Here is a 144,179-nt window from a genome sequence, read left to right on the forward strand (position 1 = left end):
ACAGTGATAAAAATCAAGTACAGGTAAAATAATCATAGAAAATTAAAGTCTATTTTCTAAATAATCGCACATAAAAACTCCTGCACTCACCAGCATTATGTTAAACAAGCATTATAAGCAAGTAGAGTTTATTCCAGGAATTAAACTTCATTAAATATTATTGACTTTTATTTCACTATGGATTAAAGAACAGGAGCATGGCATCTTCAGAATTGCCCAAAAGGCATTTTATGTCATTAGATCTTTTCTAAAGAGCACAAAAACAAAAGTGAATGTAAAACTTTAAATCAACTAAGAATAGAAAAAAATCCTCAACCTTATGTATCACAGAAAGCAATTTCAAAACAAATCAAAACACAAAAACAAGAAAAAATACTAAAAATGCTAGTTTAAAGGACAAGAGGGGTATTCCAGGTGGTGCTAGTGGTAAAGAACACACCTGCCAGTGCAGGAGACGTAAGACACGCAGGTTTGATCCCTGGGTTGGGAAGATTCCCTGGAGAAGGGCATGGCAGCCGAGGCCAGTATTCTTGCCTGGAAAATCCCACGGACAGAGAAGCCTGGCAGGCTGCAGTCCATGGGGTTGCAAAGAGTCAGACGTGACGAGTGACTTTCACTTATTGTGAAGTATATTGTAAAGGAAAATAAAATGTGTTATTAATTTAGGATGATATATATCCTAAAGAATAAAAGAAAAATTAATAAAAATAATAGAAGAGATTAAGGCAGCCAAATATACCAGAGGAAAAAACCAACTCGTTTTCCTTTAAAACAGCAAAATCTAAACAGAAAATACATTGAAAGTGTGTCTAGTTCATAAAGTCTTTAAAAAATAAAAAATTGGAAATTGATAAAAATATTGAAAAAAGCATACATAGAGCAGCAATAGTACATTTGGTAGACAGGAGAGATGACTTGGTAAATAAGAGTGATAGCATAATGAATTTTGGAATATAGCAATGATAATGATTGTCCTTGAATTAATCTGTATATGTCATCAATTCCATCAACATTTAAATATTACTAAGGAATTAACATTTTAAAAATAAAGTTGATGAAGATTTACCATATCAGTTGTCAAGTTTAAAACAGTGAAGAACTGCCACATGTTAAACTTCTATTTGTGCAGAATCAGAGGGAGAGACTATGGAAATAGTATTCAAAGAATGAAATTGATAATACCTAACATATCAGCAAAGACTGATAATTCCAACCAATGCTGAGTACATGACTAAAAAAGCATTCCTATATGCTATGTGATGAAATATAAGTTGATATACTGTAGAAGGCAATCTATGATGCCTACCGATTCTTAAAATATTTAGAAAATTTAAAGTGAAAATTCGTCTTTTAGACAAACATTTGACAAGGTCAAAAGAGTGCAAAGATCTTTGAGAATGTTTGTGTGATATATACATTTGTTGCAACCTACCATTCCATCAATATACATTCAATATTGCATGGCTATCCAATATAATTCTACTAAACCATTAAAAAGGATAGAATTTTATGGCCTGACATAAAAATTCTTGCAACATATTATATAACTACACTGCAAACAATGTCTGTGGTGACCTAATTTATCTATATATTTATAATTCCATATATATATTTAATGTGTAAAATCATAAAGATTATAACAATCAAGAGAAAGTGGAATGTGTGAAGCTGGAGAACAATTTGAAAAAAAAAATTTCTCTTTATAAAATGGTCTATAAGTTACTTCTATGACACACATTAGCTTTTTCGTTCTTGAGGCCTTTTGTTGCTAAATAACATGGGATGTAGGAAGAAAAGAGGGGTGAGCGGATGGTCTCTTGGCGTGGTCCCAATTGTGTCGACTGTATTCCTGGTAGGGAGCTTTGTAAAGTGTTTGCACATTTTAGGTTCTGTTACGATGTCCCTCAAAATAAATCAAGCTTAATATCTGCCGGGTCCAGATGGTACCTGTAAAAATAATCTTGCTTTCAATTCTGACTTAATTTTTAATAAAAGTTCAATAGGAATGCCATCTGTCTCAAAATTATTTGGAGCTTATTTCTTTTAACCATTTTAAGGACCTCAATGAATTTGTCCAAATTTTATTTGTTTGTTTGTATTTTACATTAAAGTTAATAAAGATAAAAATGAAGACTCAATTCTTTCCTCATTTTGAAAAGCTATGGTTGTTCTGATTCCATGATAGTGATTCAGATTCATCCTTTAGCTCCTTCCCTGTTCTCTATAATTCAAGTAGGTCCTTTTTGAAGATTAAACAGTCTTAAATTTCAAAGTAGGCAGAAAAAGGATCTGCTTCATGAAGATCAGGAATTTTTTTTCCTATTGACTTAGATTCCACTCTATTTTTGTGTATTGAGACATATTAACTAGTCCATACAATATTACTTCAATGGGACTAAACATGCTATGTCCTTAAAAGTACAATTTTTTAAAATACTCTTTGTGTAACGTAAAATTGAGGTCATTTTATTTTAGCTTAAAATTAGCTCATTATTATAGGGAAATGCAAAGTTAATTGGAAAGTGTATTAAGAATTAATTCTGACTGAGATATGCTGCTAACAAAAATCCTGGTTGGTTTTCAAATGTATGTTCTTCCATTCTCAGGCCAACACAACAGCTCACCACTTACCAGTAATCTTTTGGTTCAGTATTTGGGCTTTTCATATCTGCCATCAAAAATGACAATATATGCATTTCCAATGAACTTCTGTGAGAGAAGCTTGAGATTTATTTAACTTTTTCTGATCCTAAATAGTTGTCTAGCTCTCAACACCTGGCTCGGGCACATTTGTCCACATGTAATACCAAAGCAGAGTGAAGACTGAAACAGGTGACACATACCTCAAGCTTAACCAGATTCGGGATATGTAATTATAAAGACATCATTATCTCTAATTTCAAAATCATCTAGATTTTTCATTAAGTCAAAATCAAAGCTATAACGTTGAAAATTACAGCCTTTAAAGTTCAATAAATATGTCTTTGTTGTCCGCAATTATTATCTACAAGTAAAAACAGGTAAAATTATTTTCAATTTCTGACTATTTTGCACTAATGACTAACACTTCCTGAGTGTTGAATATGTGCCAAGCATCATTAAATGTCATATATGTTATCAGTTCATTTACCATAGAAACAAGCTTGCATATGGTAATCATCTAATCTTCACAGGAACCGGACATTATGGCGGGTATTGTTATTACTACTATGTTAAAGATGAGGAAAGTAAGATACTAAGGGGAATAATAGCTTTTTCTAATCCCATTAGGTGGGTATTATCATGATTCCAAGCCTACAGGAGGAAACAGGCCAGGTAGTTCGGCAAGCTACTCAAGGTGGCCCGGTTAGCAGAGCTGCACGATTTGAGGCCGGAAAATATGGCCACAGGGGCTTCCCTCATAGCTCAGTTGGTAAAGAATCCACCTGCAGTGCAGAAGACCCCAGTTCAATCCCTGGGTTGGGAAGATCCACTGGAGAAAGGATAGGATACCCACTCCAGTATTCTTGGGCTTCTCTTGTGGCTCAGCTTATGAAGAATCTGCCTGCAATGTGGGAGACATGGGTTCATGCCTGAGTTGGGAAGATCCCCTGGAGAAGGGAAAGGCTACCCACTCCAGTATTCTATTCTGGTGTCCATGAGTGTGAATCCATGAGTGTATTAGTTGCTCACTTGTGCCCCACTCTTTGCAACCCTATGGACTGTAGCCCACCAGGCTCCTCTGTCCATTCTCCAGGCAAGAGTACTGGAGTGAGTTGCCATTCCGTTCTCTGGGGGATCTTCCCAACCCAGGGATTGAACTCAGGTCTCCTGCATTGCAGGCAAATGATTTGCCATCTGTGCCACCAAGGAAGCCCTACAGAATCCATGATACTTATCAATTTATCATGCAGTTTCTTACTATATTATATTTTTCTTCTTTACACATATTTCATTGTATAGAAGTAGAAAAGTCTTTAATGCATATACTTTTTATTTCTCTTTTTTCCAGGAATATGAATACTTTTTCTGTCTCTTGAAAAACATGGACAAATGCAGAAGTCATAAGTGGGGAGTACAGTCAAAGCAAAAAGCAGAGAAGAAAACATGAGTCACTATCACATCCTTCCTGACACCCCCTAGTGCCAAACACACAGACTTGAAAAACAAATTCCAGAAAATCTGGATGCTGAGAAAAGAGAGAAGAGTATCAACCAGCCCACACAAACACTCTGAACATCATTCCATTTGTGCTGTTTTTTATTTTTAACTTGTCAAGCACAGTTGCAGCAGAGAGAGAATGCTAACAGTTGTGCCATTGAAACAAGAGGAAAAGAGTGAGATAAGGGGTTGATTTCTGTAGGATATGGATATTTGCAAAATATATATTGTTTGCCTTTCTTTGATTAATATGAAGAAAGTGACTGTGTAAAGGATATATTTTTTTTGTCTCTCTCTTATTCTTGCACTGAAGTTCAAAAACAGAAGGAAAAACATAAAATTGATGAAAGAATAAATTCCTTTGTGTACTAAAGAGAGGGTAAGCTTTGAAAGACCTCAAAATCTACCCTTTTACTACTCACTGTTACAAGTCAACTGAAGAAACAAAATCCATTTCTGATGCAACTTTAAGGATGATAGGGGTTAATTTGTTGAGAAGAGAGTATTCCCTGCAGAGTTTGTCTTGATCAATGAGTATCATTCTGGGGTGGCAGGAGGTAGTGCAGTTTGGATAAATAAATTGGGTAAGATTTTGATGATATTAGGAGAATGATATCTGGTTATTCCAGAAACAGCAAAGGAGTCAAAACTGTTATCGGTACTAAGGAGACCTGCGTGTAACCAGTAGTCATGTGTACTTAACTTTGTCAACTCTCCAAAACACAACAAGATATATTTGAAAGCTATAGCAATGACTTCTTCAGTATGAAAGGTGGTTAGTAAAATCTTTTGTATCTCTTTCACAGAGCTGGTGTTTATTTTTAATGCATTTATTTGCACAATCCTATATAAAAAGTGGTTATGGTTGTGGAATGTACCAAGAGTCTTCTAAGATCAGTTCAGTTCAGTAGCTCAGTCATGACTCTGCAACCCCATGGACTGGCCTCCCTGTCCATTACCAACTCCCAGAGCTTACTCAAACTCATATTCATTGAGTCAGTGATGCCATCTAACTAACCACATCATCCTCTGTCATCCCCTTCTCCTCCCACCTTCAATCTTTCCTAGCATCAGGATCTTTTCTAATGAGTCAGTTTTTCACATCAGGTGGCCAAAGTATTGGAGTTTCAGCTTCAGCATCAGTCCTTCCAACGAATATTCAGGACTGATTTCCACGAGGATAGACTGGTTGGATCTCCTTGCAGTCCAAGGAACTCTCAAGAGTCTTTTCCAACATCACAGCTCAAAAGCATCAGTTCTTCAGTGCTCAGCTTTCCTTATAGTCCAACTCTCACATGCATACATGACCACTGGAAAAACCAAAGCTTTGACTTTGTTGGCAAAGTAATGTCTCTGCTTTTTAATATGCTATCTAGGTTGGTCATAACTTTTCTTCCAAGGAGAAAGTGTCTTTTAATTTCATGGCTGCAGTCACCATCTACAGTGATTTTGGAGCCCCCCAAAATTAAGTCTGTCACCGTTTTCATTGTTTTCGCATCTATTTGCCATGAAGTGATGGGACCAGATGCCATGATCTTAGTTTTCTGAATGTTGAGTTTTAAGCCAACTTTTTCACTGTCCTCTTTCACTTTCATCAAGAGGCTCTTTAGTTCTTCTTTGCTTTCTGTCATAAGGGTGGTGTCATCTGTGTATCTGAGGTTATTGATATTTCTCCCGGCAAACTTGATTCCAGCTTGTGCTTCATGCAGCCTGGAATTTTGCATGATGTACTCTGCATATAAGTTAAATAAGCAGGGTGACAATATACAGCCTTAACATCATATTGGCACCAAAGACAAAAAGGAACATCAGTAATTATTTAAAATTTGAATATTTTGTTTGCCATTGGTTTTACATTACTTTTTTAATATTTTAAAATATTGCATTAAAATATTATTTACCTTGATTACTTGGGTTTTGGTGCTGCTGTAATTTTGCATACAGGATAAGTGCTTCCATCTCCTCCAATAATCCTTAGCAGTTCAAAAAGACTCTCAGGTTTCCCTGGCCTCCATCTTGAAGATCGTTACGTAGAAAGGCCTGAAGGTGGAACCTTGTGGAGCTTTCAGGTAAGGGAGTCTTCTCTGCATGAATGAATGTGCTCAGTGGACAATGATAATCCATATTACTGACAACCTCAAGCAGAGTTAAGATAATTAAAGACCTGAAAATTACTGGAATTTGGGCTACTGTCACATGACTAAGACAGTTAAAAGTGGGTTATGGGCTTTGACCATACAATAGTAATCATATTTAATGTGAGGTTGTCATTAAGTGAAATGAATTGTATTCCAAATTAGTGGTATCTTTAATAGACTGATTATTGTGAGATTGAGACTGTTTTGATAATATGGAACTAGAACATTTTCCACCTGTACTTTTTGGATAAAGTGTTTTTTCAATATTTCTTAATATTAATTTAATATTTTGTCATTATAATATCAGATGGATTCATATCTATTTATCTAAAGGCCTTAAGATATTTGGGTCTGTTACTAAATGTGTTTGTTTTAAAAGGTAAATATTGATGCTAAGGTCTTTGAAAATATCATAGAAGGAGAATGGTAGGCACATTCTCAAAGGTTTGCATTTATGTCTTGGTCTTTTTACTTATTATTATCGACTAGTTTTATGGGATTATATTCGAGGTAGGAAGTGTCTCTGTGTACATGTAATTTTTTATGTGAGATGGTTGGGATTTAACTCTTTCTGACACTGGTGCTCAATTCATAATGAACCAATACACTCTGAGGTTGTCCCAAGGATCCTGAGCATTGGGGTGGGGTGGGGGAATGGGCAGGAAATGTGAAGGTTTAATATTTCATCCTGATTATTTTAGTCCATCACAAAATTTAACATATTTCTTGGTATGAAAATATATGAGGTGATTCTGGTGAAATGGGAGTGAAAATTAAAATGACAGGCTCTTCTATTAACTGTGGGAGCTTGAAAAAAATTATTATAACCTCTGTTCCTCAGTTTTCTCATCTGGAAGATGTATATTCTATATATGAAAAATATAATTTAAAGTAAAATTAATAAATTCAAAACTGGAGAGTTAACAGCAAACTTCTTCACAGGCCTTTGTCTACAAATCTTTCCCACCTTTCCCACTGAACCTTATTCCACCTGCCTTACTTACCCAAATTATAGTAAAGAAGTCCACTGCTAAGGATGAAATGTTGGTGTCCCCCCAAAATTTATATTATTAAAATGTTTTTCAGGGTTACATATCAGGAATCTTGATTTTTCAACAGATGAATTTAGGTTCATCAGCTTCTCTCTTCTTGGAATACGTGATAGTTCAATAAACTTACACATAAAAGGGCTTTCTGTGTTAATGGGACAACTGGAACATACTCAGGAAATGTTCACAGGAATGATTTTAAATGACAAAGTATGTCACATTTGGGGGAATACTTAGATAAAGTACTTGTGCTATTTAGGGTGATGCACTTGGACTAGCTAATTGACTTATAGGTTGTAACTCTCACTCTCTTGCTCTAGACCTATGATTTTCTGCAACTGTATTTGAAGATTAAAAACAGCAAGAGTGGAATTCCAACCCCAAAGTGTCAGTTGGCATTTAAGGCTCCAGTTAAAAGACAAGCTGAACTCTTCAGAATTGAAGGATGGTTACCATAAATGGTCAATTACAGCACCTAAGAGGGTAGCTATGGTAATAAACTTAATACAAATCATCATTTAAATTTGGGTTACAGCTTTCTTTCCTGGGGTTCCCAGGTGGCTCAGTGGTAAAGAATCTGCCTGCCAATGCAGGAGATGCAGACACCCGGGTTCCACCCCTGGGTCAGGAAGATCCCCTGGAGGAGGAAATGACATCCCACTCCAGTATTCTTGCCTGGGACATCTCATGGACAGTGGAGTCTGGTGGGCTACAGTCGATATGGTCACAAAGAATTGGACACAACTGAATGACTGAGCACACACACTCATACCAATATAGGTCATGAGAAGCCTATGCTCCCATGGTGAAATCCAGTAAAAAACAGGAAAAGTACAAAAATCAAAATTAAAAAACCTTAGATCTCTGGAAACTATAAGTACTAGATTAACTAACATTCTAGGGAGGAAGAGCCCTTCTATATAAGAAGCACTATTGGTTTTCTTTTCAGGGTGCATGTGTGAATTCTGGACTTGGGTCAGAATTTGAAACTTTAGGGCAGGAGATTATAAAGAACTAAAATCAGCACTTCAGAGAATGATAACTAAATACTCCCATTTTTAAGGGCTAAAGAAAGATACTTACTGGGCTGTCAATGGGATGAGGATAAAACAAAGTAGATTTGAATACATTAAAAGAGTAACTCAGTCCCCAAACAACTTAATTCTTAAAAGTGAACTAAAAGTCAAGATGAAAGTATTAAAGCCACTCTTTCTCCTTCATAAAACATAAAAAGATGAGAGAGAGTATTAAGGAGTTTTCAGTTCTAGAGTCAGAACAGGTTGGCATCATAATGCTAATGCTAATACTAAATATTTGCCCTTGGGAAATTTAGTTGACCTCCCTACACATCCTGTTTTCTCATTTTATGAAATGGCATCTACCTCACTCGTTTTTGTGTTAATAATAAAGGAGATAATTCACATGAAAATCTAACTCCATTCTGGTATGCAGAAGGTGCCTATATTTATTTTCTTAAGCACAAGATTTCCTTTCCACTGCTAACCCAAACCCTTGTTTGAGAAGAAAATAAGGAGAAAAGAAGAGAAAAGGAACATTTGTCTCCAGTCGAATAACATTCCTGTGCTGACACCTGTGGAAGTTTTAAAGCTTCAACCAAGAAAGGCAGAAAGTGGTGAAGCAGGGGTGGGGGGCAAGGGATGAAAAATTCTTCCCAATGCAAGAATCAGAGCCCTTTATATCCTAGTTTAAAGCAGCAGCTTACAAAAAATCACTGTGTTTCTTAGGAAAGGTGAACAGCAGTTGGAATGAAAGCCAGTAAGGCAGCCTGCCTTCCTACTTTGGGCGTGAATCAGCAAAGAGATACCAATGGGTGCAGAATCTAATGGTTGGAGGTGGTGGTATTCACTCTGCTGTGGCCTCAGACTAATTGCATTGCTTCTCACTCAACCAGACTTAATACCAGAACCCTGATTATGGAGGAGCAGGCAAAAATCCAGGAGCACGAATAAGCAGTTAGAAATGTAACTGAAAAAATATCCTACTCACAATAGCTACAAATACTGTCTATACATGCTTAGGAATAGACTTAACACAAAACAGAAATGAGCAAGGCTTTTATAAGAAGTTCCTTACCAAATGATCTGAGAGAATACACAAATAAATGATGAGCATACAATATTTCTGGTTGGGAAGACTCATTTGTAATGATGTCAGTTTTTAAATTACTTTTTTAGACGTAAAGCAATATTTTAAAAATTCCAACAGTATTTCTAATGAAAGCTTAATAATTTATTTTAAATTAAAATGTCAGTTTCTTGAAAAGTATATCTTTAGAATAACATGTCATTATGGCAACCCACTCCAGTACTCTTGCCTGGAAAATCCCAAGGACAGAGGAACCTGATAGGCAGTCCATGGGGTTGCAAAGAGTCGGACACGACTGAGCGAATTCACTACTATACATAAGTTAATTATGTACATATAAATATTTATAACATGATAATGTTGCTTTTATCAGTAAGTAAAAGATGGACTATTCAATAAATGTTGTTGGGTCAGCTTGTTTTCTGTATGAAAAAATAGTTTACTTACAATTTAAGAATAATATACAGATTAAATAAAGATATGATTTATAAATACATGAAAATTTTTGTATAGCACTCCTCCTAATTAAATCTCAAAACCTAGAGGCCATAAAATAAAAGATTGATTCATTTGATTAGGTGAAAATTAAAATCTCAAATGTGAAAAATCATAACCAACATTCTTTTTAATTAACCTGGATTCCATTTCAGGGTAGCAAATTGATCAGATGTTATGATCTCTTTTTTTCAAGAACTGAGGGATTATCAAAAGTAAAGTAAAAATATTCCATAATTATAAGCCAAAATAGTAAGTGGAATCTACTTTCAATCAAAAACTGAGGAATCCCTGGAAATAAATAAAAGTGGCAAATGATGTTAAGATACTCTATTAATTTTTATAATTCACTGAAGTTTTTCAGAAATTATTCAATGAAAGTCAAAAATTCAAGTCTGAAATCAAATGTATTTTTTTCTTTTTCTTCCAGAAGAGCAAAATAAATCAGCTTTTAATTTTGCCCGTATTTTTATATGCGATGTGGTTCTCTCTTTCTTGCCTGTTTTAAAACCTTAAGTCTAATCATGCTTAATTCAAGAACTATGTTTTAGTCCATCCAGATAATGATGCCGACTGGAACAAAGGCTGATCATCCCAGATCACAGTCCATTTCCTACATTCCCAACTGCATCCCATCCTTTCACAATCTACCAGTTCTGGGATTTGTTTCATTTTGACTTACTTTAATTTCCCTGGGCTTTGTCCATATCCTTTAGTCTCTAACTTGCTATGAAACTGCCTTAATTTGGCTTTGAAGTGTCACTTGTAAGGGGCTGGAGCACGGTCATTAGCACCCTGAGTACTTATGTGCATGCCTGCTCAGTCATGTCCAACTCTTTGTGACCCTATAGACTATAGCCTGGCCAGGCTCTTCTGTCCATGGGATTCTCCAGGCAAGAATACTGGAGTGGGTTGCCATGCCCTTCGCCAGGGGATCTTCCTGACCCAGGGATCAAACCCGGGTCTCCTGTGTCTCCTGCATTGCAAGCGGGTTCTTTACTGCTGAGCCTTCGGGGAAGCCCTGAGCACCTACGTCAAACCAGAGAGAGGAGGGTGTGGATTTGTGCAAAGTTCTGATACTCATCACATCACTATGGACAAATATTACCATGGGGCTGAGACAACAGTTGTATTGTTGACACATAACCAGTCCATCCTAAAGGAAATCAGTCCTGGGTGTTCATTGGAAGGACTGATGTTGAAGCTGAGATTCCAGTATTTTGGCCACCTGATGCAAAGAGCTGACTCATTTGAAAAGACCCTGATGTTGGGAAAGATTGAAGGCAGTTTGTTCCTCTTTCCATAGAGAAATCTGGTTTGGGGTCACACTATGACTAATGGACAAGCCTGAAAACAAAAGTGATGACAAATATGGGAATCAGCCACCATGACAAAACACTGGATATTTTAACTAAATATTTCACAACACAATAAGAGAAACCAGAAAACAAACCTCTTGATGTCTCATGCATTACATAATATGTAAGCTCCTTAAATATATCTTTTAAAATGTAGTTTTTAATTGGAGGATAATTGCTTTACAATATGTGTACTGGTTTCTGCCATACACTCAATTGAAACTGTATATATATATATATATATATATATATATCTCCCCTCCCTCTTGAGGCTCCCTCTCTCACCCTCCATCCCACCCCTCTAGGTCATCACAGAGCATCGAGCTGAGCTCCCTGTGTTATGTAACAGTTTCCCCCTTGCTGTTTATTTTACACTTGGTTGTGTATATATGTCAATGCAACTTTCTCAATTCATCCCACCCTAAATGTATTTTTTTCGGAGAGTGCTGTACAAGAATTTTTACATGCTGAACTTCTATTCTTAATTTATGCCCCAAGTGAATGTAAGGGAAATCTTTCACCTTCCTTTGGAAGAGCTTGTGAAATTGTTAATTATCTGCTAGAGTCATGTGATCAAGTTTCCAGTTGCAAATGAGAGGGAAAACAAAAAGTGAGGTTTGGGGGGAGGGGGAACATGATAACTTAGTGTTGAATAAAACATTATTTCTCCACTTTTATTTTTCTTTCCACTAAGTTCCTGGTCACTCCTCCACATGGCCATGGGTCTCCCACCTTATGGCAAGAAGGTAAACAATCTTATCATTGCAATTATACTGTTATTAGATTTAATTAGTCTCCCTACTCAGCATCAGTCACTTGGGGAAAAGAAAAATTAATACAACAGAATCACGAATTTTTACCAGGTTGACATTGGTTATTGTATCTTATGCAAGTATCTTGTATCTTTACAAGACCTTTTACGATTCCACAAGATCAGATATCATTGAGCCAACATTTACTGATGAGGACAAGTGAAGGACAAAATCATATGTCCTTGAGCTAGCATCTACTGACAAGGACTTGAAGAGTCAGAGAGATTATTAAAAGCAATCCATGTTTACATAATTTAGAATGGCAGACCTGAATTCACTTTATCTTTTCCTTCTTTAAATATGAGACAGCCTTAGGCTAAATTAACAGAGATACAAAGCTGCCATGACAAATACAAGCTGATAGGAGAGGCCAGAAAAGAATTTTAAAAACACACTGGAAAAAAAAAAAAAACATTGAAGTGAAAATAAGCAACTTAAATAAACTGAAACACTGAACAAATGGAAAACACAAACAAAAACTTCATGCAAGTGTAGAAAAGCCAATACAAATGAAGTTCAGGTAGGTAATATCCCAGAGCTAAGTGCCTGCACTTCTGTAAAATAAACATGGGTATATGCTTTACTTCCACAAAGAAATTTTGCTTCTACTATTTTTCTTCTTAGCCATTTAAGTCTCTAATTTGCAGGTTTTGTTAGACATAGAAACACAGAAAATTTTCTTAAAAAAAAAAAAAGCAACAGGCAAGGCAGTTGACAATGACCTTAGAATCTAGAACATGATAGAATATGCCAGGGCAAAAGAGCATCAAGGATATGTGCTCTCATCAGGTAGGCTACATTGTTACCAGTGCTTCATATTTTTGAGAAGAGGGAAAGAGATGATCTGAGAGGAAAGGAACAAAATACTAACTAAGAGAAATCAAAGTCAATTCTTATTGTTATTTCTCATAGAGTCACATTGCACCATTTGTTGTTCAGTTGCAAATTCATGTTTGACTCTTTGCAACCCCATGGACTGCAGCACACCAGGCTTCCCTGTCCTTTACCATCTCCTAGAGTTTGTGCAGATTCATGTCCATTGAGTCAGCGATGCTATCTAACCAACTCAGCCTCTGACGTCTCCTTCACCTCCTGCCCTCAGTCTTTCCCAGCATCAGGGTTTGTTTGTTTGTTTTTTCCCAATAAATCAGTTATTTGCATCAGGTGGCCAAAGTATTGCAGCTTCAACTTCAGCATCAGTCCTTCCAATGAATATTCAGGGTTGATTTCCCTTAGGATTGACTAGTTTGATCTCCTTGGTGTCCAAGGGACTCTCAAGAGTCTTCTCTAGCACCACAATTCAAGAGCATCAGTTCTTTGGTGCTCAAACTTCTTTATGGTCCAACTCTCATATCCATACATGACTACTGGAAAAGCCATAGCTTGACTATAGGGACCTTTGTGGAGACAGGCAAGGTGGTCTGGTATTCCCATCTCTTCAAGAATTTTCCACAGTTTGTTGTGATCATATTACCCTATAATTAACTGCAATATCAATGCCTATAATTCTACATTACACATTTCTATGTACTAAGTTAGAAGATCATAAAATGTAATTCAGAGTGATTATATAAAATAAAAATATTTTAACATGTTCATATTTATCAGTTATACAAATAATCTAAACACTTGATTATTGGAGGTCCAGATAAATGAGATATTATTATAAATTTCTATGATATGAGATTCTGGTTTAATGAAAAGCATATAATAGTCCCTCCCAATAAGGAAAGAAGTTCAAATTTTGGCATTACCTCTTCCCAGGGGGAAGTTCAGTGCAAACTATTGAGATGCAAGAGCAGCCAATGATGGCTGAAATATCTCTCATTGCTATATCATCAGATGCTGTGGCCAGTGTCGATGAGGCAACAAGTTAAACTGTAAGTGAACATCCACTTTTTCCTCAGGCACCTCTGGGCACTGGTAGATATTCAGGAGCCATGCAATAGACCAGGTCATTTTAGGTGACAGTGGATACCTTCATGAAGTAAATACTACAGTCTCATGAAAACCACCAGGCAGAAATATTGGAAAATAAACAGTCTAGAGAGGGGATGGGAACTGTAAGGGCTCTACTTTTTGGAAACTCTAGGAAGAAGCCTAGCAATTTGCACTTTGGTTCATTTGTACCATGGTCCAAGACAACCATTCACTGGTGAACTTCACCTTTAGGAAGTGGCCTTCTTTTCCTTTTACCCCAGTCTGGCTTTTCAGGATATTTTTTAATTTGCTATTGGGGCATGTTCTGAAATGTGGCCTGTCTCACAGCATCATCCATGGCTTTCTCACTCAGTTCTTTTCCAAGAAATTTGCAAACTTCAACACAGAACTTCTGAGATTTCAAAATAACCCCCAAGTATCACTCTGATCCCATTATTGGAGTGATAATGATAAATTATGAAAGTTACAAGAAGAAAAATGTACAAATGCCACAGTGATATGTATCATGTAGGTAAAATTGTAGGTGCTAAAGCTGACTTATTAATAAATAGTTGCACAGTTAAAAATGACTTTCTTATCCTTTCAGTCTTCCCTCGTGGCTCAGACAGTAAAGAATCTGCCTATCAAGTAGTAGAAAAAGGTTTGATCCCTGGGTTGGGAAAATTCCCTAGAGAAGGGAATGGCTACCTGCTCCAGTATTCTTGCCTGGAGAATTCCATGGACAGAGGAGCCTGGCATGCTACAATCCATGGGGTTGCAAAGAGTCAGACAGAACTGAGCGACCAACACTTCACTTCTTGTCCCTTCAAGGTATATTTGTCTTTCATTTGTCTACAGGCACAGTGCTTATTTGGGTACATTTTAAGGGTGCTCGTATTTCATTTTATCTGTGCTCACTGTGGAAACGTTTGGGGAGGAGTTGCTATATGTCAGACACTGCCCTGAGTAATGGTGCAGGTGAACTGAGGGATAACAATGGAATCACTGCTACGAGTTGTGTTCAAGACCTATGGGGAAAGAGTAATTGTGCAACAAAATTCAGAGAATTTCCAACAAGAAGATAAATTAGTTCTGAGTCATAAAGGAAAAGCAGATATGCTATAGATAGGCAAAACTGGAGAACAGAGTCTAGAGAAAAAAAGTAGTATAGGCAGTCTATATTTTGCATGAAAAGTGTGAAATGCCTAGTCACAGAAAAGCTACATGTTGGAGCTTGATGGGGACAAGCATGGGATGGGAAACGGGAGATGTGGCTGGAGGAACTGGATAGGGCCATATTGTGAAAGGTTTGCAAAGCAGCCAGATACTTGAATTTTTGTCGGTGGGTGATTTGGACTCAAAAGGAGAATCTAGGGCAGATTTTAACCAAAGGTACTTACAAATATTCAACAGGTGGAAGCCAATTCTTCTCTGCATTTTAATCTTTCTTTTCTTTCTTGCTGAGAGATCTCTGGTTCTGGCAACAGTGTCTAGCCCAATAATGGAATAATCCTGATTGATCCAAGATGTCCATGGCAATCTCATTCTCCCTCACAACAGAATGGTCTATGTTGGTCATGTGACTGAATTTTGTAGTTGAATGGAAATTGGAAGTTGAATAGAAGCTTCTGACCAATTTCCCATTACCATTTACTGAGTAGACTGCCATTTCCCCATTGCATATTCCTCCTTTGTCATAAACTGATTGATCATATATGTCTGAATATATCTCTGACCTCTGTATTCTGTTTCACTGATCATTGTGTCTGTCTATTTTTATACCAATATCATAATTGTTTTATTATTAGAGATTTGCAATGTAGTTTGAACACAGGAAGTATGATGCCTCCAGCTTTGTTCTTTTTTCTCAAGGTTGCTTTGGCAATCTGGGGTTATTGTGGCTTCATACAAATTTTAGGAATGTTCTTCTATTTCTAAAAAAGTGATTGAAATTTTCAATTGTATTGAATTGATAGGTTGTATGGGTAGTACGGACTTTTTGAAACTATTAATTCTTTCAATCTATTAGCATGAAATATCTTCCCATTTACTTGTGTCGTTTTTCATTTCTTTCATCAGTGACATAGTTTTTTTTTTCCATTTATTTTTATTAGTTGGAGGCTAATTACTTTACAATATTGTAGTGGTTTTTGCCATACATTGACATGAATCAGCCATGGATAGCAGTGCTAAGGGGAAGGTTCATAGCATTACAGGCTTACCTCAAGAAACAAGAAAAAATTAACTAAATAACCTAACTCTACACCTAAAGCAACTAGAGAAGGAAGAAATGAAGAACTCCAGGGTTAGTAGAAGGAAAGAAATCTTAAAAATTAGGGCAGAAATAAATGCAAAAGAAACTGAAGAGACCATAGCAAAAATCAACAAAGCTAAAAGCTGGTTTTTTGAAAAAATAAACAAAATTGACAAACTGTTAGCAAGACTCATTAAGAAACAAAGGGAGAAGGACCAAATTAACAAAATTAGAAATGAAAATGGAGAGATCACAACAGACAACAATGAAATACAAAGGATCATAAGAGACTACTACCAGCAGCTCTATGCCAATAAAATGGACAACTTGGAGGAAATGGACAAATTCTTAGAAAAGTATAACTTTCCAAAACTGAACCAGAAAGAAATAAAAGATCTTAACAGACCCATCACAAGCAAGGAAATTGAAACTGTAATCAGAAATCTTCCAGCAAACAAAAGCCCAGGACCAGATGGCTTCACAGCTGAATTCTACCAAATATTTAGAGAAGAACTAACACCTATCTTACTCAAACTCTTCCAGAAAATTGCAGAAGTGACATAGTTTTCAATGTGCAGGTATTCACCTCCTTGGTTTAATTGATTCATAGGTATTTTATTCTTTTTTAAATTCTTTTTGATGCAATTGCAAATAGGATTATTTGTTAACATCTCTTTCTGTTGTGTTTTTGGTGTGAAGAAATACAACATAATTTTGTATTTTTATTTTTTCAGTGACTCTGCTGCTGAATCACTAAGATGACAGCTATCTATAGACTCCATAAAATGTTTCCAGGATTTCAGTTCAATGTCCCGCCAGATAAACCAAGCTTAAATTAATATCTGTTGAGTCTGAAGGGTATCTGTAAGAATAATCTTTTTTCAATCCTGGATTAATTTGTAATCAATAATCAGTAGTAATACATTCCATCTCAAAATTCTTTGGAGCTTTTTATTCCCTTAACCACTCTAAGATGACACTGAACTCGCCCAAGTTGTTTGTTTATATTTTACCTTAAAATGGGTAAAGATAAAATCAGGGCTCTTAGTTCCTTTTTCACATGGAAGGGCTGTGTTTTTTCTTATTCTATTATAGTAGTGATTCAAATTAACCCTTCAACTCCTTCTCTGTTAACTGTAATTCAACTAAGATTTCATTTTATGATTTTGTGTGACTCCTCTGCTTCTTCTTCCTTAGCCGGCTTTCAAAGACCTTTACCTTTAAAAGTATGGACAAATTAAGAATGCAGCCCCTTTCATTCCTTTTTTTCCCCATATTGTATAGCATAGGTCTTCCTATAGAATGTTGAGTAAAAGTAGAGATAGCTGGCATTCTTGTCCTGCTTCTCATTATAGATGTTTATTGCATTGATGTTTGTGTTAATTTTGGTAGACTCTGTTTATCAGGTTAAAGAAATTCCCTTGTTTCCTAGTTTATTAGTAATTTCTATTATGAACTGCTGCTGAATTTCATTGAATGCTTGTTCTGCAGTAGTGAGATGATAACTCAGCCTTTCTCCTATACTCTAATACTATGGGTGAACTGCACTAATAAATGTGGAAGACAATCTTGATGTTTGAAATAAACCCACCTTGGTCAGGTTGTATTGTTAACATTGCCCAATTTGTTTTGCTTATATTTGGTTTAGGATTTTTCATTGACATACCATCAACATTCTAAAAGATGTGTGATGTCAACAATCTTACAAATGTCACTATTCAGCTGATATATGACCATGATAGATTTGATACAGTGTATAGTGAATCTTGGGGACACTCCCAAGTCTAGATGGTTTTATGGACACAGTGCTTGACCTAAAACTAAGCAAATGAGATGTCACCAACTTCTAAGGAGGAGAAAAACAAAACAATTATAGGTATAATGAAAATTTTGCAGAGTAGAAGATTCCAGGAATAAAAAAAAATGTGTTACTACATTGGGAAAGTAAATAAGATCATGAATTTCAAACTAGGTGGTAAAAACAGGGACTGCAGCATATTCATGAAAATCAGGAATAACATATTTTTGTATTGACTCAAACTTCAGTGAATCTTTTAGCAACATTAACCACTCAGTACAACATTGCTTCAGTGGCACTCACAAATCAACCCATGTTCTAAAAAGCACAATTTAAGAATAAGGGTTTTTTTTTTGCAATATAAGATTTGAGGATAATTTATTTTAATTTAAAATTATTGCATTATTACAGAGAAATACAAAGCAATTAGAGTAACTGAAAGACATTAAGAATTAGTTCTGACTGAGATAATTTGATAAAAAAATCCTGCTGGGTTTTCAAATATACTTTGTTCCATCTCCTACTAAATATTTATGAAATATTGGCTATTGGCTCAGTATTTGGGTTCTTCATATGTGCTATCGGAAGTGACAGTATATGCATTTCAAATGATCTTACATCAAAATTTATTTAACATTTTTTCTGATTCTGTGGATGAGCTACTGTCAATGTTTGGAACAGGCATGTCTATACATGTATATTATCAAATCAGAGTGAGGACTGAAACAGGTGTCCCATTCTTCAAACTTACCAAATTTTAGATATGTTATCGTAAAGACATTATCGTCTGTAATTTCAAAATCATTTAGATTTTGTAGGTCAACATTAACTAAAGAACTTTGAAAATAATAGCTTTTAAAGTTCAGTAATTATGTCTGTGTTATCTCTAATCATTATCTAAATGTAAAAGCAGGTAAACTTCTTTTCAAGTTCTCAGTATTTTATAATAATGACTAACACTTCCTGAGTGCTCAGTATGTGCCAAGCACTATATAAATGTCCCATGTATATCAACTCATTCTGATACTAACCACCTAACACATACTATATCATGTACTCTTCACAGCTAGCCAACATTGCTAGAGGTACTGCTTTGTCACTATTTAACAGATGAGGAAACTGAGATATTAAGAGGTTACTAAGTAGCTTTTCCTAAAGCCTCACGAGAGTGGTAATATCGTGATTCAAAATATAAGGAAGAGGAAATTGAAGCATGGGACGTTTGCCAACCTGTTCAAAGAGGCCCAGATGGTAGACCTGACACTAGACAGTTTGGCTTTAGAGCCCATGCTATTAATCACTGTATCATAGAGTTTCTTAGAATTTTATATTTTTAATCTCTACACTTCTTAGTCTTCTAACAATAGGAGATTCTTAAACAAGGGTACTTTTTGTGGAATGTGCATACTTTCCTGTCCCTGAATGAAGCTTCTGAGGTTTGAGGATCTAATATGTTTTTCAAAATGAATTGGAGAAAATGCTGTGTGTGAGTAAGAACTGAAACTGAATTGTAAATGTTGCTCTCACAGAATTGCAACTATTGTATGGGAACTATTATATTTTTCAATAGAAGTTTTTTTTTTAATCTGAAAGAAATGGAAGCATGTAAAACATCTCTATTCATTCATCAGTCATTGAACACCAAGTTTGTTCCCTTATTTTGGCTATTGTAAATGATGCCATAATGAACATAAACAACTCATATGACTCAACAACAACAAAAACAACCTAATTAAAGGATGGGCAGAGGAGAGGAATAGAAGACATACAGATGGCCAACAAGCAAGCACATGAAAAAATGTGCAACAAAACTAATTATCAGGGTAATACAAATAAAAGCCACAATGAGATATCACCTCACATCTGTTAGAATGAGTTTACCAAATAAGGCAAGAAAAAATGAGCGTTGGCAGGAATGTGGAGAAAAGGGGACCCTCATACACTGTTGAAGGGAACGTAAAAAGCTTCCCAGGTGACTCAGTGGTAAAGAGTCCACCTGCCAATGCAGGAGAAGCAAGAGACGTGGGTTTGAACCTTGGGTCGGGAAGATCCCCTGCAATAGGAAATGGGAACCCACTCCAGTATTCTTGCCTGGAAATTCCGTGGACAAAGGAGCCTAACGGGCAACATTCCATGGGGTCTCAAAGAGTCGGAAAGGACAGAACGACTGAGCATGCATGCCCTATGGAGAATAGTACAGAGACGGCTCAAAATTTAAGAATAGAACTACCATATGATTTAGCCATCCCGCTTCTGGGTATTTATCCAAAGAATACAAGAAATAATTCAAGAAAATATGTGCACTCCATGCTAATCATGGCATTATTAACAGTAGCCAAATTATGAAGACATCATTGTGATTTGCAGGGAAACAAGCAGCAGTGGGAAGCAGAGTTTGGTGAGCACCGTGAATTATCTCTGTCACTCTTACTCTACCTGGCCATTTCAGTGCCAAAGCAGCCCTAGACATGTGGACACGAATAAGCATCTGTGCCAGCAAAACTTCATCCATTATACTGAAATTTGAACATCATATAACTTGCATGTGGCTCAAAATATTTTTCTTCTTTTAGTTTTTGTAATTTCTTCACCTTTACTGTTTTTTTTTTTAACTGTTGTTGGAGTAGAGCTGATTTATTGACACTATTTTCTGTTAGTTTCAGGTGTGAATCAGTGAATCAGTTATACATATACATACATCCACTCTTTTTTAGATTCTTTTCCCATATAGGCCATGACAGAGTATTGAGTAGGGTTCCCTATGCTACACAGTAAGTCCTTATTATTTATCTATTTTATATATACTAGTGTGTATATATCAATCCCAGTCTTCCAATTTATGGCTCCTTTACTTCTGGTAACCATAAACTTTGCTTCTACATCTGTAATTCTATTTCTGTTTTGTATATAAGTTCATTTGTACCCTTTCCTTAGAGTCCACATGTAAGCAGTATCATAAATTTGTCTTTCTCTGTTTGACTTACTTCACTCAGTAAGAATATATTTCAAATTTTATTTATTTATTTTTGGTTGTGCTGGGTCTTCGTTGCTGCGGGGGCTTTTCTCTAGCGTGGCGAGCTGGGGCTACGCTCTGGTTGCGTTGCGCATGCTCTCATTGCAGTGACTTCTCTCGTTGTGGAGCAGGGGCTCTAAGTTTCACAGGCTTCAATAGTTGAGGCAGTAGAGGAGGACCCCAGGCTCCAAAGCACAGGCTAAATAGTTCTGACAGACAGGCATGTGTTGCTCTGCGGCATTTGGGATGCTCCTGGACAAGGGATTGAACCCATGTCTCCTGCATTGGCAGGTGGATTCTTTACCACTGAGCCGCCAGGGAAGCTCCAGTATGACAATCTTTATGTCCATCCATGTAGCTGCAAATGGCATTATTTCATTCCTTTTTATAGCTGAGTAATATTCCATTGTATATATGTACCACATCTTCTTTATCCATTCCTCTGGAGAGGATTTTGAAGTCCTCCCAGCCCAGATTCTTGCACCTTCACTATGCGCTGGATCTTGATTTAGGATAGACAGATTTAAAACTGAAAACTCAGTTCAGTTCAGTCACTCAGTCATGTCTGACTCTTTGCAACCTCATGATCTACAGCACACCAGGGCTCCATGTCCGTCACCAACTCCTGGAGCTTGCTCAAACTCATGTCCATCGAGTCGGTGATGCCATCCAACCATCTCATCCTCTGTCGTCCCCTTCTCCTCCCACCTTCAACCTTTCCCAGCGTCAGGGTCTTTTCCAATGAGTCAGTTCTTCACATCAGGTGGCCAAATTGGAGCTTCAGCTATAGCATCAGTCCTTCCAATGAATACTCAGGACTGATTTCCTTTAGGATGGACTGGTTGGATCTCCTTGCAGTCCAAGGGACTCTCAAGAGTCTTCTCCAACACCACAGTTCAAAAGTATCAATTGGGCACTCAGCTTTCTTTATGGTCCAACTCTCACATCCATACATGAATACTGGAAAAACCATAGCCTTGACTAAACAGACCTTTGTTGGCAAAGTAATGTCTCTGCTTTTTTATATGCTGTCTAGGTTGGTCATAGCTTTTCTTCCAAGGAGCAAGCGTCTTTTAATTTCATGGCTGCAGTCACCATCTGCAGTGATTTTTTTTTCATTTATTTTTATTAATTGGAGGCGATTTTGAAGCCCAAGAAAATAAAGTAAGTCCCACGGTCTCCATTGTTTCCCCATCTATTTGTGATGAAGTGATGGGACCAGATACCATGATCTTTGTTTTTTTAATGCTGTGTTTAATTTGAATGTTTGATTTGGACTAGAACCTGGAAAAGCCTTAGGCCAAGGGACAGAGTTAAAAATAATCATAATCATGGTGGGAAGCCTTCATGGAAAGTCAATATTGCAGATGTGATACTGGCTTGTCCAATGAACAGAAAAACCAGAAATGTTAACTGAGACACACAGAGGATGCAAGAGCCATAAGTGGACTTTGATAATCAACTGTATATTTCAGGGGGTCTGGAAGTCTGAACATATGCACAGGGATGCATGCACACGCAGGAGAGAATGTATTGTTCTCCACCCATCATCATTCCAGAGCGAAATAGGATGTCCTGTGCTTAAGGCAAAAATCATGAAATATTTGTTAACTGCCTGAACTTTTGAATGTGCACACCAACTCACACCCACATAGCTCAGCAAGAAGGTGGAGTAAAGGTGTTTGCATGACTTAGGACGATTACTAGCTGATTATTAGGACACTGACCCAGTGAGCTTAGTCACTCAGTCGTGTCTGACTCTTTGCGACCCCATGGACTGTAGCCCAACAGGTCCTCTGTCCATGGGGATTCTCCAGGCAAGAATACTGGAGCGGATTGCCACTCTCTTCTCCAGGGGATCTTCCCAACCAGGGATCAAACCCAGGTCTCCCACACTGCAGGTATATTCTTTGCCATCTGAGCCACCAGGGAAGCCCAAGAATACTGGAGTCGGTAACCTCTCCCTATTCCAGGGGAACTTCCTGACCCAGGAATCAAACCAGGGTCTCCTGCATTGCAGCGGATTCCTTACCTGCTGACACAGGATTGACACCTAAGAAGCCAAGATTTTTGTAAAATGGGAATAAAATACACATACATGCAGAAAAGTAGAGACATCAGTGATGATTGCCAGGAAGAAGGCTGCAGAACTAGTCAAGGCTAGTGACGAAACTGGAGAAACAGACTCCATAGAATTAATTTTATTCCTAAGTTCTTTGAATTGTCTTTCTGAGTTATCTTGTACCTTGTTGAATTTCTTCATAACAGCCATTTGAATTCTTTATCAGTTATATTGCAATATTATGTGTCTGTCAGTTCCTTTGCTTAAGAATTGCCATTTTCTTCCTGCGATACTGTATTACTGTGCTATTTCATAGCTTGTGATAAAAATCTCATTTGAAAGGGCAAATGCCTTTCTTCTTTACGGAAGGTTTTGTTTACCTTGATTCAACAGTTCAACAGATTGACAGAAACCTTTCTTTTGTCTTCCAGAAGATGGCTCTTAGCACAAATTTTTGGTTTCTCTGAGTGGATCTGACTTGCAACAAAGTTGGGCATGACCCTACAAACTGTGGCCTAAAAAGAAGCTGGAAGCAGAGTGGGGAGGTATGTGCATAGGGCCTGGGGCTTTGTCTGTGTCGGCAGCCCAGGAGGGAATCCCAGGGGACTGTGAGTGTCCTCTTGCTGAAATCACGGAGTGGACAGCAGGAAATGTGATCCTTTCATTCTCTTTGTCTGCTTTCTTCCCTCCCCTTTCCCCCCTGCGTCCCAGGGTTTGCTTCACAGATCAGGTGCTCCTGGAGAGCAGCAGGTCTCTCCAGCTGTACCTGAGCAAGCAGACAGATTTTCACTAAACACTTCCCTTTCCACCTCCTCTGCTAGAGGGACCACGACTGCCCCTTTGCCTCCACAGCAGCTGTGATACTCACGGCCCCAAGTCCTGTTTGAGGTCCAGTCCATTCCCTTTCAGATGCAGAAAATATCTGTGTCTCCCTGGTGTCCTAATGCGTTGCACACAGGCACTGTTGTTTGGTTCTATATATCTGATTAGCTTTAAATCAAAGGAGAGGAGAAAGTGACTATCTTATGCCATGAAGATGCTCATGTCATTCTCTGGGTTCTTTATTTCAATGGGTATGATTGAGAGTTGGAAAAAAAATCTTTTTGAATTTTTTTTCTCAGTGGGAGCTGATTTAAGGTTTAAATGTAGTACAGTCATTTCCTGGGGAAAATGTGGATGCAGGAAAATTTAGGCAGGGAACCTTAGACAGGCCACATTTCAAGGAAGAACTATAGGTGCCTTTTTTACTATATAAAAATATTATTCATGCAAGAAGAGAGAGAGAAGCCTACCCGGGAGACAGAATTTTGTGTGACATCAATCCAATCTAGAGGAGTTTAAAGCCCATCAAGTTCGCTCAAAGGAACATAAAATTCTAGAATCAAAACCCTATCACTCAAGTTCTGGTTGCAGGATGGTGGCATAATTCCCTTCGCCCATCTTTCAAATATCTATAAATTCTCCGGACAAGTGAATTTAAAAACCCACAACTAGACGAATACATCAAAGAGTAAACAAAGGCAGACATTTTGTGGAGAGGACACAAAACTTGAACAATTGGTCATGCGTGGGGATGACTGCCTATTTTTCGTTTGTTTAGTTTTGATTTTTGCCTGCTTTGTCCCTGAAGCCAGCCACTGTGGTCCCAAAATACTGGTGGTTAAAAAGCAATAGATTCATTCCTTCACCACTAGATGGCACCAGTTAACCAAGAATTTTCGAGAGAATTTACTCAATTTGGTTTATAGAGAGGATACAGGCCTTTTCACAATCAAAAGAGGTATTTAAATTTAATACCATTTACAGAGTAAACAAGCAATCTCAATAATAACTGTGCTTAACAATTACGACTCTATTATGAGCAAAAATTTCTTATGAAATGGTAGTAACGTATTTGTATCATATGGTAACCCAGAGTAAAATTCACAAAAATTTCACTCCTCTGTTCACAATCATGCTTTGACATATGCTTAACCTTTTTTATTTTTTATCATAAAAGCATGAATAAATAAAAGAAACTCCTCTCACTTGCTACAACATAAGCGCTGCTGTCTTGTTGATATTGCTAGAACTTAATGTTCTTGAAGCCTAACTGCCAAACTTGCATGATTTCCATACCCAGGGGGATTTTTAATAGAGTATAATCCATGCTTATTTACTAGCTAAGCTACTTGCTACCTTGAAACTGCCTCTTAGCAGTGAGTCAAATACAAGACAAGGCTTTAATTATATTACCTCAATTTAATTCTCCTGTAACAAAATTGAATTACACTCCATGCCTAAGTACTTTGTGAAAAAGTATATATTAATATTTTCTGTTTTATGTACCAATTCATCTTATTCTCAAATCCTCCTTCCTGCCAACAAAATAAGTAATGAAACTATAGATTAAGATTATATCTCCTCCAGTGTTGAACATGGACTTGAGGTAAGTTTAATTAAGACAATTAAAAGTCTCTGTCAGGGCTGTTTCTCCCCTCCTAACATATCTTGCATCCTATTTCTCCTTCTCAAAAGGGAATATGACGCAGAAGAAGCTGAGTGTCTGCATTTTGGGGGGTGGGGGGTAGGCTCAGCTAGTCTGGCCTGTGTTCTGTCTTCTGGAGCTCTGCACACCCAGGGAGACGTCTCTCCTTCCACCAGGGCCTCCACCACAGTTTTGTGTTGCATGAAACTGGCAGCTACTGATGGTGACCGTGGACCTGCTTTGCCTGAGCTCTTGAGTTCCTTCTCCTCAGGAGCCTCCTTATCCCCCCACTCCAGGTCTCTTCCTGTCAGTAGGTTCTATTATCCCTTCTTCACCCTTTATATAAAAGCTAGAGGGAATTTGTGTCCCAGAAAAAATGTTTTCAGCCCTATCATCCCCCATATCCTCGGGGGGGGGGGTGTCTTTTTTCATAATACTTTTTTGTTTAAATTGAGTTGTGATTTATAATACATGCTGTAGAATTCATTCATGTTAAATGGGTAGTTGATGAATTTTTCCTTTTACCTCAGGTGCCATTATGGTTCTGCACAGCGCTGTCACATTTTTGATAACCCTTCATAATATTCTTGAACCTTCCCCAGCATTTTCCCATCTTAATTAATGGAAGAGATTTAGTACATTTGGAATCCAACCCACCCCCTTTCTTTCCCAGTCCTTTGATGAGTTTGCCCAACAAAGGTGACAGGAGAAAGAGACCTTTTGGCAACATTGTGTCATCTCTGTTACCCTGACAAATGTCCTAACACAGCAAGCAAGCTAGTGTCATTCACACTGAGCTGTTTATAGGAATCCACACTTCATGTGTCCTTAGTGGAAAACTTTCCCTGTCTCTTTAGAAATCAATGGTCTAAAATTACGCCCTAGTTCTTAAACTGTGTGACTCATTTATAATCCCTAATTTTGCTGCCTGCCATGTGTGTTCTCTGAAAGGCAGACACTGGGAGCTACTTGTACTAGTTTATCTACTGTTTGCAGCTTCACAACACTTAACTGGCTAGCACATAAATATCGAAAACCCACAATTTCCTTTCTTCTGGAATCCAAGAATGCATCACTTTACTTCTTGCGACATGTATCTCTCGAGTCTGTCCCACTACAGTGAATGACCTCATCCTTTTCACTCATAAGAGATGTTATTGACATCTCTCTTAGATTTACCTCAACTAGGAAATGTTCATGTAATCTTTTAGATGTGTTAAGTTAGTATTTACCCACTGTTTTTCCTAAGGCATCAAAGAATGTGAAGTAGAAACTAGAAGCATTATTCAAAGCTGCAGACAGCAAACAGAACATTTCTTTGAAATCTCATATTTTGTCTTTAAAATGCGTAATCATCTTGCATTCTATTCCGTAATTCATTCCCTCAATAATCAGGTGCCTACTCAGTGCCATTGTCCCAGGGATACAGCAATGAACACAAACATTTGTGGAGGTATTTCACCTAGTAATACTGTATATCATTTGACACAAGTTAAAAAACTGAAACAGTTTTCCCCAATTCAAGAGCAAAACTGGTAATTCAAGATGGGCCAATTATTGCTTCAAATACCACCCAGTCATGCTGTTACTGGGTGGGGCTTCCCAGGTACCGCTAGTGGTAAAGAACCCACCTGCCGCGGCAGGAGGACTAAGAGACCTAAGAGAACTAAGGGTTCAATCCCTGGGTTGGGAAGATGCCCTGGAGGAGAGCAGGGCAACCCACTCCAGTATTCTTGCCTGGAGAATCCTATGGACAGAGGATTCTGGTGGACTGCAGTCCCCAGGGTCTCACAGGGTCAGACACAACTGAAGCAACTTAGCACTCACACACATTGTTACACATCTTGCAATTATGTGTGCTTCAGCTTGAGAAGCAGTCTTTGCTTAATTCCCAGAATACAGTCAACAGTAAATTTCTATTCAGATGAATATATGTGGGAGTATCGTTAGAACTAACCAGGTTGTCTTCATTTCCATTTCATTAGGTTCTGCCTACATGTGAAAGGACAAAGGTGGATATTCGATACCTGTAGAAAATGTATAAAACATACACTTAAATGAGGGGCAAGTGTAATCATTCTTTACACTTCAAGGTCAAATCTTTACGACCTCATGCTACACGGCTCACCACTGCTTTTCTTAACCTTAATCGAACCACTCTTTCAGGTTCTTAGGCAATTGATTAGCTACAGAAAGGATTTCACCTTAGGAAAAGCAAAATCTCACATAACAAACTTTTGGACTTCTCTTTGCATAGAAATACTGAATATTACTGCTATTTCTTTTTATTGTTCAAGATCAAGGGGGATGATAAATATTAAATTCCTCAATGATGGTTTTGTCTTAACTTTAATCATAAAGCCTGACTTTAAAAATAAACATGGAAAAAATAAATTAAAAAAAATAAAAATAAACATGGACACTGCCACTCTGTGGGTATACGTTCTTGTACTTTTGAACACAGACAGCCATTTGTAATAGCACAACTGCTTTCCTGTTGGGGTTAAGATTCAGCACTCCAAAACTGCAGAGACTGGGTAACTTGCATGAAGCCTGGCTCTCCTACCTAGAGCCCCCCCGAGTCAATCATTCCATGTTATCATGAAGGTCTCGTGTGCATGAATGTGAATGTGCGCAGTGAACAACCCCATGAATTCAGATCCCTTCAGACTGGTCAGTTAGAAAAGTTGGAAACGTCACAATTTATAGGCCTGACAACTGTAGGGACAGCGTTTCTTCATCAGGAGTGTGCGTCACAATCACTGTATCTCTGGCATGAGATCTCTCATAAGGCTCAGATTGAGGCTCAGTGTTTATTAAGCTTCACTGAGAATGGTCTAGGAGTGCACTTTTCCATAACTCCAAAGATGATTCTGATTCAGGTACTATTATAGGACTAAAGTCCATTTTACTCCTGACTGTTATATGGGCTTCTGGTTTTAAGACTTAAATTTATCATGTCTGAAGGCTAGAATTCAGGTTTAATGCCCTGCTCACTGAGTCTTCTAATATTTTATATGAATGAAAACCCTTAGAGTTTGAAAGTCACCACTGTCTCCACACAAAAATTCCTACTCCAATTCCTTGTACATAAACCCACACTTGTGTTGAGCAATGGCACATCTTCCAGCCTGGGTGTTTTCGGCAGGATCTCTTTCCAACACGAAATGGCTTTATAAACATGTGACCTTCTTCCCACCAATAAGAGGAAGTGAACATTTTAATATTTGAAATTTTTAAGATCAATTTATTAAGTTCAATGATGAAACCCATCAGAAGAATATTCTCCTGAAAATTATTTTTTTCTTAGAAAAAAGAAAGGAAAATCAACACCCTCTCAGCATAGCCACAGATGCTGTGGCAGTCAGGCCTCTCTGCAGACGGGAATAGTCCATCAGTCGGTCAAGTCACTCTCCCGGTCAGCAGGATTGTAGTCTGGATCATCTTCATCGTCCTCCAGCTCCAAGTCATCCATTTCCTGGAACAAAGACTCATCTACCTCCACGTTGTTTCCAGCTGTAAAAGACAGAAGATGTCCCCTTCAGTCCTATACTCAGAAATAAAAGATACAACCCACTGGCAGGACCAGATTTCTTAAACATGCATCTGTAGCGCACGTGACGAAATCCTGAACTACTACTGCAAATCACACCAGCGATGATCTGCAGTGGTCAACAGAGAACATCTTCAGGCTTCCAGTTCATAGTCTAAAAAGATCCAACTACCAAATAGGCCTTTAGAATGAATTATTTATGATCCGGCATGTTGTAAGCTAGAGACGACAATGATACAAAGTTGATTATCACTGACCAGGAGACTTGACCAAGAGTTCATCTCTTTCCGTACTGGAGATATGTATGTACATCATTAAAGCTCAACTATACTCATAATCAGCTGACAAATTTATTTCGCTCTTCACTCTCATCCAGCTCGCCTGTAACCAGTGGCATGCCTTTCCAAGATTCCAAATGTCTAAGCCCTACTGGAAGCAATACCCAGGCTTTGCATGAAATAACTTCATTCTTCAGTCTGTCTGTAGTACACAGAAGTAGGATTTACAGTACTCTTAAATCACCAAATGTTGTTCACCTTCCTTCCCTCTCAGACTCTAGTCCACTGACATTCAACTTAGTGAGAAGAAAGCCTGCTTCATGAAGACTAAGAGCAGTTCAATAATAAAATACAATTTGGTATGCTCAGGCCAAAGGGTAATTGACTAGGCCTGGGAGAGGAAGTAGTGAAGCCTTCACAGAGCAGTGACATCTGAAATATCTTCATGATTAATTTGAAACTACCCAGAAGAAAAGGAGCCAGGATGAAGTGATTCTAGGTAGAACATTATGCAAAAGCAGAGAAAAAAATTAAGACCTTGAATCCTTCTAATTGGAACACAAGATTCATGAAGAAAAACATCCAAAAATAACACAGATGAAGGCCAAATAAAAGGACCAAAGTAGGTCAACCCCTTCCTCTAAGCAGCAGAGAACCACCAGAGGATTTTAAGGGAAGAAACAGCATGATTAAACATGGGTTTTAGAAATTCTGCCTCAGAGGTGGTAGCTACAAGGTAGGGAAGGGCAGTAGGAGGAAGAGACTGAGGCAGGGAAACAATGAAGCTACCACTAAAGTCCAGCTGAAAAATAACAAATTTTCAAATCACGAGGAAAGAGTCGAAAAGACATTTCAGAGGCAGAATCAACAGAGCACTTTTGATAAGTTTTTGGCTATAAAGAGATACTTGATCCACCAAACAGGAAAAAGAGTCAAAAAGGAATAAAGACAGTAAAACTTTTAAAAAGACCTTTGATACTTAACCTTCTTCCCTTCTCCAAAAGGTAGTCCAGGAATATGGTCAAAAGGCCAGATGCTAGAGGATCCCAGCAGGCACGATGGGCATGACAGGATGATGGAGTATAGACCTCGGGGAGCTACCAGAGGGTGACTGAGTAAGGAGCTCTACATCTAAGAGACACTCAGTGGCCTCAAGCTCTGTGAGGGCAAGGGACTTATCTGAAGTGTTCTCTGCTGTATCCTCAGTGCCCAGGACAGTGCCAAGCTCAGAGCAGGGATGCAATAAATATTTGTGGATGGATGGAAATGAGTAGATGAAGACAGCAAGAGGATAAGGGTTAGGATAAAAAAGAGAAGGAAAGCACAAGGGACTAGATGTTCCAAAGACAGTAAGACTGGTGTGAAATATAAGACTTTTGGTTAGTTCCAGGTTTGCAGTTTTTATAAAGCTCCGTGACAGACCATGGATTACAGTTCCTGTAGATTTGTGATACTATAACTTTGAGGAAAACAGGTGATCTGAGTCACAGTGACCTGCTTTACCAAGTGTTACAGGCAAAAGTGACCATATTGTTTACCTATTGCTATCTTTGATTTTCCTTATCACAAAACTTTTAAAAAATACACTGCCATAGTTCAATGTATAACCTGATCAAACATTAGAATTTACTCTTCAAAGTGTGTTTCTTTAGAGCCTTGGGAGGACAAATTTACATTAAGTTATCACTATGATTTTCATGGTTTAATATTAAAAACAGCACATTATGTACATATGGAATTCTAGTATTATCTTACCATCTTCCAAGAACTGGATATCAGATGTGTCAAGATTATGATCTGTTTCAAATAGTTGTCTCCCTAAGAGAAATAAACATATTTAATTAGAAATAGCATAGTTTTTCTCCATCTTCCCTACAACCCTTTAAAAGGTATAATAATTTTAAAAAGTTAAAGATATAAAAAATCTGAAAACCTATTTTTCTGTGAATTTCAATAAATTGTATGAACTCAGTAAGTAGCTAAGAGGCATATGAAATGTATTGGCATTAAAATGGAACAAATGAAAGCCTAGTCCCAGAAAAACAAATGGGTTTGATTCCACCACTCTTAAGTCTTGTGATCCTAAGTCTTGGCAGCTATATCTGAAGATCTATCCATTTCAATAGATGAAAGATAAGCCATAAAAATTAATGATAATTATGTGTGAAGAAACATCATCGTATGGAGATAACACTCTCTTTTTGCCCTATATGCCTAAGTATAGTATTTTCTTACAGATATCTATCCAAACGATCCTCTTGCTATATAAGAAGTAATATAGGAGGGCGTAAAGGCAACAGGATATTGGGTGGGAGGTGGTGTCATACCACTTAATTTATTTTTTCCCGCTTGCTCTTCTTCCTTCATCCGTTTCTTTTTAATTTCCAAGAGTTCTGCATCAAACTTGGCCTTCCAATTTAAGAAATTCTCAATTGTAACAGGAGTACCATGGAATAATTGCTTAGGAAAGAAAAAAACACGTCACCAGATAAATGAAACAACAGTTAGAAAATAAAGCCTAATGAACTTCTAGACTAATGAACATAGCCACTGAGAGGAATCAAAGAGAAAAATGGTTTCAAGTCCATAATATTTAGTCTGATTTCTATCTGCACTGGCTACTCTCATTGGTTTTGGCAATTTACCCTAGAAAAGTCCGTTTTTATATTATTACAAAAAACCAAGGATAATATGTGAGGTGTTCCCATTGTTATTCACAATTAAGAAGAAAGTTGCTATTGTCAACATTAATATGTTTAAATATACATCAATTTATAACACTAACATCCCTGCTTACCTTTTTTACTTCATTTTAGAATCTCAGGTTTTCTTTAAATTCAGTAAATATTTAAATTATTCTGGCAGGAGCTTTATAATTCTAACCTTTATACTGTAAGTGAAATAATTTATATTTCTTGATTTTACCTGCATGCACTTTATTAACCTTTAACCAACCAATTGATCATTATTGTGTGATGCCCACCAAGTAAATGAGGGACCTTCTAAAATTTTACTTAGTAAAGCTTTATTAAATGTCACTTGTGCTTATTTTTGCGATTTCCTCTCAAATTACTGAAATTCCCAAAACAAAAACACCCCAAATGGCAGAGTTAAAGAATGATGAGGGAAAAGGCAACTTTAAAGGTACCTTCTCGGCTTCTTCCGCTTCTCTTTCTTTTTGTTTCTTTTCTTCTTCTCTTCTAGTTTTTATTTGATCTACTATTTCATTTAATTTCTCTTGCACAGCTGACACTAAGGTGAAGATCATCACCATTCCAAGGTTTTCTTCTGCCTATGTAACCAAAAAAAAAAAAAAAAAAGGTTGTAGTTAGAAACATAATTCTCAGAAAAATAAAAACAACTAACCAGTGGTGGGGGGGAGGTGTTTCAGCATAATCACTGCACTCATGCATTTATAATATGATCACTAATTCAGTTACACCATCAGTTCAGACTTGGATCATTTACGGCAGAGGATGAGATGGTTGGATGGCACGACCAACTCAATGGACATGAGTCTGAGCAAGCTCTGGGAGTTGCTGATGAACAGGGAAGCCTGGCGTGCTGCAGTCCATGGGGTCGCAAAGAGTCAGACACAACTGAGCAACTGAACTGAACTGATGTGTGTATGTGTTTGTGTGTGTATATATATATAAAGTGAAGTGAAGTGAAAGTCGCTCAGTTGTGTCCGACTCTTTGTGACCCCATGGATTATACAGTCCGTGGAATTCTCCAGGCAAGAATACTGGAGTGGGTAGCCTTTCCTTTCCCCAGGGAATTTTCCCAACCCAGGTCTCCCACATTGCAGGCAGATTCTTTACCAGCTGAGTCACCAGGGAAGCCCATATACAACATCTTAAATTTTAAAAGTCTTATAATTTGCTATATTCAACTGAAAATAGGTATTTCAATAAATTCTATGTAGTAATCATATATGTAGGCAGAATTCAAAAACCCGGTTTTTCAGAACTGATGTAGCTAACATCAGTTCTCTAGCATATAATCATCATTTTAGCTTTCAATCATTACAAGAAGAAAGAAAAAAGATACATAAAGATAAATCAGAAAAGTGTCTACATTGTTATTATGTTAGAAAATCATTTTGCCTTCAAAATTCAGGTTAGTGTCACTGCTCTCAAAATATCCCCAAAGAACTAAAATGATGATAACATGCTAGATACTGCTAAATGCTGTAGGAAAAAGTTTTCTGAATTGACACCAAGTGTTAATAAGCAGTTATACCTGACTGATGAGACTAAGAATAATCTTTATTTTCTTCTTCATTGTTTTCTGTATTTTCTGAGTTTGTTTGTAATATAAATTATTTTGATAACTAAAAACTAATACAACTGAGAAAAAAGATACAAATATGCCCTCAGTACCTCTGATCTCAGGTACGTATCAGAAATCAAAACTTCATTTTTGAAAGAAAGGACTTTGAATATAAATAAAATATAAAATGCATATTAATAAAAATCACTCAGACCAAGAAACTTATATTAATACATGAGTGACTGAATACAGTGTACTGTTCCAGGCTTTCTACAATGTTTCCAAATGAAGTACTTTAAACTAAATGATATAGAAATAATATGACTTCACACTGGGTAATGAAGTGAACAGGACCTAGAATCAGCATAAATTAATGTTTGATATATCTTCTTTCACTCCTCATTCTCTAACAGCTCCAGATATTTTTAAAATGTCAACAGTGAGAGCACCCACAGTTCTTGAAATATACTAGTCATATTTACAGTGGAGACGTTTTCTGTCAGTTCTTCTTAGAAAAACAAACAAAACTAGGACTTCTGCTTTTAAGATGGTGGAATAAGATTTTATTTGCCCTCCCTACTCTCTACTGTGAAGAATCTATGAAAACTCTACCCAAGTAAAACAGAGCTTTAAATATCCACCACACCTAGATGTGACTAGCCCGACCCATCAGAGAACTAGCCAGGTAAGAACTTTCCAATACCCGTTTTTTCTTCCAGGTAAACACCTGCTCTTTGAAGGGTCATAAACCAGTATTGCTGTTCATAAGTTTAGGGAGCAGGAGAGATAGGAAAGAAAAAAAATCAATCACCACTCCTCTCACCAAACTGCAGGTAACTAGACTGCAACAGATCAGAGGGCTTAGGAGTTTTACTTTTTTTTAAGTTAGGATTTTTAAGTGTGCATGGGACTAGACATTCTGAAAACCAAATTATGATTGTGTTATAACTTACTGTACCTAATTGAACTTTTTATCACCTAAAAGTTACTGGGCTTTTTATCACCTAAAAGTCACTGGGCTGAGTTTCAAACAAGGGTATAGGGAGAACTTCTCTTATTCAAATTTTAAAGGTACTGCTGCTGCTGCTGCTAAGTCGCTTCAGTCGTGTCCGACTCTGTGCGACCCCATAGACGGCAGCCCACCAGGTTCCTCCGTCCCTGGGATTCTCCAGGCAAGAACACTGGAGTAGGTTGCCATTTCCTTCTCCATTTAAAGGTACAGGAGGGAACAATAATAAAGATGCTTTGTGAGTGTGTGTGTGTGTGTGTGTGTGTGTGTGTGTGTGTGTATACACATATATCATGAATTCTGCTTGTTCAGTACACTCATTATATATATTTAATTTTTTGACTCAAGATTAATATACAATATTTAAGGCCAATAAAATAATGCCATTACAAAATGTGTTATTTCCTTACCTGTAATGCTAATAATTTTAAAATGTCTGCTACATCATTATCTTCTAGATTTAACTGGGCGAATATTTCATAAAGGGGAGCTTCATCTGGGTATTTTTCACTGTATGTAAACTTGAGGGTTGTCTGGACAGCTAAAGACATAAGAGAAGAGATTAATACAAATACCTTAAAATGTAGACAGAGGTCAGAATCTTTGTTGAATTAGTAATTAATTGACATTGTGTCAATGAAAAGTAGCACAAAAGATTCTCCTACAAAAGGAAAACAGGGTTACTATGAGACCAGATAATCATTAACATACACAACATGTACCACAAATATAGGTAAAAACAAATCACAGGAATACCAAAGATCACATCTAACACATGAAATACATTTGCTACTTATGAGTATTTTATCTTACTGCATGTCAGAGAAAGAGGATGAAGAGAGACACTCCTTTTAAAACCCTCCTTAAGATGAGCAAAAGGCACTGAATACGACATGGAAAAAGTGCCAACGCAGGCTCATCTCCAGGCCTCTCCCAGAGCCGGCGCCCGGCGCAGAAGCTCCGACTTTAGCTGCGGAGTCCACACTGCCATCGGCACCGTGCCAGCAGAGCATTGCCGGGGGACTGCTAGAGGACGCGGTTGTAGACTGGACAGTTCGAGAGGCTGTCTGAGAAACTTTTCACCTGGCTCACTGACACATTCTCCCCCTGTCTTTGGCCTGTGCCGGTTCACAGATATGACACTGGTATAGGCGTGACATTCTTTTTTTTTTTTTTTCCCCCGAGGGGGGTGCACCGTTCCTGGAAGTACTGCAATACCAAGTCGATGCGTGGAGTGGACGGAGCAAGCTCCTATTCCAACTCCCAGCTCCAAAAATCCATTTAATATATTGTCCTCGGATGGAGGACATATCAGATATTAAACTGATAAGAACAGATACTACACTTGATCTTAGCCAAAAGGCCGAGAAGCGTGACATTCTTAAAGGCACCTAAGTGTGAAGTCTCTCTCTGCAACCCAGTCTGATGAATTCTCAGTTTTGCCAGACAATCTAAAACTGAGCGGTAGTGCTAAATATTTTTTGTTAAAACCTATTTGTCAACATGACCCTTTGTCTCCATTTTGCCTTTCCTGTAACTCATATTTTAATTATTAAAACCTCCTGCTTTTGATGATTTAAACTAAGATCTAGATTTCTCTCCATGGGAATGGAAAAAAATAAAAAAAACCTCAAAATCTGCTCCCTTGGTATTTTTGTATAGGATGTCAACAAAGAACTTTATGAATCAAGGGATACAAGATAGAATGTTAGGTAAGAAATAGTGTCTTTTGGCATTTTTCTTTCTTTTTTTAATTAACATGTTTCTAAATTTTATTGCTAGCACAAGTTTTCTTTTTTTTAAAATTTATTGTTTCCGCTATATGATGTAACAGAAATTCATTACATAAAATTTAGCAACATATTAAAGGAAAAAAAATCAATAATGATTCCATCCTCAGAAAGAGATTACTGTTACCATTTTGGTATCTTTAAAGTATCTTAAAAGTACTATTAAAAGGATACTTTAAAGTATCTCTCTATGCATATGGTCTTTTAAACAAAATGTCAAAGGCTCCTCATGTGTAATTGAGACTTTATACATATAAATAAAATCCATCTATATAAATATGTTAATAACTGTATCCAGTATCTCTTTATTTCAGATTTCAGTAATATCAGTATTAACCTCATTTTCAATTCTATAAGACAGATTTAGAATTATCAAGTGATACCACTAAAATTGGTGTAACTGACTACTCATGACAGAATTTTAGTTGACTAGCTTAACAGGAAAAAAAAAAAATTCTTGGGGTTAATGCCAACTTATATAACATTTTTATCAAATTACAATATTAATTGAACTTGACCAAAGCAGAAATAAACTTAAGATACGCCTCCCCCAACATGTGCCAAATTAATTTAATCTTATTAGTTTTATAACTCCCTTATTTCAATTTGTATATTTGTCTTAGTTTGACAGTTATATAATATTGGTTTATCTGGCTTTACGTATACACATATTTAAATAACAGTACACTATCCAATCTAAAAAGACAGAGGGAAAATGCAGGTAGGTATTTATCCAGCCCTGTTTATAACAACAAATGTCTAGTAAACAATCTAAATATCCGAAGAGGAAAAAAGTCAATGGCATGCCATGGAAAACCACACAACCACCACATTATGTGTGTGCAGTCTTATTGACAAAAATTTCCTCCCCTTTCTCTATCTGCTATATTGTTAACATTTCTGTTTCACTTTTAAAAATTAAGCTTTTTCTGCCAGAAAATCTCCTTGACTTCCTCTCTGTTTCTCCAGAAGTCACTATTATATGGTAAATACTGGTTAGAAACATGTTAACAATCATACTAAATTCTTAACAGCACCTTAGCACCTCCACACAGCCAATGGCCTGCTAAATGGCTGCAGAATGAATAAAATTCCTGAGAGAAGTGTAGAAAATCCAAAAGTATTTTTGACTAGACTTACTTTCATCATTTTCTCCAGCCTCAGATGTCACAGTAATGGTGAAGCTGGGTGGATTTTCTGATAATACTGCAAGAAAATATACACAGAGGTTAAGTTATTAACATAAGGCACAAGCTTTTCCTTATTAGCAAAATACCAATTCCCAGTTCTGGAAACTGATCCCTAGCCTGTATTTCCATTTCCACAAATACAGACTTAATAGTAACAGTTCGGATGATAAAACATCCATCAATTTCTATTTAAATCTAGGATTTTCTTTAATCTGGGAAAAAATACCTGATATTCTCTTGGAGTTTTATCAATTAAGTAATTTATATTTTAATTCAAAATTTCCACCCACACATGGAAAGTCACATTCTAAAAAATTTCCAAATGAAATGGCAAAAAAAAAAAGTTTGATGTTTCTCATCAGAACCTACCCACTCATAAATACTATCACTCAATAATACTATCACTAAGTTTTATACTTATATATTTTGAAATACAATTCAGAATCTCTATGACAATCAGTAAGTATCAATTTGTAAGAGTTTGTATCTTCTAGGTATCTCTTTCTCACACATTGTCTCTAAAAAGTTTGTTCTTTCACAAATTATTGAAACCTACCATCTTTCATGGAATTACAAAATTATCCATGAATTCAAATATCAAATTACTTCCAATTTGTTAGGCAAGACATGTCAATCAGCATTTATGCAAATAAGAAAGCTTTATATGCTGTTTTACTGCCTGTCTATCTGATATTATTTATCTGTTTATGGTCTATTCCCCGACAAGAATACTCTTAAGAACTCTGAGAACTGTTGGATCAGTGCCAGGCAGTATCTAGAAACTCAATAAATTCTGGCTCAATGAAAGATCTAAACAATAAAAGGAGAAAGACAATAACAAATAAAGCTCATATTCGGAACCATCAGAAAACTAAGGGAGGAAAATTCAAGCCATCCTTGACTACTGCTGAACCCACAAAAGTCTGCACCTTACTTCAGGCCTGGGAAGCACTAACCCTACCCTATCAAGGTTGGTAACAGCTCAGCAGCCTCTTTCTGACAAGGGGCTCCCTGAAGACGTCACCATGAAAAGGACTCAGCTTTGCCTACTCAGTAACTTCTGAAGTCTTCATAAATATTCATTATCAATAAAATTTTCAAGACATATGCCCTCATTCTAATTGAAGTTTGGAAGTACCTGAAGCAATGAGGAACACCTATGCCTAGTAGAGAGGGTTTGTCAGAAAAGAAAAAAGACTCACTGGATGAGTATTTTAATAGGTCTATGCCATGTTGTCCAGCCTATGTTGAAAAAGTCCCTAAAAGGCAATTATAGTAGTAAAGCTTTTATGATACGACTGGCCCTACCTTTTTTCTAACAAATGTGTGTAAAATATATTATTTTTAAATTATATATATATATATTCATATATATATGAAAAAAATATATCCTATTTTTTTCATAACCAACTTTAGCACTTACATGTCATGAAATATAAACATTGCAACTACAGAAATAAGGCTTCAATGAGGCTGTAATTTAGGGGAACCTATACCCAATAACAGCTCACATTTACTAAGCATTACTTTGCACTTGTGCTCTTCTATGCATTTACACAAAATCCTTTATTTCTCACAGCAAAACGGTGATTTTATACTATCATCATAATTTACCAAATTTAAGATGCTGTCAAGTATATGATGCACCCTACTTTATGCACCACTAAGAAAGAAAAAAGGAAGTGCCAACTAAACTATGATATGTAGTCAACTGTAAGACAAATTCAGACTTCAAAGATGTTTAAATGTTAAGATGTCTTAGAATCAATTAAATACAGTATCATTCAAATTTTAGAGATGTGGAAACAGGGATAAAAAAGCTTTTAAATAATGTGCCCAAAGCTATACAACTAGTAACTGGCAGGACTAAATAAACTGTATAGAATTTCATCTAAAAAGAAAAAAAAAAAAAAAAATCCAGCTGAGAAATTCCAGGGAAGTCACTGGAGCTAGGTGGTGGATTAAGGCATACTCTGTAAGTAGAGATGGAGAAAAGGAATGCAGGTTAGAGCAACGTGGCAGCAAGGGTATAATGGTAAGAGAGCTTAAGGAACATACAAGGAATTAGGAATTATTCCATTGGTGGATGTATGTGGCGAATAAAACAGGTTGAAAACAAACAGCTGAAAGTTTAGTGTGGATAGTGATAGCTTTTTTTTAGCGGTAGTAATAAGGTCAGAATTCTATTTCTAAACACAGAAGTTAAATCCAGCAACAGTTAAATCCAGCAACAGTGCGTAAAACAGAAGGAGAAAAACAAGACGAGGGGCAGGATGAAACCAGAGAGCCACTGAAACTGTCTCAGCAAAGTCAATGAGGCTCTGAACTAGGCTGGTAACAATGGAAGCAGGGAACAGGAAGAAACTGAAGATGGTGATGGGTGACAACCTGAATTTGCAGGCAGGACCACGAACAAAAACAAGGACTAGAAATGAAAGACCAGACATATTTGAAGGACACAGGGTACTTTCAGCTGAAAATATCAAGTATGCAATCAGAAATGGGCAAATGACACTGAACAAAGTTGGGCTGGAATTTAATTCGGGATCATCCACAGAGAGGTAACAGGGAAAGCCATTTGACTAAATGAAATCACCAGAGAGAACGCAGAGAGAAAAATAAGGGCCAGGATCAGCGGTGTAAGGAGTCCTAAACGGGGAACAAAAGCAAGAGGAGGAAATAGTTCCAGAGATTGAAAGAAAAGCAGTCATGGCAGGTCAACGCTCAAGAGAAGCCCAAGCACCCAGAGATGCAGGTCTAAGCGCCATGTGTCTGAGGAGCTATGGGTGAGGGTAACGGAGAAGGAGTCTGTCAGGTCACACCTAAATCCCTATCAAGGCCCTTAGTGATCTGGCCCCTGCACACGCGTCAGGCCTCATTTTCTGTGTCTCTCACTTTACACTCTAGCTATACCCAACTACCTGTCCTTTGCACACATGGCTCTCACATGTGCTGCCTCCCCAAGTCTCGTTTATGTAACTCCACATCATCCCCCAGCTCTCCAAAACCACTCAGACCCCTCTCCCTCAGTTCCCGCTGCATTCTATATATACCTCCATGAAAGAATCATCCCCTTGTGTTGTAAATTACTTATCTGATGTCTTTGCCCAAAAGACTGAGCTCCTAACAGTACATACAGTAAACATTTGGCAAGTGAGGAAACCATTTGGTAAATGAGAGCAGGGGAATGCTAGCAAGAACATCACTGAACTACCTGACCATGATGAATAAGATAAAAGCTGATAAACTACCAATCCATGAAAATTTGTGATGAGAGCCATGTTCAGTAAAAGCCTGAAAACGAAAGAACTGCAGGGCTACAAAGTTTATGGATGGAAAGAGGAATTTCAGAGGCGAATATTTTAAAGATGGCATTTCCAAGCTGTGACTATCGTCCCGTGCAGTTGGAAGAAATAGAAATCAAAACTGTTTGTTGATAAAGACAGGAGTTACGAAGAAGTATCAGAAGCAGCAGCAACTAAGATGGCAAGTTTCCAGGAAACAGTATCTTATCTTTGTTTAACAGTTATAAAGTATCCACACTCATATTAGTGCCCATGCTCAGCTGTGTCCAATGCTTTTCGACCCTGTAGACTGTAGCCCACCAGGCTCCTGTCTATGAATCCTCCACGCAAGAATACTGGAGTGGGTTTCCATTTCCTCCTCCAAGGGATCTTTCCGATCCAGGGAATAAACCTGAGTCTCCTTCATCTCCTACACTGGCAGGTGGATTCTTTACCACTGCACCATCTGGGAAGCCCCCTGGTGGAAGGTCCCCTGGAGAAGAGAAGAGCTACCCACTCCAGTAGTTTTGCCTGGAGAACTCCACGGACAGAGGAGCCTGGTGGGATACAGTCCATGGGGCTGCAAAGAGTCGGACATGACTGAGCGACTAACTCTTTCATACTTACATTATTCCTTATTAAATAGATAAGGAAGCTAAGCCTTAGAGAGGTTATATGATTTGTCCAAGGACAGAGAGCTTATACCCACTGCACCAAATTGCCATTACAAAGAAAAAATGGTGAATCAGGAACAAACAAAGATTTTGGAGAACAATGCTAATTTCTGCAATAGCCACTCTCCCCTTCTTCCAGTTATACCATTTTCAACTGAGTGTACTGAGCATCCAGAATAAAAACTGTCATTCCCAGCCTCCCTCCAGTTAGATCTCACCAAATGACCGAGTTACAGCCAATGGGATAGAAGGAAGTAAGTCCTTTGATAGTTTTTGAGGAAATTTCCTTAAGGAACTGCTGTCTTTTACTTCTCCTCCCCCCCCACCTCCCCCCGCCCCAACTTCATTTCTTTATCTATCCTACTGCCTGGAAAAGGAATGCTGCCATCCTCACCATGAGGGTGAGACTACATCTTAGGGATGACAGAGAACTAGGAAGAAGACTGGGTCCCTGAAGAAATCTTGAACTAGAGCTACACAAGTCTCATTTATGTGCAAGAGCAATAAACTTTTACCTTTTAAAAACCAGCTATTTGGGGTTTTCTGTCATAGCTAAACTTAATTAAAAAAAAAAACAGAAAATGAAAAGGGATAATATTCCAAAGCTTGGAGGTTACTAAAATAGGGAAACTTACTTAACTGGACTTGCAAAAATGAATTATTCCTGAGTTCTCATGAAGTGATAATCCTATTCCAATGCATTACTACCGTACTGTGAGCTGAGGCAAGTTGAGGATTAGCTTTCATTAAAGAGACCAGTCAATCCTAAAGGAAATCAACCCCAAATATTCATTGGAAGGACTGATGTTGAAGCTGAAGTTCCAATACAGGGGCCACCTGAAGTGAAGAGCTGACCAACTGGAAAAGACCCTGATGCTGGGAAAGATTGAGGGCAGAAGGAGAAGAGGATGACAGAGGATGAGATGGTTGAAAGGCATCACTGATGCAATGGACTTGAATTTGGGCAAACTCCGGGAGATAGCAAGGGACAGGGAGGCCTGGTGTGCTGCAGTCCATGGGGTCACAAAGAGTCAGACATGAGTTAGCAACTGAAAAGCAACAACAAAGAGACCAGATATCCAGCACTGTGAGTGGATCAAAATCCTTTTGAAAGAGAGAATAAAGTTGTTGGGCACTGTGAAAGGAACCAGTGGAGGGGCAGGAGAAGTGTTAGGTGATACAGGGGCAGATGATGGTAAACTAGACAAAACTAAGAATTTTGTCAAGAGCAGAGAAAATGGACGTAGTAGCTGAAAGGTACACTAAAGGGACGCACAAATGACAGGTTTTCACACAAAAAACCAGATCAGCCCATTTTAAAGGAAGTCCCTGTGGGTCTTAGAGAGCAACTGTCCTAGAAAAACTGCTTTCACAAGATGACTTCTGCCGGGTGTCTAAATGCAATTATAACTGTTAAGCTCATGGCTGTTAACTCAGAGGTACTAACGCAAGCAAATACAGGATTACATACTCCTCTTTGTAAGATCAAACAGAATTAAGGGAACCTGACTTTTGTTTAGCCTGAAGCTAACCAATTTGATCCAACAAAACTCCCCATATATAGCCAGAGACTTTGATACAGAAATGGAAATAACCAAATTCAACTATCTTAGCAGGATCTTGTCAAGTGAAGCACGACTGAAAGAGAAAGTGGTATCAGGAGCGTCCATGTGTATTTTAGAAGACTAGTTGTTAGGACGACTGGATTAGTGTGCAATCAAGTCACAGAATGGACACAAAGAAGAAACTGTACTATGATCTGTTATAATTCACAACAGAGGCAACACTGGGCCAAAAGTTCTCTGCAAATAGCCAAGAAATCAGTTCTCAAGTCAGGTTAGGTCTATGTGCCTAGGACTACAGCTGAATGAACGGTGCCTCTTCAGCCTCCACAAGCGGGCCATGATGCACTCTATCATTTATTTTAAAAATTATATACATATATATATATACACACTTACTTCATCAATAGCATTGAGCATTTACCAAATCTAATATTCAATGAAATTCAACATGAGATTTGAAAACTGCCAATTATTGTTCCTTGGCAAACTATTACAAACAAGCTCTCTTTCTTAAACCAGGTATGAAAATACTAAAGTATGAAATCATCAACACATAAGAAAGCTATAAAAAATAGTATACCTTGCAAATCCTCAAAAGATTCCAAAAGACCAAACACAGAAATAAATGACTCCAAAGTCCGCTTGCCTTTGCCTTGAGACTTCATACAGAAGTTGACCAAAGTTCCTAAATAACTATAAATCAGGACAGCTCATTTTAACTTATTTAATGCAACTGTAGGGGTGCTGATAGGAACTACGAGACAGAAGAGCTCAGCTGATACTGCAGAGTACTTGAGGCATCCAAGATCCACAAATTTTCTTTTATTAACTTGACTCAGAATTCTCAAGCACTTTTGCATCTGACAAGAATTTCACATACCCAACTATATCAGAGCCTAGTAGGATGTGAAAGAACCATCCAATTATTTTAGGGTTACAATGTATCACTTTTACAAATGTTTATAGGCACGATATTTAATGAGTATACCTCAATGTCCAAAGAAATGAGAAGAGCACATCTTGTGCGTTCTTAAGTCTGCCTACGCTGTGCCCATGCCTGTCCCATTTCCAATGTGTCAGAAATGACCAAACGTCACGATTAAGCGTCTATCCAACAACTGACCCTATATTCTGTTTTATTTAGACACTGATACATAAGCAAGGATAGAGAAGGGAGCCAGACTCCATACACACTCACCCAGTTAAGGACACTCTCAAACCCCTCTTCACTCATCCCCTTAACATCCTCAGAGCACAGCTGTACTGCTGAAGAGAGAACATGAACAGGACTGGAAGTATACAGGGAGAGCTGAGAGACAAAAGCCTGTTGGCAAAGCAGAACAAAATTTGCTACCATTGCAAGCAGTGATCAAAGGGTAGAGCTAAGAAAACTAAGCTAAACAGTGACAAGGGAGAGGGGCTGGAGTTTATGAGTTAAAATAACATGACCTTACACTCTGAATTCTGAGTCAGTGATGGACGACACTCAAAGGACGGGATAAGGAAGGTAAGTCCCACAAACCTAGGCTATACACGCTCATATTGGCTTTAGATCACCTCTCAAAACCTGACTCTCATTACCAGTTCTGCTACTAACTTGCTGGCCAACCCAGAGCCACCCGCCTGCCTTTCCTGAGCCTCCACTACCTTGCTTCTGGCATGAGGAAGCCAGGCTGCTAAGTCACTTCAGTCGTGTCCGACTCTGTGCGACCCGATAAACGGCAGCCCACCAGGCTCCCCCGTCCCTGGGATTCTCCAGGCAAGAACACTGGAGTGGGTTGCCATTTCCTTCTCCAATGCCTGAAAGTGAAAAGTGAAAGTGAAGTCGCTCAGTCGTGTCGGACCCTCAGAGACCCCATGGACCGCAGCCTTCCAGGCTCCTCCGTCCATGACGTCTAATATCCTACTACAAGTCTAACTACCTGTGATCTTACAGTGGACCTGGAATTTGAGCCAACTCATTCATTGGGCAATCCGCAGAATCTCAGAACATTAAAAAATAAAAAAGAAGAGAAGAGAAAAACGACAAACTTCGGGGACAAGACTACTCTCAAAACTGATCCTGGGTAACTTTGAGAATTCTGAATCCACAAACTTTAAAACACCAAATATGAGAAAAGAGCCTGAATAATGGTGAAAATGTGAAAACTGACACTTCTGCGGCTCTGGAAAGGTTACTCCCACTTGGAGTACCTTCATCCGTGTATTTCACTAAACCTCACGCTGCTGTTAGTTCAGATCCGTTCAGTCGCTCGGTCGTGTCCGACTATTTGCGACCCCATGGACTGCAGCGACACAGAAACCAAAGTGCACCCGACTGAATTCCAGGCCTGACACTCCAGGGACCTTGCTAGCCTCGCCCGGACTTTCAGATTTCAAGGAATTAGCGGAGAGGAGAAAACAACCGTAGAGTCACTAGTAAACGCCTGATCACTTCAAGAGAAGAGCTCGAGGAGAAAGTGGCGAGCGAGGTGGCCACGCGGCCTGGCTGTTCCCTTCTCCATCCTGGCCGGGGATGTCGAGGGCCGTGGAGGCTGCGGCCCGTCCCACTCCACCCCGGGTAGCTGCGGGCCTGCGGCCGCGGAAGTCACCTGTGAAGGAGTCAGGGTAGATGGACTCCAGAGCCTCCAGCTCGTTGCGCTGCTCCTCGCCGTAATCTGTCATCGCGGCCCTCGCTGCAGCCCATGGATCGCCCAGACACCCAGGCGGCGTGCTGCAGCCTGGACCGCGGCCGCGCTGGGAGAGCAGGCAGCGGCCGGGCGGGCGCAGGCGCAGAGTCCCAGGCGGAGAGGCCTGGGGCCCACAGCCAGGCTGGGCCTGCTGAGCAACAACCCCGCGCCGGCCTCCGCCTGCTCTCTCGTTCCGCGTTCGACTCGTCGGGCCTGGCCGTTGGGCTGCCTGTCCCACGCCCGCTCGGGACTTGCTGGGATGGGGGAAGACACCTGGTCTGGCATTTGCCACAGACAGCTAAGGATTGGTTACTGGACTTTGCAGAGCCAGAACCCGAGAAGACCCTGAGCGCCGCATCCTCGCTCTACTAGTCTGGTCTTAAGGCCAGCCTCGGGTACCCGGGAGGGACTGTCTAGCTGGACGCGGGACGCTGGGGCTTCTCTGCACTTGATCGCTACGGGTCTCCGGGTTGCAACCCTGTGGCAGCGTCCAGAGGGCGGATGCCACGTCCTAGTGCTGACTAATGGCGTGTCCCAGGTGATTTCTACGTTTCTGGAACCTCCAAGTTCTCGGCATCCCACAAGACTATAGAACCCAGTGGGCAGAGGAACAGCTCTCGTAATACATCAGGCGGGTCCAGAAAGCTCGACCCAGCTTCCGAGTAACGAGTCAGTGGACCTGGGGGAGAAAGCAAGTGAAAGTCCTGAGATCTTTTGAATTTGTAAAATGAACGCGGCACGATGTAGATCTAAATATTCTGAGATCGCGTATTTCTGAATTGGGTGTAAGTTTCGGTAACAGTTTTGGTAAGTATTGTCTCCGAAAAATACTCAGAAGCTCTGATTTGGAAGAATGAAACTGAAGAAGTAATAGTACTTAATACATATACATCTCTTATCTTCCAGTTCATCACAGCAGTTACAAAGAGAGTTTTCAAAAAAACTGTAATGGCACAAACTAAGAAAATGGCCAAAGATGGTACTTTTATGAAATGAAAGCTAAAGATCCATTTATGTGTATAATAAAGGAAGATTTTTAGTTTTTTAATGCAGAAAAATACAAGAACATTAAAAATGTTTTCATATTCGTCTGTATTTTTATTTTTGTTTTTGTATTAAAGCTTAGAGATAAAGGCTCTGAAGTTTTCTCTTGATAAAAGGATGATGTCCTATGGACCAGAAGGTATCTTGATATTTTGTTGGGACTTATTGCCTACTTGGCAACCCACTCCTGTATTCTTGCCTGGAGAATTCCATGGACAGAGGAGCCTGGCGGGTGAGGGTCCATGGGGTAGGAAAGAGTCTGACGTGACTGAGCGATTGACACGAACACTACCTACTTAGCCGAAGGATATGTGAAAACGGACATATTCGCTTTGGTACTGATTCCATGTCTTCGGCATTAAGGGTTGATTAGGGCGTTGTTTTAAATTTTCAAGAAAAAAATGGGAACTCTTCTGAGGATGGTAAGAATCACAGGAAATACATGAAGTAACTTTGCAAATACAAGGTGCTTCTTCTGGATATCCTCGGTTTAGGGAAATCAGTGATTTGTTACTGGAGAAGAAGGTTCTGCGCAAACGGGAGAGCCAGTGCTAAGATCCTAAGGTGAGAGCCCGCTTGTTATTTTGGAAGCCAGTGTGGCTGGTGCATGGTGAACTGGTGTGGGAGTTTGCAGATCATGTAGGATCATTGGAGGATTTAGGTGGAAGAGGGACAAAGTCTGAAAGTGTGGAGACCAGTTTGGCCATAGCAATAATCTAAACAAAGACAGTGATGATTTGGACCAAAGCTGTAAGACCAAACAGATTCTGGATATATTTTGAAGGTGTCAGGATTTGATATGGGTTGTAAGAAAAGGATGAGTAAGGGGTGATATTTGGCAGGAACTGGAAAGATGAAGTTCTTTTGACCAAAATGACAAATGAGGGAGACAGAATGAGTTTGGCAAGGAAGTTGATAGCACCTTTAATCCATGGGTCAAAGAGAAATGCCAAGTAAAAAATTTGTTAATTTCCTAAATGATAATCAAAACACAGGTTGTCAAAATAGGTGCAATGAAGCAACCAATTTAAGCTTTATATTAGGAAAAGAAGGTTGGTTTCAAGTTTTAATCTTGTAAATGGAGTGCCCCTTTATCTGCTTTACTTTTTTATTAACAGAATTTTTAGTAAAACATCATTTTCAAATCCATTGTATATTTACTGTAAAACCTTCATATTTCAGGATGCTCAAGAGTGTTTCTTTAATTTTTAATACTAAAGATAACTTCCAGTGCTAATGTAAGCAAGAGAACTCACTTCCAAATCTGTGTCACCTATTTGGGCATCATTAAGCATTTTTGGTTGATTTCTAATTTCCTTTCAACACAGAGACACTTCACAGAACACCCACCTGAAAGTGGGTGATTTTTATGAGATAGACTGGGTTTCTTTCAGTGTCTCATTTTTAATTTGTAGTTAAAGATGTTACAGGATAAGTGTGTTTCAAGCTCTGCAGACAGGTAAACAATATAGTGGAGCCAAGCATCATGGGATCTGAAGCCAGAAGTGGGAAGTCCAGCCTTAGCACTAACCTTTACAGGTTATATAAACTTTTAAGATCATTCGAATAACGTGAAACAATGTATGTGAAAGCACACTGCAAATTCTCAAATAGGTTATCAGTGTTAGTAATTAGAAATGTATAGAAATATGTATATAGTCCTCTGAAGAAGTTGTTTTCTCTCTTCTCTGTTATCTTTACTGCTAAAGAAAAATGTCCGTGAGAGATTCATTGTATCATTTGTGTTTTTTCCTGCAAATAATGCAAAGTCACAGTTGCTACTTCCTAATATTCAGTCAGTCAGTTCAGTCACTCAGTCGTGTCCGACTCTTTGCTACCCCATGAATCGCAGCACGCCAGGCCTCCCTGTCCATCACAAACTCCCGGAGCTTACTCAAACTCATGCCCATCAAGTCGGTGATGCCATCCAGCCATCTCATCCTCTGTCGTCCCCTTCTCGGAATTAGCAGTCTTCAAAATATGTTTTGAAGTTTATTTTTGCTTTTCTGTGCTTATGAGTTTTTTAGGCCATCTCACTTTTCTCAGAGGTGCAGAATTGAGAATTCCCTATTTAAAGGTTAATCTTAATTCTCAAACAGTTCATGTGGCTAATGTTTCATTTAGTCAGATGTTTCAAAGACTCATTACCCTCGTAAATGCAAACACCCATATGAAATTCTGATTCTGAGAGTTCCTCTGAATGGTAGTGAATCTCCGAATCACTTCCAGCCTAACTAATCTTCCTGACTGACTCGACATAAAGGGACCAGAGTGATCCTGTTACAATGTAAATCAGGTCATGTTAACTCTTTTGCTCATGACTGCTCCCTCCCCATCTCAGATTAAAGGCCCATGTGTTGACAGTACAAGCGGCTCCCTGACCATCACCTGCACCTCGCAATTTCTCTGACCTTACCTCCTATTACTCTACCACCTATTCTGTGCTTCAGCCTCACTAGCCTCCTTGCTGTTCCTCAGATATGCAAGACAGGCTATCCTCCTGAAAAGGGACTTTCTATTTGCTCTATCTGGAATGCTCTTCCTCCCACGCCCACATGGTCAGCTACCTCATCTCCTTGGCATCTTCTTCACATGTAACTTTTCAATGAGGCTACCTCAACCACTGTACTTAAAATTACAGCCACTATTGATTCCCTTTATCCTATTTTATTTTACTCATGACACTTTAAAATTACACTATGTGTTATGTTTATTCTATTAGAATGTAAATTCCTTAGGGTCAGTGATTTTAGATACTGTTGTACTGTATGATATAGGGTAGTCCCTGACACAGAATAGGCACTCAAAAAATACATATATTCTCTGAAGGAGTGAATCCTGTGCAATGATAACATGATATGGTTCTAAAAGCACTGGACTAGGGAGTTATAAAACTATAGCCCTTCTTTATAATTGAATTACCTTATGTGCTTGGATCAGACCCATCCTCTCTGGGTCTCAGCTTCCCCATCTGTGAAATGGGGCTGTTGGGGAAAATTATCTTCCTGATGCTTTCTATGTGTAAGAATCTATAATTCCTCAAGATCATGTATATACTGGAGATAGTTATGTGAAATCAGACTTCAAAGTTAGTGGTTAACATCTCTGACCCAAGGTGTCATGGCCACAGGAGTGGTGTCTGTGGATGGAGTTGTTATATTCCTAACACCCTTGACACTAATGTTTTTGAACCAAATAACAAGATGGGGGCCTCCGTTCTGGAGAACAACGAAGTAGGGACAACATGAGTTTTAAGTGGGCTGCACTTCCAACGTTGCCCTGCACGTAAGAATGATGTACATTTACATCTGTACATGTTCCTTTTCTCCAGCTAGTAAGGACCATTTCCATCACTTGTTCTCTTTTTTCTTCTTTCTCTTACTCTTCCTCCCTCTTCTCTCTGTCCCCCACGCACATGTGCACTCGCGGGTACATGCACTTTGCTTTGGATTTGAAACGGACTGAGCGGAGAAGGAAGAGAAAGGAGCAAAAGAGGTGTGGGAGAAGATAGGGTTAGTGAAATGCAACATGATTTTTTAAATGTACTTAGGGAAAACAAACTTGGAGGTTAAAGTGGAAAGCTAAAATTTAAGTCAATTATGTTTTGGGTTTCCCGAAAGAATCTAGTGAAGGTTGAGCCAGGGATGCCTGTAAGTTTGTGCAAGGTCCTGGGCAAACATTTCTGTGGGGTCCTTGGCTATACAATAAGTAATGATATTAAAAGATGTATTTTAAAAATGCATGGGCTCATGTAAGGTCCAGTGGTTAACTGATGTAGAATAATAAAGAGAGACACTTACACATTAGTTTACTGTTTAATCAGTGTCCATGCACCATCCCTTCCTGCTCAGGTTGAACACCCATCTCTTCCTGTTCTTTATCGTCAGATAAACTGGTTCCATCTAATTTCATATCTCCTACAATGACTTTTTAAAACATAGCAGTGTTGTAACTATTGTCAATACCGTGGCTCTTTGTAATTTCTATGGAAACAATATAGTTCTTGCCTCTGCAGTATTCTAATACCATTTCGCAGGTGACATCATTACTCATTAACTCCATCATCATGGTGCTGCTCCTGAACACTGGCTTCCAACAATTTTCTTGAAGAATGTACTCTAGATGATGTCCACAGATACAATTCTTACTCAGGATATGCAGGAAAGTGTAAATGATCATTTGTTTTCCAGTCACATTAGATTTACCATCTTCCAAAAAGGGCTTGATTTCTTTGGGCCATAATCACTGCATCCCTAGCCTGGGATCTGTTTTGGAGTTGGATGCACGCCGCCTTCCACAAGTTGCCACCAGCTGGGAGGACCAGACAGGAAACTGCAGCGGAGCCAGAACAACGGTCCCTTTTGCATGCAAGGAAGGAGCTGACCCACCCAGCAGAGCGCAGCGTCACCACCACCCCCACCCCCCCGCCCCGTCAGCAGCCAGAGAGAAGGGCGTCTGAGTACTTGTTGCTGCCGGCCCCACCCATCCACCCAGGCGCCCACCGTCACCCAACCACGCTCCCACCCTCACCCACTGCGGTCAGAGGCGGGCATCCGGCGAGCGGTCCACCCTGAGCGGCAGCGGTGCTGCGCCCCAGAAGAGGGGCCGCCGTCACGGCCAACTCAGACGCTGTAGCCGGAAGCTGGCTCCTCTGGTCGAAATACCCCCGGCACCCCAAGCTCGGGGAAGAGGGTCTGGGAGCGCACAGAAATAAACAAACCGGCCCAAGCGGTCGGGCCCCAGAAAATCTTCAAGGATGAGCGCAAAACGCAGAGCTTGCTGACCACAGGCAGCACAGAACTGCATACTTACTCCATTTTATTATTCTAACTCTGCCTGTAATAACTTGGATGGTTTTTGCTTTTCACTTTATCTTCCCTGCAAAATAAAGGCCTTTCTCACAGTTCTCTTAGGATCCATTAAATCATTAATGGAGTAAAGATGCTTGACATCAACAGAACTGTATGTTATACTTTCTCAAAAGCAGCTTTCTCAAATTCAAGTTATCTCCAAGGGAAAGAATGGCAAGTGTGAACTTACTAGCCAACTATTCATAATTTATGAAATTTAAATAATAAAACACCACATGGATCAGGATTATTCTTTTCCCTTTGGCATTTGTTTTCCTTCATTTCAAATGCTGGATTATATCCGTAATATGTCATAGAGTATAACATATGGTTCTGTTGATGTCATTAACTGGCAAGGACACAAGACAAACGTAATTTAAATATTTTTATTTGTTTGGATTGAAACATCTATAGAAACATAAAATGTATATTCAGCTGTTCTTTCAGCACTTTAGAACGCCTTTAGAATATTTTATATTTTTATATTATAGTATAAATATATTTGTTTTCCTAGAGCAGCGGTTGCCTAAGGCAGAGTATCAATGCATAAATGCTTATGCTAGAAAGTAACCTTGAAGAGGCCTTAATCCAAAGCATGTCACTCATGACAGGCTTGTGGGGTCATAAACTCCTGAAATGTACTGATATGTGTGTTTGCTTCCTATCTCCACTGTAGCCAATTACCACGAACTTAGTGGCTTAAAACAATGCAAATGTATTATCTTACAGTTTGTAACTGTGAGAACCGTGTATATTTCTTACTGTCAAACACAGGTCAGACACAGGTCTCAGTGGCTCCGATCAAGGTGTCAGCAGGACTATGTTCCTTCTAGAGGTTCTGGGAAGAATCCATTTCCTGGCCTTTCCAGCTTCTAGAAGCTGCCTGCATCTTGGCTCAGGATCTTTGACATCTTTAAAGCCAGCTATGGCTAATTTCTCTGACACTTCACGACACTCCTCTTTCATTGCCACTCGGCCTTTTCTCTGACTTTGGTTCCTTCTCTTATAAGAGCCCCTGTGATTACAGTGAGTCCACCAGGATATTCCAGAATAATATCCCTGTCTCAGGATCCTTAACTTGATGACATCTGCAGTGCCTCTTTTGCCATGCAAAGAATAAAGTATGATTCACAAATTCTAGGGCTTAGAATGTGAACGCGTTCAGAAGGCCAACATTTAGTCTACCGCAGTACAGTCTCTGAGGCATGTGAGCCTGGGTGGGTACGTTTGCACAGTCTCTGGATATTTCCTCAAGATGACTTTTCCCAGAATGGCTCTTCAAAGGGTCTGTGACTCAGGACAGTTTAAACACTTAACTCCCACAATTTGATCAACCTCTCTATCTTTTGGAAGGGAAATTCGTTCCAGAGAGATTGACTTTTACAAGACAGTATGAATGATGAAAGAGTGTGTTTTCCTTTGTTCCACTTTGACCCTTCATAACTATATCCTATCGAAAACAAATCGACAGATTATAGCAGTGTTCTGCCACTCCCAGAATGAGAAAGTGAACACCGGGGATTCCTGGGCAAGCTTGCAGCTAGTCTGTAGCTAATAAAATCAGTGTCGCTGGTTGTTGAGTAGTTCAGGTCCAAAGTGACAGTAAACAAGTCACTTTGCTAAGCAGAACACTGCCCTGAAAGTGAACCATTATATATGTAGGTGCAGTGAAAGTAGAAAGAGATAGGCAGGTAAGATAGGCATCTTATTTTTAAACTCAGGATGTTTCAGTGATTCACAGACAGGGGTAGGAGGAGAACCTCCTGACGTCTACAAGGCCCTGGAAGGTTTATGATATGCCTCATGTTGCTGTCTTCAGTGCTTTGGAGTGCAGGGTCAGAAGTCAGACTAGCAGGGAACTTTAGCAAAGTGCTGGACTTCTCTATCTTCGTTTACTTCATCCATAAAATGGGAGAACTTATTTTATTTGGGTCAAATAAGACTGGATTCAAATTATGAGCAATGATTCACCAGTTATCAAATAAAAATAATTATGTCATAAGAAGGCATTTTATTCATTTAAGAATTTACACCACTCTGAATTCCTTCACATTCTCTATGTCATTAATGTCATTTCAGCAATTCATTTTCTAATATGTGACTCTACCATTTTGCTGTAAAGAAAGAATGGGGTCATTTGTTTAAATTAGCTTCATAATACGTAAATACTAAGAATTCTTTTGGGCGTCCCAGGTGTCTCAATGGTAAAGAATCCGCCTGCAATGCAGGAGATGCAGGTTTGATCCCTGAGTCGCAAAGATATCCTGAAGGAGAAAATGGCAACCCACTCCAGTATTCTTGCCCGGGAAATCCCATGGACGGAGGACCTGGTGGGCTGTAGTCAATGGGCTCTCAGAAGTCAGATGCAACTTAGTGACTAAGCAACAGCAACAGAAGAATTCCTTTTACAGCGGCTGCTGTGGCCACCACTGTACTCGAGTGCAGCCATCTGTCTCTACCACGAGAGGGCAGCAGAGGAAACAAAATCTGAAAAACATTTCTGAAGTTCTAGTGAACTGAGATTAGAGTTTAATTGTGCTTGGTGGTTTGAGTCTGAGCAAGCTCCAGGATTTGGTGATGGGCAGGGAAGCCTGGCATGCTGAGGCTGAGTCCATGCTGAGTCTATGAGGTTGTAAAGAGGCCGACACGACTGAGCGACTGAACTGAACTGAGCAGAAGAGTAATTCGGGTCGGGGACAATGAAATTTGTCTCTCTGAAAGTAACATCATTGCTCCTTGGTCCAGAGGTGACATTTATAATTGTGCCCCACAGCTCATGGAGCCAGTTGTGTAGCTGTCTACTCTAAGGACAGCTTGCCAACATCTACTCCTTCAGTAACCAGTGCCAAATTTTGGTAGGTTTGTTTAGAAGCTAAAATGAAAACTCTAAACCATATATTTTGAAGTAGCAAACAGCTGCTGAGTCTTGCATTTGGAAGGCCTCTGATTGGTTGTGCTATTTCAAAGTTTTAAGGTTAATGTGATTTCCCCTTGTGCTACGAACAGAATGCAAAAAAACACTTTGTAAAATCACATTGTTGTTTCTTATTACAGTCATCGGAGAAGGCCATGGTAACCCACTCCAGTACTCTTGCCTGGAAAATCCCATGGACGGAGGAGCCTGGTAGGCTGCTGTCTATGCTGTCGCTAAGAGTCGGACACGACTGAGTGACTTCACTTTCATTTTTCACTTTCATGCATTGGAGAAGGAAATGGCAACCCACTCCATTGTTCTTGCCTGGAGAATCCCAGGGACGGGGGATCCTGGTGAGCTGCCGTCTATGGGGTCGCACAGAGTCGGACACGACTGAAGTGACTTAGCAGCGGCAGCAGCAGCAGCATTACAATCATGTGCTAGAATTTTTTTAATGGAACTGGAGACTGAGAACAGAGAAGGAAGACAAAGGTGACTAGTATAAGTATGATTCTGCAAATCAGCTTTGGAGAGCATAAGTGAGCAGAGTAAAACACGTCTAAACATCGGGAGTGTATTTGTCTCCTGGGAAGGAGGCAGCTTGGATTGTGGGAGGCAGATGTGGGAGCTGATGAAGGTAAGAAATGAGCAAGTCTGTATTTATGCCAAGCCACAGCATTTGATGTAGTATCCAAACCCACTTGGTAGCAAAATATAAGGTAATATTAGCACATAATTGATTTTAATTATATGTTTTAAAATTACATAAATCCATTAAGCATAAAGGAGAGGAAGCACAATGTTCTTAATGGAAAACTTTTGTCCAACTGGCTATGGAACAGAAGAATATTCTAGACAAAAAAAAATTTGGCAATTTAATTTGTTTAATTTGAAATAGATAAGATACAATAAAACTCAAGAATGTGTACTACCCTTTAAATGTTCATACAGATGCTACAAAACTCTTTGAAGCAATAGAGAAAAGCTCCAAAATACTTAAAATCCTTTGACAGAAAGTAAAAGATCATGATTAAGTGGTCCAAAAGATAAATTGTATGCAGTACTCTGAAACAGCTTGATTTAGAAAGTGCTTCTAGAATTTAGTGGAAAGAAACTTTCCTGGTGTCAGTATATGAACAACTATTCTTTCTGATGATATAAAGTTTTAACTTTATATATTCTGATTTTGATAACTGAAAATCTTACTAAAGAGTATTTATTCTAATTTCTGTATATTATTCTATCAGAGTATATTTCCTGAAAACTAATAAAATAACTCGGATCATGGTACAAAATGTTACTTTAACTAGTGTGTCCCAATACAAAGGAACTTCAAAGATTCTCAGAGCCATGGGATTTGGAGCTGGAGAAGACTGTAAAAAAAAGTAGCGGTGACCTTCCACAATGTGGTGGTGTTCAGTTGCTCAGTCCTGTCTGACTCTTTGTGACCCCGTGGACTGCAGCATACCAGGCTTCCCTGTCCTTTACCATCTCCTTGAGCTTGCTCAAACTCATGTCCATTGAGGGGGTGATGCCATCCAACCATCTCATCCATTATCGTCCCCTTCTCCTCCTGCCTTCAATCTTTCCCAACACCAGGGTCTTTTCTAATGAGTCGGCTCTTCGCATCAGGTGGCCAAAGTATCAGAGCTTCACCATCAGTCCTTCTAATGAATATTCAGGATTGATTTCCTTTAGGATTGACTGGTTTGATCTCCTTGCAGTCCAGGGGACCCTCAAGAGTCTTCTCCAGCACCACAGTTCGAAAGCATCGATTCCATAATAACACAGCTTCTTTATATCAGAGCAAACCAAGACCCTACTTCCATACTTACTTCTATTTTTTAAAGATCCCTCTTGTCATGTCATATCAGAATTGTATACAGAATTAGATAAGTGGAATAACTTTTCTCGGCCACTTGAAAAAATCAGTACACTATGGAATCGCAAAGAGTCGGACAGGACTGAGCAACTTCACACAACATTTTATTTAAAGTGGAATGCCAGTGAATGTCTAGAGAGGAAAGCTCAGAACCAAACTCAGTGATATTTTCCCTTCAATAGAAACAACCTAAACTACTACTGCTCCAGAAGATTGTACACTTATTCGCCTGTATACATATAAACATCTTATTAGTCTTAGAAAGGACCTCAAGAATTCATTTGGTTCAGTTCCTTCCCTTCCAGGAGATAAGGTATCATTATCCCTATTTATAGAGGTGACAGTTGAATTCCAGAGAGACTAACTAATTTGCCCAGGAAGTGATGGAGAGGGAGGAACAGGTCTCCTGTCCTGGCAAACTACTATACTGTGTATCTCTTATTGGTTAAAAAAAAAAAAGTCTTCTTAATATTCATCTTTATTGTTTCTATTAAATTTGAAAGACCCATAATTTCACACAAAATGGACTCTTCCGTGACTATAAGATTACCAAGTAAGTGACTGCATTTTAGATGGCCAAAACCTCTGGTGTCCTTGAAAATGAATCTTGAAAGTCACCTTGACTCCTGGCAGTTGGTCCATTGTCCAGTAAGTGGCCATTATTTTGTTTAAAAGATAAAGAAAAACCCTCACTTTGCTTATTTTGACCAATGAACCAGTTGTTCAAGTGACTGTGGCAAAAATCATGCATGAGACTATATATATATCAGAAATAATGAAGATAAAATAGAAAACTGTCAAATATTAGAAGTGAAAATTTAGGTAGGTCTTCCCTTTTAGAGTTTAGATAATGGATCTACAAATATAGCTTGCAGCCTTCTTTCCTAAAATGGATTTTGAGTACAAAGGTGTGATAACAAAAAGACACAGATGGTGTCCTGGTAGTGGGACACAGAGGGAAATTTCTAGAATAAACTTTCTATATCAAAGCAGTAAAAATGCTTCCACTATGGAGGTGCCACAAATAACACTTATGACACTGGTGAGGATACAATATGTGTCCATCTTTCCTTGGGTATGGCAAGATGACTCAGGACCTTCTTGCCTGGGCTTCCCCCTACATGGTAACAGTCTAGAAAGGGATTTTTTTTTTTTATCCTGATTCCCAAAAGGTCAGATATTTAAGCTTGAAGAAAGAGGAAGAAACAGTGAAAAGTCGCTGGGTATTATACAGAGGTAGAAAATTTTAAAAACAAAACTTCGAGATAGCGAAAATAATGATAAAAGACAAGCAATGCAAAGAGGAAGGGCAAAAATAATCTTTATGAGCACTTATTTTATGAAAGGCATTGTGCTGAGTACTTAGCTTGTATTATCATATTTAATTGTCATATATGTCCTCACAAAAGCTCTGAAGTAGCTGCTATCTGAGTGCAGATACAAAATAGCACTCAAAAGATATTCATTTTTGCACAGCTACTAAGTAACAAAACTAGGAACCAAATTTTGATATGACTACAGTTTTCACTTTTGTAAAAAAAAAATCAGACCAATATATGCACTACAAGACCATCAGTGAAATTTCAAAATGAGAAATTGTTACCATGATCAGATAAACTGATTTCGGAAATAGCATTTCAGATGAATGGACATAAATATCAGAACAGAGAGGAAGAGATGAAGAGATTACATGGAAACTCTGTCCTCATAAAAATAAAATATTTGAATTGTGAAAGGTGCTATGATTAAGGTTTTAATTCAATACCTCCTGATCTGCCTTCCTCATTATCCTCATCCACCCTGCCTCCAAGGAAGCTGTAGTTACCTTGCACATCATTACCCATGCAGGGAAAGCTGGGGACTGACATCTCTCTCCAGTCCTGACATGAAGGAATATGGATGTGTCTGACATCTTCATTTCCAGGAATGAAGCCAAATAGCTTCTTTATACGCTGCAGAATGAGGAGCCGTGAATGCTGTGCTGCGGCTTGTTCAAAGAGCTCCCTCTCGTTGTGGAGGTGGTTGGTCCAGTAGCGATGCTGCAGGGCGGTGAGGGGTGAGCAGCATCTTGCCAAAGAGTAGGAGACTAGGGCAGTGATGGTTGCCAAGGTGATCAGAATCCAGCCCAGCATCTTCACACAATTATTCAAAAGGAAAACAGAAAGCATCAATCTATTAAATATTCAAGAAACAACCATGATGGGAGGGATCCCCACAAACCTGAGAACTAAAATATGGGTGAGAAACTTGCTTTTCTAGGCTTTAGCATATTGACAGGTGCTATTCATTTGATCCTGGGTGCAGGTGTGACACAGGATATAGGCCCAACCATTTTCAACTTGGCTTTGGATTTTTGGATCTGGGGAATTTCCAAAGATTCTGAAGTGGATTCTAGATACTGTCCTGGAAGTGGCAAACATTATAACCTGCCTATTATCTTTGCATAAGGGACATAAACTACATTTTTTATTTTAGTTCAAGCATCAGGTGTAGGCTCATGCATTTCTTTGGACACAATATATATTTAATAATGATAGTAATGAAAATTATGATATTATAGATAATAATGGTAGTTTTGTAAGCTACCAAGCTCCATGATGTGCCAGCAAGTATTCACTGACATTTCTTCCCAAATTGCTATTTCCTTTTATTTTTTTGTGACCGAAGAAAGTCAATGAGCAAATTCTCATGTCCTTAAATGTGCAGCACCTATTGTTTTCCTTTTCATCTTCCTCTCCCTTCAAATAATCATTTGCTGGCCAGTTTTATGGTTGTTTTTGAAATATACTTTGAAAGGAAAGTCAACTAGATTTTATTTGCAACTATTTAGTTTCCACTTTTAAAGACTGAAAAGTAACAACTGTTTTCTATGCTTAGAATCTTTTTTTTCCTTTTCATTATTCTTTTTTTGTTATTTAGTGGTTGTTATGTAGAGTGAGACAGATGGGCTGCACACACTTAGGGAAGCCACCAGTCTGCAGCCACAATCTAAATGGTGAAGGTCCCTTCCACAGCTTGTGATTCAGCAACAGGCCTGGAATTACCAGTGTGTGCACAGCAAGATAGCTTCACTCTAGGGAGGCTGAAGCCTACAAAGTGATACTCATCATGCCATGATTTAACTTATTAGAGGCCAGCATGGCCGAGGAAAGGTCATCTCAGATGCCCATTAACTCATCAGCTATCATTTACTGAGCCCGAGGCTGACCTCCCACCATTTGCTGTATATAATGCTTGGTTCCTGGGACACAGGTCCAGATAATTTTAGATACATTCTCTCTTTCCAAATCTTTAAGCCTAAAGAGGGAGACAAAGTGTAAAGCCAAGAAATACAGTAAAATAGGATAGTTTTGATAGCTGCTGCTGCTAAGTCTCATCAGTCGTGTCCGACTCTGTGCGACCCCATAGACGGCAGCCCACCAGGCTCCCCCTGTCCCTGGGATTCTCCAGGCAAGAACACTGGAGTGGGTTGCCATTTCCTTCTCCAATGCATGAAAGTGAAAAGTGAAAGGCATAAACACAAAGCCCAAGGAAGGACAATGAAGATACATGAACTTGTTTAAAGGAGAAGAGTGTCAGGGAACACTTCCCAGAAGAGATGATGCTCAAACTTAAATTATTAAAGACAAGCTCACCAGATGCAAGAAGTTGAGGAGATTCCAGTTAGGGAAGAAGTCAGAAGAAGAAGAAGCATGTGAAGAGTTGGGAAAACCCCAAGAAGTTGAATTCACAAGGTCATAGGAATCATGTGGGGAAATGGTCAGGGGCCACATATTGAAGGATATTGTATGTGAGGCCAAGAATCTGGATTTGTGCTTAGGCTGGTAGAAAATCATTGAAGGACTTTATATGGGTGACAGTGCGGGGAACAGGGGGGTGGAGGGAGGGTTCATCATTCAATTTGCACTTAGAAGATTTTGGCATGGGTATAAAAGGTAGATTGAAATGGGATGAAATAAATGTCCAGAAGGTACAAGCAGAGACAGGATTTAAACTTAATTTGATCTGGTGGCCAACCCAGAATTATCCAACGAAGATAGTACATATTCCTCAAATGAGATTGGAGTTTGCAGTAACTGTAGAAGGTGGGAGGGCAAATAGAAACAGCCCCTGGTCCTTGGCTAGCTTGATCAGCCATTTATTAGCTCTATAAACTTATGAAAGTTAGAAACTCTTTGAGTTTCAGTTTCCTCATCTGTAAAATGGGGTTGATTATACCTACCTCTGAGGATTATGAAGATTAAAGATATAACATATTTGTACACTATAGACTAAGCATCTCAATAAATATTAGTGGTCAATAAATATCACTTAGTTGCGTCCAACTCTGTGACTCCTTGGACTGTAGCCCACCAGGCTCCTCTGTGTATGGAATACTCCAGGCAAGAATACTGGAGTGGGTTGCCATTCCCTTTTCCAGGGGATATTACCAACCCAGGGATCGAACCCTGGTCTCCTGCATCGTAGGCAGATTCTTTACTGTCTGAGCTACCAGGGAAGCCCAAATATTGGTGGTGGTGTCACTAAATCAAAAAATCCAGTTGCTCATGGTACTGAGAACTCTAAAAGTCTTTTCACAGAAGTCTGTGTATCATTAGACAAGATGTTTTATTTTGACCTTAAGAACACCTTACCATTGTGTATTACACCTTAGTTTTTTAAAGCAAGAACATTTTTTAAAATCAAAATTGTCGCATTGATTTTTTCGCTTTTCACAGCTCCTCTGCTTGACATTTAAGGCCAGTATAAATAGGTTGAGACAAATCCTTTCTCAATAAGATTTCTAATTTTGTTTCAACTGGTCCATATGTTAAAACTTCAATATTATTGTGTTGACAGTAATTTTTTCAACTATATCATCAGCACTTTTAAATTTCAATAACTCAAAAGTGATGGGTCAAGAAAGGCCTTTGCAATAGTAGTTTAAAAATTAATGTGTTTTTCTCAATATTCTATAATAATGTATATGGGAAAAGAATCTGAAAAATAATAAAAGGATAGATATATGGGTATGTATAACTGAATCACTTTGCTGTATACTTGAAACTAACACAACATTGTAAATCAACTATGCTGCAATATAAAATAAAAAGTAAATTAAAAAACATTAATGTGTTCTTATGGCATTGCAGTGATTTGAAATGTGTTTTTCTCCCAAATTCCTGGGAGAAACTGATAAACACCAATGATTCTTTCTGTACTGACAAAAATGTACTTTTACATCTTTAGATTTAACCTATAAACCTAGTAGGTTTAGGCCTTCCCCTCACTTGACTCCACTCCCTCCCACAAACCTATCTAATGACACTAAATTTAGAACTATCATCAGTGTTTATTTTTTAATTATAATTAAGCCTCCTGTAATTTTAGATGTGATTTAAATATATAAGAATGCATATTTAAGAATATACATGCAGAAAGATGGAATTTAGTAATAATATTTTTAATAACAATATCTAAAATTCCATGTTGAAGAAAAGTTCTGACCAACCTAGACAGCATATTAAAAAGCAGAGACATTACTTTGCTGACAAAGGTTCATCTAATCAAAGCTATGGTTTTTTCCAGTAGTCATGTATGGATGTGAGAGTTGGACCATAAAGAAAGCTGAATGCCAAAGAATTCATGCTTTTGAACTGTGGTATTGATGAAGACTGTTGAGAGTCCCTTGGACTGCAAGATCAAACAAGCCCATCCTAAAGGAAATCAGTCCTGAATATTCATTGGAAGGACTGATGCTGAAGCTGAAACTCCAATATTTTGGCCACCTGATGCGGAGAACTGACTTATTGGAAAAGTCCCTGATACTGGGAAAGATTGAAGGCAGGAAGAGAAGGGGATGGCAGAGGATGAGATGGTTGGATGGCATCACTGATAAAATGGACCCGAGTTTGAGCAATCTCTGGGTGTTAATGATGGACAGGAAAGCCTGGTATGCTGCAGTCCATGGGGTCGTAATGAGTCAGACACAACTGAGTGACTTAACTGAACTGAAAATTCCTTGTTTTTAATATATAATAGGTTCTGAACACAGTACTGAGTGCTTTGGATGCATTAACTTGTTTATTACTCACTCCAACCCTATATGACAGATCGTGTCAATAATAGCTCCATTTTACAGCTGAGAAAAGTGAAGCATGGAGAAATTAGATAACTTGCTTAAGGTTTTGCAGGTTAATACATGGTAAAGCAAGCCTCAAATGCAGGTCTGCTGACTCCAAAGCCCAACATCCTAACCATATTTATGCAGCCGCTCAGTAGAAATCTAACTGATGAGTGGCATCCAGTTTGTGTTCCATAACCAGACAATATGAGAAGCAGCAGGAATGGAAAATGTTTCCAGTGATTGTAGTTAAAATGAGATTGCTGTTGTTCACTGGCTAAGTCCTATTCAGTTCTTTTGCGACCCCGTGGACTACAGCCCGCCAGGCTCCTCTGTCCTTGGGACTTCCCAGGCAAGAAGTGGAGTGGGCTGCCATGTCCTCCTCCAGGGGATCTCCCCTACCCAGGGATCAAACACTCATCTCCAGCTGCAGGCAGATTCTTTACCACCGAGCCTCCAGGGAAGCCCCAGTTAATACGCGATAGCAGAGCTGAAAGTAAGAAGCAGGAACTTACCTGTGACTGGTATCTATGTAGCAGAGCTACTTCGTCTCTGACCAGGATCATATTGGATGGAACTGATTTGCAGCACGGAAACCCGGCTAGGATCTCTTGCCGTTCGCCCGCACTGATATTGTCAAACACTCGGTAATGGTCCACAGATGCGAATTCGCTTGCCGCACATTCGTAGTACGTGCCGGTCAGCAGGGTCACCGCCAGCCACGTTAATGGAGCAACAAGTGCCCTTCCGGTGATGCCGAAGAAGTGAAGGCAAGCCAGCCTGCGCTCCAGGAGGCTGATCTTCCGGAGCTGAGGGACACAGCTGCAGCAGTATTCACTGGCGATTGTCCACGTCTGGCTTCTCAGAGCAAAGCCGGCAACCAGAAGGATTAAGGCAGGAATGATCAGAAAAGCAGAACCATAGTAGAAATTTTTCCCAGCCTGACAGGGACAGCTGAATGTGAAAGAGGAGAAGAGCTGTTGCCCACCGATGGTCAAAGCAGCAATCAGAGTGTTGATAAAGGTTCCACTTCTCTGCAGAGAAGACACAATGTCACAGAGAGCTGGGCTCATCTTGGGAAGCTCCTTCACAAATCAGCTCCTAGCCCTTTCTGATCATTAGACTCACCAGCTATAACCATTTTATGGGATCTTACTGGTTTAACTGGTTGTGTCAGGCAATCCAACATCCTTACATGTTTAAAGGATTCTAGCATCTTTCCTTCTGTACTGTGTGAATCCTGAGCTAATAAATGAACTTCAGAGTACAGCCCGAGGGACCTGAGGGAGAGATTCATCTAGCTTGAGTGACAGGGGAAACTTCTTCAGTATCTCTTTCTACTAAAAAGAGGATTGCAAAGCAAACTGCTGCCATCTTTCTATGTGCTCCTTTGCGTGACACAAAATGCCTAGCACCAGCAAATACAGTATTGAAGAAAATCAGAACATTCTTACCCTTGTACTGGTCCAAGATTTTGTTACCATAAAATTACAGCATAAAGAACTGTGGAAGTTATCTAATACTAGAGCAATCCAAATTTAGGAGTATCTGATGCATCCATAATTTCAGAGTTCTTCCATATAGATTCCAAAAGTTTTCCCAAAAGAGATGAGTAAGACCTGGGTACCCCTAAAGTCAAATCACAACAAAAACATTCTACCTTTGCATAAAAATATATTTGTGTTGACAGAACATAATATAACAATGGGTTGTCTTAAAAGTTAAGTTGCAAATTTGTTAATATGGTATCATTTGTTATGTGAAAATATATTTGGGTAACTAATAAAGTTATATACATATAGATAAGAAATTATATGATCACATATAAAATGTCTATATTTAATCATCAAATGCTTTTTGTTTAAAGAGTGGCTTTTTAAAACCATATTGTTTTGGCTTATAAAAATGAATAAGATACAAATTTCTCTTCTTAAATAAATCTCAGCTGGCCTTGGTTAAATAAATCATCAGTGAATTGAAACATAATGCTGAGGAATTGACCCAAAGTGCAGTATAAAAAGACAAAGAAATCAAAAAGCATATTTTTAAAAGGAGTTAAAGGGAATAGAAAACAGATTAAGCAACTCCATGACCTGTCTAGTAGGAGTTCTGGAGGGAAAAATGAAGGAATAGACAATATTTGAAGAGAAATAACTGAGAATTTTGCAGAATCAAAGAAAGTTCTCACATCAGGAAATGTTATCTATTTTAAATAGTTTCACTAAAGATAAATTCACACCGGACGCATCATATTAAAGCTGCACAGTGTGAAAAACAGAAAGTCTTAAAAGCTGTCAAAAATAAAAGACAGATAACCTACCAAAAAGTGGCAATATATTGACAGCACACTTCTCATCAGTAATGATAGAAACCAGAAGACAATATCTTCAGAGTTCTTGGTACCAGCTAAACCATCATTCGAGATAGAGCAAAATAAAGAGAGACTAAGGGAATTTACCACCCATAGAACCTCATTAGGAAGATTATTAAAGGATATGTTTCAGCAAAGAGAAAGACAAACTCTAAGGAAAGTCATAGGAGCTAAAAATGATGATGAGTACAAGTATATTTTTTAAGTTCCTTTATTTATTAGTTATTTCTATAAATAACTACATTTTATTTCAAAAGATACAAATAAGATAATCCATGGTTATAGCAAGATATCACTACCTATCTGATATAACAGCAAAAATTAAAAAGGTACTCCATACCAAATGTTGGTAAGGATTGTAGAGCAACTAACTCATATACACTCATGTTAGGAATGTAAAATGAAACAATCACTTTTGAAAACTGTCAGTTTCCTTAAAAGTTACCTGTGTGTACCTGCCGTACAATATAGCTCCCTTCCTAGTTATTTACTCAAGAGAAATGAAAGCGTATGTCCACACGAAAACCTGTACATGAATGACACAAGCTTTATTAGCTTGTATTTTTTATAGCTTTATATAGCTGCAAACTGGGAACAGCACAGAAGCTATCCACAAACTGTTCTATATCCATGTAAGGGAAAGCTACTCAGAAAATATGAGGAATAAGCTATTGATATATACAATAAAGAATGAATTAAAAATAATTTTCTAAAGGGAAGAATTCAAGCAAAAGAATACATAATGTATGACATTTATATAAAATTCTTAAAAGTGTTAATTAATCTCTACTGATAGAAAACAAACTAGTGCTCACCTAGAGAGTGGTGGAGAAGAAATAAGAAGAGAGGGATTGCCAGGGGCATGGGAAGACTTGTAGGGGAATGTATAAATTTGGACCATGATTTTAATTTACGAAGGTGATTGAGTGATGACAGAGAGGCCAAAGCCATCAAAAGGAAAATTTATTACTTACATTTATCAAGAGAAAGGGGCATGCCAGTCCATGCAGGGCCACTTGGGGAAGAACCAGGTTGGGTTGGAGGCAGAAAAGGAGGGGAAGCTGAAGCCAGAGCGTTCCCTGGGGTTTCTGTGGGAAAGTCAAGGCAGGTGAAGGGAAAGAGCTTAGAAATGGCTAATTTAAATGATTCTGGTGGGCTTCAGGGCATGGGGGATGTTGCTATTTGTCTGATACCTGGTCCTGGGTTGATTAAGAGCAGAGGAAATATTGGCTTTGTGTATGAGAGTTAGATAAGAAAGTGGGTCAGTGTACGGACTCTGGGTCACACGGGAGATACAAACTATTTAGCTGTTAAATTGGCTGTGCAGTTAATGATGCAAATTAGACAAAGAATCAAAGAAAACACAGTTATAAAACAGGAGAGCTGGATATATTAATTATGGTGATAAATTTGATGGCTTCAGGGGTGTATACATATGTCAAAACTCATCAAACTGTAAAATCACTTATGTCTTAATAAAGCAGTAAAAGTCTGAAGTATAATTATTAAACAATAGAAACGCAGTGCATAGACCACTCAGAAAAAGAGGAAAATAAAAAGAGAATAATGATAAGAAAAGAAATAGTAAACAGAGAAAAAGGATGGTAAACAGAAAACACAAAATAATGGTAGAAATGAGACCAAACACATCAATAATCACACACACAACATCTTAAAATAGCTAACAATTATTGAGGGCTCACTACACGCCAGGTAAGCACATTATCTTATTTAATTTCCACAATAATCCTATGATGAGGTACTAATATTATCCTCAGCTTCTTTACAGATGAGAAAAGTGTAGTGTGGAGAGATAGAGGAAACTGCCCACGGCCACGCAGAGATGAGGGAAAGGGCCGGGACCAGCACTCCGGTGGTTTGGCACATGATTTAACTACCAAACCGGGGCTGGTGTAAATGCACCTACAGAGATCAAACAATAGTCATGCCACTTACAAGCGACACACCTAAAACACACAAAGCTGACCCACTGCCTGCTTTGTAAGCCTTCTAAACCAAGAATAATTTTTTAAAATGGTTTGAATTTTTTTTCAATCTTTTGTGACATGCGAAAATTACATGAAATCCAAATCTGAGTGTTTATAAAGTTTTATTAGCACGTATCTGCACTGGTTCCTAATTGTCTAACTGCTTTCCCACCACCTGAGCAGAGTTTGTGACAAGAGTCTGTGTGGCCTTAAAAGTGAAAATATTTACTATCCAGCCCTTTATAGAAAAAGTTTGTGTATCATCATTCGCCTCCCACCAAGTACACAGGCTTTTTCTGTTTTTCTCTGGATCTTTCATCTAGAACCCAGAATTGCCCCCAAATTGGGCCCTGCAACATATTGTCAGCATACCTTCTGAGATTTTGTGAGTCAACCTCTAAAATATTTTGCTCTAACGTAAGTTGCATATGAGCAGTAGAAATAAAAAAAGACATTGCTGATTTGGAGTCAGCGGATTTAGTGCAAATTCTTCTTTGTTGTCCACTTTCCAGCTTGTTGTCATTCAGTCACTCAGTCCTGTCTGACTCTTTGCGACCCCATGGACTGCAGCACACCAGGCTTCCCTGTCCATCACCAACTCCTGGAGCTCGCTCAAACTCATGTCCATTGAGTCAGTGATGCCATCCAGCCATCTCATTCTCTGTCGTCCCCTTCATCTCCCGCCTTCAATCTTTCCCAGCATCAGGGTCTTTTCTAATGAGTCAGCTCTTCGCACCAGGTGTTCAAAATATTGGAGCTTCAACTTCAGTATCAGCTAACCTTGAACAAATTTCTTAACTCTCTAGCTAACCTTCAACAAATTTCTTAAGCTCTGACTTTTAGATTTCTATCCTTTAAAATGGTCATGATTACAGTACTGAATTCTTCAACGGTGTAATTAAATTAAAATGAGACCAGATGGCTTAGTGGTAAAGAATCCACTTGCCAATGCAGGAGACACAGGAGATGTGAGTTCAATTTCTAGGTTGGAAGATCCCCTGTAGAAGGAAATGGCAGCCCACTCCAGTATTCTTGCCTGGGAAATCCCAAGGACAGAGGAGTCTGGCAGGCTATAATCCATGGGGTCACAAGAGTCGTACATGACTCAGTGACAACCACCACTACCAAAGAAAATGAAAAATATGTTGTGAACTGTACAGTTTATATAAACGTAAGATGTTATTAAAATCTGCTACTGAAAAGTCCCACACTTCACAACCCAGCAAAACTGCTTTCCCTGATAATGGTATCCTGGAACAAAAGCACTAATAAAAACACCTTAAATATTGCAGCATTCCATTTGATATATCACCTACAAAAATCATCTACAGTAATTCATGTTTGTATAGTACATTATAATGGAGAAGGAAATGGCAACCCACTCCAGTATTCTTGCCTGAAGAATCCCATAGATAGAGGAGCCTGGTAGGCTACAGTCCATGGGGTCTCCAAGAGTCGGTTTATAGCACACATCATCTCTTTGATACAATTCTTCTGTGAGGTGGGCACTGTTATTGCCATTTTCCAGATGTGAAAACAAATCCAAACAGCAATAAAATGCCTTGCCCATGGTGACACAACCAGTAAATGGTACAAATGCAGCTAAGCCTGAGTCTTCCAAAGCCTCCAAGGCTCTCTGAACTACATCACACTGTTCTCCAAAGTAGACAGTAGTCTGTCACGATATAGCAAGAATTTTCCAGAAAACATAAGGCTAATTGACTCAGTCTGTAAGAAATAAGAAACTCCTTTCTCAAATTGAATTTTATGCTTCTATTTCTGGAATGGTTTTGATCCTCTGAACCCTGCAGTTGTCAAGATGAGAGGGTTTCTTGTTTTTAACTTGAGGTATCTCTACTTCTGCATAAATAAAACAGGCTTCTGCATAAAATAAAATAGCTAATATATTAGGTACTTTCAAAAGAAAGCTAAGGGCTTGCTTTCTCTGCCAGAATCATTATGCATTATTAAACTATAGAACATGCATTCTGAGCAACAGTTTTGTAAGAAAATATTATCACCCAAATTATATCACACCTTAAATGGCTGCTTATGAAAAAGAAAAAGTTACCAAATTTGAATTTGTAATCACGCTAAGTGGGGATCTTTCATACTTATTATTTGGGGGATAAAGTGAAACCCATTAGAGTTGTCAATTAGATTTGAATCCAGGATTTAGTGTCTATAAATTGCTGATCCTTTCTCAAATTCACACAACAATCAATACAAACACTGAATAATGCTGACATTTAGATCTATCTTGAATTGTGAAGGTTTCTGTTTGTGATTTTAAAACAATGCCTTGGCATGAGAACAAAACACCACTCTTATATTCCCTTGGGCCAAAGAATTTTCAGTAGCTGGTGCTTCTGGTCTGACTTTTCACTCTTAGCTTTTATGCCTTTAGTTTACAATTCGTCCCCGCAAGTGAAGAAGTATTTGATCGCTGGCACTGTACTCGGCTATAAGACAGTCCTATTTACGGTTCTTTCCCTCTCCAGTTCAGCAGACAGCAAAAGCAGTAGCGTGCAGAAGTAGCACCCGTGTCTCAGAGCAAGGAGGAACTTACGGAAGCAACAGGAAAGGACAAAGATCGGTGAACTTTCTTCACCTGCCGGGCACAATGTCTCGTCCTGCACACCGAAGACCAGAATACCATAAAATAGTAAGTAAGATCTCTTTATAAATATGTTCTCAGAGAGATTTTTTTTTTCCTGCTTTAGAGAAAATGTTTTCCCAAGTGATTTCTGAATTATTTTGAAAGGTGATGCTATTAAGTAGACTTTTTCAGTGGAGCAGAGTGTTTTGTGGAGAGAAACATAGATGATACTTCTGGAAATAGTTACAATGATCTTTTACATACTGTGAGAGAATAATCAATTCTTTATACATATTTTAAAGTCTTCTTTTCTGACTAATTATATCTACAGAAGTGTCAAATTTTTCTTCTATCTCTAAAAGTAAAAGTAAAAAGATTAAGCAGTTCTTTGTATTTCATACTTGTAATTGGTTGTATTTCATACTTCATGAAATAAGAAATGAAATATATACAAAATAGGTGATTATATGTTACATTAAGTAGGAATAGGTCATCAAAAACTCAACACTAAAAAGATTGCCTTTAAAATATATTTTCTGGTTTTAAATATGATTATTATTGTGACTTGGTGTGGGCTCTTATCTTTCCTGTATATTACAAGTTCAGAGTTATTTTTAAAACTTAACTATTTGAGGATTAGATTTGGGTAAGTGTTGTTCTTTAACTCTCTTTTACTAGAAGCATTCAGAAGTTACAGATGTGAAAATTCATCAAGTTTAAAACTCTTAATTATTTCAGCAGACTCAAGAGCATTGCATAAAAGTAAGTAACTCTGGGCATGGATACTTAGAATTTTATGACTAACCCATGCACACCCCAGTTGGAAATGGCTGCAGATGCCAGTCTGGAATCTTCATTTTTTTATGGGATTCCTCAAATGCTGAAAAGTATTGTATGTGCTTCATATTGCACCTAAGTCACTTAATTTATATATCAGTTAAGATACATTCTTATCTTGATATATCCAAAACCTCCTGAAATAATTAATGGTGTTCTATTTTTTATGTAAAAAAAATTTTTGCTTTTTATGTTTTTAAAATTGTGACGATAAATTTATGTTGATCTCTCTTGTGATAAATCTGAGACCCTTCTGGACATGTTTTCAAGATACAGTTTTTGACCATGAAACAAAATGAAGAACACTGGCCTTTATGCGCACTGAGCTTAAAACTCAGCTAGAAATAAAACATAGTTAGTATCCACTCACCAGAGAGAGAAAGAGAGAGGAAAGAAAAGAAAATGCCATTTTTTTTTTTCAGTTTAGCCTTAATTATAAATGGGCACAATGTTGGAGCTATGGCACATAGGTAGGTATAATTTTATCTCCTTTTCTCTGTTTTTCTAATTCTTTTGTTTTACTGCTGGCAGCAACAGCCACATTCATTCATTTCTCTCACCCCTTCAACTTTGCTTATTCTTACACTGTCATATTGGTTTTTAACAGTGATTTATCTTCTGCTGTAGCTCCTTATATGTAAGGCAGATATTTTGTGTATAATGTACAGGCAGTTCTTGTGATTTATGATTAGGTTCTTGGAAGGTTTAAATAAGAACGGAATTAAAACTGAATACATGATGACCCTTCAGTGGTTTGCTTAACAAATACTTTTGTTTAAATCACATGCTTTACATCATTGGTTTCCTACTAGAAATATTAATGTACTCATTCTTTTTCTATACCTGAATTGTGTACATTAGTGTCTAATGTCAATTAATGTATTTAATGTATATTCTACACATGTTTATGACATTTTGATTTAGCTTTTCAACAGAAGTTATGTCCCTATGTACCATATCCTATTTAGACTCTTTTGATTTAAAATTTATTGAGTTATAATAAATATTCTACCCAATTAAAGAAACATATTTATCATGATATAAACCTGTACATAAGAGAATGGACGTTGGTGGTATTGGGTCAGTTTTGGAAGTATTTGGAACAATATCATATAACATTTCAAAGAAGTCACTTGGTTGAATAAACTATTTTATTGGTTTTCTGAGTCATTTCTACTTCTTATTTAAGAAAAAGTAATTGAATACATATTATCAGGCCTGATCTTTCCCTCCATGTTGTGCTACGCAAGACACCTGAGCCTGCAGATAAAAACACCTCTTCTAACCTGGAATCCAGGTTTGATCTTTCCTGAAAATATAAGATTATGCACAAAATAAGATTATTTTTGACAATGGTATCCCTTCGTACCTCCCTCTCCCACTCACCTCTACTCCGGGCAGTGCCTTTTTTGTACATCTCAAAGAAAATTGCCATGACAGAGGGGAGCCTGCAGTCTCGGACTCCACCCGGGCTCTGCCAGTCATGGCTAGCCGGGCGAGTAACTCATTCCTCATGAGGCCTCATTCCCTCCTCTGAAAGACTGAGGGAATTGTTGTAAATTATCTCGGATATCCTCTTCTATTTCTTTGTTTTCAATAGCAGATGCAAAACAAAGAAACTTTTTTTTTTAATTGGAGGATAATTGCTTTACAATGATGTGTTGGTTTCTGCTACACAACAGTGAGTCAGTCATAATTATACATATATCCCTTCTCTCTTGTGCCTACCTCCCATCCCCCATCCACCCCTCTAGGTCATCACAGAGAACCTGGCTGGGGCCCCTGTGTTATAGAGAAGCTTCCCACCAGCTATCTTTTTAACACATGATAGTGTATGTATGGGGCTTCCCTGGTAGATCAACTGGTAAAGAATCCGCCTGCAATGCAGGAGACTCTGGTTCAATTCCTGGGTTGGGAGGCTCCCCTGGAGAAGGGATAGGCTCCCACTCCAGTGTTCTCGGGTTTCCCTTGTGGCTCAGTTGGTAAAGAATCTGCCAGCAATGCGGGAGACCTGCCCCTGGCTTGGGAAGATTCCCCTGGAGGAGGCATGGCAACCCACTTCAGTATTCTTGACTTTCTTAATTGGTCCCACCCTCTCCTTCCTCCACTGTGTTCACAAGTCTGTTCTCTGTGTCTGTGTCTCCAATCCTTCCACGAAAATAGGTTCATCAGTACAATTTTTCTAGATTCCATATATATGCATTAATATACAATATTTGTTTTTCTCTTTTTTACTTACTTCACCCTGTATAACAGGCTCTGGGTTCATCCACCTCACTACAAGTGACTCAAATTCATTCCTTTTTATGGCTGAATAATATTCCATTGTATATCCTTACCACATCTTCTTTATCCATTCATCTTTTGATGGATATCTCGGTTGCTTCTATGTCCTACCTGTTGTGAATAGTTCTGCAGTGAACCAGAGACTTTTTAAAAGGGATTGATTGAACTTTGTGTTTTCTTTTTTCCATATTTTCAGCATATCTTTGGTAAACTAAACCCAATTTATTCTGTTTTACTTTTCATTTTTAATGTATTCTGAAAAATATTACATATTTTAGAGATCTGTAACAAAAGTGCAAATTCTCCTTTTTTCTCTAAGTATAAAGAAAAACTCCAAATTTGTTGCTATAGTTGGGTTCAGCCTGCTGGTCTCCTTAGCAGATCTGAAACCTATTAGGGATTGTGCAGACTCATGAGACATCTCACCCAATTTTTCCTTCCAAGTGAAAACATGGTTAAAATATACCAAAGGCCATTCTAGAACAACAAGAATTTATATTAGCAATTAGTATTTAAGAAAACTTCCTCCATGAAAACGTATTGTAAGTTATATAAGCAAATGCATAGAAAGATGTTCTCATGTTAAGAAATTTATTTCGCAGCTCTTTTCCCCCCAGCAATGTATCCAAATATGGGTACAATTTGTTCTCAAAAGTGAAAATTATTGCAGTCATCAGACACAACTGAAGGCACACACTTAATGGGGAAGGGGATGGAAGAAAGGAATAGATGATCTCAAAGGCTGCTTCTGGCTATAAAATTTTGTAAAAAGGACCAGTAGTATATTTCCCATAACTTCGCCAATAACATAAAACTATCTCTTTTTCCCCAGAATAAAGATCTCTTTGTCCTCACCTATGGAGCTCTGGTTGCCCAACTCTGTAAGGATTATGAAAAAGATGAAGATGTGAATAAATATTTAGATACAATGTGAGTAGAAGTCTTTCATTCTTGTGGAATGTGGTTGGTCTTCCCCTTTTGACTTCTCTTGCTCCATTTTAGATGCTCTTCTCTTTCAACAAATCCCATCTAGAGAGGAACATAATTTCTAATAGCTGCCATTTGGGTTGCCATAAAGCCTAAAGCAATAAAACAGGGCTTTTATTCCATGAATATCAATCATGCAACATTTTCTTTTTCATTAGAAATCATTTCTTTGCTAGTGATCTGTAAGCAAAAGACGTGGTAAAACTGAAACTGCTCTTTAAAGAATATGGTGGGTCATCACATTTCTTTTCAAGTCTTCTGTTCTAGCATAATTTCTATCAATGTAAATATGTGTTTATGTAAGCATAGACTATGGAAGGATCTGTGAAAAAACTGCTAATAGTAGTTGCCTGAGAGAACTGGGGGAGGGGGCAAGAGATTGTGGGTAGAAGGGAGATTTACTGTTTCTTACGTAGTGATGATAAAAACCTGAACACTTTTAACATTACTCAGTTTTACTTAAAAACATATTAAATAAAGAACTCATTCCTTCCTTTTAAAATAAAAGTCCATTTGGACTCTATGGGAGAAGGCAAGGGTGGGATGTTTCAAGAGAACAGCATCGAAACGTGTATTATCTATGGTGAAACAGATCACCAGCCCAGGTTGGATGCATGAGACAAGTTCTCCCGCCTGGTGCACTGGGAAAACCCAGAGGGATCGGGTAGAGAGGGAGGTGGGAGGGGGGATCAAGATGGGGAATACATGTAAATCCATGGCTTATTCATGTCAATGTATGACAAAAACCACTACAATATTGTAAAGTAATTAGCCTCCAACTAATAAAAATAAGTGAAAAAAATAAAATAAAAGTCCATTCTCCTTTATTAATAGACACTTCTCCTACATTAATTCAGCCTTTAATTTTCAGAACAATTATATGATTATTATATTACTGCTTAACAATAAAACATCTATAAACATACTTGAATCTCTTAATCTTGGATCCTTAAAAGGTTTCTAACAGAGCAATGACTGGAAAATTTGCACTAGTTAGAAGGTTTCATTAGAAAGTTTGAAGAGGAAATTTAGTGTAGATGAGTATTTTGGACCTCTTTTAAAATGCTCATTATATTTTTGATTGAAATACAGAAAAAAGACAACATTGAGAAAAGCTTGAAAGATCTTTTTGTGAGCTCTTGCTTTGCTCCCTTTCTATATGCTTATCCTTTTTCATCAGAAAGTTCTTTTTCATTGTTCTAAATTCTATTCATTTTGGTCCACATATTCTTTTAAAAAATTTCTTCTTAATTAGTCAGGAGCACTTCCTCAGCTACATTGTCTGTAGCAGTGGTAGCTTTTTAAGCTATTTTATATTTAGGTCACTCTTAAGCACATGATAAAATATTTTCAGAAGTCAGATTATTTAACTTGTTAAATTTCCATTGTTTTGTAGAACAACAGCATAAAATGAAGACATTTATTTACTTGACCCGTCCCCCAAAAAATACCTATGGGTAGCTACTTGGGTGCATATTTTAATAAACACAAATGAAATATTAGTTAAAGAATGCATTTTGAGAGGCTGCAGAAAGGCCTTGCCATAAGAAAAACAATAATTTGCATTTGGATTTTTTTAATAGCTTCTGCTGAGAGCATCTTACATTTTTAATTTGATATATAAAATATCTGCTTTGAAGAAATGTACCCTTTGACCAAGGCAAGATATATACTGCACTGACTACAACATTCTGCCTTTCCATTACCTGTCCTAGTAGCTGAGCCTGAAGATATGCATAATATAGAAAACACTGGAAACATTTTTTCTAAAATCCTGGTACAAATATTTCTATAGTTTCTGTTCTTTAAAAGTCTTTTCAATGTGAACTTCCTGGCTAGAATCACAAAGCATTTTTCTTGGAAGGCAAGTAAGCTAAATTGAATATTTCTGTCTACTCAGAAATATAAACAGATAACCTCATAGATTTAGTAAATCACTTTGACATCAAATCCACCTCCCTCTCCCAGTTGACTGGTCACTGAACTTTCACTCCCACCCTTTTCAGACCCTATGGAACAAATATAGCCCCGTACAGACTGTGATGTCTTTCAACTTGTTAAGCCTTCTGTTGTCCTGTTCAAATTGTTTCACTAGTCCATGGACACGTGGCTGTGACATTAAAAGACCAATTTTGTGCCAGTTGGTAAGCAAAAACAGTCTTCTTTCATTTTCACTGTTACGGTCATAATTCCTCAAGTAGGTTGAAAGTTTTAGGTCTATCTTGTTGAATCTGTTTGCTCGGATATATTATCATGCCAGGGTCCAGCCCCAGCAGGATCCAGGGGAACCCTCAGGATGAACGGAGTCGGCGAATGAGAGAGAGAGTGAGACAAAGCTCGGGGCTAAGTCTGAAGTATATTTTTGCACGGCTCCTTTATACCCTTAACAGCATCTTTTGGGGGAAGTGCATGTTGCTTACACACAGGTCATCTCAAAACATTACAGCAACTTGACCTTCAACAGAAACTGGATGTCACCCACATACTTTTTTGTTCACAAGAGTCTTTCCTATCATTTGGCCTTCAGGCCTGCTAACATTTTATGGCTTGCACCTGGTGTGACTTAAGCAACTTCAGTAACCGACCCTGTTTTTCTTATAATTAATCTATTTTCTTTCTAATAAGCGTCATCTCTATGGGAACTAGATAGGATTACATTTTTACAGAACAGAAATGCGAAGGACTGCAGAAACAGCAGATATGGCACAAAACAGGCTCTTAGTCTAAAAGTTAACCACCTGCAAGAAGTCACCAGCTAATCTCTATCTAAAGTGTTTTTTGTTAGGCACATTTGTGGCTATAACATTTGTGGAGCTTTTCTCACCCCGCGAAGGGGCCTATGCTTAATAGTTTCTTTCGTTAGCATACTGTGCTTAGGATGTTTAGAACAATCAAGAGCATTTTTTGCAATGAGAGCACATATTTATCAAACAAGCCAGAATGCCAGCAAAAGGGCTTGAATTGAAGCATTTTCTTCATTCCTGGCCCCTTCATAGGGTACCAGCGTCCAGGAGATTTAGTAATTAGCTTTTAAGTTGGTCTTTATTCAGTGAAAGAGGAGCAGGAGAGCTCTCGGCAGGCAACACAAGAATCTGCAGCAGGGCAAATAAGAACAACAGCAGAAAAGTGGAGAGGATATAGGGTGGGGTAGAGGCCGAGGCCAATCTGGAGGGTCCCTTATCCTAGACGGCCTTGCCTGTCAGGTATTTTCCTCGTGACCTCGTCATGGATGGGGTCCCAGACGGCCTTGCCTGCCCGGTATTTTCTTCATGACCTCGTCACGGGCGGGACCCCCCATAACGGCTCCCGGCATTATCACATCTCAATAAATGCTTGCAGAATTGTGCTTTGGATACCAATCAAGCCATCTGCTGTGAGATAGAGTGAATACATAATACAAATACCTTCTCCCAAGTCCCATACCTTCCCTAAAATTTTTTTTAAAAAATGAACTTTTTGAACTGTTCTTTTTTTGTTCTTTTCACTAAACTTCAGTGTTCCAACTTCAGTGTAGTTGAAAACTAAATGGCACAAAAAAAATTATTTCTCCATTCCCTTCTTCCTCTTCTTCCAGAACCGATCCCAGACATACCTGCTCTCCTACCACGGTAACTATGCTAACAAAAGAATGAGCATCTAGGTACCACACCTATAGCAGACAAGTCAGCTAGAGCCTCATTCTGTTTCTGATAATGGCCAATGATGAGAAAGCTAGCTGCCAATGAGACACATTAGGCTGCAAACACCAACCTCTTTTAATTTTAATTTATACTGGTCAAGTTTGGGTCAGCCTTCACTCCTCAGACTCTTTTGCTTAAAGGAGACTAGTTAAAACAACTAGTTAAAATTTCCTGGATGAGTTGTGCTCTATGAGTAATGTCATAAGGAACCCCCTGCCAAATTGCCATTTGACTTGTCAAGCTTGGTTTACTTTATCATTTATTTACAAACATCCTAACAGATGATGCTGAAACATGGAGAGACTTCACTAATGTCTCAAATATTATTTTCAGAGCACATTCTTTCCCTTCCTCCACAGGGGATACGGTATTGGAACACGGCTGGTAGAGGACTTTTTGGCTCGATCATGTGTGAGAAGATGTCACAGTTATTCAGAAATTGCAGACATAATTGCCCAGGTAAGTGCATTTTAGCTTTGGCAGTATGTTTTGAAAAATTTTGATTGGTCCTGTTTGGTGGTTTTCTTCTCCAATTGAATGGGTTTCAACTGTATTTGTTACTAGGTGCTAAGAGAAGGAATTCTGATCAAAAAGCATTTTATTTCTGCGCAGAGATAAAGCTACTGTGAACAGAGATAAATGCTTCTAGGCTTCTAAACAGCTATTGATTTTTCTGACCACATGTGTGGTGTATATGTCCCACATTGGGAAAAATGTTTTGAGAAGGTAAACAGAAAGGCTATGTAAAAGGCAGCCTTTTAACACGTATAAGGGTATGGAGAAGAGGATGGCAACCCACTCCAGCATTCTTGCCTGCAGAATCCCATGGACAGAGAAGCCTGGTAGGCTGTGGTACCTCGGATCACAAAGAGTCGGACATGAGTGAAGTGACTTAACATGCACATAACACGTATGCTCCAAACTAATTTCTTTGTATAATCATTCTCAGCACATGTAGGTAACCTTTGGTTAGCTCAGGGAATATTGGTGTAGTCATTTTGTTCCCAGAACAATGTTTTCCCCAGCGGAAAAAATGAGCTTCCTGTAAATGCATGTGCTCTAAGAACTTTCATAGCCCCTATATGTAAGAAATAACTTTGAATCATCCAGCACAAGCTCAGATTTCTTGGATATAAGATTAGGAAATGAATCCTTAGCCAGAATTCATTTAATCTGCAGGCCTTATGGTTATTAACCTGGTGCTGTCTATGGAAGACCTAGAAAGCAGGCATGGATGTGAGATATGGATGGAGTCAGTAAGCTGCCTCCAGTTCACACAACTGACCAGTTAAGTCAGTATCATTTTCCTTTTCTCTCATTCTTAATATAATTATACATTGTCATACTGACTCTTCATCTAAGTGGTGATAAGGGTTTGACATAGTGCTTTGTGATTCTAAGTGCAATTTTACATACTTTTTGTCTTTCATTCTTAAAGTATCTCTGTGAAGTAGACAGGGTAGAAGTTATTATCCTCATTTTCCAGTTAAGAAATCTGAGCTCCAGAAAGAATATGATAAAAACTGAATATGGTATGGTAGTCTTTCAGTTGTGTCCAACTCTTTGTGACCCCATGGACTGTAGCCCACCAGGCTCCTCCATTCATGGGATTTTCCAGACAAGAATACTGGAGTGGGTTGCCATTTCCTTCTCCAAAAACTGAATATATTATATGTGAAAAAAAATTATACAACAAAAACCATAACCAAATGAAAGATGTTTTCACATATTGTTATTATTATTTTCATTATTTTGTGGCTAGTGAATCATGTAGTTGAAATTAAAATCCAGGTCTTCCAGTCCTAGTGTTATACCACTAAGCAGGTTAAAAAAAATTCTCTTTCCATATTTGCAGATGGTAACTAAGATACTGAAGCAGTAATTTGAAAAATGAAATAATTTTTCACTAAATCACTGCTATGGGCAATACTACAAGAATACTAGCTGTTTTAATGGAAAGCAAATACTTGAAATATATAAATGTACATGGTTGTATTCTATTTCTGTAAAAAAAAATGCCATTTGGATTTTGATAAGGATTGCATTGCATCATTAGATCGCTTGGTAGTATGGACATTTTAACAATAGCAAGTCTTCCAATCCATGAATATAAAATGTAATTCTATTTTTTGTTTTATTTAATTTTTGTCTTATTTCTGTCTTATTTAATTTTTTTTCATTAACGTTTTGCAGTCTTCAGTATACAAGGCTTTCACCTCCTTAGTTACGTTTATTCCTAGGAATTTCATCCTTTTTCGGATAGAAATTATAGATGGGCTTTTTCTTTTTTCTTTTTGAGTGGTGATAGTTCATTGTCAGTGTATAGAAACAGTACTGATTTTTGTATGTTGATTTTGTATTCTGCAGCTTACTGAAATTGTGTATTAGCTCTAACAGTTTTTTGTATAGTCGTTAAGATTTTCATGTATAAGATCATATCATCTGCAAAAAGAGAGTTGTACTTCTTATCCAGTTGGGGTGTGTTTTCTTTCTTTTTCTTGCCTAAATGTTCTTACTGTGATTTCCAGTACTCTGTTGAGTTGACGTAGTAAGAGCAGGCAGCCCTACCTGGTTCCTGATCTTAGGAGAAAAGCCCTTGGTTTTCACCACTGAGTGAGGCAATGGAGAAAGCAGAGCCTTCTCAACAAATGGTGCTGAGAAAGCACAGAGCAATGAGCTTGGACCCTTACCTTACACCATACACAAAGCCAACTCAAAGTGGATTAAAAAACACATAAAACCCCAAACTCTAAAACTCCTGAAACAGACTGCAGGGGAAAGTCTCATGACATTGGTCTTGACAGTGATTTCATGGATACGACATCAACAGCACAGGCAATGAAAGCAAAATGAAAGCAGGTGAGATTAGAGCAAACTAAAAAGGTTCCGCACAGTAAGCCATCAACAGAGTGAAAAGATAACCTATGGAATTAGAGCAAATATTTGAAACCACCTATCTGATAAGGAATTAATCTCCAAAATACATAAGAAATTCTTGTAACTCTAATTTTTAAAAAATCCAAACTAATAACCTAATTAAGAAATAGGCTAAGGACCTGAGTAATTTTTGAAAATATACAAATGGCCAAGAGGTATATGAAAACAGTCACGAATTGTCAGGGAAATGCAAACCAAAACCACAATAAGATATAACCTCACAACTGCCAAAATGGCTGGTTTTTTGGTTTTTTTTTTTAATGTTGCTGAAGATGCTCAGAAATTGGAACCCTTGCATACTGTCAGTGGGAATACAAAATGCATCCACTATGGAAAATAGTAAGGAAGTTTCTCAAAACATTAAAAAATACAATTACCATATGACCTACCATGCCTTGTCTGGATATTTACCAGAAAGAATTGAAATCAGGGTCTTGAAAAGATACTAGCACTCCAGTACTCTAGAAAACAACCTGAAAGTTGATTGACTGATGAATAGATAATGTGATCAATACTGCAATAGCATACTATTCAGTCTTTAAAAAGAACGACATTCTGCAATATGCAACAACATGGTTGAAGTCAATTACAAAATGACAAATCTGGTATATGAAGTACCTAAAATAGTCAAATTCACAGAATCAAAGAGTAGAATGATGGTTGCCAGCAGGTGAGGGGAGGCAGAAATAAGGAATTACTAATCAACAGGCATAAAGTTTCAGTCAAGCAAGATGATTGAGCTCTCTGAGACTTCTCTGATGGTCCAGTGGTTAAGACTCCATGCTTCCAATGTAGGGTGTGCAGGTTTGATCCCAGGTTGGGCAACTAAGATCTCATGTGCTATGCCATGCAGCTCCCCCCAAAAAAAGTAAGTTCTAGAGGTTGTAAAAAAAGACTTAAAAGAAACAGGTCTGTTTGACATAAAACTAAGAACATGTGCAACATGCACTTTCCAAATATCTCTTCTCTAAACATTTTATGTCTTTTTGGTCTTTACAATGTCACGTAAATTCTTGTCAGCCCCTCCTATCTTCAGTGATTGGGAAAAAACATCCACTTTCACTCCCATACAAGATTCCTTATTAATGAAAAGAATATTCTGTCACCCTCACCCTTCTCTTGCATAGAGGGGCTGTCTCTTGGCCTTTGCACTTTCCTTCAAAGACCTGATTTCCTCCCTCTTGATCATTTCCACCTCTCCAGCAAAGTGTTCTTTTACATGTGGGGATGATGTCACCCAGTTCAAGAGCATTTTAACACAGATGATGGGTCAGACTTTATACTCAGCCACTGATGCTTTGCTTATAATTAGTAGCTTTTGTTAAAAGGTTTGGCTTTCAGTAGCATTATCTCATTAGCCCTTGTAAACTCTCCTGGAGGAGGCAAGTGTAAAAGTCATAGAGAAGTGGGGCAAGGTCAGAGGGAGTTCACCTAGCCACATGCTGCCGTGGGGCACAGCACAGTCGGGAACAGAACCTAATGGTGTGACTTCCCTTTGGCGGCCCTCTCAGACCATGCACTTGTACAGAACATTGCCATCATTCTTTCCGAGTACCTACTGTATACTGACGTGTCATGGCTTCCACAGAACTCATGATTGTTGTCCTGGCTCCAAACAACAGAAGAGAGAAAGAGGATGCATTTGAAGGAAATTGACTAGATGAAGAAATCTATGCCCATACGAGTGAAGTGATTCTCCAAAGAACTCATTAGTGAAAGACTGCATGTAGGAACAGGTCTCCTGACTTTATGCCTCTGCCTCTGAGAGGGGACAACTATTTGACTTTGGGTATTGATAACATTTTCTCCTCTCTCGCTTTCTTCATTTCGTCTTTTCCACACAACAGATTGTCACTCTGTCTCTAGGCTTCTGACAAATTCTTTTGACAGTCTTTACCAACCTAGACAGCTTATTAAAAAGCAGAGACATTACCTTGCTAACAAAGGTCTGTCTAGGCAAAGTTATGGTTTTTCCAGTGGTCATGTATGGATGTGAGAGTTGGACTGTAAAGAAAGCTGAGCGCCAAAGAATTGAAGCTTTTGAACTGTGGTATTGGAGAAGACTCTTGAGAGTCCCTTGGACTGCAAGGAGACCCAACCAGTCCATCCTAAAAGAAATCAGTCCTGAATATTCACTGGAAGGATGCTGAAGCTGAAACTCCAATACTTTGGCCACTTGATGCGAAAAACCGACTCATTTGAAAAGACCCTGATGCTGGGAAAGATTGAAGGCTGGAGAAGAACGGGACGACGGAGGATTAGATGGTTGGATGGCGTCACTAACTCAGTGGACATGAGTTTGAATATACTCCAGGAGTTGGTGATGAACAAGGAGGCCTGGCGTGCTGCAGTCCATGCGGCCGCAGAGTCGGACAAGGCTGAGCGACTGAACTGAACTGAACCCTTAAATTGCGCCATCTAGTGGTGTGAAAAGAAATCTCATGCCAGACACCAAATCACTGACCCAAAGAATCTTTAGTTAGTTTTACATTTTATATAAAAAAGGACATAGGCTAATTATGAACTCAACTTCCTGAAACATTAAACATGTATGAATTTCTAATTTTATTTTGTCATATACAAGTGTACTTTTTATGATTGTTTCGAAATACAAGTACAAATTTTAAGTAAGACAATGTATAATTAGCAGCATTATAACGTGATATGCAGCAGCATATAGTATTTTAAAATGTGAGTAATACAGAGCTTTTCTTCAGAAAAGCTCAAAGTAATTTCCACCTATTATCTATTTTTCTATTACAAGAACCGTGTGAAGTAAAAAGGCATCTGTCATTAGCCTCATTTTACTGACAATGTAATTAAGACTTAGATGATGTCACCACGAACACATAAAGAAGAAAAGCCAGTTTAACTGTTGATGTGAATCTAAATTGATGCATTCACTATTTTCATAGTGTATGGAGATTCCTAAAAAAATTAAAATAGAACTAGCAATTCACTCACATATTTACCTGAAGAAAATAAAAACACTAATTAGAAAAGATATATGCACTTTTATGTTCATTGCAGCATTGTTTACAGTAGCCAAGATATGGAAGCAACCTAAGTGCCCTCAATAGATGAATGGATAAAGAAGACGTGAAACACACATACACACACACACACATACACACGTGTGTGTATATAATGGACTGCTACTCAGCCATAAAAAAAGAATAAAATCTTGCTGTTTGCGACAACCTGGATGGACCTAGAGGGTATTATGCTAAGTGAATGTCAGACGCAGAAAGACAAATGGTATATGACTTTACTTATATGTGGAATCTAAAAAGCAAAATAAATGAACAAACATAACCAAGAAGAAACAGACCTATAGATACAGAGGACAAACTAGTGGTTGCCAGAGCAGGGGGATATGAGAGGAGGGATAAAATGGTTGAAGGGGATTGAGAGGTACAAACTATCAGTCATAAAGTCAATAAGTCACATGGATGTAATGTACAGCACAAGAAATATAGAAAATATTTTTAATACTATGGTGTATAATTTATAAAAATATAAATCACTATTATACACCTGAAACAAATACAATGCTGCAAATCAACTATACTTCAATTTTTTAAATTTATAGCTTTCAGAGAAAAAAAGCCAGCTTAGAATTTAATTCTTCTGACTTTGTTCCAGTGCTTTTTCCAAAAATTAATTGTTTCTTTAAAATAGACCTTTGAATAGAATATACATATATATATATATATATACACACACACATATATATATAACTGAATCACTTTGCTGCACATCAGAAACTAATACATGTAGATCAACTATACTTCAATAAAAATATAAAATATACCTTTGAAGACTTTTCTCCTATTATGACCACCATTCTGAGAAAAATGAAAATGCAGAATTTGCAGTAAAGTTACCCTAGCTGATTTTAGTTATAGTCATGAAATACTGGAGAGTTTAAACTTAACAGGCATATATCCCTGTGTTTATTATAAGAGCAAGTCAGAAATAAAATTGTACTTCTGTCTGGTCTAAGGTCTAAAAGAGAGCTCCTTATTACACAAAAATGTATTTCATGGTTTCCAAACACATTTATGATAAAAATTTTATTATTAGAAGAATCGACTCAGAGAAAAACTTCATCATTGAATCAAGATAATCATAAAGGATGGGCCTGACAAGAAATATTAGAATGTTGCCTTTAGAAGTAGCTTAAACATGAGGAGTTCCGATCCTCATCAGATTCAGAGCAGTAGTCTAACCAAGTTCAATGTAATGGAGGTTAAGTATGAGTCCACATCCTGCTCAGCCACATTCCCACTCTATGACCCTGAGCAAATCATACAGCTTGTCCAAAGGTCAATGTCCATATGTATCAGGTGAGACCTCTTCCAGCTGCAGTTTCCGGATTTTCAGGTGTTGCTTTCCCTAGCTAAACTCTGAACACAGAACTGTAATCATAAACAGCTGAGTATGCTGATTGGAGCTTCCAAAGTCTCTCTCAGAGCATCCGTGTCTTCTCATTACTGATAGTGTTTACAAATAGTTCGTCTCATGTAAACTCTGTTCATCAAAGCCCGGAAAGCTTTTTACTGTTAGGTCAATGTCTTTATGAAGGTTGCTCTGAGGGGTATAGAGGGAATTTATGATTTTCTAGAATAAACATCACATCATTGGCATTGTCACAGTAAGATGAAATTTTTAAATAGAGAAAAATATGATATAAAATATATAAAAGATAGAAACAGACTTATAAAACTTGAAATTCTGATCCTTAGGCTGAAAAAAATTGGAACTCCATATACTGTGCTTGCAATAAATTCTGAAAAGCAAAAATGAAATCTTTTACTTTGAATAGTATCAGTTGAAACCTTGGAAAGGTAAAGGAACTCATGATCAACCTTACTGAGAACATCTTTATTATGAAAATAGGGCAACATAAGGCTGTATTTTAGTTCAATCTTTTAATCAGGCTGTGACACACAGTTTCACTGTGTTTTATGCTGGTTGATCTTCCAAGAATTTGCTGCTGGCCAGCTTCTTTTATATATATATTTCTGTTCTCCATCCAACAAGAACAAAACTGTTTTACAATGAATGAAAATAATATGAAGTTTTCCTGAGTTATGGTAATACACATAAAATTTGACTTGATACTTACATAGATTATCCAGAAAAATTATATTGAATTTCATATCCCCATCATGTCTATAAGCTTTTCAAAGGAAAGGATAATTTCAGGCATTCTTGGGGTTTGGCCCATCATGCCATGGCAAACCAGCACGTTGTAGACATTCATTAAATATTGTTGAAGTGAATTTATTTATTTATTTTTTTCCATTTATTTTTATTAGTTGGAGGCTAATTACTTTACAATATTGTAGTGGTTTTTGCCATACATTGACATGAATCAGCCATGGATTTACATGTGTTTCCCATTCCGACCCCCCCTCCCGCCTCCCTCCCCATCCCATCCCTCTGGGTCTTCCCAGTGTACCAGCCCGGAGCACTTGTCTCATGCATCCAACCTGGGCTGGTGATCTGTTTCATGTTGCTCCTCCTAGTCTGTCCAGAAGAGGGCAGTGGGCCGTATTCATCGCCAAATTAAAGACTCTCTTCTCTCTTCCTCTCTTACTGTAACTCTCATTACCTGCAAAAGCCCCCTTATTTCAAGTAGTATTTACTAAGGTGAAAATACAGTGCTCTAAAAGTCTCTAGTTGCTCACAACAGCAAATCAGCAATAACAAGATTTGAATTATAAAAGGATCCTGAACAGGAAAATAACTGACTCTCCCTGAATAATAGACAATGAACTCATCTTGATAATTTTACTGAAATGTTTATTTTTTCCATAATTTACAGGAGTGTAGAAATTTTCAGGAGAAGATTCATTCTTGTTACATTGGTGTCAATTGTGATTACAAAATGCAAGCATTGAAGAGGTAATCCAATCCCATTTCACTTAACTTAATGGGCTCATATGTCTTCCAGTTTATTATAAGGGCGAATAGAAAATACAGTTGTACCTTTCTCTGGTCTAAGATCTAAGAAACATCTTCTTAGTTACAGAAAAATATTCTCATGCTTTCCAAACACACTTATGGTTAAGTTTTACAATCTCGAGAAGCTAAGAGACAAAATTGATCATTTAAATAAATCATTCCCATTTATTATGGAAAATGTTTGAAATGTATCCTAAAACTTCTCATGGAACAAAACTGTGTTAGGTAGCCTCTTGTATGTCGCCAGCATTAGAGTGTCAGGTTGTAGGGGCCTGCTGTGAGGATGTTGGGGACACCAGAGCTGGGCCTCATGGAAGAATAGAAATGGAGTGTATCTTGTCATCTCAGTAGCAGGCATTTATGGTTCCTTACTGCAGTCTTCTGCCATTTTAGTGACTCAACTATTCTGGTTATTAAGCTCTTGCAGCTACCTACTAATATCGTTTTATTCTTCTTTATCTTCTCTCCATCTCAGTGATTCTGCTGCCTCACACGTTTGGCCGCCTCTTGATTTCTATTTACTCATTTACTCCAGGAGTTTTTCGCTTTCTACCCAATCATCTAACCTGTGATTCTCTCTGTGTCTCACATTCAAAATCCCAAAAAGAGAGCCTCTAGCCTGTGCCGCCAGTCACTAGCCCTCTGTTGGGCGAAGTTTTCATACTAAGTCACTTCCACAGACCCATAGCCAAACTATGGACTGACTGTCTTGGTTTTCAAAGGCCTGTCCTTGTCCATTGTGCTCAGTCCGACTCAGTGTCCGACTCTTTGCAACCCCATGGACTGTAGCCTGCCAGGCTCCTCTGTCCATGGAATTCTCTAGGCAAGAATACTGGAGTGGGTTGCCATGCCCTCCTCCAAGGGATCTTCCTGACCCAGGGATCAAACCCAAGTCTCCTGCATTGCAGGCAGATTCTTTACCGTCTGAGCCGCCAGGAGAAACAACAGGATAATGAATCAGAAAGCATGGCCATCAAAAGGAGCCCCTCAGAGAGGGGATTCGGGTACGAAAAACATCCTGAGACTTTCCCACATGGGGAAAAAGAAAAAAGAACCTTATTCTTTCCATCTAGGAAATTGGTAGCAGTAATCTGTGGGTCTTACTTTACCTGTGAACACTCTACTTGCTTTCTTCTTCTTACAGATGCTACTGTTTGTTTTCCTTCGTTCCAGCGGCTAGAATTCCTGTATACAATAGTGTAGCAGGCTCCATTTAGCATGCTAGCTACAAGGTACCAGCGTTCTGAATAAAATGCTAATTTTGGATCTGGGGGGAAAAAAAATGAAGAAGAGAATTGTCATTGTTACGTATTTTGCAGACAATAGTCAAGTAAGCAAACCTTTCCAAAAACGAAAATGTTTCCCCTAGGAAGCAGTCCAAGTGAAACCACATTGTTAGTTGAAAGTAAATATTTTAGACCATTAGCAAGAGTGGGGCAGACATTTCTTAGAACACTAAACTCAGAGATACTTCGGTGGAAGGGAGATAACTAAGTTCTCCTAAGACAAAAATGATGTTGTGCTACAGTAGATAATATTTGGTTTTTCTTTTAAATTTCTTATAAAAGAACCAATCATAAAAGTTCTGGTCCTCTAATCCTATGGGGGTTTTGCTTTTGCTTCTCTTTTTCTAAATCCCTTGCAGTCCTTTCCCTTGGCATTCTGTGTTTTTCCAGAGAATGTTACCAGAGATGATCTGATATTTTTACGTGAATAGAGAAACTGCCTGGGTGAAGTGAAGTTAAACCAGGCCATTCAAGTCAGAGACATCAGTATATCTTAGGGTGTTTTTTTCCTCTTAAAAACAAAACAAAGCAAACAGTTTTGTTCCTTATGCTTCTGTATTTTACTTTTGCTCTTTTTTTTTTTTTTTCTGATTATATTTGGCTTCCTTCATTTTCTTAACAATATACTTTACCTTTTAAAAAAGTACCTTCCACGAAAATCACCATATTTCACAATTCTGTAGTAATAATCAATCACTCAGTTGTGTCTGACTCTTTGCAACCCCATGGACTATAGCCCGTCAGGCTCCTCTGTCCATGGGGATTCTCCTGGCAAGAATATTTGAGTGGGTTGCCATGCCCTCCCCCAAGGAAATCTTCCCAACCCACAGATCGAACCAAGGTCTCCCACATTGCAGGCGGATTCTTTACCGACTGAGCCACCAGCGAGGCTCAGGAATACTGGCGTGGGTTGCCATTTCCAATTCTGAGTGTAAGCCTAAACGGAATGCACCCAGTACCATGCACAGCATACATGATTATGTTGACATCTTAATTCTGTGCACAAAACTCGGGGAGGCTTTTTTCTGTGCTTTAACATTTTACTATTTTTTTTTATCTTACCAGGATAAAAATTTAAATCTCAATTTTAAAGTTGCCTCCATTCCCACCATGCCCCCACCATCCCCGCTACACACAGATACACATAAACAGATACACACCTTTGCCTTTTACACACCACTTACTTAAAGGGATAGACAAAGAAATGCAGTCTGAATGGCATAAAATAAAGGGAGCCTTGGAACATTTTTATGGCTAGGCAACACTTGCCCTTTGTTAAAATCTCTCACTGATGTGGAGGACTGGTTTTCGCTGATCCTTTTGAAAGGTAACGCGTTCTTGCTGCTTTTACTGCCTCAGGGCCAGGAGCACGCCTCTGATGCTGCGTAGTTAGTGGTCAACATCACCAGTGATAAGACACCTTCCTTCTTCTGCCACACGTGCTCTCCACACTCAGCTCAAATCTCTCCACATCAGGCAACTCAAAGCCGTAACCCGGATAACCTGCCAGGAATCCTAACGCGGTGGGGTGGGAAGAGGGAGAGGGTGCAGGGGGCCACCGCTAATTTCACCTCCATGAAATCGATAAACAGCCAACAATTGTGACTCTGGGACAAAGATCCCGCAATCCTGAATTTTTAGGTATCTTGTCACTGCTTTATACTAGAATAATTTTTAAATAGATGTTTGAGGATTTAGACATTATGATATGGGCTCCCATCCGCACCCAAAAGATTGAAGTGGGAAACTGAGGTCCTAGAACACTGGAGTCCTGAGTCTACCTTGCGTTCGGGAGTCAGGCACTCCTTACCTGTGATGCATACGGGGAGCTGATCAGGGGTGGGGAAGAAGCCAAGTGACAGCCTGGGTCACTCGTCAGAAACGTCTGGAAAGACCAGGAGGGTCCGGTTCACAACCTACAGGGTGGCAACTGGAGAGCAGGTCAGAGCGCAGTTCCCAGCGCAGCACCGGGGGTGTGGGTTTCAGGGCTAACGCACCATACGTGCCCCATCCCCAACCCCTTCCTCTCCTCCCGCAATCAAGCAATGGAAGGGAATCAGACTAAGCCTCAACAGAACACCTTTCTTTGCTATTAATTGCTATTTTTCAAAGACTAGCTCATAATCTAGTGGTAGAGGCCTACTGACTTAATTTTTTCCAACATATGGTATTAACATAAGTGGGAGCCCTTAGTAAACAGGGATTAAATTCCATGCAAGTCACAGCATGGCACCACACAGCATTCCAGAGAAGGCTGGTCTCACAGTTAGCTGAATGTCAGACCATTTTCCTTGTTAGTAACATTGTCGGGCAGAGAAGACGGAAAAATCAAAAGGAAAGAAAAACTCTTCATAGTCAGAAAATTTTCAATATTTAAAAATGATGAATATTAACAGCAAAGAGCACACACAAAATATTTTGAAAATTCTTACCATTTGGTCCAGAAATGTGTTTCTTAAAAATAAGAAAACCTTTTTAAACAAACATAACTATTTAGACTGAATTTTCCCCTCTGAGTAGCAAGAACTGCCTTATATAAACACCCACACACTTGATCTGTTCCCTTTGTACCTCTGGGAGGGGTGAAAGAAAAAAAGCGTGGGAAGTTTTCCTTTGTGAACAAGCTTGTGTGCATAACCACAAGGTCGGTGGATTCTGCAGGCTGAGGGGGTCTAACCCAGAGGACCGCATCAATTGCTTTGGCAGATTCTCAGTATGAAGCCAAGGCACCTGCAGGAAAATTACCCTTTAACTTTTTTTTAGACTACATTTGTATAACATTATTTTTCTTTTAGACACAGAGAAGTGTCTCTTAAGGCTCAGTAAATTCTGCAAGTTACCTCCCCTTACTTGTGAATGCGTCTTTCACTTCTGTTCATGGTCAAGTCTTACAGGCAAACTGGCTCGTTCCAGGCATCTTGTCTCCTTAGCACTATTTCCAAAGATATTCCAGAAGGAAGTGTTCAATCTTGCAGGTATCTCAGCACATGAAATCTAGGCTGTCCTTAATTTTCCATTGGAGACTCTTGATTTTATTCCTATGGCTTAACTTATTTGGAAGAAACTCATGAAAGAGACTGACTTGTGAAACAAACTTAAGTGTTCGGGTTGAAAACAGCAATAGCATTGGGAGCATTTCATTAATGTAACTATTTACCATGAAATTCCTAACTGGGGGTGAAAACAGTTGAGGAAACACTCTGGGAAACAAAACCCCAAAAGCTCAAGCAAGCTCCACCTGAGCCTGGAGATTCAGAGACATACGGGCAGGCCAGCCACGCTCTGGGGCAGTCAGCCCTGCTTGGTGAGTCTCTTAGTTTGTGTCAGAAGTAAGATTCTGTCCAGATTTGCCCTGACCTCTCGATGCTGCACCAGAGAAATGGTTATCGACCCTGACCATTTCATAGACTCATCAGCTTCTCCCTACCCCAAATTCTGATGCCTGGGTGCTAATTTTGACCAGTTAAATGATAGTCTCTGGGAATAAGGCCCAGGCATCAGAATTTTTTTAAATGCTCCCTGTGTGATCTTTGGGCTTCCCAGGTGGTGCTAGTGGTGAAGAACCTGTCTCCCAATGCAAGAGACACAAGAGAACGGAGTTCGATCCCTGGGTCGAGAAGAGCCTCTAGAAGAGGGTATGGCAACCCCTCTAGTAGTCTTGCCTGGAGAATCCCATGGACAGAGGAGCCTGGCAGACTATGGGCCACAGGGTCTCAAAGAGTCAGATGCGACTGAAGCGACTTAGCATGCATGTGCTTAGATTCACACACGCATGTGATCTTTAATGGCACCCACTGCTTTAAAGCACGGGTTTCCTTGATGCACCAGGGTGATCACTGCAGAGGTGAGGTGGCATGTGCAGACTGTTACTCCTCCTTCCCTCAGTTCAGATGTTTCCAGAGTTACCACTTCTTTTTATCTCCTTTAAGTGTTTCAAATAAAATAAAATGTCATTGGGAAAAAATGTGGAGAACATTAGAGGGATGTAATCAAGGAGAGTCATGATTGAAACAATGCCCACCAGTGTTGGGATAACTAGTTTATCCCATTTGGGAGGAGGTAGGGAAAGAAACTGCCATGCCAAAGAAGATGAAATTGATCAAACACCAGTTTGTAACTATATGTTTGCAACTATGTATTTCTTTAACTGCTTTATTTCCTTTTTAGCATCAGGTGACACTCACTCATAGTTAGCCAATAGTTTAAGGAAGCAAGCCTTTTAAAAACCCTGATTACTATCTCTCATGTTTCTTCTCTTGGAGCAAACACCTACAAAACACCTGGGAGAAATCTTCTTGATCTATTGATACCATCAGCAATTATTATTATTGCAGAAGCACATCCTTTTATGTTAAAAATCTAAGAATAAAATGTTGTTACCATGCAACTAGTGGAGAAGAAAATGGCAACCCACTCCAGTATTCTTGCCTGGAAGAATACAGTCCATGGGGTTGCAAAGAGTCAGAGGTGACTTAGTGACTAAACCACTACCACCATGCAACTAGTAAGCATTTTATAGGTTGTGTCCTCTGCCAAAGGATTCGTGTATTTTGAGGTGTTTTTCTAAAGCAAAATTATTCAACCTCACCTGAATTTATAACTTTTCTTACTTTATCCTCTTCCTTGAAACGATCTAGAGAATGTGATTAAGTAAATTAATTCATTTCCCCCAATTTAATCTCAATCACTACAATTTAAAATGTTTTAAAGATTTTTTTTCTGGCATTGGTGTGGCTGTAGGGTCAGGAAATTTGAAACTGAAAAGACAGCTGGTCATACAGACAGAAAGATGTGCTCTCAAAGATATAAATATTAAATTTGGGGTACTCTTCTAAATCTTGTATGAACTTTCCATTGCTAAAAATTTCTTCTTTGTCAATTGTAATTTTTACCTGAGGAAATAAAATAGGACAGTGATGCCATGTTCTAACTGCGCTTCTGGTTCACCTCATCAATACGGTGAACAAGAAGCATACTTAGAGTATAACTATCTCAAATGTCTAGAAACCCAAGTGAAAACACTGCAGAAAGGGAAAGAGGCCAAGGGCCAAAATAAAGACCAAGAAGCTTGGAGATAGACATCAATTCCCAGGAGTACACCAAGGAGACAATGGAACTAGGAATTTATGGGCTACTGCCTTAAGACTCAGGACAACAGAATTGAAAAAAAACTCTGGTGTACTAATCCAACACTCAAGTATTACAAGTGAGGAAATTCGCTTTAAAAGATTAAATGAACACTTGAGAATATACCACCATGAGGCGGTATTTATGTGACAGAAGTTGAGTCAGACTAATTCAGGTCCAAACTTAAGCTCCATCTCTTACCTGTGGCTTAAACATAACTTTTTGAAATTTAATATTATTCATAAAGGTGGAAACAATCATCTTTTCCAGTATGCTTGTGAAAATTTAAATACAAATTACATGTAAAACATCCAACACATAATAGTTTGTTAACAAATTTTAATTCTGCCTTTCCTCTTTAGTGGAGTAGCAAAATTTAGAATATTATCTCTCTTATAAATATTCTTTTATTTGGCCAGGCAAATATTCTTTCTGCATAACTCAATTTTAACAAACAACTGAACTTTGAAAATGTTATTTGAAGCAGCCTAAAAGCAGTTTTCTTCCAGAATCAAATATGACATTTTATATTTGTAATAAGAATCTTCCAACCTCCAAAATGAATTAAACTAACCTAAAGCTCTTGACCAAAACCCTACTCCTGTAGGTATGAGTACAAAGGCACTGGCACTTGCCTTGCCTTCAGGTAACACAGGCCTCCTTCTGGGGTTACCCTCCATGTTCAAGTTCAGCCTCAGTAGTTCAGCTTGCCTCCTTACCTCTCCTAAAACCTCATTATGTCCCAGTACTCATTTAGGGCTTCATTAAGTTTTAGTCAGAAGCCACTGCATTAAACAATTAAAACTGGAGCCAGATCTTTCCTTGTGTCAGCTCCTCAGGGCAATCTAGGCTCCCTTGGGAACTTTGGGGAATGAAGAGATGGGTTGAATACATGATAACAATCAAGGCAGCAACCACACAAATGAGAATAGTCATCCTTGAAGCTGCTACATAAAAGAAGCATGTACATAAACAAATTTTAAAAATTAAAAAAAAAAAGAAGCATGTACAGATCCAATGCTCCTTGTTCTTTATGTCATAGGTAAGGGGCTGCAAATGTCAAAATGTCAACTATTGACTTTATTTTGGTTGCATGAGTGAACAAAGAGGAGAGTGTAGGAATGGGTTAAACAAGAATCAAGACCCCAAGATAACTTAGCTTTTTAAAATTATTATTCAGTTAATGACATTTCAATAAGAACATAGTTGTAGCTTAGTTCTGAATCTAAAACCATAAGATTTCATGAAAATCAAGTAGAGCGACAAGGAGAATAAAGGGAAACACATAGACTCAATTGTCTTGAAACGAGAGAAAATATTTCTCCATGATGAAAAAACATAACTAGTAGCAGGGAAAATTGATCCAAAGATCTATCTGAAAGTATATTTAGTATGTCATTGGACTTTAAAGATGAAGAAAGGGTTTTTTGAGAATATAGGTTAAAAAATTGATGTTAGTAATATATTAGTAAGATAGCATCAGATGTTCCCTTAAAAAAATTCAATGACAGAAGAGACTAGAGTAACACATAAAATATACGCAAGTAGAGAAAGTGTGAACCAGCTAAACTGTCCTTTAAGTACAGAGTAGGCCAATAACTTGAATACGTAAAAATTCAGGGAATAGGATTCCTGAGAACTTTTTCTGAGAATACTACTAGAAGGTAGATTCTGGGCAAGCAGGAGTTGATTGACAAAATTTCAGCAGAAGAACTGAGGTGAGCACATGACTTATTTCATTGCATAGCTATTATGAAAAATTTCAGATCCATACAAATATACAGACACTATGTAATGAGTCCTATGTAACCTACTATCCCACTTCAATAAGTATCAATATTTTGCCAATCTTGTTTCAACTATCAGCTCCCCCTTTTTGTGATGAAATATTTTACAGAAAACTCTAGACTTTCTGGTAATTCACATATAAATATTTCAATGTGCATCTCAAACTGGTAAAACATAAACCAACATGGTATTATCATGCACATAAAAATGAACAGTTCCTTGAATAACCTCATTTCCATTTAATACTCATTCATATTTCCCTAAATATCTCAAAGATATCCTGTGTCTGTTCGTTGCTTGCAACAGGATACAAATAAGGCCCACATGTTGTTTCTGGCTGTTATTTCTCTTTTATTCTCCTTTTTAAAATGCCATTTGTTTATGGAAAGCTGGGTCATATGTCCAATAGCATGTCCTATATTCTAGATTTACTTGGCTGCTTTCTCATGGTGCTAATTAACTTGTTTTCTTTTGCCTACTTTTCCTTGACACTAATAGTAAGATCTTGATTAAATTCAGAATTTATTTTTTTAGGAAACAGTATTGTACAGGTTGTACTGTACTAACTCTTTTACTGCATAACATTAGGAGGCACATAATATGTGGTTGGCCCATTTTGGGGCTTCCCAGGGGGCTCAATGGTTAAAAAAAAAAAATCTGCCTGCCAATGCAAGAGGACTTCCCTGGTAGCTCAGATGGTAAAGCGTCTACAATGCAGGAGACCCAGGTTCAATCTCTGGGTCGGGAAGATCCTCTGGAGAATGAAATGGCAACCCACTCCAGTACTGTTGCCTGGAAAATACCATGGATGGAGGAGCATGGTAGGCTATAGTCTATGGGGTCAAAAAGAGTTGGACACAACTGAGTGACTTCCCTTTCCCTTCACTTTCAATGCAAGAGACACAGGAGATGCGGGTTCAATCCCTGGGTCAGGAAGATCCTCTGGAGGAGGAAGTAGCAACCCACTTCAGTATTTTTGCCTGGAAAAATCCCATGGACAGAGGAGCCTGGAGGCCTGCAGTCCGTGGGGTTGCAAAGAGTTAGACATGACTGAGCGACTGGGAACAAAGGGCTCATTTTAAGGGATGCTGAGACAGATGAGCAGCTTTGAGCTGCACGCTCTTCATCCATCCTGCCTTCACCTAGTAGTTCAGAATTCATTATTTATTATCCAGATCCATTATGTCATCAGTGGCTGCAAAATAGTTATTTTATAATGCAAAAAGTTCTACAAAAAATAAAATAATAGTAAAGTATAGAGGTTTAAAATATATGCATTCGGTTCAGTCACTCAGTCATGTCCGACTCTTCGCAACCCCATGGACTGCAGCACACCAGGCTTCCCTGTCCATCACCAACTCCTGGAGTTTACTCAAACTCTTGTCCATTGAGTCAGTGATGCCATCCAACCGTCTCATCCTCTGTCGTCCCCTTCTCCTCCCGCCTTCAATCATTCCCACCATCGGGGTCTTTTCAAATGAGTCAGTTGTTCGCATCAGGTGGCCAAAGTATTGGAGTTTCAGCTTCAGCATCAGTCCTTCCAATGAATATTCAGGACTGATTTACTCTAGGATGGACTGATTGGATCTCCTTGCTGTCCAAGGGACTCTCAAGAGTCTTCTCCAACACCACAGTTCAAAAGCATCAATTCTTCTGTGCTCAGCTTTCTTTATATATGCATTAAGTAATAGCTTTTTCATGTACTCAAATAACCAGCACTTAGAAAATACCATGGAAAAAAGAAAACATTAGACTAGTGGCAAAGAAGAATGCAGATGTACAATATTTGCAAAACTTAGGTAAGGAAATCTAAAAATATCCTTAAGTGATGAAAGGTAGCCTTGAATAAATAGAAAATACATGGAAAGCCACCCCATGTTCTCAAGACAGGTTGATAATAGCACAGAGTCTAGTTCTGTAGATCTGGAGTGGGGCCCAAGATTCCGAGTTACTTCTATCTTGCCTTCCCCAGTGTAGCCTGCCTTCTGCTTTAGAGTTGTTGTTCTCAAGATGTGGTCCCTAGAGCAGCAGCAGCAGCATCACCTGAGAAGTTCTTAGAAACTCAAATTCTCACCCCCAACCTGTCAAATCAGACACTTGGGCTCAGCAATCTACATTTTAACAAGCCATCCAGTTGATTTTTGGCACACATTGAAGTTTGAAAACCAGCACTTCTAAAGTTTAAGTTGCATAGAATCACCTAAGATCTTGTCTAATGGCAGGCTTGATTCAGTAGGTCTGGGATGGAGTCTGATTCTGCATTTCTAACAGGCTCCCTCATGATGCTGATGCTGTGGTTTGAATGCGACATTTTCAGGAGCAAAACCAGAAGACCAACATGTTTCTAACTTACTCAAGGCCAGCCTGTCCTGTGCCTACCACTGTCATCTTTTTCTGGGTATTAATGCTAAAAATATGTCACTTTCTCAATAATTTGTTTATTTTAAACCAAATTAACTCATAGCAGTGTGTTCCTCTCAAACCAAATTTAACCTAAAATCATTAAAAATGAATCTCAGGCTTTGGTGGAGCCAGTTTGGAGAAGTAACTATTCAGCATCTATCAAATCATTCCACAGCTCATTCACTGTTTACTGAAATCAAGAGGTAAATGTTATTAAGAAAAATCTATGCATAGGGAGATATTTGCATAATCTATCTATAAATTCAATGTACCGCTAATCTCTCATTTAACAAATTCTGATTTTCACATATTAGTGTTCAGGATATCTTACTTCATAATGCCCATAATTTGATTGGCTTCAAACAACCAACATTTATTTAAGCTCAGGGGATTTTGGCAGGACACAGTGGGGACCCCTTTATATTATCTGCAGTCTGAGATGGTGTGGCTGAGACGTCTGCATAGCTGGTATGACTTCACTCAGACCATAGATCTGGGATCTTTTTCCTGGCTGTTTGTTGGGTTCTCTGGTTCTTCTCCATGTCTTTCTGCTGAAGCTGGAATGTCCAAATGACTTATTCACTCAGATTCTTGGTAACTAACCTAGAATGACTCAAATAGTTGGAGCTGGCCAGCTATGGTCTCCCTCTGTCTGTCTCTCTCCACTTGGCTACTTTAGCCTTCTTCAGGGCTTGGGACTCTTCAATAAGGTAATTGCATTTCTTACATGGTGGCTTATTTTTACCAGATTGAGCATTGCCAGAGACCAAGGCATAAGCTGGAATAGTTCTGCAACCTGGCTTCACCTCTGCTACATATTGTTGGTTCATTAAGGGGCAGATTCAAGGAAAAGAGGAAAAGACTCTATCTCTCAATTGGCGCCATTAAGCCATGTTTAATCTACCATGGTTAGGTTTTATTGCAGTGAAACTCAGACGCACCAAAGTTGTACCAGAGACAGTTTGGCTAGAATGAGAGTAAATGCACCACAAAATCTTCTTAGAAAGTTCTGGCTCATATTGTCCATGATTAGCATCTCTTCCTAACTCTGATTTCAGTGATATCACCTTGGTAACTTGAAATTACAACATAGAAATGGGCAAACACTTCAAATAACCACTTTTTTTTTCAGGAACCAATTGTTACACATTTGTCACACACCATGTTTAAAACCCAAACAATATTACAACCTCACAGCCCCCACCTCCCACTCTCCCACCTACACACACACACACACACACACACACACACACACACAGATGCAACCTGACTCTGCACCTCCAAGTTCCCAAGGATATGTGTCAGGTCTTAAACCTATAGGATCCTTTCCCCAATTTGGGATAGTGTACCATGGTAATAAGGAATTCAGCCCCAAGATTCTCCAATGAGGAGGCAAGGACCCTCTATGGTATAAGATGTGAGCCACAGCCTAAAACACGGTACCTCTTCCTTAAATATTGATTCCACTCATAATATATCTATATACTTAAACTAATGTGGATATATTATATAATAGAATACAAAATTTGCATTCTGTAGGAGCCCACTAAAGTGTTTTTAGTTTCTTATAAAGTCACAAGGTAATAAATGAACTTTAAGGTTGGGAAAAAGTTCTAACATATAATATTAATATTGTTTTTGCTGTTTAGTCACTAAGTCATGTCCAACTCTTTTGTGACCCTGTGGACTGTAGCCTGCCAGGCTCCTCTGTCCATGGGATTTCCCAAGCAAGAATACTGGAGTGGGTTGCCATTTCCTTCTCCAGGGGATCTTCCTGACCTAGGGATTGAACCTGGGTCTCCCGCATTGCAGACAGATTCTTTGCCACTGAGCCACCTGGGAAGCCGTATATAATATTAATTTATGCCTTTATATCAATAGTCATAAGTATAGGTGTGTGTGTGCTTGTGTGTATGTGTACATGTGTATTTTTTAATGTAGAAATAAGCCCAAGAAGGCAAAAGTGCCTAGAGCCCACAAGAGTCATAATACAGCTCTGACTCCAGGGGTCTACTTTCAATGCATAGTGGAAACATGGGAAAAGCTCTGAATTTTTGGCATCACATCCTTTCAATGTGTTATTTTTGAGAACTGATGTCTTCAGATTCCAAGGAAATGAATTTTAAATGGTAGCATTTCATATATCCTTGGAAGGTAATAAGATAGATTTACTACGAGGATTTCTACCAACTACATCGCAGATCCCACTGTGTGGAAGTGGGAAGTCTGTTAATAACAGAAGTCTGTTAAGGGGACCACGCTCACTCACAAGTCACCACTTCTCCCCCTGAATTCCGTGACTGTATTTACATAGTGGCAGAACTTCTTGCATGAGTCTCACTGTTAGCCATCGAATCTTAGAACCGGAAGCCCCCGAGCCCCACCCCCAACCCCCAACCAATACAAGAGCACATTGTCACCATCTTTGGCCAGTCACTCAGCATCAGTTTGAGCACATGATACCTTGTCATGGCTCAAAAGCTGCTGCCCTTTGTGTTATTGTCTGATTAAGAAATACTAAAATGGAAGAAAACGCCAAGATACTCAGGTAGCCGTTGATGCGGGAGGAAGATGTCTGGACCCCGCGAGTCAGTGATGGTGGGTGAGCTGCACGTTTTGGGCGGTACCCATAAGCATCATTGTGGTCTCCTCATCCTCCGGGCGAAGGTCCAGACCATCCTCTACCACCCTGTGGAGGGTGCTGTAGTGTTGCCGATTTTGGTGGAAGGAATGGAGCTCCGAAGCAGCCTCCCAGGCCGCAAAGGTGGGCATGGGAAAGACATCTGGCCTCTTGTTTTCCAAGAAGCATTTCAGGTTTCTTTCACTCAGCTTTTTGGCATAATCCACGAATGTGTTTTCCAACTGCTCCTTCTCCTTCTGTGCATATGTCTTCCAAAAACTCAGCTGAAGGTAACTAACTTTAGATCGGCAGCGAGCATAACATGTGGTGAGCAGAGAGAAGAAAGATGCGGAACAAATCAGGAACCATCCTAGAATCTTAGAAAGAAAGAAATATTGAGCACACCAAAAGCAAAGCCACTTCTCACAGAGACAGGGTAGTGTTGTTGGGAAGTGTATGGCTAATTTAATAGCAGAAATTAGTTGACATCCTTCATCTTAATTATTAACAAGTTTTGTTCTTTGTTTTTTGTTTTTTTATAGTCAAATAAAGTTAAGGTTTACCTAACCTCTGTTCTCTATCCTACCCACCATCGCTGGTATGCAAAGAAATACCCAGAAGGCAGGCAAATGGAAATAAGCAAAAATATAGATTATCAAGAACTGGAAGAACCAAGCCCTCATATAGTACTAGCTTTACAGGAAAGAATTCTGTGTGTGAGCATATTACTAGTTCCTTAGTGGAGTATCTTCAGGCATTGATACGTGGATGTTCATGACCAGTGACTGATTTTCCCATGTTACATTGTTTACAGAGAACCGCAGACCCTCCCTGAGAGAAGTGTCATCACCCATTACCCTATCCTGTCTTACTATAAAGCAAGACAAATGTAACACAATAAGGAAACTGAAGCTATAAGAATTGGAAACTTGCGTAAAAGCCACGGGGAAAAAAATGAACTTTTGGACATCAGTTCTCAAAAATAACACATTGAAAGGATATGATGTGAAAAAAAAAAACGGGATGAATTTTTTGGCCAACCCAATATTTTTCACAATTGGAGTTACTTTCATATGTGAACAACTAACAAAACGCTTTCCAAGTTTCTCTTAATATTTTAGTTAAATGGCCCTTTAGTATTTCTCAGCAGATGGGCCTATTTGAACATAAAAATAACAATCTGCAAATGAACCCCGGCTGACCGTAATAGAACAACAAATAAACTCCAATGCTTATTTGGAAACCAATGGTTTCCAAACTCTGACTCAGACTATGGAGGTCATTGTGCAGGATCTCAGACCTCACATGAGTGCCAGCTCTGGGTTGGCACCAGTTGGGTTTAAATCTCAACTTTCACTTTTTTACAGGTATTCTCTGTGCCTTTGATTCCTCAATTGTAAAGTAGGGGTTACCCTCCTCAGAATATAATTTAGAGGATTAAAATGAGGTGATGTAGAAATCCACGTGACTCAGTAAGTATCAGCTATTAGCATGAGCTGCTATTTTTCAATCATATCCATGTCTATATGTAAAGGCCTTCCTGAACTTAGGGTATCTTTCTGACGTGATTAAGAAATGAGGTACCGCTCCCATCATGTGACAGTGCTTATATTTACTTTAGTCACTTGTGGTTGGTTTTACATCAGATCTTCCTCTTTTCTCTTACCTCTGTCTTTTTCCACACAGCCCATCCTCCTGTAGGCCTGTAGGCCATCTCACTTCAGTATCTAAACCAATCCTGCTGAGTTGTTCACAGTTTTACCAGCTGCAGGCCCACCTCCCCTCATTGCGTGGCCTTAGCATCAACTTGCTTTCACTTGAGTGCTGAGCACTGAGCCCTCTTGTTCTTCCCTAATTCATGGTACCCAGGATCTAACTAGACTTGATGGATGGTCCCACCCCACCCCTCAATAATACACCATTCTGCATGTGTCTTCTCCCTCAAACCTTGGCATTTTTCTCATCAGTTTAAAATACTTACTGTGTGCCAGCAGTTTTATGCCCGTTTATGTCCATCATCTCTGTGCTTCCAAGGGTAGGTGTTATTACCCCCAACTATGGGGACACTGGGGCTCTCAGGGGTCAAACAGTAGCTCTGGGTCATATTGTTGGTGAGCAGTAGAATCAGGATTCAAACCCAAGGCTAGGCAACTCCAAGACAGAGTTCTTGCCACTACTCTACCTACCCGAAGGACGGCAAGCCAGCCAGCTGGACTTCGTTCCTCTGCCCCACCCATGGACGTGGCACTTTTTCCACCCCCGCCCCCATGCCCAGCTGTGGGTCCGGAATGTTTGCTGCTCTTGCCTGTCGGAAGCACTGCGGTCAGCACCTGCTGTGATATAGCTCCCTTTGTCCGCATCTCTTATGCATCATCCCCTAAGGACTCAGCCCCAGGTCCTTCTCATTCCTCTGAAAAGTAAACAGGTCAGTGTACCCAGGCTCAGCTGTGGCAGGACGGGCATGATTTCCTTATGCCTGTATTTAGAGAAGGAAAAGCTCACCCAGTGGTAAGTGCTTGGAGCCGCTGCTACCTGAATGGGGCTGGTACCCGAGGACACAAATCATAAATCACTCATTGCATCATCACATTTGTAATTAAGACCTTCCTTCAGCAAAAGAAGGAAGACGTTTGGCAGCCTGGCATGCTTTTGTCTAAAATGTGCTTTGTGCATTAAACAAAGGTTTTGTTGGGGAGCATTTTTAGGCTTATTAGTTTATGAAGAGAGTCTGAATATATTGCCAACCAGTTTGGGAAAGATTTTTGCTTTGCTGTGTTGTTGAAAAGGCAAGTCTATATTGAAAAAAAAAAAAAAGAGCTAAGTCTCAGTATTTTCAGCGCATTTATTCTTTAACAAATAGCCTTCCTGACAGACTGTGGACCTGTTTATCTATTCCTATTGCTTGTTTTGATTTGTGAAATGTCATTCCTGCTCCTCACAAGTAGGAATTCAGTCTTTTCCTGAGGCCAGGGCCAGGCTCACATCTGGATTTGTGCTCACCTCCCTGAAAGAATGACAAGCTACTTCCTTGTATCAGTTAGGTAAAGCTACAATTTCCTTCTGTTAAATAAAACAATGCCCCAAATCTTGAGCTCTGAAGTAATGTAAGAAGAACATTTTAGCTATAGAGCACAGAACATAGGAGGAAAACTCCCTGGAGAATATGGTCCTGTTTCACTGAAGGCTATTTAAAGTCTGCCAACACCCCATTTTATACAGGAAGTTCTTTTCCATCTTAACAATATTTACACATAAAGATAGCAATTGCCAGAAATCATGCAATGGAATCTCTACACTAATTATATGATGTGCAACTTTGAAACGTATTAGCTCATTTGGTCCAGCTGTATTTTAATGGATGTATGCTATGTATGTATGTGTGCATTTCTCTGAAAAACCAGTTTGAAAATAATTAATAGAAGGCAGTAATTTCTAATTACAGCTTTGCCATTAACACTCTATAATGAGTTAGTGTGATGCATCATTTACAAAGTCAACCCAGAGAGATTGTCTTAAAGTACTTAAGTGTTTACAGATGTCTAACTCAAGAGGTGATTTTCTTTTCAGAAGTGGAAAAGACAATCCAGTCAGCAATTTTGTTAGCCATCCAACCTCTGAAAAGCTTTTCCTGAGACCGTCTGAATGCTGCACTGCTCCAATTTCCAGAGTTTCAGAATGTTCTGGTAGGATTCAGGCTCTACCCTGGCTGAATGGAGTACAGAGAGAATACTTCAAGCTCACGCTGGGGGGCAGGGGGGTGTGGGGGAAAGGCACCTGTGTCCCTTCTTACCTGAGACTGGGCTTGCAGCGACAATTTCAGTTCTTCGTTGTCTGTGGGAGTCATGCTGGTTTTTCCGCAAGATACCTTGTAAAGTTCTTTCCAGCACTCTTCAGGCTTGCCTTTGCAAATCAGATCGAGGAGTCTTGGACTTTGGGTCCCGCTCATTGCACATTCATAAAAAGTCCCATTGAGCAAAGCCACTGACAACCACATCACTGGGGCCACCAGTGAACTCAGAATGATCTGCCCGAGGACGGAGAAGAAGCAGCGGTTGTGGCCCCTGGGGAAGATTTTCCTGGGATTCACACAGCAGCCTGTGAAGAGTCTCCAAGACCTGTTGTTCAGAAAGAATCCCAGGATCAGTAACACCCAGGCAGGAGCAAACAGGAAAGCCAGTCCGTAGATCACATTCTCAGTGCCGCAGGGACACTTGAAAGCCACTAGTGAAAAAAGACGCTCACCTCCCACGGTCAGCAGAGCCATGAAGCTGTAGCCAATAACAGTTTTCTGGTTGAGGATGAATTTTAAGAACCCCTGAAAAGCATCCATGTTGGAGATACACAGAGGGAAAACGCTTTGCTCGTATTTGTTGGCAGAGCTGCTGTGGCAGTGGCCGAGGGTGGAGCTCTTTCTTCATTAGAAACAACAGTCCTCCTTCTCAGACTGAATTCAGCCAGATAAGGAAACAATGTCATTCCCTAGGAATGAATATTTCCCAACGGTGTTCAGATAATGCCTCCTACTGGTGGATGTTAGGCCATGAAACAAGAGCCAAGACACTGAGAATAGGAGTAAATTCACAGTGAATAGCCTCCACTTTTATGTTATTTCCATGTGGCTTGGATTGAGAATCAGAAAGAAATTCCGACTGTTACAGATAATAATAGTTTAGGAATTTTCCATCCAAAGGAATAAACATTAGCAGAAATCGGGTTTCAGCCAATTGGTTGGGAGCCAAATCAAGTCTCCAAGCCTAGACTTTCATGATAGTATTTTTCTCTTGTTACTTAAAACTTTTGCTACTTTGACTTAAGATCTGGAAGCTTCATTTTACATCCTCTTTAACTGATCTGTGATTTTATCAAATTTTAGGATTTGGGCTGTTTGAAATTTATATGGCAAAGTTCAGGGAGAGTTTGAGTTTTGAGTGAAAGACAAAGTGAGAAGGGTCCTCCTCATTTCTTTCCTAGACTATCATAGTAACCTTTTAATTGGTATTTCTGCCTTTGACTTCATGCCTACCCCCATTCTCAACCCTAAATTCGTCCTCTATGCTGACACGAAGGAGATCCCTCTAATGTAGAAATGCAGTTCCTCCCTAGCCTACTCACACATTTGGGGCTCCCTGTTGCCCACAAATTGATAAATGCGAACTTCCCCTGAACCTCATCATGGTATTCTGTGCCCTTGACATGTTCCTTCTATCTGGAATATACCCCCCACCCCATGCCCCGACACACAAACACATCTGACCTTATCTACCTGGCAAACACTCGCTCAGTATTCATAAACAGTGTAGAAGCTTCTTCCTCTGTAAATATTTCAAGGGTTACTTCCTAATATACAACATTGTACTTGTGGAGCTTATCATAATAGTGCAGTTATTTATTTAATATCTATAGCTTCTTTTTAACTGCAAGCTCCTATAAAACAGGAACTACATCTTAATAAATTTTGTGTAAAGATGATGTCAAACACAGAATAAATGCCTATTCAATAATTCATTTTTCAAATAGTTGTTGAATTCCACTGTGTGCTAGGCACTGTGCTAGACAGGCAGTGCTCAACGTGTACTATCGAATGAATGAATGAATCATGAAACTTTTAGTACTTCTAATTATGTACAATTTAAGGAAACTGTCTTCCCCTCGGTTCTACACTGCTTTTAATATGAAAATTAATGAAATCTCTTGAAAGACAACAACAATCAAGCTGACAAATTTCTGTTAATAAACCTCAGTTTCCAGGTCTGTATGTTTTGTGACAAGAAAGTCACTTGGACTAGAAGCCAAGGAACTAAGTTATAGTGTAATCCTAACCATGTCATTTTACTTCTCCGAATCCCAGTTTACTCATTTGTGAAACTAGAGGTATAAAAGAAACAGTCCGCAAGGTGACCTCTATCTCTACGTTGTCAAATTCTTTAAGCTCTTTAAAACAGCGGACTTTCTTGAAAAGCTACTTTATGATCCACTTATGTGCCTGCCGCCACTGGCCCTTGCTCCTTCTCAGAGGCGTTATTCTTGGTGATATGACTGTCTCCACCTCCCAAAGCGTACTCTTGGGTTTAATCTTGCTCGACCCCCTCTGTCCTCGACTCTGTCAGCTTCCTGTTGTGGCACATGTGTCTCGGGCCCCTTCTAATTCAGAAGATGTTGCTGGGCTCACGTGACAAATATTATGCTAGTATGCGGCTTATGAGTAATATTTTAATTTCTTATCCTTCTAAGGAATATTTTTTTTGAAAAAGATTTTGTTTTTCAAAAATACTGCCTTCACTTTGTGTTTCATAAACCATACCGTTTCCAAAGAAAACTAATACTTTAGGAGATTCCATGACAAGAGTTTAAGAATTGTACAAGTCGTAAGGTCAGGAAATTTCAAAGCTGAGTGTGAACTTCAGGCTTTCTGACTATGAGCTCCACAAGCTTAACAGTTGTGCCTGGAACGGTATTTGGGTGTCTTACTAACAGTTCTTTATTTTTATTTATTTATTCTTTAATCAGAAGATAACTGCTTTACAATATTTTGTAAAGGTTTATTTTAAAACCTTTAAAAATAAAAATATTTAAAATTTTTAAAATTTTAAATTTTAAAAATATTTTACAGGTTTCTCCTGTACAACAACGCAGCTCAGCCACTTTGTTTAGTCATTGTTTAGTCATTAAGCATTATCCGACTCTTGTGCGACCCCATGGGCTGTAGCCCGCCAGGCTCCTCTGTCCAGGGCATTTCCCAGGCAAGAATACTGGAGTAGATTGCCATTTCCTTCTCCACTAATAGTTATTTATTCCAGGCCAAGTTTAGTAATTTTTTTTTTTCCTGTTTGCTAGGTTGCTTTCAAGATGTACTTAGGAATTACACCAAGTGTGACCTGTAACAACGCAAGCAGAAATGAATTTTCCCTGATTCTGGACAAGAATCCTCTGGTGGAGTTTGTGGAAGAGCTCCCCACTGGGCGGTCTTCTCTGTGCTACTGCAACTTACTCTGTGGGATTATCAGAGGGGCCCTGGAAATGGTAAGACACATACTGTATTTTGCCAGGTGTATAGTCATTTTCTGGGCTTCCCTGGTAGCTCAGTTAGTGAAGAATCCACCTGCAATGCAGGAGACCCTGGTTCAGTTCCTGGGTTGGGAAGATCCCCTGGAGAAGGGATAGGCTACCCACTCCAGTATTCTTGGGCTTCTCTGGTGGTTCAGATGGTAAAGAATCTGCCTGCAATGTGGGAAACCTGGGTTCAATCCCTGGGTCAGGAAGATCCCCTGGAGGAGGGCATGGCAACCCACTCCAGTATTCTTGCCTGAAGAATCCCCATGGACAGAAGATCCTGGCAGGCTATAGTCCATGGGGTCGCAAAGATTTGGGCACGATTGAGCGACTAAGCATGACATAGCATTTATTATCTAGTGCTGGCTAACTACCCCCAAAAGGTAGCTGCTTAAAGCAACAAATATTTATTATCTGAGGACCAGAAACCTGGGACGGCCTTGCTAGGCGGCCATGGCTCAAAGCCTTTCACAGCGTAGTGCACGGGCAGTCAAGCCGCTGGTTGGAGCTGCAGTCTCTGAAGACTTGACTAAAGCTGGGAATCTACTTCCAGGCTCACTCACTGGCTTCAGTGCCTTGCTCACAGCTGGCTAGAGGCTTCCTGATCTCCTTGTCACATAGTCTCTGTAGTGATCTAATCACCATAGGCGCTGTCAATTCTGCTGGACTCTGGGGGGAACTACTTGAATGACAGGAGATGGGGTCACTGGGGGCCACTGGAGGCTTAGTTAAATCAAATCAAATCTAATCATTCATTGATTTAACTAAGATAGGGATCAGCCTCTGTGAAGCGCTGAGCATACAGAGAAGAATAAGACACAGTTGTTGCCTTCAAGTGTCTTTTGTCCAGTATAGGAGCCAAATGACTCAGGGTCATGGGAGGACCTGGGGTGGGACAGGGGTGGGGAGAGGGAAGCCTTCCTACGGAAACTGTGAGCTGACATTTGAAAGATGACAAAGCAGTTAGGTGAAGATCTTGGGGTAAGGGGAAAATAGTATTCCAGGTAAAAGGAGAACTATGTCCAAAAGCATACAAATTTTTGTTTCATTCAAGGGACAAAGAAGTTGAATTAATTCAGTGTGAATTGCATATAGATAGAGAAAAAAATCAAGTCTAAAAGAGGATAAAGAAGTCTCTTCAGTTTTCATGGATAACAATTGATTATATGTGCTGAATGACATATATGTGGTCCCACATACCCAAATAATTTCAATGTAGTCTTCTTATTTCAATTGATTTTCAGTTAAATTATGACAAATAGAAGAAGTATCTTATGAGAAAAAAATGAGAGTGCATTTAACTTCCATGTTTCAAAGTGCAGTGTACATCCTTTTACTGGGTGATCATAAAGGCATGGTTTTTGCACTCAAATAGCAAATAATTTTGCACACCGAAGTCTACGGTTTAACAAAGGCAAGCTGGTTGACCAAGGAATTCTTAGCGAGAGAGGGGAATGAGTCAGATAGAACTCAATAAGTATTAATTAGTAGACCCAGGCCTTTTCACTTATTTTCTTTTACTAGGTATTTTTGCTTATTTATCTTATTTATTCCTGTGACATAAAATAACTGAAAAGGCACTCTCTTGAGGGTAGGTCAGCACTTTTGTGAGTGTATTTTAACGAATAGAGAAGTAAGCCCCAAGGGTTTACTTCAATGTCTGAGAAATAAGAAATGCTTTATTATGGAAAAGAAGGCCTGGGTATCAAATATTCAAGTCCATAATTTCAACATTTAATTTTATACTTATAATTTATTTAGTTGGTGGTGTTTCGTAGTTCTCAAAGCCATAAGTGATTGCTAAATGTTGTTAGGACAAATGTTTATGTTGTTGAGCTAATGACAGAATGACTTATAGCAAGTCAGCTGGAGAAGATTCGTTTAAGAAGCCATTTATCCTTGGAAGTTTCTGTTTGGCAAGGCATATTGGGTCAAGGCCATCTCAGAGTTGGGAATTTGTGTTCTTCCTGAGATGGATCCATCCTTTAGACCTATACTGTGAGCAAAAACAGGCCCACATTCTGGGTTTGCCGGAGAATCAGCCAGGATGATTTGAGCCTGTCCTGGACCACCCTTCTCTTTGCATACTCACACACACAGCTGACCGCAGCCAGAGCATCAGTGGCGGACGCACAGTGAAGGGCCCTTCATCCACAGAACAAGCCCTTTTTTATCATTCCACAAGGAAAGCGAGCTCTTTATGGGGTATAGCAAACTGAAAAATAGAAACATTTAAGAGTTTTTTAAAAAGCTGAATGATATAAGCCTGTCTTTTTTTTCTTCCTTTCCTAGGTTCATTTGGCGGCTGATGTTACATTCTTGCAAGACAGACTAAAAGGCGACAGTGTGACAGAAATAGGAATAACATTTCTGAAAAAGCTAGATGAGAAAAAATACAGACGGAAAAAATGAAGAAAAGCATGCAAAATGCCACAGGCTGGCTGGCTGAGGAGTTAATATTAGCTAAATATATATAGCCATATAAATTTTGAATTTCTTAAGCATGGGATTTAAAAGGCTTATAAATCAGCCAGAAATTTGAAATGCAGGGCACTAAGATTTAAATCTGTTTTTTCTTTGCTTGTAAATCACACATTTTCAATCTCAAGTCCACAAGATTTCACATACAAATAACTCCTTGTAAGATAGTAAGCATGAATTCTACATATTATATAGTCTATTCTAAGAGAGTCTGTTTATTTCATTTACTTAAGGTAATGAAAAAGAAGTATACCACCTACACAGTTGGTGTATTTATCTCTTCTTATTGGAAAAATGGATGAAATGATATAAGATTCAGTATATAAAGATAGTTTCTAGACATGGTATATTGCATTCTTTATAGAAACAATATCAATTGCCACAATTTTCCGTAGTTTTATAAAGCTGTAGATATAGACTAAATATCTATAGCTATAGACTTTTCTCATATATTGGCTTGGCTTATAGCTTCAGCCTACTGAAATTGCTACTGGCTTATAATTATCAAGACAACCTATTTATTTGGATGCTAACTCTGAAATATTTTAAAATAACATTTAATTTTAATTAATTTAATTTTTAGATAGCTGGTACTAGCTAAATGCCTTCCTTTTCTCATGAAATATTGCTGTTGATCAGGCCAGGAAATAAGATGAGAGATAAATAATGTTCTTTGAGAATACTTTCTTATCTTCAGTTAGAAATTTTGGTGTCATTTTTATCACCTAAAAATTGAACAAAGTATATTCTGTGACCAGAACATACTTAAAATTCACAATGTACTGGATTAAATAAATGATAATCTTTACCAGACCATAAGCATATAGCAGTCCAGAATCTACTAGGCTCTGCAGAGAATTCAAATGATAAGTAAAAGTTACAGTTAGTGTGGCACCAACAGTTAAAGCTAGTGTAAATGATACAGTAGTGATAGAGCTCACCTAGTCTCAGGAACCTTAACATACAGACTCAGTTCTGTTTCTAATGCTCTCAGTGGCGCTGAGTGTTGAAACTGGTAGTGGCTTCAGGATGAGGTTTGTTCTCCATCCTTTTTTGTTTTCCTCGCCCTTGAGAGGGAGACAATTCTCTTGGCATTGAATTTATGTTATGAAAGGTGATCCATATAACCAAGAGAGTGGCTTGTTTGTATTCAATTGTTGCTCCTTCCTAAAAAATGAGAATCTAGAAAGTGCCATTCAATAAAATTATGAGACACATATATAAATTTTCTAATCAAATTCTTTACATTAAAAAATAAAAAGAAATCGGTAACATTAATTTTAATAATTTATATTATTTAGACTAGTTATCAAAATATTATTTTAATATTTAGCTAATATAAAAATTACTATAGATATTTTATATTCTTTTTTATACTAAATCTTTGAACTCTAGTGTGTATTTTACACTATCAGCACATGTCAATTCAATGCTAAATTTTCAAAGTTTACAGTGAAATGTAGTCCTACCAAAACAATCAGTGTTTAGCGTTGTTCGATAGCTTCAGTTTTAGTTTTTAAATCTAAATTAGTTAAAATTAAGCTACATTAAAAATTCCTTTCCTCGGTCACACTAGTCACATTGTAAGTGTTCAATAGCTATATGTGGCTTCAGTTGCTGTAATATGTAACACAGGTCCAGAATTTTCTGTCAAAGGGAATCGACCTGGGACACAAAGAATAAGTGGGGAGGATCCAGGTTCATGGAGAGGGAGAGAAGAGATGAATTGAAAAGATAAAAGATAAGGAGGGAGAAGATCCAAGATTCATGAAATGGTATCTCTCTGCAAATGGAGTGGGGATTCAAAAAAACAGAAACATTTCTTAGTAAAGGAAGGTTGCACACCACCTGCTGGGCTCCAAGTATATTTTCATTGCCTTTGTGTGAAGTTGAGTCTTTACACAAAGAATGTGGAAACTGCACAGCATAAACTACAGAGTTATATAATGTCTTTATTTCATAAGAGCTTTCACTCTGAACCCAAAACCTTGATCAATGCAGAGATTTCTATCATCTTGGCAAAGCCAAAAGGGAAGAAAGGTTTGGGACAGAGGGGTAATTTAGTGCTATTCAAATGACATCGTCAGATGGTTCCCCAGCTGTTTGCGGAGGAAGCCTGTCTCGGTTGCCTGTTAGCTATTTAAAGCTGCCAGGAATCAGACATATTTCTCTCAGCAGCCTGCTCATATATTTGTCTTCTCAAATCTCTCACTTGGAAGCTTGGATCTCTTTAGTTGCAATGGACTATCACGAATAAGTGGAAAGTTCCCTCTCTTCTTTGTTTATGAAGGACCAAAATAGAAATTCAGAAAACCAGATGCTTGACAAGCAAAGATGATATTAAAATTTTATAACCATAGAGGTCACTTTAACCAATATCTGCTCAGTGTTAACACAGTAAGTGCTAGAAGATATATTATTCATTGCTTAGTGTCTCTCCATTTAGGACCATAGACTCTGGGTGGTTGTGATAGTTCACAGCCTCATCCACCAGCTACAGAGTCTAATCCATTTCTTCTCAGTAACACTGAAGCCGTCCCTGATGAAGGTGCCCTCCCAGCCCTAGGAACTTGGTATAACAAAGGATTCTCTCTTCAAAAAAGAGAGCCAGCCGAGTTTCCTTTATACTTGGTTACATATTCCTTAAAGAATCAGTCCAGCTGCTTTACTTCCTTATTCTGGGAACCTTCCAGAACTTTAACTGGACATGACTAGTGGTCATCCTACAGTGGCTATGGCAAATAATCGGCAGATAGAAGAGAGATGCAGTCAGTATAAGGTACCTATTTGTGATCTGAGAAGGAAACATGAGGTCCTTATTCAATCAGCAATAGCTGCCCTAAAATTAAATTTAAAAAAAAAAGCCATAGCCACAAAAAAGCAAAAATTTTATTTTTCAAGTGTTACCTTAAGAGAGGAGAGGTTAAACAAAGCACATCAACAGTTGGAAATACTTCACTAAAAAGAGTTAAGAAATAAATGTCCTAGGATAATTCCCTCTTCTCCCTTATACCCAGACTCTGTCTTTCCCAGTTAGATCTTTTTTTGCTTTTCTTCTTCCAGTTTCTTTTGTCTTTCACTTTTTTATTTCTTCTAGGAGCTCTAGTGCCACTGCATATACGTTTTCTTCCAAAGAATTGTCCCTACAACTCCTTTACTTCCTTTTTAAGTTCTCTCTGTCTCTATGTTTCATGTAATGGACATTTGTTGGCTGACTGTATTTACCCCTTGTAAAAGAATGACACGCTTCTATTCAGGTGCCTACCATTTTATGAGGCAATGTGTCTACTTCAGGGTAAGTCATCCACAGCCCCAGCTCCACTGCTATTACTTAGGCATAGTGGCTTTTTCCCAGGTTAAAATCTTGCCACCTAGATCCAAGCCAATAGGGACATGGCATTGGCCGGACCAGAATCACCACTGCTGACATAGGGAGGGGTCAAGACTGAATGGATTGAAGAGAAAAAAACCTGTCTGTTACATGAGGCAATAAATGTACTATATTCCTTAAGCAAACAGAGTTGGGTTTCTGTTAAAATAATGCAACAAAGTTCATGGCATGATAAATATGTGATAGGTCAGACAATTTGCAACACATTGGAGAATACCACAGAGAATAACTCTTTATCAATGCACTTTTTTACATGATTGAATGCTCAGTGGAATAAAATTTGGATGGACAATAGCTCTTTTCCTCACAGAGAGGAAAAGTTTACAGGACAGAGAATAGAACCTGAATTATAGTGTGTGTCTACATGGCACAGGTTCCAGAAAAATGAGATTTCATAGAAAGAAAACATTTTCAATCAGTGGTAGCTCTTAAAAAAAAATCATACATTTCAAGTTGCTGCTTCAACAATTTCTACTGGAAACTTAAATCATGCCTGGAGTCACCTGAGGATTTCCAAGTCAGAACCTTCTCAATTCTGGAGCCTCCCAGTTGCCTAAATCTTTCAAGTCAGCAAACTGTATTTAGTGACTTGCTATTTCCGTGTAGCCTGTGAACCACATAGATTTTAATGACTTTATTTTTTTTTTTATTTTTTTTTATTATTATTTTTTTTTTCCAGTGGGTTTTGTCATACATTGATATGAATCAGCCATGGATTTACATGTATTCCCAATCCCGATCCCCCCTCCCACCTCCCTCTCCACCCGATTCCTCTGGGTCTTCCCAGTGCACCAGGCCGGAGCACTTGTCTCATGCATCCCACCTGGGCTGGTGATCTGTTTCACCATAGATAGTATACATGCTGTTCTTTTGAAATATCCCACCCTCACATTCTCCCACAAAGTTCAAAAGTCTGTTCTGTATTTCTGTGTCTCTTTTTCTGTTTTGCATATAGGGTTATCGTTATCACCTTTCTAAATTCCATATATATGTGTTAGTATGCTGTAATGTTCTTTATCTTTCTGGCTTACTTCACTCTGTATAATGGGCTCCAGCTTCATCCATCTCATTAGGACTGGTTCAAATGAATTCTTTTTAATGGCTGAGTAATATTCCATGGTGTATATGTACCACAGCTTCCTTATCCATTCATCTGCTGATGGGCATCTAGGTTGCTTCCATGTCGTGGCTATTATAAACAGTGCTGCCATGAACATTGGGGTGCACGTGTCTCTTTCAGATCTGGTTTTAATGACTTTAAAAAGGAAGTGCTGACACTCCCAGTGGTCCGTATATACCAAACAACAGAAACACCTGGAAAGGCGGCTTTCTTGGTTTTAAATTCAGTTAAGATTTCTATCAGGTGCTAGGCATGTTAATTATGTGGTATGTCACTTCATTTTCATAACAAGCTGTGAGGTATTAAGTTGGTAACAGAGAGAAGGGGCTGGAGCTGAAACCGCAAAGGGTCTAAATGTGCCTGCCTTACATGAATTATTCATGGGAGCAGTAAGTCAAGAGAGTTGGCAATCAGACTTCAGAGGCTGAGTGAGGGACGCAGGAAATGGAGGCAGCTTAGGAAAGAAGTTAACAAGCTTTGACTATTTTGAGTCTTGAGATGCCTTTGAAACATCCAAACAACATGAGGAGCTCAAAGTCGGAATTGAAGATGGACTTTGGAGTCATCAGTATATGAACAATAGTAACAGCAGAGGATAAGAATGGCCACATCCGGGGAGAGCATGGATTTCAGCAAATATAAGGAGCAAGACTTCCCTGGTGCACCGGTAGGTAAGACTCTACACTGCCAATGCAGGGTGCTTGGGTACAATCCCTGGTTGGGGAACTAAGATCCCACATGCTGTACCACACAGCCAAAAGACGAAAGAAAGAAGGAAGGAAAGAAAGAAAGAAAACAAAATACAAGGAGCAAAGATAGAATCTTGAGAAATATCACCATTCAAGAGGTAGCACAGAAAGAGGAAGAACACCGGTGAGGCTGGACCTTCAGTCAGAGATGGAGATGGGGGAAACTGGAAATATTGAGGCCAAGAGAGTTTCCAGGAGAGGAGAGTGGTCAAAGGATTAGGTGCCATAGAACAGCCAAGAAAATTAGTCCAGAAAAGGGACACTGGATTGATGAGGAGAGGGTCTTTGTCTCAGGGTAGCTACAGGGCAAGATGAAGGCAGCAGCCTCATTATGGTAGATTGAAGGGTCAGTGCAAGGTGAGATGCTAGGATAGGTGATTCTTGGAACTTGACTGTAAATAGAAAGAGATGTAGGATATTTGGTATAAAGTTGGGCTTTTGCTCTTTCCTTTTTATTTTTTAAGAATGCAGGCATAAAAATACAGGAGGGAGAGAATGATTGATAAAACAAGATTGTTAGAAGGTAGACACAGATAAGATTCAGATCATAAGAAAAACATTTGATTCTAAACAACAAAAAGACTACCCCTTCCCCTGAGAAAAGAGTGATGACTGTGAGAGTGGGCACACATAGGAGTGGGATTGGTAGTGTGAGGGGCAGGCATGATGAAGCTGGTGACCCCCTGGCCTCAATATTTCCCATGAAGCCATATGCAAGGTCTTTGTGGAGATGGAGGTGGGCAGAGGCTGGATGAGGATACCTGCTGGGGCTGGTCCCTGCCCATCCTCTTAGCACTCACACCCAGAAACAGAAAACGCCCCGCCTTCAGCTTGAAGACTGTCCACAAGCCTGAGGAGAAAATACAGATCACCTTTTCTTTCCCTGAGCTCTAATGGGCCATCCTGCACCCTGCCATCAACACCCAGGGTATAACAGCCTCACTGGGTGCTCTTCCCTCAGACTCCACCTGGATCATTAGCAGGATTCCCTCTGTCTTGGAAGGAGATGGGGAGATTCAGCAGTGGGGTCTTTTAAGGAGCTCTTCCCCGTGATGGGTAGAACTGTGGCTACAAAGTTGCTCCAGAATATCCTGTGTTCTGAAACTGCTGATGGTACCCACCAAAAAGTGACCGCTGAGGATGGCCGTGGAAAGTCACAGAGCTGAATGACCAAGTCTTCTAAAACCGTTTTACCAGTGATTAGAAGAAATGGCATAGTTTCCCTTTGGGAAAGATTTTCCAAAGGTTCACACAGAATCCTGTAAAAAGCTGACAAATGCCACTATTGGAAAAAAAAAAAAAAAACAACAGGAAAAGCTGCATGAAAGCTGGATCCAATAACTAAAAAATGTCCATGGTCATAAATTTTACTACTACAGAGATACTCTGAAACTAACAGAAAGAGTGTATGTATAACTGAATCCCTTTGCTGTATACTTGAAACTAATATAACATTGTAAATCAACTATACTCCATATATAAAACAAAAGTTAAATTTTTAAAAAATAACAGGAAGAAACAAATCCCCATCCCCCATCAGCAGTCCCTAAAATCTGTAACCTATGACTGTCATATGGCTGCCTAAGACATTTCAGTCATCTGGAAGAGCTCCAGGTCTCAACCATGTGCCTTTCAACCCCCTTGAAAGGTGGAAATTGCCTCTTTAAACTTTTCTAAACAGTTGGGGTGGGGTATCTCCTAAGGATGTCAAATCAAAATGAATGAATGGCGGAAAGGAGACCCAATACTAGTTGCTTCACTTTAGACAGCTCCAGGGGCAATTTTTTTGCCAAGAATTCAACTTCTCTGGGTCCAAGAGTTGAATAAGATGGTGTTTCTATGCAGAGACTGGGCCAGCCATCTCTTGGTGAAGACTTGTGATACTTGAAAGTCAAAAGTTAAATGTTCAGTTCAGTTCAGTTCAGTCGCTCAGTCGTGTCCGACTCTTTGCGACCCCATGAATCGCAGCACGCCAGGCCTCCCTGTCCATCACCAACTCACGGAGTTTACTCAAACTCATGCCCATCGAGTTGATGATGCCATCCAGCCATCTCATCCTCTGTCGTCCCCTTCTCCTCCTGCCCCCAATCCCTGCCAGCATCAGGGTCTTTTCCAATGAGTCAACTCTTCGCATGAGGTGGCCAAAGTATTGGAGTTTCAGTTAAATGTACCTGAACACAATGATATGCCTGGTAGCTACCTTTTAGAGGCAAAAATGTCTGCAGCAAATCTGGCTTGGCGGTAAGCAGGCAGACCATGTAATAACCTAGAAAGTTCGTTTCGGCTTGGGGATGGTAGATTTTATACAAACAGCTATAAAAATAAAAGTTTAGTACCAAACATGGTCGTGGAGATTATCTAAAGTATCCTTTGTTGTTATTGTTTAGTTTCTAAGTCATGTCCGACTCTTTTGTGACCCTATGGACTATAGCCCGCCAGGTTCCTCTGTCTATGGGATTTCTCAGGCAAGAATATTAGAGTGAGTTGCCATTTCCTTCTCCAGGGGATCTTTCTAACCCAGGGAACGGACCCAAGTCTCCTGTTTCTCCTGCAGTGCAGGCGAAGTCTTTACCACTGAGCCACCTGGAAAGCCCTACTTTTCAAAAAATTAATAAGGTTACTGAGACCTGAAAACTTGATATTGATGTCAGGAGGAAGACCCCAGGAAGAGAAATTAATGAATAATTTCCAGTCTATAGATTTGCTTGTAGAGACACAGGCCCACTGTAGCTCCCACTACCTCCTCAGGAACCTTTCCTAGTCACTTATCTGCCTTCACGTTCCACATGGTTCCTTCTCATTAGCCTAAAAGTATGCTCAAGTCTCTACAATCCTAAGAGAACAAAAAATATCTTTTTGACACTGCTTCTTTAATAGGCCACCAATGTCTCCTTGATTCGTTCACTGGCAAACTTAAAAAAAAAAAATTAGCAGAAAGACTATTCTATGAACTGAACATTGGTTATGTTGGTTTCCCACAGAATGTCTTAGGTTGAAGCCCTCACCCCAGAGTGATATTTGGAGGTGGGATCTTTGGCAGGTTATTAAGGTTAGATAAGGTCTTGAGGGTGAGGCCCTCATGATGGGATTAATTCTCTTCCAAGAAGAGAGACACAGGATGGCTCTCTTTCCTGACCCAGTGAGGGTAGAGCAGGTCCACCATCTGAAGAGCAGGAGCAGGTCTCTCACAAACACCAAATCTGCCTGCACTTTGATACTGAAGTTCCCAGCCTCCAGAATTGTGAGAAATAAATGGTTTTTTGTTGTTTAAGCCACTAAACCTATGAAATTTTATGATCGCAGACCAAATAAAGACAGAGTGCTAGGTTTGAAACTGGACAATTCTCTGTTAAAATACTTATCTTAAATTTCTCCATCCTGATTCTTCTTCTCCATTTTAGCTGCCTATTGATTCTAAGACCCTTTCATTCTCCTTTAGGTCCTCTTCCTTCCAAAAATGTTAATATAATTAAAAATACTTACCTAATAACAGTTATCTCACAGTCTCTGTGGGTCCAGAGTTCAGTAGCAGCTTACCCTGGCTCATTCTTGGCTTCCCTGGTGGCTCAGATAGTAAAGAATCCATCTGCAAATGAAGGGGACCCAGGTTTAGTCCCTGGGTAGGGAAGATCCCCTGGAGAAGGGAATGGCAACCCACTGCAGTATTCTTGCCTGGAGAAGCCCACGGACAGAGGAGCCTGGCGGGCTAAGAGTCAGACACAACTGAGTGACTAACACTTAACCCTGGTTCACTCTGGTTCAAGGTTTCTCTCAAAGCTGCGATCAGGATGTCAGCAGAGTCTGTAGCCATCTGAAGGCTGACGAAAACTGGAGGGCTTCATTCCAAGACAGGCCACTCACATGGTTACTGGCAGGAAATTTCAATTTCTCACCACATGGGCCTCTCCACTGGCTGCTCTATCACCCTCACAACCTGGCAACTAAACTCCACCAGAGAAAGCAATTTAGGAGGGAGAGAGGAGGTGGCAGCACATTTTTATCACCTAAGTTCTGAAGACACCAATATCATTGCTTCCACTATTTTCCCATCTGTTAGAAAGGAGTCACTAAGTTCAACTCATAATCAATAAAGGGAATTCATCTCTCTCTCTCTCCCTTTTTTTTTTGACTGCTCACATGGCATGTGGGATCTTAGTTCCCTGACCATGGATCGAATCCATGCCCCTGCAGTGGAAGGGTAAAGTCTTAACCAATGAACCACCAGGGAAGTCCTCATCTCTATCTCCTCAAGGAAGGTGTTTTAAAAACACGACAAGCTATTTGAAAGATGTCTCCGTGGTTTTCCATCAAAATACTAAGGATGTGTAACTTTGTTACCTTTTTAACTTCCTCTCTAGCCCTCAACTAATCTTAGGGCTAGCTAATCTTATTCAGTTCAGTTCAGTCGCTCAGTCGTGTCCGACTCTTTGCAACCCCATGAATCGCAGCACGCCAGACCTCCCTGTCCATCACCAGCTCCCGGAGTTCACTCAAACCCATGTCCATCGAGTCGGCGATGCCATCCAACCATCTCATCCTCTGTCATCCCCTTCTCCTCCTGAGCTAATCTTATTTTCAGGGGTCAATTTTACCATAATTTTTGTCTTTTCCTCTCACTGTCATAGAGATTTCCTTGTCCTCCGTCTTCTATGAGACCCCTTGTTTCCTTGATTCTATGACTTTCCTTTCTTAGAGTCCTCCCTCTTCTGAAACTGCATACCTTGGGAGCTTCATGATAAAGAGTAAATAGGGGAAAAAATTTGTGAAAACATGATCATTAAGCTTCCAACTGTTTTTCAGAAATTCAATGCCATTGATTTTGGATTCTTGGTCTGTTATTTCTCTGGAAAGCTTTAGGATATTCTTATTCTCATTGTTCCAAAATTGTGTCATGATGCATCTCATTGTGGGTCTGTGTCCTTCCAATGTGCTGATCATCTGATGAACTCTTAAATATAGAAATCTATCATCTATTTGGTAAAAAGCATATCAGCTTATTTCTTTGATGATTTCTTATCCTATTCTATCCATTTTTCCTGTTTTCCCCTAGACTCTTATTAGTAGGATGTTTGATATCCTAGACTGGTTCTCTATTTTCATTTTATTTTCTCTCCTTTCCATCTCTTTATTTTAATAGTTTACTTCCTGGGAGATTTCCTCAAGTTTATCTTCCAAATTTCCCATTGCAGTTTTTAATTTCTGCTATCATGCTGTTAATTCACAAGAACTCCTTTGTCTTTAAATGTTTTTAATACAATTCTATTCTCATCTCATATATGTCATGTCTCCTCTTATATCTCTAAAATCTATAATGGGAGATTTTTTAAAAGTTTTCTTAAAAAAAAAAGTTTTCTTCAAAGTACAGGTTGCTTCCTCCAGTAACTTTCCATTTGTTTTGATTTCTTTCATACTTTTCTCAAATCACTGGAGCTCTTTGGTTTTCTGCTCATATTGGATAAAATATGAACTTTGGTGGAACTTGCAGATTATGGGCTTCAACATAGAATAACAAACTGAAAGATTTTATACTCATATCAGATAAAATAGACTTTCAAATAAAGGATGTGAAAAGAGACAAAGAAGGACACTACATAATGATCAAAGGATCAATCCAAGAAGAAGATATAACAATTATAAATATATATGCACCCAACATAGGAGCACCGCAATATGTACGGCAAATGCTAACGAGTATGAAAGAGGAAATTAATAGTAACACAATAATAGTGGGAGACTTTAATACCCCACTCACAACTATGGATAGATCAACTAAACAGAAAATTAACAAGGAAACACAAACCTTAAATGACACAATGGACCAGCTAGACCTAATTGATATCTATAGGACATTTCACCCCAAAACAATCAACTTCACCTTTTTCTCAAGTGCACACGGAACATTCTCCAGAATAGATCACATCCTGGGCCATAAATCTGGTCTTGGAAAATTCAAAAAAATTGAAATCATTCCAGTCATCTTTTCTGACCACAGTGCAGTAAGATTAGATCTCAATTACAGGAAAAAAATTGTTAAAAATTCAAACATATGGAGGCTAAATAACACGCTTCTGAATAACCAACAAATCATAGAAGAAATCAAAAAAGAAATCAAAATATGTATAGAAATGAATGAAAATGAAAACACAACAACCCAATACCTATGGGACACTGTAAAAGCAGTGCTAAGGGGAAGGTTCATAGCATTACAGGCTTACATCAAGAAACAAGAAAAAAACCAAATAAATAACCTAACTCTACACCTAAAGCAATTAGAGAAGGAAGAAATGAAGAACCCCAGAGTTAGCAGAAGGAAAGAAATCTTAAAAATCAGGGCAGAAATAAGTGCAAAAGAAACTAAAGAGACCATAGCAAAAATCAACAAAGCTAAAAGCTGGTTTTTTGAAAAAATAAACAAAATTGACAAACCATTAGCAAGACTCATTAAGAAACAAAGAGAGAAAAACGAAATTAACAAAATTAGAAATGAAAATGGAGAGATCACAACAGACAACACTGAAATACGAAGGATCATAAGAGACTACTACCAGCAGCTCTATGCCAATAAAATGGACAACTTGGATGAAATGGACAAATTCTTAGAAAAGTATAACTTTCCAAAACTGAACCAGGAAGAAATAGAAGATCTTAACAGACCCATCACAAGCAAGGAAATCGAAACTGTAATCAAAAATCTTCCAGCAAACAAAAGCCCAGGACCAGATGGCTTCACAGCTGAATTCTACCAAAAATTTAGAGAGGAGCTAACACCTATCTTACTCAAACTCTTCCAGAAAATTGCAGATGAAGGTAAGCTTCCAAACTCATTCTATGAGGCCACCATCACCCTAATTCCAAAACCAGACAAAGATGCCACAAAAAAAGAAAACTACAGGCCAATATCACTGATGAACATAGATACAAAAATCCTTAACAAAATTCTAGCAAACAGAATCCAACAACATATTAAAAAAATCATACACCATGACCAAGTGGGCTTTATCCCAGGAATGCAAGGATTCTTCAATATCTGCAAATCAATCAATGTAATACACCACATTAACAAATTGAAAGCTAAAAACCATATGATTATCTCACTAGATGCAGAGAAAGCCTTTGACAAAATTCAACACTCATTTATGATTAAAACTCTCCAAAAAGCAGGAATAGAAGGAACATACCTCAACATAATAAAAGCTATATATGACAAACCCACAGCAAGCATCACCCTCAATGGTGAAAAATTGAAGGCATTTCCCCTGAAATCAGGAACAAGACAAGGGTGCCCACTCTCACCACTACTATTCAACATAGTGTTGGAAGTTTTGGCCACAGCAATCAGAGCAGAAAAAGAAGTAAAAGGAATCCAGATAGGAAAAGAAGAAGTAAAACTCTCACTGTTTGCAGATGACATGATCCTCTATATAGAAAACCCTAAAGACTCTACCAGAAAATTACTAGAGCTAATCAATGAATATAGTAAAGTTGCAGGATATAAAATTAACACACAGAAATCCCTTGCATTCCTATATACTAACAATGAAAAAACAGAAAGAGAAATTAAGGAAACAATACCATTCACCATTGCAACAAAAAGAATAAAATACTTAGGAGTATATCTACCTAAAGAAACAAAGGACCTATACATAGAAAACTATAAAACACTGATGAAAGAAATCAAAGAGGACACAAACAGATGGAGAAACATACCGTGTTCATGGATTGGAAGAATCAATATTGTCAAAATGGCTATTCTACCCAAAGCAATCTATAGATTCAATGCAATCCCTATCAAGCTACCAACGGTATTTTTCACAGAACTAGACCAAAGAATTTCACAATTTATATGGAAATACAAAAAACCTCGAATAGCCAAAGTACTCTTGAGAAAGAAGAATGGAACTGGAGGAATCAACCTGCCTGACTTCAGACTCTACTACAAAGCCACAGTCATCAAGACAGTATGGTACTGACACAAAGACAAATATAGATCAATGGAACAGAATAGAAAGCCCAGAGATAAATCCACGAACCTATGGACACCTTATCTTCAACAAAGGAGGCAAGGATATACAGTGGAAAAAAGACAACCTCTTTAACAAGTGGTGCTGGGAAAACTGGTCAACCACTTGTAAAAGAATGAAACTAGAACACTTTCTAACACCATACACAAAAATAAACTCAAAATGGATTAAAGATCTAAATGTCAGACCAGAAACTATAAAACTCCTAGAGGAGAACATAGGCAAAACACTCTCCGACATAAATCACAGCAAGATCCTCTATGACCCACCTCCCAGAATATTGGAAATAAAAGCAAAACTAAACAAATGGGACCTAATGAAACTTAAAAGCTTTTGCACTACAAAGGAAACTATAAGTAAGGTGAAAAGACAGCCCTCAGATTGGGAGAAAATAATAGCAAATGAAGAAACAGACAAAGGATTAATCTCAAAAATATACAAGCAACTCCTGCAGCTCAATTCCAGAAAAATAAATGACCCAATCAAAAAATGGGCCAAAGAACTAAACAGACATTTCTCCAAAGAAGACATACAGATGGCTAACAAACACATGAAAAGATGCTCAACATCACTCATTATTAGAGAAATGCAAATCAAAACCACAATGAGGTACCATTACACGCCAGTCAGGATGGCTGCTATCCAAAAGTCTACAAGCAATAAATGCTGGAGAGGGTGTGGAGAAAAGGGAACCCTCTTACACTGTTGGTGGGAATGCAAACTAGTACAGCCGCTATGGAAAACAGTGTGGAGATTTCTTAAAAAACTGGAAATAGAACTGCCATATGACCCAGCAATCCCACTTCTGGGCATACACACTGAGGAAACCAGATCTGAAAGAGACACGTGCACCCCAATGTTCATCGCAGCACTGTTTATAATAGCCACGACATGGAAGCAACCTAGATGCCCATGAGCAGATGAATGGATAAGGAAGCTGTGGTACATATACACCATGGACTATTACTCAGCCATTAAAAAGAATTCATTTGAACCAGTCCTAATGAGATGGATGAAGCTGGAGCCCATTATACAGAGTGAAGTAAGCCAGAAAGATAAAGAACATTACAGCATACTAACACATATATATGGAATTTAGAAAGGTGATAACGATAACCCTATATGCAAAACAGAAAAAGAGACACAGAAATACAGAACAGACTTTTGAACTCTGTGGGAGAAGGTGAGGGTGGGATGTTTCAAAAGAACAGCATGTATACTATCTATGGTGAAACAGATCACCAGCCCAGGTGGGATGCATGAGACAAGTGCTCCGGCCTGGTGCACTGGGAAGACCCAGAGGAATCGGGTGGAGAGGGAGGTGGGAGGGGGGATCGGGATTGGGAATACATGTAAATCCATGGCTGATTCATATCAATGTATGACAAAACCCACTGGAAAAAAAAAAAATTAAAAAAAAAAAAAACTGAAAGATTTTATTTTATCATTTTTTAATTTTAGTAAACATTTTATTTTAAAGTAGCTTTAGATTTATAGCCCTTCAGGCCACTCACTTGTTTTATCCTCTTCTGGATCATTTTATGAAGATTCATTGGGAGTGGGGTACAGATTGGAGTAAGGACTTTTTTTCAAAAATTACAACCTGGTGATTTTTTAGCTAGGATTTTGGAAAGCCTCTGAAAGCACATTATTTCTTCTCTGGTGGCACTTTATCTCAGCCCTGATGGACTGAGCTAGATCTGGCTTTGACATTGAGTTTCAGAGTTAAATAGCCTGCTTTCTGACTCTGTCAATAGAGTTGGATAGCAACTGAGTTAAAGAGTTAAGGATGGCAGGCAGCTACAGGAGGGATCCTTAACATTTGGCTTCTGGACATCCTTCTCTCTCATGGGACTGTGATAGGGGAATGTTAATCATTTCTGCTGGTGTTTCCTGACCCAGATCCCTCCCGTGGAACACACGGAGTGTCTATGAGGCAAGGCCTGTTTGCTCAGATGCTCTCTTGAGTCTCTCCTCATACCATGCAGAGTGGTTTGAAGTGGTGGCTGTTTTGGGCCCAGGCTTCAGTCTGCAAGCAGACAGGTGACTGTGGGCAGGATAATATCCATGAACAGCTGGTAGGCTTTGCTGTGAGCCCCAACCACATTCTCTGTTTAAGGGAGGAGGGTCTGCGTTCTCCTTGGCTCTGGGTGTGAATGGACAAGCCTGAAGTTTGTTCATAGCCTCTGCTGGATGTGAGATCATTCCAGAATGATATTCCTGTGAAATTATATTCCACTCAGGATGTGAAACTGGATTTGTGTGAGAGCCCTGGCACAAAAACTCAGGGCTCATAGAGGGGCGGGAATGATAAGTGAGATATACAGCCCTTCTTTAGATGGTGGGGAAGACAGAAAGAGAAAAAAATCAATTCTTAAAGGATTTTGCATTTTCAATTGGTGTGCTAAAAGCACCCCAGGGAATTGGTGGGCTTGCCACTCAGACTGCAGACATGGTGTTAGTTGTCCCAGCTGCCTGCCACCCTGGCAGTATGGCAAGTTGGGGAATTTAAATGTGAATCTCAAGATGTGTCATTTTATTGAGATCTCTTCTCTTGGGTAGTTCAATTTGCTATTCTTCTGACCTACTGCCTGGAGACTATAGGCCTAAATGCCAGCATTCTGGGAGCCAAGCAAGGGAAAATAAAATTCAGTATGTATGTTTTAACTTTTATTCCACTTTGTTCAGTATAGTACTCCTGCTGTCAACTAGCTGGTTGTCTCAGTTCAGAAATGTTTAAAAAAAAAAATTGTAACTAGGAACTTCCCTTGGTCCAGTGTTTGGGACTCTGCGCTTCCACTGTAGGGGGCAAGGGTTCAGTCCCTAGTTGAGGAACTAAGATCCTGCATGCTGCACAACCAAGAAGACAAATTTTGAACTGAATAAAGATGAAAATACCACATTTAAAAAAAAAAAAAAAAAAGAAACCCTCTATCTAGCGATTAAAACTCCCATGTTTGCTAAGCTAGGGAGAAATAGCTGTCCAGCTGCTTGGAATGGAGGCAGTGATCTGAGGGATCAATTCTTAAACCAGGTTTTAGTCAATCATACTTTTAACTCTGCCGCCAGCCCCATTTCAAGATGATCAGTGCTGTTGATTCCTCATGCTTTTTTTTACAGGCTCTATGGCACAAATCATATTACTTCTTATCTTTCTCCTGTTCTGGCTTAGGATTCAGATTTCACTCAGGTCTGTTAGGACAATCACCACTTACCATCTGCTTTCCAACTTCCAAAAAATGTACTGCTTTTTCCTCTCCTTTTCTCTGGTTGCTTTATGACATGAAAAAAAAATATCTTTTTATTTTGATTGTGGTTGAATACGTACTTTCAAACCAACAATTTTAACCAGAAGTACCTCTTTGGATTGCCTTTCACTGCTGATGATTGCATTTATTAAGCATTCTTTAAACAAGTATAAATGACTGAATCTCAAATTGGAGTGGGGATATTGAGAATATGGAGTAAAGATGTAAATTTTTAGAAAATATAATGCCTATTTTATACAGAGAGTTTTAGCACACATCTGCAGAGAGAGTTAGGCAGCATCTAGTGGGAATAAATGTGTCAGTAGTTAGGAAGCTGGCAGGATTGTGGAATTCTGTTGGTATGAACAGTGGCAAGCAGATTTAAAGGTAAAGAATGTAGGCTTGTTAAAATTAGTCTTCTTAGATTGCATAGGAATTGAATTGGAACCATTGTCTCATCAAGAAATCTTGAGCAGAGCTGGGAGCTGAGAAAGGGTAAGGATTGTTTTGATTTTTAAGAGGAACAACATCTGTTCTTTATTTTATGCACTGCCCTCTCTCCTAGTGCTTTTAAGTATCTTTAAAGATGCCTACACACATGATGATCTGGTCTCCATGAAATAAACTACAGTTTAATGAATCCCCTATGTATCCATCTACTTGCTTGGCCGTTGAAATGTTGCCCCATAACTTGACCATGTCTCGGACTTGAGTTCATTCAAGTTGCTATTTTTGGGTAGACTATGTGATTTGAGAATACTATGAGGCAGTCCAAACAACAGTTGATTTTCCATCTGCCTCTGATTATTGGAGGTACTGTTTCCCAAACTGCATTCTGTGGAACATCAGTAACTCAAGTTGTTAGTGGATACTCCAAGAAAAAAACTTTTGTCTTTTAAGTTTTGCTTCATTACTGTATGCAAGAAAAATATTAAATATATTTTTGTAATTGTTTTTCTTTGCTATAATCTGCCTTTAAGAAATGGAGTACCATACACAAAAGACCAACAACAACAACAACAAAAAAATCATGTGATTTACAAACACATGCTTTTCAAGTCAAGAAATGGTAGTGTATTGACCAAAATGCAATCTCTGGTTATTGATATATTTTCATGGTCATGGATTTTGTGTCTTAAAATTTCAAGAAGTATTTGTGATACTTAAACTATTTTTTCTTCTTAATGAAAGAATGTATTTAATTATTCTCACTTTTTAATCAATTTTGTTGTTTTGTGACATTTACAAGATAATCTCTTTTTTAAGTCTTCAGAAGGCATAAAATCATTCTTGGAAGAGAAGACACATAATTTTAATATGAAACAAAACAGGTGTATGATCAAGTGCCACAGTGAGTTTGAGAGATGTCATTGTGAGTGTTCAGAGAAGGAAGAAGTTGTGTGGACTGATGTAGTTGGGGGATGCATTGAGGGGGAGGTATGATTTGAAAGGGGGCTTGAAAGATAGAAGATATTGTGTGATGGGAGATAGCCCTCCAGGAGTCTCTCATACTCTTGCATGTCTTACTAGTATGCCAGGAATGCAAGGCTCTGACTGCTTTTTACTAGGGCATCTCTTAGGGTTGTGTTTGCAGCAACCCGCCTTGAGAGAATAATCTCTCTCGGACAAAAAGCAGGCTGGATTACTCTTGCTATGAAGCAGTGATGATCCAGGCTCCGTGTTCTCTCCTGCGACACGGTGCATGATGTGTACAAGAATCCACCTTAGTTTTCTGTGTTGTTCCCCCTAGGACATAGGATGCAAAGGGAACCAATGCAAACACAACACTCACACTGTCTGCTCTGCTGTGAGTAAGAGTTTTTGTTCATTGGCCCAGAAATTTTGTCTCTTCTGCCAGCCTCCATGATACAGTAACAGGTTAACTATTAACTTGTAAGTGGGATAGAATCAAATCCCAGAAAAGACATTGGGACAGTGACTGAAAAGAGAACCAGTGGAGTGAAGAGGAAAGGCTGAGCTTTTCACTTTCACACGGTTTAATGTGTGTGGTACGATGTCAGAAGACTGATTAAATCTGATATTATATATTGGAGAATATTACAAAGTAGCAGTAGACAGGTGGGATGGAATGGAGGGCAGGTAGATTTTAAATGTTTTGAATGATGATGCTACAGACTGATATCTGTGACCCTTCAAAATTAATGCGCTAAACTGGTGTGTCTTGATCCACAATGAATGTCAAAACATTTGTGGTACATCAGTAAAGAATCCACCTGCCAATGCAGGAGACACAAGAGATGCAGGTTTGATCCCTGGGTTGGGAAGATCCCCTAGAGAAGGAAATGGCAACCCACTCTAATATTCTTTCCTGGAAAATTCCATGGACAGAGGAGCCTGGTGGGTTACAGTCCATGGGGTTGCAGAGTTGGCCATGACAGCATACACACACACATGAATATCGGGTTCTTTGTGACAATCACTGTTTAATACGTGAGAAAAGGTGACCAGACACTGTGAACATGCTGGGAAGAATTCTGAGTTAGTCAGTATTGGTTTAAATTAGATAGATTCTTAAGCTGCCACCGTTTAAAAAATAAATAAAATTCTATACACAGAGAATGAAACATTGCATTGAAAAACACAATCACCACCCCTCAAAAGAGGTTGAGTTCAAGAAAAGAATGCTGCAGAGGAAAAGCTGTGGTGGAGAAACCGTGAAATATCACCTCGAGGGGTAGGGGTAGGGTAGGTTGAGAATGCCTTAGGACTTAATACTGATTACCGTGTTCTTAAGCGGCATTCCTCAATAGGAATGTAACACAGGGAAGCTTCACTGGGAGGCTCTGGATGACCTGGGAGATTATTACGCTTTTAGTAGGCTTGACTTTTCAGTCCCTCTCTGATGAATGGAATCCAACTCACTAGGAAGCCTTAAACTATCCTCTTTCACGACAATGTCTTTAAATATTTCTGGGCAGAATTTATTTTCTTTTTTCTCAAAACACTTTGCTTATGTTTCTATTATCAAGTATCTTATTCCTACTCCTGTTATGGTTAGGATGGAGGAGGATGTTAGTTGCTCAGTCATCTCCGACTCTTTGCAAACCCATGAACTGTAACCCACCAGGCTTCTCTGTCCGTGGAATTCTCCAGGCAAGAATGCTGGAGTGGGTTGCCATTTCCTTCTCCAGGGGATCTTCCTGGCCCAGGGATCCAAACCGGGTCTCCTGCATTGCAGGTGGATTCTTTACTAAGTCACTAGGGAAGCCTATTATGGTTAACTGTTTACTTACTTGTTTACCAATTCCTTGAGACTAAGTGTTATCTTATTTCTCTCCTTTTCTCCAAACCAATTAGCCAACTGTCTTATAATAATAGAAATAAGTTATGTTTATTGAACATCTTCTAGACATTATCTCAGTTAACCCTCACAAAAAACATTTGGGTAAATACTCATGATTATTCTACACTTTTAAGAAATGCTGAAACTGAGATTTGGAGAGATGTTTAAGGTCATTTCCTTAGTAAAGGCTGAGCTAGAACATCAACACAGCATTATAGACTGAATGTTTGTGTCCCTCTAAAATTCATATGTTGAAACCTAACCCCCAACATGATGGTGTTTGGAGGTTGAGCCTTTGGGAGGTGACAGTGGAGCCCTCATGAATGGGATTAGTGCCCTTATGAAAGAGACCCCAGCTTTCTCGCCTCTTCCACCGTGTAGGACACAGCAAGAAAATCAGCCACCTGTGAACCCAGAAGTGAGCTCTCTCCAGACACTGGATTGATGGTGCCTTAATCCTGGACTTCCCAGCCTCCAGAGCTGTGACAAATAAGTTTTTATTATTTATACACCACCCAGTCTGCTGTATTTTGCCTCCAGTGACTGAGCTCTTAATCATGGTATCATAAAGACTCCCACATACAGTAGTTATTCTCAGTATATGTTTTAATGTTTCTTGAATGAAAATCAGCCTATTAAAATGTTGATGGTGAAGATGAAGGCACTGGTTAAGTGGAGCCCAAAACTTGACAAGGGGAGTCACTGAAATGTGAGCTTCAGAGTTTTAAAAGCTGTCTGTGACTTCTGACTATACAGCTTCATTTCTCACCAGTATCAGTTATTTTACCAAACCAAGTTTTCTCAAGTGAATATCCTCCTAGCAAAACACACTATCAAAAAGGTACTTGATAAGAGAACTCATGTACACACATACTCACACACACACACACACACACACATACACTCACATACTTCCTATCTGACTTTAATTCCACACTATCATTAGGTCTTAGTCATCATTTCCTTATTCCCAGGGTTATGGTCAACTATAGTCAAAAAGAAAGCATCACTTCCTTTTTAGAGTCAGCATGCTCTTGCCTTCTGTTGATTATCCCCAAGGATTCAGTGGTCTGAAATAGTCATCAGATGATTTAGTTGTTATAGGGAATGTGTAAGGTAGTTACTCAGCTCATTCAGAGTAAACACCTAAGTCCTTACACCGGCCCCAAAGTCTTCCATGATCTGCCCCTGCTTCCTTACCACTCTGACCTCATGGTCTAAGTTTACAGGGCTTTGTGCAAGATCTGAGTTCCCTGACCAGGGATCAAACCTGCAGTGGAAGCACAGAGTCCTAACCACTGGACCACCAGGGAAGTCCCCATATCCCTTTTGCAATATATGTATCTTTCCTTAGGTAAGCATCTATAATCAGTTCCACAGTGCTTACATTGAAATACATAAGAGTTCGTAACTAGGTAATGAAAAGGAAGAAACAAGACAACTAGAGCTTAGATTTCAAGGCAGGCCCAGCACTGGGTACACGTAGGCGCTCAGTGGGAGTTTGCTGCTGACAAAATAGGCAGCGGTGACTGTTGCTGGGCTGACTCAGATGGGAGCATTTCTCCATCTTCTATCCTGGTGGAGTTATTCATAACAGGTCACCTGGTAGATAAGAGGCTTCAAAATTAGATGTTCCCAGATGTTTTTCAACCAGAGAGGTTTGTGTCTGAGGCTAATCTACTCTCAGAAGTTTTCCTGGAGACTTGCCTCTTTAAACAGTTCACTGAGCATTGACCTTACTGTCCGTGGCTTTGGCTGGAGCAAAAAGAACATGCCTAATCTTATGCTCTGTAAGTTGTATCATCTTACCAAGTACTCAATATATTTTGGAATCATCTCTTAGAACAACATGGTTGTTTTTCAGCAAATATTAATAGCAGCTGTGTCTGCATCTCTTCTGAGTTTAAGGCTTTAGAGCAGCATAAAGCCATCATGATTATGAAGAATCATTTGGTGAGCCAGCAAAAAAGTATACACAGTACAGAAATGCTTCTTGAGTCCATGACACAGCCTGTTTGGGGCCAGGGTCAGAGGCGTGATGTATGTATCCAGTGAAAAAGGGGTGGCTGTATTCCCACCAAGAAATAACTACTGTGTCCTGATATCACGATGCTTGTTCAAAGTGGCCTTAGCTATCAAGAGTCGCCAAGTTTCTGGATGAGATGAAAATTCCTGGGGGTCACTAAGGACATCTGTATCTTTTCTCCCCACCAGGACTCATGGGTTTAAAATGGGGGCAGAGAGTGGGAATCTAATCCAGTAATAAAAACAGCCAAGCAGCCACTTTGAACCACATGATCCAGAGAGGATTAGGCCCCTAGCTTCAGTTCTACCATGTGACCTTGGACTAGTAACGTGACCTCTCTAGCCTTCAATTTCTTACTTGTAAGTGTGAAGCCCCCTCAATTTGCCTTCCCTGGTGGGGAAGGGGGCTTCCCTGGTGGCTCACAGGTAAAGAATCCACCAGCTAATGCAGGAGATGCAGGTTTGATCCCTGGTCAGGAAGATCCTCTAGAGAAGGAAAATGCAACCCATTCCAGTATTCTTGCCTAGAGAATCCCATGGACAGACAAGCCTGGTGGGCTATAGTCCATGGGGTCACAAAAGATTCAGACACAACCTAGCAACTGAGTGATGTGTTTCATGGGTGTTCCACAAACTCTTGAAAATAAAATGAAGTGAAAGATGCAAAACTTCTTTATTGACTATAAAGTCCTGCACCAGTAAGGGTTCTTTTCAATCCTTTCTAATCATACAGTTAATATTTATTATTTAAAAATCCAAAGATCAAAAGTGCATGAGGTTTAAAAGAATCCTCTGACCCATTATTACTCCTCAGAATTGACTAATTTTGACAATTTGGTGCTTATCTTTTTTAAAAAATATTTATTGTTGGCTGTGCTGGGTCTTCGTGGCTGTGCTGACTTTTCTCTAGTTGTGGTGAGTGGGGACTGTTCTCTAATTGTGTTGTGTGGGCTTCTCACTGTGGTGGCTTTTCCTGGGGTGGAGCTTGGGCTCTAGGGTGTGTGGGCTTCAGTAGTTATGGCTCCCAGGTTCTAGGGCACAGGCTCAATAGCCGTAGTGCACAGGATTAGTTGCTCTGCACATGGAATCTTCTTGGATCAGGGATCAAGCCCATGTGTCCTGCATTGGTAGTCAGAGTCTCTACCACCAGGCCACCAAGGAAGCCTTGTGCTTATCTCTGTATACTGTATGAATGTGCACATGAGTGTGTATATTCGTTTCTAACAAAAAAGAAGTCATTTCCTACTCCTCAGTAGAATACTATGCAGTAATTTTTCAGGAGATAAATTGCTATGTATTTATACACATGGAACAATGATATTTTATGTGAAAAAGCTGCAGAATCCCATTTATAGTAAGAGATAATGCTCATGTACACACAAAATGTGCAGCTTTTTCTGAGAAGAACATATGGCAAAAGAATGAGGTAATTTCACTTTTTCTTTCACATAGTTCTCTCTTATAATCATTTTTATCTTAAACGTATATACTTTCACAATAATATTAAAGACCATGCAAGAGAAAGTGGAACATAAGTCAATCAAATGGAGAGCATATGACACAATTGAATATAATATTATACATGAGTATAAATGATAGGCCAGGAAAAATATTGAAGAGAAGAATATACTGAAGAAATTTTTAAATGAAGCAAAAATGAAAGTAGACATATGATTTTCAAAATCATTCAGTAGGCAATAGAAAAAAAATGGATTGTGCAGTTTCTGCTGCCAACTTTCTTGCAATATACAGTGCTCAACAACGGAATATCCCATTCTGCTGACCAGTGCTAAATAATGGCCCCTATGCTACAAGAGGCAAATGGAGGCAGAAGCAAGGCTCTGCCTAAAGAGGAAGAAGGGCTAAACATGAGCCATGCTCAATTACTTTGCTTTTTAAAAGCCAGGATTTTAAAGACCCAAACAATGTGTTGTCTGCACAAAAGTGAATTTGAAATTAACATCAGATACCTTAAAGAAAGGGATGATGTTCAATTGTTACTTTGCTGTTTTCACTACTAAATTGTTTTATTTGAAAGCAGCATTATAGCAAATAGGCTAGGGATATAAATATTCTGATTTAGTTCCAGGGTCTCTTGATGAAAGTGAAAGAGGGGAGTGAAAAAGTTGGTTTAAAGCTCAACATTCAGAAAACTTAGATCATGGCATCCAGTCCCATCACTTCATGGCAAATAGATGGGGAAACGGTGGAAACAGCGGCTGACTTTATTTTTCTGGGCTCCAAAATCATTGCAGATGGTGATTGCAGCCATGAAATTAAAAGACACTTGCTCCTTGGAAGAAAAGCTGTGACCAACATAGACAACATACTAAAAAGCAGAGACATTACTTTGCCAACAAAGGTCCGTCTAGTCAAGGCTATGGTTTTTCCAGTGGTCATGTACGGATGTGAGAGTTGGACTATAAAGAAAGCTGAGCACCAAAGAATTGATGTTTTTGAACTGTGGTGCTGGAGAAGACTCTTGAGAGTCCCTTGGACTGCAAGGAGATCCAACCAGTCCATCCTAAAGATCAGTCCTGGGTGTTCATTGGAAGGACTGATGTTGAAGCTGAAACTTCACCGACTCAATGGACATGAGTTTGGGTAAACTCCAGGAGTTGGTGATGGACAGGGAGGCCTGGCATGCTGCGGTTCATGGGGTTACAAAGAGTTGGACACTACTGAGCAACTGATATGAATTGAACTGTCACATTAAGTGAACCATTTAACCTTGCTTACTTTTTAAATAAAATAATAGAGAGATAAAGTTCTAAATTTCTATTTTATTTAATATTCTATGTTCCCATAACTTGGGAGATCAAACAGAGGAGTCATAAACAATACCCACATTTATTTTTTTAAAGGAATCAATAATTCAGAAGAGCTTTCTTTTCCCATTCATTAACAAGGTCATAAGTCTGCAACGCTGTTCATATCAGATGAATCTACAAAACCAAGAACAGGAACCATTGCATCTTCTTCAGAAGACGTGCTAGTTTGATTCTTCTGTTTTTTGTTCACATACTTGTGCAAAGTGCTGTAGTACTGCTCCTTTGGATTGAAAGTATATAGTGATGAAATCTGCTGCCAGGCTTTAATGCTTGGAGTGTTGTATTCCTGTGGCTGTGAGCACTCAAAGAAACATTTGATATTTTCTTTTGCCAGTTGCGTTGCATGTTCTGTGGCTTGACTTTTAAGAATCTGCTGCTCCTGTTGCAAGTAGATTTTCCAAAATTTCAGCTGCAGGTAACTAACTGGAGACAGGCACCGACTGATTGATGTAAAAATCAGGAGGAGGATGATAACAACGGCTATCAGGACCCAGCCTAACACCTTAGGTAAACACAACAAAATGGCGATTTAGTCACTTTTTTGAAAAGAAACTTTTAAATCAACAGGTAAAGTTTGAACTCCTCAGAGTTAAGATGATGAACAAGCAACAGTTAGGTCTTATTCCCTTAAGAGAAAGATGTAGCAGTAACCCCTCCCCCCACCCCTCAGTAGAACTGCTTGCTTGACAAGTCAGTCTTTTTCCGAGTCATGTAAAGGATCCATGGAGGAGCTTATATGTGGAATCCCTGGAACTCAAAATGTGGAATTTCAGAAAATCCAGTGAAGCAAGTATTCATTTCTAAGAACTTCTGAGCTTTACAAGCCCAGAAGCAGTGTGGGGTGATGGTTTTAAAGTCAGCCAGACCTGGACTCAATGTACCTGCTGTAAAGACAAAAGAGAATAATAAGAGAGATAAAGGACCCAGCAAGGTGTCGGGTGTGGGGCACGTGCCTGACACAACAGAGTGCCCGAGTGCCTTCCTCTTTTCATTAGTTATACTCATTTTTTATAAAAACCTATCATGGACTTCCTAGGTGGCTCAGATGGTAAAGCGTCTGCCCGCAATGCGGGAGACACGGGTTTGATCCCTGGGTCGGGAAGATCCTTTGGAGAAGGAAATGGCTACCCACTCCAGTACTCTTGCCTGGAAAATTCCATGGACGGAGGGGCCTGGTAGGCTACAGTCCATTGGGTCTCAAAGAGTCGGAAATGACTGAGCTATTTTTTCACTTTAACTTTCATAAGGGAAGAGACTCTGAAGACACACACATATGTAAGACTAAAACTAACATAATATTGTAAGTCAACTACACCCCAATTAAAGGGGGAAAAAGAAAGAAATAGCACCGAGATGAAAGAATGAGAGAGAGGGGAAGAGACGGAAGGAGGGAGGGAGGGAGGGGGTAGGGAGAGAGAGAGAGAGAAAGAAAGAAAGATAGATGATGTGCTGTGGTAAGTCATTTCAGTGGAGTCTGACTCTTTGCGACCCTATGGACTGTAACCCGCCAGGTTCCTCTGTCCATGGGATTCTCCAGGTAAGAATACCAAAGAGGGTTGCCATTTCCTTCCCCAGGGATGGAACCCTCATCTCTTAGGTCTCCTGCATTGGCACTTTCCCACTAGCGCCACCTGGGAAGCCCTGGGAAGATAGATGATAGACAGATTTGCCCATTGGCTCATTTGAAGCCAACAGCCTTTCTAGTTAGCTTGCCTTCGGCGTCAGGAGCAAGGGCGCGCATTTCCACCTCCCCGGCCGCCCCGCAGAAGCCAGTCCCTCTCCGACCCCCCGCCCCGCATCCTGCGCGGGCGCCCGACCTGCGAGTGGGCGGTGAGCTCCTTCTGCAGCTCCCTCTGCAGCTCCTTCACGTCGGGCTCCTGGGCCTGCTGGCAGGGCACCAGCGGCAGCTGGGCGGCGCAGCGCAGGTCGCGGCCCTGGCACAGGTGCCGCGCCAGGACCTCGCTCCCGCTGGCGGCGCACTCGTAGAAGGCGCCCCCGAGCAGCGCCACGGCCACCCAGGTGAGCGGCGCCACCGCGGCCGTGGCGCTGATCTGCGCGAAGACCAGGGCCCCGCGCAGCCCCGCGCCGTCGTAGCCCCGCGCGCAGCAGCCGGTCAGCAGGCGCCAGGTGCGCGCGCTCAGCACGTAGCCCAGGAGGAAGAGCGCCAGCGCCGGCACCAGCAGGAAGACCAGGCCGTAGGGCAGGTTCCAGGCGGCGCTGCACGGGCACCGGAACACCGCGGTGGAGGAGATGCGCTCCCCGCCCGCCGTCAGCAGGCTCACCAGGCAGTAGCCCAGAGCGTTGCGGTGTTTGAGGTGCAGGTTCAACACCTCCCGAAACTTCTCCATGGCTCGCCTACCCCAGGGCGCCGTGGACCAGGCCCGGCCGCTTCTCCCTCTTCGCCGCCCAGCTCCTCAATTGATTTGGGGGGATCTGGGGTTTTCCCGTGCCCCGCTAAGTAGCACCTTCCAAAAAAGGGAAGAGGGTTTCTCAGGATTTCCTGAGCTTTCACTTTCTTATTTCAACCCAACTAATTGTGGCAGATCCAAGCACTGACGCCGTCGACCTCCCCAGTGCCCACCCCTTTCCAGAAGCAGGCACATTGGTGACCTTTATCCCTCAATTGAGGAACTCTGACTGAGGCAAGATAGGGCCTGTTCCACTGTAGCTTTTGTTTACTCCAAACCGACAAGGAACCGGGGACTTTCCTTTCCCTTAACGATCCCTTAATGATCGGGAGGGACCCTGCAGTGCCCCCATGGAAAGCAAAATTTTTACTTGAGTAAACTGGGGAAAACACCAGCTTTTCCTCTGTTGCAGCCACCCTGGCTCCTGAACCAACTCCCTATCAGACCAAGCAATTACCAGCAACAACAACCCCACCCCACCACCCCCACCACCCCCCCACCCCCCAAACCTCCACCATTTACAGAAAACGTTATTCAAGGGCAAATTTCCAGTTTCTCTTACATAAACTGAATCGCAACAAAACCCCGCTCAAATTCCAGTATATCCATGATATTCTGTCCCCTTCTTGTCCCCCTTCTGAACAGAACTGCCACTTTTCTCTCCTCTACCTGACCTCCTGCAGGACATTAGCCTGAATATACTGGATTGACTTCTGCCTCTTTTTCTCCCCACTCAGGGTATGTCCTATGTACATAGAAGTGTATCAAATCCTTACTCAGGGGCCACCAAATTGATCAGCAGAGGAGAGGGGTACTGGCTGTTCAAAAAACACTGCTGCTACTGCTAAGTCACTTCAGTCGTGTCTGACTCTGTGCGACCCCATCCCTGGGATTCTCCAGGCAAGAACACTGGAGTGGGTTGCCATTTCCTTCTCCAATGCATAAAACTGAAAAGTGAAAGTGAAGTCGCTCAGTCATGGCCGACTCCTCCGGATCCCATGGACTGCAGCCTACCAGGGTCCTCCGTCCATGGGATTTTCCAGGCAAGAGTACTGGAGTGGGGTGCAAAACACGAGTTGAACCAAAAACACTTCAAACGGCAACTACCTCTATCTAACATGTTGTTTCCTCCACTTTCAGTTTTCTCAGAGCAGCATTCCTCTGACAAGCTAAAACCACGTCTGTGAAACTGAGCCTTACTCTATGTGGCTCTAGAGTGAGGTGTACTTGAAAGAACATGGGTTTTGAAGTTAGGTGCATTTTGTGTGTGTGTTTAATATGTTATCTTCTCTAAGATTCACCATACTCATTTGTAAAAGCAGAATATAGTGCTGACAGTGTGAGATTGTTGAGACAAGTGAGTAGCATCCATAGAGTGCTTTGATACACAGGGTATGCCTATTAATGGCTGTTCAGTGTAAGAGATTACCTTTCGCGTTGCAACTTTAGGAAGAGACAACAAATAGCTGTGTAGTATTTAAGAATCCAAACGAATGCTCCATTTTAGACCAAGGATTGTATTCAGTGACTACCTTCAGAAAATCGGTGTGCCCTTAGCTATCCATTTCACCTCAAGGAGTGTGCATGGATGTAGAGTCTGGGTGGGCAGGTCAGAATGAACTGGTTGCTGCTCAAGCCCATCCACTAGGTTTGCCTTATTTTTTTCTGGGAAGAATAAGTAGCCTACAGAGCCGAGTGAATTGTTGCAGAGGAGGCAGGAAACACCCTATTCTTAGTCCAACTTGCCTTTTTAGCTATCTCCCACCACCAGTGCCTGGCACAAAACCACCATTCCCCAGCATTGTGATGAAAAGCTATTCCCTCTGTGTGAGTGTTAAGAAGCTGTCCCCAGATCAAGGTCCTTTGTGTCATGCAGGGCAGAGGGGGCCTCTTCTCTGAGGTTAGACCAGGTACTACCAGGTTCCGTGTAAACTTGCACCTAAGTTGCATGTTTGTGGCAAATCACTTCTGCTATGACTAGCATCTCTGTAATCCCACATCTGCAGAAAAGCTTCCTTCCCTTATCCTTTGGGTTACTCAATACTCCTCTTACTGGCGGAGTCTTCACCACCACCACACTCCTCTGAGATGTTGTTTCCCCTTCCACAATTTTCACATACTGTCATAAACAAATACCACTCTGTCAACACTTTCGTGTAGATGGCTTTATCCATATCCCTCTTAATAGTAACCGAACTAAAACATACCCTCCCATTCTCTTGAATGAGGTATATTTACTCCCCCACATTTCTCAAAACAAGAGGGAGGGCTGGCATTCTCCCATTACTACATCCAAACCTGGGTTTTTCCACCATGTCTAATATTCTTAATAGAAGTCTTATTCTCCATCAAGACTCAATCTATTTAGCATGACCTCTTCCATCACCTCAGTCCTGCTGTCTGTTTTTATTCCCTTCATTTACTAAGACTTTTGTGTCTGGAGACAGCCTTCCTCTTCTTACCAGTTCCTGTCAAAGATTTGGTTTCAAATATTTTAAGTTACAGAAACTTTTATCTTGTCAGTTCCCTGTTTCAAGTCGAGTAATTCATTAACTAATGTATTAATTAGTTCATTTGCGGATGCAATCACTCATTTAAATATTTAAAAAGCACCCAGTATATTTTCCTGTACCTATAAAAGTAGCTGGTATTATTGTACACAACAAGAAACAAGACGAACAGATACCCTGCTTTCACTGAGCCTGTGTTCTAGTGGAGAGGATGTAGGCAATTAGGGGGAAAGTCCTCAAGTGATGCAGGTAATTAAAATGGAATCATGTGCTGCAGAGTGCCCTGAGAAAGCCTCTATGGGGAGAGGACATTTAAGCAGAAATGGGAATGCCAAAGGCTCTGTGTGTAAAGGAGCTTAGTATTCTGTGCTTAGAAAGACAGTCAAGAGTGATGAGGGCACAGGGGCTGAGAAGGAAGGCGGCACATCACGAGGGCAGAGCTGCAGGTGGAAGGTCATTTGGGGGCTTTGTAGACCAGAGTATGCAGTTTACAATCCTGCCCTGAAACTTACAGACTGACCTGCATCCTCACCTATTATCTGGTCAGCTTGTGTCTCCAGACACCACCTCCTGGGGTTGCCACCCCTGTACTCTCTCATTCACAGATCTCCCAGGTAAGATGATCATTCTGTACTTACTACAAGTTTCCATAACTATTAGCTCAGTTGGTAAAGAATCCGCCTGCCATGTAGGAGACCTAGGTTCAATTCCTAGGTCGGGAAGATCTGCTGGAGAAAGGATAGACTACCCACTTCAGTTTTCTTGGGCTTCCCTTATGGCTCAGCTGGTAAAGAATCTGCCTACAATGTGAGAGACCTGGGTTTGATCCCTGGCTTGGGAAGATCCCCTGGAGAAGGGAAAGGCTACCCACTCCAGTATTCTGGCCTAGAGAATTCCATGGACTGTATAGTCCATAGGGTTGCAAACAGTCAGACATGACTGAGCGATTTGCACTTTCATAACTATTAGAGTCCAGCTACTGCCTGCCAGCCTGAATTTCCTCCCAGCCCCTGCATTTGAGTCTAGTACCCAGACATGCACCCCACCACCTCTGCAACAGTGGGTAGTTCTAGTTCTGGGTCTATTGAAGATTGTCCAGCCCTTTATACCCAGCTCTATTCTGAGAGGACATTGCTTAGAAGTTCAGCCCTTAGTGCAAGTAGAGTAAATAGTAATTCAAGAAGATGCAAGAATTTTCTCTAAGACTACACTGAATAATATCTGTAGGACCTATTTTGTTGTTGTGTGTGTACTCAGTTATGTCCAACTCTTTGTGACCCTGTAGACTGTAGCCTGACAGGCTCCTCTGTCCATGGGATTTCTCAGGCAAGAATATTGGAGTGGGTTGCCATTTCCTCCTCCAGGGGATCTTCTCAGTCCAGGGATCAAACTCACATCTCCTGAGTCTCCTTCATTGGCAGGTGGATTCTTTACCACTGAGCCACTTGGGAAACCATGAAAGACCTTTATAGTTTTAAAAATCTATAATGTAGCACCAGTTTATTTAACTGTCAAGAAAATGAGTGAGAGATTCTCATGTTAAACACAGTGAAAAAACCAGTGGTTATGAGTTTTGTTCTGTTTTGTTAACTGTAGTACTTTGTGTCTCAGCACTATCATTACCAGTGTCAGAAATGGATTTCAGAGACCACAAAACATTTCTCAGAAGGGAAAGCAAAAGAAACTCTTGAATGGAAATGCACATTCACACTGTGCATCTGAAAGTTCTTTGCAGTCATCCTCAGGTGAGCTGGATCTCAAACATTATTCTCTGCAGCGCTCATGAGAACTTACACTAATTGTATGCTCCTGCTTGGAGTACAACTGCTAGCTTCCAGCAAAGTGTCAGTCCTGGCCACAACACCCGCAAGAGTAAGATCAAATTAAGGTCTGCAATGTGCAAGATACAACTTTAGATGCCAAAATGACAAGTAGGGGCTTCCCTGGTGGCTCAGTGGTAAAGAATCCGCCTGCCAATGCAGCAGACGTGGGTTCGATCCCTGTTCCAGGAAGATTCCCACTTGCCACGGAGCGGCTAAGCCGGTGTACCACAACTGCTGAGCCTGCACCCCAGAGCCTGGGAACCACAGCCACTGAAGCCTGCACAGCCTAGAGCCCATGCTCAGCAACAAGAGAAACCACTGCAGTGAGAACCACAGCTAGAGAGAAGCCCACACAGCAGGAAAGGACCCACACAGCCAAAAATACATAAATAAATGAACTTATTTTTAAAAACCAAAATAACAAGTAAATTTAGAAAGTCTGACATTCTTAGAGTATACATTTCTGCATGTGGATATATTTTTATGTTAAGAAATATATTTGAAAATTTGGGATGTGTTATTATATGATTTTTGAATGTCTATTATAGTTCTTCCTCTGGAAGTTATGAAGCAGAAAGAAGGAAAGATCAGACCTCTTCCTTAGTACAGGACTGTCATTTGTTAAGTAGCAATCCCATGTCATTTCAAATACCTTTTAATGGATAGTTTCCCCTTTTCTTACCATGAATTTCCTAAACTTATCACAAAATTTTAAGTACTCTGTGATCCCCCCAACTTTTTTTCTTTTGGCAGATGATTATTTTATTTCTGAGGACCTAGATGTAGCCAGTCTTTGTTGTCACCATCATCATCATCTGATACCATAAAAAGCTATTAAAGTCCTGGTTTTCCTTCCAAGGTTCTTAAGATCTTCAACTATTAGGAATTCTGGTAAATACACATTCAACTATGTTTCCCCATAGACTCAGATAGCTATTTTAGAGGTGATTTTAACCTGGGATACAATTCACTGCCAATGGTCATTTATACTTTGCTTTAACACAAGCTCAGTTCCCCTGAACTCAAATTTGGCTTGCTAGTTTATGAAATATGACCAAAGATTTGGATTTTCAAAGACAATAATAATAAGTAACAAATAAGATTAAAGGATTAGGATAAAGAAAATGAAAGTAACTTAATAGGGGGAAATTTGTGCTTCTTGAAAGTATAAATGTCACTATTGCAAAATCTCAAAAATTTAACAACTCGGTTGGAGAACTTAAACTGTTGTGAAAGATCTTCCCTAAAAGGATAAGCCATGTGAAATATGCTGCATGTTTAAAATATTCACAATCAAGGTGAGGTTCAGTTGTAGAGGACTATTTATATAAATTATGGGCATCTATATAATAGAATACAGAGCAGATTCATATGATTGAGATAGATCTGTTTGTGCCGATACGGCTGTAAAGACAGAGTAGACGTGGTAATTGAAAAAGGCAAGCAAAAACACTGCTTGTCATACAATCAATCCGTCTGTGTAAAAATAAAGAAAAAAAAATTAAAGATATATATGGTATCTCGTTTCTTAACATGCATATGTTATTTTGACAATTAAAAAATGCTAATATAAAATGTCTTAATGTAATGAGAAGGTCTAAGGAACAACTCTGGGAAGAGGCTTTTTCACTCTTTCTCTCTTTGCACACAAGGCTCATATTAAGGGCTGATCCCTGAACCTGGAATCCTAATAACTCACCTCTTATTGCCAAAAGTAATAAATCCTAGTGAGAAACTGACTGTGATGAAAGAACATGGAAGATGAAGAACTGAGTATTTGAGAATTGAAAAATGTCAGAGATCAGTAGGAGGATAAGAGGAAAAGACCTGACGAAGATGGGATTGGGTGGCGTCTGTCCGGCCCTGGGGGATACAGAAAGGGAAGAGCCATCTGCCTCGTTCAGACAAGGCTCCAACTGTGCTCTGTAGAGTCTGCTTTGAGCCCACTGTTGGGACAGAGAAAGGCAGGCGGGAAACGTGGGTGGAGAGGAAAGGAGACGGGTGGGTGACTGAAACTCACTAACCTTCTTCCCCACTCCCACCCCCCAAAACATTGAAAGTCCAAACCAGTCATGACATGGAGCTCACAATCCTGAATCTCTGGGTAGTGTGTGACAATCTCTACATCAGGTCTTCATGTGACCCCTTTGGTCCTCAGACTGTGAACTGAATAGATTAATCTGTTTCCCATAGATAATGCCTAGTGGGGGAACAAGGTAAGGACAACAGCAGGAAACACTCCATTCTGAAAGGGCAAAATGGAAGTGAGAAGCAGCCACCAGCTGACCTGCTTATTTAATTCTTAATTACCCCTGGGCAAAAACCAGGGCTTCCCTGGTGGCTCAGTCGGTGAAGAATCCACTTGCAATGCAGGAGACTCAGCTTCAATCCCTGGGTCAGGAAGATCCCCTGGAGAAGGAAATGGCAACCTACTCCAGTATTCTTGCCTGGAGAATCCCATGCACAGAGGAGCCTGGCAGGCTACAGTCCATGAGGAAGTGAGAGTCGGACATGACTTGGCGACTAAACCACCACCAAACACCATAAAGATCCCTACCCTGGGAACTGCAAAATGCTATTTGATTCTCAAGACTTGACTCTCTGAAAGGTTGTCCGTTATCGTCTTCAGCTAAATACTTAATGGGCATTTGCCCTTGATGGTTGAGTAGTTTTCTTAGTTCATGTGCTACTTGTACAATGTTGGAAGGCCACAGGTCCAGTTGGGATTGTGTTCCTTTGGCTCAAACGTCTCTCAAATTTTCATAAGCTTCTTTTTTTCAATTCAGTAAACTATATATATTTGTCAATACCTATACTCATAGTCATTTTCAAAACATGTTTTTCACATCTACTATATTCTTTTGCTTTCTTGTTCCATTCTCTCTCTAGATATAGACAAAGGTATAGACTATAGATATAGGTACAAGCTGTCTCTTTCTTGCCATTACAGGTACCCTGAATAAACATGAGACTATGTTTTTTACAGAAAAATTGTACTTTGATGTTTGTCCCGGCTCTTTATCCTGTTGAATATCTTAATTTTATCTTTGCCTTGGAGTTCCTTAATTTACTGAGAGGTGTTATCAATAGATGTGGAGACCATTCAATTCAGCCTTTCCCCAGGTCTATTTTAATGGACTTTGTCTTTTGAGGTTTCCTCAATTTTTCTCTTAGTACATGGAGACTTACCAATCAGGTTTTCCAATTTTTCAAACTTCAGTTTTGTGAAATATCTCTACTCCTGTTAATTTCTGCTTACAAATCAGCCAGTTTCTTTTTTGAGGTTATAAAGCCTTGCCAAAACATATCCAGTAGCAACCAACACACTAGAAACATTGTTTTCCAGTCTTTTCCCCCAGACTTACATATTTTAAGCTACATAATCTTCTTTTCAAGTTAATACAGGAGTCAGTTTTATCAACAACCATATAAGAAGCATTGCCATCTCTCTAGCCTTCATTATCAGTTTCCATTCTGTCTGTCCACCACTGGACTGCTAAGTTATTGCCACATATTTTAGGAAAGGAACTGAGACTTCTTTCAGTTCAGTTCAGTCGCTCAGGCGTGTCCAACTCTTTGCGACCCCATGAATCACAGCACGCCAGGCCTCCCTGTCTATCACCAACTCCCAGAATTTATCCAAACTC

General features: G+C 39.4%; 5 protein-coding genes and 1 non-coding gene across 10 annotated transcripts; 1 reads left to right on the forward strand and 5 right to left on the reverse strand.

Annotated features, from left to right (window-relative positions):
- Nucleotides 1–28,830: 28,830 nt before the first annotated feature.
- On the reverse strand, nt 28,831–46,118 carry RWDD1 (RWD domain containing 1). 2 transcript variants are annotated; one of them, XM_043889930.1, is made up of 7 exons: nt 45,819–46,118; nt 37,655–37,720; nt 35,135–35,265; nt 32,592–32,735; nt 31,771–31,903; nt 31,199–31,261; nt 28,831–29,128 (listed from the first exon to the last, which is right to left on the reverse strand). In XM_043889930.1, exons 1-7 carry the CDS (start codon nt 45,889–45,891, stop codon nt 29,007–29,009), a joined length of 732 nt encoding a protein of 243 aa, XP_043745865.1. In that variant the 5' UTR covers nt 45,892–46,118; the 3' UTR covers nt 28,831–29,006. The 2 variants fall into 2 exon arrangements, with proteins under 2 accessions (XP_043745865.1, XP_043745867.1); XM_043889932.1 differs by lacking the exon at nt 35,135–35,265 and adding an exon at nt 35,300–35,385 and having other exon boundaries at nt 45,819–45,880.
- On the reverse strand, nt 35,909–36,099 carry LOC122685628. Its single transcript, XR_006338486.1, has one exon. It is a non-coding gene; the product is annotated as a U2 spliceosomal RNA (small nuclear RNA).
- Nucleotides 46,119–46,260: 142 nt separating the features above from the next.
- Nucleotides 46,261–112,618, forward strand: TRAPPC3L (trafficking protein particle complex subunit 3L). Of its 3 annotated transcripts, XM_043889935.1 has the most exons (7): nt 46,261–46,703; nt 46,803–47,504; nt 69,550–69,713; nt 73,603–73,700; nt 77,797–77,896; nt 106,406–106,591; nt 108,914–112,618. In XM_043889935.1, the coding sequence occupies exons 3-7, from the start codon at nt 69,672–69,674 to the stop codon at nt 109,031–109,033; spliced, it is 546 nt and encodes a 181-aa protein (XP_043745870.1). In that variant the 5' UTR covers nt 46,261–46,703; nt 46,803–47,504; nt 69,550–69,671; the 3' UTR covers nt 109,034–112,618. The 3 variants fall into 3 exon arrangements, with proteins under 3 accessions (XP_043745870.1, XP_043745868.1, XP_043745869.1); XM_043889933.1 differs by having other exon boundaries at nt 46,261–47,504; XM_043889934.1 differs by lacking the exons at nt 46,261–46,703; nt 46,803–47,504 and adding an exon at nt 55,046–55,341.
- CALHM4 (calcium homeostasis modulator family member 4) lies at nt 58,163–63,908 on the reverse strand. Its single transcript, XM_043889929.1, has 2 exons — nt 63,205–63,908; nt 58,163–58,718 (listed from the first exon to the last, which is right to left on the reverse strand). The coding sequence occupies exons 1-2, from the start codon at nt 63,760–63,762 to the stop codon at nt 58,332–58,334; spliced, it is 945 nt and encodes a 314-aa protein (XP_043745864.1). The 5' UTR covers nt 63,763–63,908; the 3' UTR covers nt 58,163–58,331.
- CALHM5 (calcium homeostasis modulator family member 5) lies at nt 97,846–104,130 on the reverse strand. 2 transcript variants are annotated; one of them, XM_043889928.1, is made up of 3 exons: nt 103,814–104,130; nt 103,362–103,686; nt 97,846–99,948 (listed from the first exon to the last, which is right to left on the reverse strand). In XM_043889928.1, the coding sequence occupies exons 1-3, from the start codon at nt 103,987–103,989 to the stop codon at nt 99,541–99,543; spliced, it is 909 nt and encodes a 302-aa protein (XP_043745863.1). In that variant the 5' UTR covers nt 103,990–104,130; the 3' UTR covers nt 97,846–99,540. The 2 variants fall into 2 exon arrangements, with proteins under 2 accessions (XP_043745863.1, XP_043745862.1); XM_043889927.1 differs by having other exon boundaries at nt 103,362–104,123.
- Nucleotides 112,619–133,723: 21,105 nt separating the features above from the next.
- CALHM6 (calcium homeostasis modulator family member 6) lies at nt 133,724–136,356 on the reverse strand. The gene is made up of 2 exons (XM_043890155.1): nt 135,609–136,356; nt 133,724–134,293 (listed from the first exon to the last, which is right to left on the reverse strand). The coding sequence occupies exons 1-2, from the start codon at nt 136,137–136,139 to the stop codon at nt 133,871–133,873; spliced, it is 954 nt and encodes a 317-aa protein (XP_043746090.1). The 5' UTR covers nt 136,140–136,356; the 3' UTR covers nt 133,724–133,870.
- Nucleotides 136,357–144,179: the final 7,823 nt, after the last annotated feature.

Source organism: Cervus elaphus, chromosome 28, assembly GCF_910594005.1.
Source record: "Cervus elaphus chromosome 28, mCerEla1.1, whole genome shotgun sequence".
Lineage (NCBI taxonomy): Eukaryota > Metazoa > Chordata > Mammalia > Artiodactyla > Cervidae > Cervus > Cervus elaphus.

Excerpts from the sequence above, each read along its gene's own strand:
- RWDD1 (XM_043889930.1), bottom strand. The coding sequence starts at position 45,891 with ATGACAGATTACGGCGAGGAGCAGCGCAACGAGCTGGAGGCTCTGGAG. Across the intron at positions 35,266-37,654 it reads GGCTGGAGAAAATGATGAAA|CTGTCCAGACAACCCTCAAG; the intron begins GTAAGTCTAGTC and ends TTATGTCTTTAG. Across the intron at positions 32,736-35,134 it reads TAAAATTATTAGCATTACAG|GCAGAAGAAAACCTTGGAAT; the intron begins GTAAGGAAATAA and ends TTGGTTACATAG.
- CALHM4 (XM_043889929.1), bottom strand. The coding sequence starts at position 63,762 with ATGAGCCCAGCTCTCTGTGACATTGTGTCTTCTCTGCAGAGAAGTGGA. Across the intron at positions 58,719-63,204 it reads TACATAGATACCAGTCACAG|ATGCTGGGCTGGATTCTGAT; the intron begins GTAAGTTCCTGC and ends AATTGTGTGAAG.
- TRAPPC3L (XM_043889933.1), top strand. The coding sequence starts at position 69,672 with ATGTCTCGTCCTGCACACCGAAGACCAGAATACCATAAAATA. Across the intron at positions 73,701-77,796 it reads AATAAATATTTAGATACAAT|GGGATACGGTATTGGAACAC; the intron begins GTGAGTAGAAGT and ends CTTCCTCCACAG. Across the intron at positions 77,897-106,405 it reads TTGCAGACATAATTGCCCAG|GTTGCTTTCAAGATGTACTT; the intron begins GTAAGTGCATTT and ends CCTGTTTGCTAG.
- CALHM5 (XM_043889927.1), bottom strand. The coding sequence starts at position 103,901 with ATGGATGCTTTTCAGGGGTTCTTAAAATTCATCCTCAACCAGAAAACT. Across the intron at positions 99,949-103,361 it reads CGCTGCAAGCCCAGTCTCAG|ATTCTAGGATGGTTCCTGAT; the intron begins GTAAGAAGGGAC and ends TTTCTTTCTAAG.
- CALHM6 (XM_043890155.1), bottom strand. The coding sequence starts at position 136,139 with ATGGAGAAGTTTCGGGAGGTGTTGAACCTGCACCTCAAACACCGCAAC. Across the intron at positions 134,294-135,608 it reads AGCTCACCGCCCACTCGCAG|GTGTTAGGCTGGGTCCTGAT; the intron begins GTCGGGCGCCCG and ends TGTTTACCTAAG.